Source organism: Medicago sativa, chromosome 8 (assembly GCF_051527215.1).
Source record: "Medicago sativa cultivar Bolivia chromosome 8, Bolivia_mono, whole genome shotgun sequence".
NCBI classification, from domain to species: Eukaryota; Viridiplantae; Streptophyta; class Magnoliopsida; order Fabales; family Fabaceae; genus Medicago; species Medicago sativa.
In genome coordinates this window covers 83,830,565-83,953,151 of record NC_140756.1, presented here as the reverse complement: position 1 = coordinate 83,953,151, position 122,587 = coordinate 83,830,565, and the positions used below count along the sequence as shown (strand labels likewise).

The 122,587-nt window shown below is 34.0% G+C and overlaps 9 protein-coding genes across 10 annotated transcripts in view; 3 read left to right on the top strand and 6 right to left on the bottom strand.

The window, feature by feature from the left end:
- Positions 1-1,425: 1,425 nt before the first annotated feature.
- On the top strand, positions 1,426-6,192 carry LOC146902397 (DNA damage-binding protein CMR1-like). The gene is made up of 7 exons (XM_085733109.1): positions 1,426-1,595; positions 1,671-1,750; positions 2,633-2,710; positions 3,721-4,133; positions 4,329-4,786; positions 5,461-5,553; positions 5,756-6,192. Exons 1-7 carry the CDS (start codon positions 1,480-1,482, stop codon positions 5,967-5,969), a joined length of 1,452 nt encoding a protein of 483 aa, XP_085589235.1. The 5' UTR covers positions 1,426-1,479; the 3' UTR covers positions 5,970-6,192.
- Positions 6,193-18,561: 12,369 nt separating this feature from the next.
- LOC146902396 (uncharacterized) lies at positions 18,562-21,096 on the top strand. The gene is made up of 5 exons (XM_085733984.1): positions 18,562-18,743; positions 18,830-19,376; positions 19,694-20,100; positions 20,332-20,430; positions 20,677-21,096. The coding sequence occupies exons 1-5, from the start codon at positions 18,622-18,624 to the stop codon at positions 20,888-20,890; spliced, it is 1,389 nt and encodes a 462-aa protein (XP_085590110.1). The 5' UTR covers positions 18,562-18,621; the 3' UTR covers positions 20,891-21,096.
- Positions 21,097-35,391: 14,295 nt separating this feature from the next.
- Positions 35,392-41,587, bottom strand: MCM5 (Minichromosome maintenance (MCM2/3/5) family protein). The gene is made up of 18 exons (XM_085732708.1): positions 41,243-41,587; positions 41,013-41,156; positions 40,360-40,539; positions 40,152-40,250; positions 39,933-40,069; positions 39,704-39,815; positions 39,244-39,372; positions 39,071-39,148; positions 38,637-38,741; positions 38,460-38,551; positions 38,246-38,378; positions 38,045-38,140; positions 37,623-37,720; positions 37,448-37,538; positions 37,119-37,228; positions 36,270-36,399; positions 36,085-36,186; positions 35,392-35,694 (listed from the first exon to the last, which is right to left on the bottom strand). Exons 1-18 carry the CDS (start codon positions 41,522-41,524, stop codon positions 35,611-35,613), a joined length of 2,202 nt encoding a protein of 733 aa, XP_085588834.1. The 5' UTR covers positions 41,525-41,587; the 3' UTR covers positions 35,392-35,610.
- A 1,780-nt stretch (positions 41,588-43,367) lies between these two features.
- Positions 43,368-56,891, bottom strand: DCL4 (dicer-like 4). Its single transcript, XM_085732707.1, is given in 26 exon segments — positions 43,368-43,829; positions 44,223-44,316; positions 44,422-44,731; positions 44,849-45,178; positions 45,329-45,601; positions 45,734-46,195; positions 46,345-46,554; positions 46,669-46,874; positions 47,546-47,649; positions 47,881-47,971; positions 47,974-48,307; positions 48,383-48,654; positions 49,200-49,462; positions 49,582-49,788; positions 49,870-50,030; positions 51,003-51,195; positions 51,330-51,426; positions 53,134-53,272; positions 53,992-54,120; positions 54,205-54,333; positions 54,746-54,840; positions 55,306-55,390; positions 55,520-55,660; positions 55,884-55,994; positions 56,271-56,448; positions 56,647-56,891. Coding segments are annotated over 26 exon segments (4,911 nt in total). The 5' UTR covers positions 56,778-56,891; the 3' UTR covers positions 43,368-43,663.
- Positions 56,892-70,449: 13,558 nt separating this feature from the next.
- On the bottom strand, positions 70,450-86,277 carry LOC146902393 (ENHANCED DISEASE RESISTANCE protein (DUF1336)). Its single transcript, XM_085732706.1, has 22 exons — positions 85,991-86,277; positions 85,413-85,487; positions 85,173-85,226; positions 84,009-84,074; positions 83,716-83,774; positions 83,185-83,261; positions 82,767-82,883; positions 81,906-81,940; positions 81,043-81,143; positions 80,588-80,683; positions 80,096-80,160; positions 79,578-79,649; positions 79,218-79,388; positions 78,627-78,831; positions 78,431-78,492; positions 76,289-76,464; positions 75,750-75,851; positions 73,315-73,362; positions 72,560-72,703; positions 72,378-72,473; positions 71,670-71,771; positions 70,450-70,707 (listed from the first exon to the last, which is right to left on the bottom strand). The coding sequence occupies exons 1-22, from the start codon at positions 86,189-86,191 to the stop codon at positions 70,615-70,617; spliced, it is 2,217 nt and encodes a 738-aa protein (XP_085588832.1). The 5' UTR covers positions 86,192-86,277; the 3' UTR covers positions 70,450-70,614.
- A 7,793-nt stretch (positions 86,278-94,070) lies between these two features.
- Positions 94,071-95,401, top strand: LOC146902392 (uncharacterized). Its single transcript, XM_085732705.1, has one exon. The coding sequence runs from the start codon at positions 94,281-94,283 to the stop codon at positions 94,851-94,853; it is 573 nt and encodes a 190-aa protein (XP_085588831.1). The 5' UTR covers positions 94,071-94,280; the 3' UTR covers positions 94,854-95,401.
- A 1,157-nt stretch (positions 95,402-96,558) lies between these two features.
- LOC146902391 (sugar transport protein 7-like) lies at positions 96,559-100,411 on the bottom strand. Of its 2 annotated transcripts, XM_085732704.1 has the most exons (5): positions 100,221-100,411; positions 99,290-99,609; positions 98,338-98,964; positions 97,295-97,622; positions 96,559-96,655 (listed from the first exon to the last, which is right to left on the bottom strand). In XM_085732704.1, the coding sequence occupies exons 1-5, from the start codon at positions 100,363-100,365 to the stop codon at positions 96,594-96,596; spliced, it is 1,482 nt and encodes a 493-aa protein (XP_085588830.1). In that variant the 5' UTR covers positions 100,366-100,411; the 3' UTR covers positions 96,559-96,593. The 2 variants fall into 2 exon arrangements, with proteins under 2 accessions (XP_085588830.1, XP_085588829.1); XM_085732703.1 differs by lacking the exon at positions 96,559-96,655 and having other exon boundaries at positions 96,953-97,622.
- Positions 100,412-101,439: 1,028 nt separating this feature from the next.
- On the bottom strand, positions 101,440-104,874 carry LOC146902390 (sugar transport protein 7-like). The gene is made up of 5 exons (XM_085737135.1): positions 104,762-104,874; positions 104,331-104,500; positions 103,188-103,507; positions 102,340-102,871; positions 101,440-101,492 (listed from the first exon to the last, which is right to left on the bottom strand). Exons 2-5 carry the CDS (start codon positions 104,479-104,481, stop codon positions 101,440-101,442), a joined length of 1,056 nt encoding a protein of 351 aa, XP_085593261.1. The 5' UTR covers positions 104,482-104,500; positions 104,762-104,874.
- A 16,824-nt stretch (positions 104,875-121,698) lies between these two features.
- LOC146902389 (sugar transport protein 7-like) overlaps positions 121,699-122,587 on the bottom strand; it is a 4,767-nt gene continuing 3,878 nt past the window's right edge. The window contains exon 4 of the mRNA XM_085733671.1: positions 121,699-122,348. Coding sequence (XP_085589797.1) covers positions 121,941-122,348 — 408 coding nt within the window. The 3' untranslated portion in view covers positions 121,699-121,940. The remainder of the gene's footprint in view (positions 122,349-122,587) is intronic.

Here is a 122,587-nt window from a genome sequence, read left to right as displayed (position 1 = left end):
AGTTTCAGTTATTCTTTTAATTTTAGCAGTTCTTTTGTCTTTATACTTCTGCTTGTTGTAATCTTATGAAAGCTTGGAAAAAAATTAAACGGTGGGAGGGAGAACTGACCAAAAGCAACATTGTTGTAAATGAAGGCCAAGCTTTTGGTGTTGACAAGAGAAAGAAATGAAAAGAACAATCAAATGAAAAGAAGCTTGACTACCACACATTTCTTCCATGTTTTTTCTCAAACGATTACGTTTAGCATCATTTTGCATCCACTCCACAATCAAATTGAGGGGTTTTTATCATCGGATTCATCGCCCATGATGATTGGGGTTTATATGTTTTTTTATATTTAGTTTTTCAATATGATTAATTAATTTTTAGGTTTAAGTTTATTTTTAGTTTTGAATGGAGACTGAACTCATGAACCTTAATCTAATTTTTGAACTCATCTTTTTCTTTTCTTTTTTGGATTTTTTTATAATTAATTTAATTTCTGAATTTTTTATTTCAGTATTATTTAAACTTATTTTTAAATAATTTAATTAAAAAGTTATAATATTGATATAATTTTATCTAACTCATCTATGACAAACCCCTATCACATCATTAATGAAGAAGCAAGAAGACACATCGTTGAAATTAAAAGGGGACCAAAAAAATACAAAGATTGTAAAATATGGAAACCAAAAACTGGTTTTAAAAATACAGACAAAAAATTGATTTCTAACAAATTAGGGGTAACAAAAATGCATTTAAGCTTTCCTAAAAAAGAATGCATTTACGCATTAATATAATAGCCAAAAATCAAAGTTTGGTCCTTTTAGTTTGATTGAATTCTCAAGTTAGTCTTTTAAGTTTCAAATAGATCTTTTTAGTTGATAAACGATTTCAGCATTACCTACTTGATCAGTTAATAATTAGCGATGTTGATGTAGTTGTTAAGTTGTTGACTTGGATCAAAACTCTGCATTTTAAAAAGCTCCAGGGTGTCAAAACGTTACGTTTAATGGTCACAAATGATCATTCTCGGCACTATAAATGTTGTTAAATAGTGCTAGACATGCATTTGTTGTTGTAAATAGTTGTCTTTCTAGTAGTATAAATGATCATTTGTGATCATTATACTTAACGTTTTGACACCATGGAGCTTTTAAAAGGGAGTGTTTTGATTCAAGTCAACAACTTAACGGCTACATCAACATCGGTTAAACGTAGACCGACAGTTGCGTGAGAGGGTAACGGTGAAATAGTTTATCAACTAAAAGAACCTATTTGAAACTTAAAAACTAATTTGGAAATTTCGTCAAACTAAAAGCACTTAATTGAAACTTTCGAAATTTAAAAGACTAACTTTCGAAATTATGGACCAAAGATTGTATTTGACCTTTTTTTTATGTAAGTTATAATAATAATATGATAATTACCAAACTACCTCACATTTGACATTTCAGACAGACTGTGTAGGCGGGAAATCTCTGCTTCCAATATCAATGGCGACTCCTCAGAAAGTGCCCGAATACGAACTGAAGCGACTTGAAAACATTCGTCGCAACAAAGAAATGTTGTCCGCACTCCAAATCCATTCCAAAGCTTCCCAACTCTCAAAGTAGTGTTTATTTCTCTTTTTTTATTTTCTCTAATTTTAGCATTAATTGGACTTATCGTAATTTTCGTTTTACAGGGCCGTAACCAAACCGGAGAAGAAGAAACTTAAAACCGAAACCCCTATTGCTGCTACCAGGAGCTCCCTTCGAATTAGAGGTATTATCTTTTCGATTACAAATTAACAAAATATTTTTTAAGGTTCTTAAAACTCAAAACGGACAACTAGTACTATTTAAAGAATGATATTTCAACAACCATTTAATACAACCTATTTGACAACCAAATAGATGTAAAATATCATTTCTCTACTATTTAACATTTTTAAAGAGTGCATAAGGGCGTTTGTTAGTATTTTCCTTATCTTTATTATTCAAAATTTACAATGCTTCAAGAGTCCGATATTGAAAAAGTTAAGACCTCAACATTTGTTTATAAGTGTGGTAGTTCTCACTTACAAGCCAATTTTGTAAACCCAATCCAAAAAATTTAAGATGATATCATAATTTATTAAAGATACCAAGGCACGTTTTATGTGTCGAGATAAAGTTTAAGCATATGTTTATAAGTGGGGGCAACCCCCACCTTACGACCCAAATCCAAAGACAAAAAATGTATGATCGTTCTATATAAATATAACCAGCTATCAACTAATGATAACTAACTTAACCACCTTAAACAATATTATCTCCGTGTTTTATTATAGTATGTCACTTTGGAAAAAATATTTGTGTTTTATTTTTTCGAGGGGGGTTGTGTTTTATTATGTGTCACTCTACAATATCAATGCATTATTAATATTTGTTTTCTTATCATGCATTTTACTATTTATTACTCTCTCCCTTTCAATTCTTTTAATATCTCTCTTTTTCATGTAATTGATAAAGGATAATTTTGTAAAATAATTTGTAATTCAACTTTTCAATACAAAATTAACTATGTTTCTTATACATGTGAAAAAGTCAAAACGACTTATAATAAAATAAGAACGAGTATTCAACTAATTCTAACAAATCTCAAACTATCTCGTAACGGTAACAGGTATTCCAGCTCTCATTCTTGAAACTAAACCTCTCCATCAAACTATGGATCCTCTTCCCATGAAGGATGCTTGCAAGGGTACGCACTCGTATCGCTCTTTATGTTTATAATAATATCATAGTTTATGAAAGATACCAAGTCACCGCTATCGTGTCACGTTTTATATGTCCAGATAAAGTTTAAGCATATGTTTATAAGTGGGGGCAATCCCCGCCTTACGGCCCAAATCATAAGACAATGAGTGTATAATCTTTTATATAAATATAACCAGCTATCAACTAATGATAACTAACTTGTAACTACCTTAAATTAAACAACATTCTCTCTGTGTTTTATTATAGTATCTCACTTTGGAAAAAATATTTGTGTTTTATTTTTTTGATGGGGGCGCTCGTGTTTTATTATTGGTCCGTTTGTTATGGATTAAAATAAAAGTGATTTTGACATAAAATAATTTAGAGATTATTTTTTAGAGATTTTATGAAAAATCGTAATCTATTTTGCGTTTGTTTACCGTAATGAAAATCACTTTTTTTAAACAAATAATCTAGTTTGTTTGGATACGGCTTATATAAAAGGGATTTTTTGTTACAAAATTAGTTCAATCTTTAGATCCATATTTTCTCTCTCCTCTAAAAAAATCTATTTTTTGAGAAGCCGCTCTTAACAATGCCTTCTCATTTGAAGTTTGTTTTTAGATTTTTTTAGATTCTCGATTTTTTAAAAATCTGTAACAAACGGATGCAAAACTCTTAAAAGTGATTATTTTTTTAAAAAAAATGATTTTTTTTCTTAAAAAAGCTATAACAAACGGGCTCTAAATGTCATTTTACAATACCAATGCATTATATTTATTCAAAAAATAAAAACTCTTCATACCTTTTACTATTTTTTTCTTATCATATTAATATCTCTCTTTTTCATGTAAATGAAGGATAATTTTGTAAAATAATTTGTAATTCAACTTTTCCATACAAAATTATTTAGGTTTCTTAATACGCGTGAAAACATCAAGACGACTTATAATAAAATAAGAACGAGTATTCAACTAATTCTAACAAATCTCAAACTATCTGTAACGGTAACAGATATTCCAGCTCTCACTCTTGAAACTAAACCTCTCCATCAAACTATGGATCCTCTTCCCATGAAGGATGCTTACGAGGGTATGCACTCAGATCGCTCTTTCGTTGAATCACTAGCTGATAGTAGTATGTCCAACAAGGAACAAGTCAATGGCCCTGCAAAAAATAAGAAGAAAATTGAGTGTTCACTTGAATTGGAATCTTTGTCTTTGGATTGTAAAAATATAGCACGTGTTGTTCCTGACAGGATAACTCACGTGCGGTTTTTACCTTCCAATGATTTCAAGATGGTAGTAGCCGGTAACAGATTCGGGAATATTGGGTTCTGGAATGTTGGAGAAAGTGAGGTTTTTGTGTACCATCCACATCAGACTCCCATTTCTGGGATCGTGGTTCACCCACATTGCTTGTCAAAGGTGTGTGAATTCTCAAACAGTTCGACTTTGTTTGGATAAGGAGCTTAATTAAGTGTTTATATATAAGTTATTTTTATAGCAAAAGATGCATTAAAATCAAACTATTTTCATAGCAGGCCTGTAGTTATTTTCCGTTAACATGTTTACGAAATAACAGAATTTTCTGAAGCAGTGATAATTGATTTTAATACGCAGATATACACAAGTTGTAATGATGGATTTGTTAGGATGATGGATGCTGAGAAGGAAGTTTTTGATATGGTATATCAGAGTAGTAAAGATGAAGATATTTATTCCAAAAGAAAGAAAGACCGCGGTATATATGCTCTCTCACAACCGAAGAATGACGCAAACTGTTTATATTTAGCTGAGGGTTCTGGATGTTTGACTGTTTGGGATAATAGGATAGGAAAATGTTCGTCTTCGTCCTTCTTAGTTTTGCATCGATTGAGGATTAATACAATAGATTTCAACCCTGAAAACCCTCACATTGCAGTTACCAGTTCATCTGATGGAACTGCATGTACCTGGGATTTTAGATGTATTGGTGGTATGGGTAAGGGTAACCTCACAGCTTTAAGGAAATTTACCTATGAAGAGGCGTTGCAATCTGCCTACTTCTCTCCTTCTGGACGTAGCATTGCAATCACAAGGTATGAAGCACTTGTTTCATTCTTAATTTAACTATTTTTCAATACTTTAAAGCTTTGTTTGTGAATTTGGAAGGGAATGGAGGGGATGACTTTGGCAAAAAGGAAGGAGCAAACAAAGCCTTAAAGTGTTGAAGAGGACTTTGAGGGGAAAGGGCTTTGGGGGTTCGTTTTTCTTCATAATACAAAATTTTCTTAATTTGGGGGAACTCAAAAATTGTACCGAAGGAGGATTTTTGGAGGGTTTATATGAATTCTTCAAATTCAATCTATATTATAATATTTTTAAATTAAAAGTATATTAATCATAAGCATTAATTTATCACTCTCTAAAAAACATTCTTTCAAAAAATGTTCTTTAAAAAAAAAAAACATTCTTTCAAAAAATGTAAGTTTTTCACCATTTTCCCCTATATTTCCCTCCCCTTGAAAGTCCTCCCTCCAAACTCGCAAATAAAGCTTAAGTGAGGTGCAATGTGAATGTGCTTACTTGTGTGGTCTAGTATTTATTTTTATTTTTATTTGCCAACTTCAGTTCTGCATAGTAACTTGATTCCAAAAGTATGTTTTTTTATTTTTCAAGCCTCGATTATAATCTCTTGATGATTTCAATCCTTGGTTTTATTTACCCAATCGTGAATTTGATTGGATTGAGTTGATATAATCTCTTGATGTAGCTCGAAGAACACGATTGGCATATACAGCGGAGTTAACTTGGAGGATGCAGCTTTTGTTTATCATGAACGTATCCAAACGTTTTCTACTTTCAGGTGCGATTGCAGAGGAAGCATCAAATCTTTGTTGAGTTTTTAATTTTTATGCATCTCTTTTGCCATCTGTTGTTTGAAATGTTTTTACATCAAAGCTTGGCGACATTTCAATTAAGTTTCCAATCTTGATATGTTAAAAAGGAATTCATTTGATTCAGAACAAAAGCAGTTGACATTTGTTATCTTGATTTTATGGTAGCAGGGCAATATGGGGTTGGGACGATTCTTACATCTTCACGGGGAGTGAGAAAAAAGGAGTTGACGTTGTCTCAGCGGTTCAAAAGGCAACTGTGATGACTCTAGAAAGCCCACTCATATCTGCAATTCCACTTAAATTTGGTGCACACTCTTACGAGGTTGGGATGCTAGCAGGAGGTACTTGCGTAGGCCTGGTCTATGTTTGGACATTGAACTAAGATTTGTATTCTATAATATGCAGCACAAATTTTGGAGTCCCCTGTGTTGTTTTGGATGTGGACGTGGTATTGCAGCACACATTCTCGAGTCCCTATCCTGTTTTGGACGCAACTTGTATGAAGTTTTATAAATACAAAGTTTTGACTGGCAATGCATTTCTTGATTCCAAACATATGCTTATTCTATATGCACTTCTATTGGATGCAAAAACTTATATCATTTTATTTGCCTATCTTCGTGCCTTTTTGTGCAAAGTAACATCTATATGCCAATTATGTCTGCTGGATATGGCAAATGCTAGGATGGGAAAGTATCCCATGTGATATACAGTTGTTTTATCTTGGTTTTTCGGGTGTCAAACATTGATTAAGTTTGAACCTTTTTAACCGTTGATATCTCATTTTTCTTGGGAAGGGAAAAATAAGTAAAACCCTTGAGAATCGAGGTCCGGGAGTTGTTTTCGTTACGGGAAGGTGTTAGGCACCCATAACGACTATAGTATCCTATAGAAACCGTCTTTACTTTCTACGCACACGCTTTATTTTTAAATGCTATTTGAAAGTGTTATTTACACCTAAGGGTTTGCTAGTTTAAGAATTGGAGGGAGGAGAATGTGTTTGAATTTTTGTTTTATTGGACTTGGAGAAGTTTTGACTTCTTGCCTACATACCCTTTTAAGGGATCAAAATCCATGTAGTTCTCTTCCAAAAAATGTTTTTGTTTTTGTTGGTTGATTTTAATTTTGAAAATGGAATTTTGAAGAATAAGAGAGAGAGGCCTCAAGGGCATAAGATTTGGAAAATGTGAGGTGGAATTAGTTATTTTGCAAAGAAAGTCTAAGTATTATTAGAATTCATTAAAGTTTTTGTTTAAGAAAATAAAGGGAATATTCAATGGGATTTTGATCCCAAGGTTTCTTTGGAAAATTATTTGAGTGAAGTTGTTCATGTTTTTTTGGAAAAAGGAATTTCTAAGTATCATGATTCCTAAGCATACATCTAAAGCCTACATTCCTAAGCATTCATCTAAAGTATCCATGTGATGTGTGTGCAAGTGTCGGTGCTTGTGTCGGTGTACATCATTAGAGTCCATTGTCCTTTACATATGCCCTAGTTTACATTCTATGGTCTTGCAAGAAATTAAAAGCATAAGGTAAAGTACAAAAATCCCTAAGTTTTTTTACATGCTAAGTCTTGGCATGAAAATTAAAGTGCAAGAAATAAAACTAAAACTAAAGAATGAAATATGCTTATGGAATGTATGAGACATGAAATGAAAGGGGTTAGTAGCACCAAATATAATGAAGAAACAATAAGGCAAGAAAATACTAAACAAAGGCAAGAACACAAAGATAAAGTGTTAAGGCATACTAGAAATTAATCACAATGCTTCAAAATGCACATGACTCACAATTTCCCCATTATGACAATTTTAAAACGAGTTTCAATGCAGCCAAGATGTGAGAATTAGAGGTTCATGCTCAAGTTACAAAATTGTGATTCATCTCTAGATATATTTAACATTTTATTTTCTCAAACAATCATTAATTTGCCTTGTAAAGCAAGTAACTAATCGCACATATTCACATACGGCAAGAAACACATCCAAAACGGTGACAAATCCATCACCAATTCACACATTACAAATCACAAACATACACCAAAAATTGGCATCAAAATTATGCACATTTTCACAAGTTTTTAACATAAAATTCAAGAAATAAAGCCAAACACAACACATTATTTTTTATCCATTTTTAACATGTCAAAAATATCCTAAGAAACAAGTCTCAAGTGTCAAAAATAGTTGCAAAAGAGTTCACAAGGTCTTTAGAAGTTTTTAACAAGATTTTTAACAAAAATGTAAAAAGAGTTGAATTAACAAAGAACAAATTATTTTCATGTATTTTCATCAATATTAATATGTAAAACACATCAAAATTCATTGAAAATAACAAGAAAATATTGAACAAATTTTTTAGGAATTTTTATCAAAGTTTTTAGGCAAACGATGGTGCAAACAAGTAAGAAACAAGTGTGAGAATAGCACAAACATAGCAAGAAAACGAAATCCGAGTCAAACAGAGGCCCAGTGCCCAAGATCATGTATGGATCCGGACTATCCAAACGCGTCGGGAGCGTTGGATTGATCCAGATCTTCCTAACCCTAGATCTAATCGGTGACGAGGCAACCTAGAGGCTTATATAAGCCTCTCTCCAACGTTTCCTTCATTTTCCCTTCTCCTTTCTCTCTCTAACTTCTCTCCTAGTGAGAGAAGCTCGCAATCTCTCTTCTTCTCCGATCACCTTCACCGCCGATTTACGGAATGAAACGGTGGAGAAGATGAAGATTCATCGGAATCTTCATCGTCACCGCCGTGAATTCCAGATTCCGGCGAGACCTTGACAACTCCGATCTACATGGATCTAAACCCTAACTTGCTCTATTTTTCATGCCGATTACGAATATGAACTTAGATTTACAAAATAAACGGTGAATGCGTAGATCTACATTTTAGGGTTCGGTTTTCAAATCTTTTTCAATCTTTTTCAATCTTTGAAAGAACAAGTCTTAGAACTTGTTAATCAGCTTCGATTCACCGTTTATTTGTGTTAATAGACCTTTGTTGAGCTTTTGCAATGAAAACGAAGAAGTTTTTGTGAAGTTACCCGAGTTAATCGGAGATTCGAACAAAGATTTTGCTAGAGAACTTCGTAATCGCTTCGATTCTTCGATAAGTTTGAACCGAAAATAAATCGGTGTTCTTCTCTTCTTCTTCTTCACTGGTTCAAAACTTGCTTCGATTCTTTCTTCTTCTCACTTCTCTCATGCGATCGTACAAATTCGTTGAATTTGTGCTTGAATTGCATTATTCCATTCGCCGATGAAGATTCACCTTCGAATCTCTCGAGAACCGCAATGAATTTGCTTCAATTCGATTCAATTTTTGGTTCTGGAAATTTAGGGTTTGATGAATATTCTTGGTGATTTTCTGGAATGGTTAGTGGTTTTGATCTAACTGAATGGTCTTTTCTCGTTTACGTGATTTGATGAGTTGGCGTGTAATGAATGGTGTTGTTGGCCTTGTGCATTGATGATGTGTCGTATTTATAGCCGACATGTGTGATATCTGAACCAATAGCTTGCCGACACTGTCTTGGACTCGTTTGGCTCGGCCTTGGACTAATTTTGGACTTGGGACCTTTTTGCAATTTTTGAAAGTTAAGGGACCAATCCGCAATTAACAAAAAATGGACCGGATCGCAATTTTTAAGACTAAAGGACTAAAATGTAAATTGAAAAAGACTTTAAAAGGAAAATAAAATGGAAGAAAGGACTGAAATTAGGGGTGGGAATAGGCCGGCCAAAGCCAGCTTTGATAGGCCTCGAGCCCGGCCTACGAAAATTCTACAGGAGCTGAGCTCGGCCTATGGCCTATCATAGGCCGTTTTTCCGGGCCCGGCTCGGCCTATTTAAAAGCTCCGGACTGGCTCTCGAAAGCCTACTTACAGGCCTACTTTATATTAAGGTCATCAAATAGTTCATTTAGCCTACTAAATAAGCTAAACAAGCCTTAAAGCCTACTTAAAAGCCTATTTAACTACAAGTAAATTTTAACTTGATTAAAGCCTACTTAAAAGCCTATAACAACAAAGCCTATTAAGGGACTAATAGATAGAGAAAAAGATATTTATATTTTTAATGTATGCAATTATTTTAATATAAAAAAAAACATTTTTTAATAAATAGTATTAATAGGCCGGCCTATTAGGCTTAACGAGTGCTTTTCTCGGGAAGCCTAAGCCTGGCCTTATTTAACTAAACGAGCTTTTTAAAAAGCCTAAGCCTAGGCCTATCTACGAAACAGGCCGAGGGCGAGCCAAAGCCAAAACGGCCAGGCCGTAGGCCCTCGTAGGCCGGCCTCGGCCTATTCCCAACCCTAATCGAAATGCAATTTTTTAAAATCTTGAAGAATCGAAATGAAAATAATAATAAAATTGGAATAAAATTGGTTAATTGGAATAAACGTAAAGTGAAACCAATAAAAAACACCAAAAGGACTAAAATGAACCAACTACATAAATGAGGTACTTCAAAGTAACCTCTCTCCGTCAAAATTTCATGTGAAATGACCAAAATGCCCACGGGGACTAAAATGACTCAAAATGACTCAAATGCAATTTTAAAATGGTTTTTAACGGGAATTAAAGTAAGAGTTTATACAAGCAATTTGAAAAGACTCAGCGACAATTTTTAGGGATTAAAAAGAGTTTTAACACGGGAAATGACTAAAATGCCCTTAAGGACTAAATTGGCCCAAAATGGCTCGTATGCAATCTTTGAAATGGACTTTGTAACACCCCGTTTTCCCAACATAAAAATTTCATTTAAAATCGAGTATTTAATTCATAACGGAATGCCACACACTACTTTAACATCCCAAAACAGAGATAAAAATAATTATCCTTCAAAATCAACATCATGAAAAATCTTAAGCTCGTTGCGGCGGAAAATAGTTCAACATTTAAAAGTCTTGGCACGCAGCCTTATTGGAAATTCTCATAAATTAGTTCATAAAAGAAACACGTAAGGAATAGAAGTAAAAGCAAGCCCCCATCCCGTTACGTATCGAGCACCTAAACACCAACCGAGAGTCCACTCATGAACGCCTCTAATCTTTATTACCCGCACATTACCCACGGTCGAGGCAACATATACACGAAGGGGTGAGATTTCATAATCAATACATTAAGAATATAATCCAATAAAATGCATTTAACAATTTAAACATTAATAACATATCAACAATTAGCATATTTTTCATTTCATAACAAATACAATCATCAAATACCATTACTAATTTTCATCACAATTCATAATCAACTTAACACTTAACTTGACGACACAACTCATCTTTGACCATGCAACTCTATCAACTCAACAACAACTTAACAACACAACTCTTCTTTGACCATGCAACTCTATCAACTCAACAACAACTTGACAACTTAAACATCATGAACTTCTTGATATGCAAATGCATGTGGTATCAATCAACAACAAAATGAGCATAATAGGCTCTTCAACGTGTGAGCACAAAGGCTGCCGGGCCTAAAGCCCCCAACTTTAATGAGCACAAAGGTTGCCGGGCCTAAAGCCCCCAACTTTAATGAGCACAAAGGCTGCCGGGCCTAAAGCCCCCAACTTTAATGAGTATGCAATGAACTCAACTTCCAACAACTTAGACAACAACATAAACAACTCATACGACTCATAATCATGGACCACTCCTTGAATTCTACAACATAGACCGACTCATGCAACTTCAAGACACTAACGAGTCAAAAGCAGGGAACAAGCGGCAAGATACAACATTTAATAACATTTGAATGCGTTAACATCATCTAAGGTATGAATTGCATCAACATAAATACCATAAAGCATCATTATAACATTCATGCAACCACACTTCTAATCTCGGTCACACGAACAAACCGTAGGGTCTATAAAAACATCCTAAACAGCTCTCTTACTTAATTCTAAGGTCAACTCAAGACTACACGTGCGAAGGGATCGCATCGGGACAATTTTGGGCAACTAATGGCCTAACTCGCGGTGGCGAGTAACTCGCTCGCAATGGCGAGCAAAGCGTGCATTCTCGGGTTCCTAAGTCCTTACTCGCGGTGGCGAGTTATTCCGCTCGCGGTTGCGAGCTTACGGGTCACTCGCGGTTGCGAGTTGCATTGCTCGCGAGATGCGAGCTCGGGTTCTAGCTCGCCGTTGCGAGTGTTCTTGCTCGCGGATGCGAGCGATGAATGTCGGTACGGCCGAAACCTAAAAATCACAACTTTTCACCTATATTCATGATTCCTTCATCCAAATAGCATCTAATTATCATCTTAAGTCATATCTAAGGTACGTACACTAATTTTGCATCAATCTAACATCTCGTTCTTGATTCATTCATCAAAATTGATCCTAAACCTAATTCTCAATTCTCACCAAAACTTAACCTAATCATGCTAAATTCATCCTATAGAATTATACCCTTAATAATATTGAAAATTAGTCTCACCCTTACCTAATAATAGCGAGAATCGCAGCCCTCCTTTGGTTCTTCTCTCTTTCGACTTTTCTCCCTTTTTCTCCAAAAACGTACGTACTACTTTTCCTAACTTATGTCCGTCTATTTATCTCTCCTTTTTACTCTTCTCACTACTAATTGCTCATCTCACCACGCAGCCCAATCTTTAATATTTTTATTTTATTTCTCATATCTTATTTTATTTAATAATAAAATAAGTCACACCAACATAACAACTTCACAACATCAATATACTTCACGTCATTCTAGAAAATCACATGATTTATCTATAAATCATGCAAACTATTTAAATTCTTAAATCATATAAATATATATATATATAAATAAATATATAAATCCTCATTAAATTAAGTAAATAATTAAGACGGGCGTTACGAGACTTTAACATGGAATTGAAACAAGGATTTATACAAATAAATTGAAAAAACTCAGAGACAATTTTCAAGGACTAGAATGAATTTGAATGCAGGAAATGACTAAAATACCCTTTTTCATGAATTTTGCAAATAATATTGAAATAAAATGCGAGAGAAATATGCAATTGATCGAGACAATCTTCAAATAACTTGGAATGCAAGAAAGCCCCTTTGGATGGTTTAAAATGCAAGAAAACTTAGACAAAGTCACAATTGAAAATTTTTCAAAACAAAGACAAGAAAACATGCGGCTAAAACATAGTAAAGTATCATGGTAAACAATATCAAATTGGCAATCTCTCAAGAGTAATAGACACATATCAAAGATGAAAAAATATTTTAGCAAGTATTTTTAGGTCCAAAATTAGGGTATAACAACAGTCAATTTCTGAAAATTGCGCAAAACTTAGACAATGCGGAATTGGTTGACTTTGGGTATAATTATATAGGTTACTCAAATTTTGTTTGCAAAAGCATAATTGAAGTTCGGCAGCCTTTAGACAAGTTTGTTTGCTGGATCAACAAAAATTATTTACCGAAAATTTTCCAAATGATAAGGATGGATTTCATAATGTACCAATGACAAAGCTTGTTTTGTAATGTACTTTCTTGCCGCTTGTAATTGAAAATAGAAGTTTCAGCCATTCTTTTAATTTTAGCAGTTCTCTTGCTGCTTATAATGTACTTCGTTTGTTGTAATCTTAGCGAACCGAAAATAGCATCATCATAACCATGACCAAAAGTGGCATTACGGTGGTGTTACACCCTAATTTTGGACCTAAAAATACTAGCTCCATTCTTCTTTTTTTGCATTTCAAGTCATTTGAGCTGTCTGCGATCAATTACATCTTTCTCTCGTATTTTATTTCAATATTACTTGCAAAATTCGTATAAAAGGGTATTTTAGTCATTTCCTGTGTCCAAGCTCATATTAGTCCTTTAAAAATTGCTTGAGTCTTTTTAATTGTTTGAATAAGCTTTCATTTCAATTCCATGTCAAAATCCATTTCAAAAATTGCATTTGAAGTCATTTTGAGTCGGTTTAGCCCCTAGGGGCATTTTAGTCCTTTCATGTGTTAAAATTCTGTTTAATTTCTAAAAAGTTGTCTCTGAGTCTTTTAATTTGCTTGTATAAACTCTTGCTTTAATTCCTCGTTAAAAAAATCATTTTTAAATTGCATCTCGAGTCATTTTTAGTCCTTTTAGTCCCCCAAGGGCATTTTGGTCATTTCACACAAAATTTCGACGAGAGAGAGGTTACTTTAAAGTACCTCATTTAAGTAATTGGTTCATTTTAGTCCGTTTTGTCATTTTTAATTGTTTCACTTTACGTTATTTCCCATTTACCAGCTTTTAATTCAATTTTATTTTTATTTTTATTTTTTAATCCTAAAAATCCCTAAAAATTGCACTTTAGTTCTTTTTTATTAAATTTCTCTTAAAGTCCTTTTTTTTTCAATTTAAATTTTAGTCCTTTTAGGTCAAATTTTTATTTTAAGCCCATTTTAAGTCAATTGCAATTAGGTCCTTCATCTTTAAAAAATTTTGCGGTCTAGTCCTTTTTTAAAAATTGCAGTCGGTCCCTTAAAAGTTCCAAAATTGCCAAGAGGCCCTCAAGTCCAAAATCCGGTCCAGTTTCGAATCAAACAGGTCCAAACACAGGGTGTCACAAGATCATTGGCTCACAGATACACATGTCAAGCTATAAAAGCTCCCAATCATCACAATCCCATTCGATTGCGCCAACACATCAAAATCACGAAGCAGTTACAACTTTCTCTCTCTATTCGGTTACAATCAAAAAGCCGAAATAACAAGAACACGAAGAGCATTCATGAAACCCTAGCTTCACGAATCAAAATTAAACCAAAATTGAAGTAAATTCATAGAAGTTCTCGAGATTCATCACCGAATCTTCATCATCGAACTCGAAACATCGCAATTCCGGTGTGAATTTGCCACCAAAGCAACAAATCCACACGATCACGTGGAGAAGAAGAGGGACTGAAGAAGCAGAATCACATCGAAGAAGAAGAAGAGGATTAAGAACTCGATCTATTTTCGGTTTTCTTTGCAAAACTTACCGAAGCATCGGGAACACATCCATGATCCAAGTTTTCCGAAGAATCCGGTTCGAATCTCCAATCAAATTCGAGTAAACACATAAGAACCCTCTCGTTTTCACGTATAATCATCATCGAAGGTTCGTAGGGAGAAATAAACGGTGAATCGAAGTGAAAGCTTTGAAAACATTCGAAAAATTCCAAAACCGAAACCCTAAAATGTGAAATCATGAAGACTCACCGTCTATTTTTCAAATCGAGTTTAAATCCATGATCGGTGAAGAAAATAGTACAGATTAGGGTTTCGTTCCAAAAGATTTCGAAAAGATTTAAAAACATAGAAACCGTAAGGTTCAAGAGCAGAGATCTGTTCAAATCTAAGCATTATTTCGCAAAACGAGTTTCAAAACCATGCAGAGGATTCAAAGACGAACACAACGACATAGAAATGTTTTAGAAAAAGTGTTCTGTACGGCGGCGCCACCGGCAACCACCGTACCTCCGTCGTAGTGTTCGTCGGAGAAGACGACGGAGAAGAGAAGAGAAGTTGCGAGCTTCTCTCTCTAAAACGTTGTAGAGAGAGAAGAGAGAAGGAGGAATGAATTGGACCGGCGAGGTTTGTGTTAATATAAACACACTGAACCGGTCGGTTCGTTTTGGTTCACTCTCTCCTTGATCTACAACCGTTTGATTTGTGGTTTGCCACGTGTATGCCCGTGATCTCTCGTTTCCATGCACCCGAGCCTTGTTACCATACGCTGCGTGTTCTCGGCCCTTGGATCCGGGGTTTTGATAGAGTTGGATCAATCCAACGCCTCTGTGATGTTTGGATAGTCCAAGATCCATCGGTAACCTTGGGCTCCGGGCTTGCCTTTTGCGGATTTTCGTTCCTTGCCGTTTTTTTTGCTATTTGAGTACCGCACTTTAATTCTTACACCCTCGCTTCACTCAAAATTCTCATAAAAATTTCATAAAATTCTCCATGAGTTTTTGAAACTTTTTTTTAACCATTTTGTGATGTTTTTATGTATTAGAACCTGTGGAATGTATGTGTAGCATTTTTTTTTATTTGTTTACAATTTTTGTTCAAATTTGTGATTTTCTTGTACATTTTTTAGTCCAAAAATTCTTTAAAAATTCTAAAAAAAAATTTCATATACATTTTTTGATAGTTTTGTAGTGTTTTTGTGATGATTTTTGCATATTAAAAAAAATTGATAGAAAATAATGTGTTGATTTCATTGCGGTTTTGTGATATGTTTTGTGTTAAAAAAATTTGTGAAGATGTGTTTCGATTCTAGTCCCAATTTCTTGATAAATGTTTGTGACCTATACCATATGATTTTGTGAAGTTTTGGCTACTATTTGTATGTGCTTTTGCTGCATGTGGGTGAATGTTGTCTAATTGCTTGGTCCGCAAGTTAGGTTTATGAATAAATGATGCAAATATGCCTAGATATGCCATGAACCTTGACTTGAATGTGTTCTTATGATTCTCATATCATTAAATGTAATAAAACCTTTAGAAAATTGGCATGATATGAGGATTATAGGTCACATATTTGTCTTGATGTCATGGTAAATTTTAAGTGTATCTTGCCACTTTTAGGTTAAGAATTTCTTTACCTTTTGTCAAGCTTTTAGTATGTCTTTTGCTTATAATTTTCATGCCATTACACCTTATGCCACTAACCACTTTCATTTCATATTTCATGCATCCCATAAGCTCCTCTCATCTCATATTCATCTCTATTTTTCTTGCAATTTAATTTGTACCAAGGCTTAGAATGTAAACACCTAAGGATTTTGTAATATTTTTCTTATGCTTTTAATTTCTTGCAAGACCATAGCATGTAAACTAGGGCATGATGTAATAAGGACAATGGACTCTAATGATGTACACCGACACAGTACCGACACATGCACACACCTCACTTTAGATGTATGGCTAGGATATGCATGTTTAGATGTATGTTTAGGGTTGAATGTTTAGATGAATGCCTAGGGTTTATACTTAGAAAAATCATTTTCCAAATAAACATGAATAATATCACTCAAATCATTTTCTAAATAAACCTTGGGATCAAAATCCCATTGTATTTTCCCTTTTATTTTCTTAATCAAATTTCAATGAAAATTAATCATACTTTGACTTTCTTTTGCAAAATAACTAATTCAACCTCACAATTTCACAATCTTATGCCCTTGAGGCCTCTCTCTCTCTCATTCTTCAAAATTCCAATTTTCAAACTTAAAATCAACCAACAAAAACAAAAATATTTTTGGAAGAGAACTACGGTGGATTTGATCCCTTAAACGGGTACGTAGGCAAGGAATCAAAATTCCTTCAATTCAAATAAAATAAAAATTCAAACACTTTCTTCTCCCTCCAATTCTTCACTTAGAAAACTCTTAGGCTTAATATCACTTTTCAAAATGGCATTTAAAAATAAAGCGCGCGCGTAGAAAGTAAAGACGGTTCCTATAGGATACTATAGTCGTTATGGGTGCCTAACACCTTCCCGTAGCGAAAACAACTCCCAAACCTCGATTCTCAAGGGTTTTGCTTATTTTTTCCCTTCCCAAGAAAAAATGAGATATCAAAGGTTAAAAAGGTTCAAACGTAATCAATGTTTGACACCCGAAAACCAAGATAAAACAAGTGGTTGCCGGGTTGGTTTTGTAATATTACAATCTCACTAGGAAATGAAAGTATTTTTTGAAAAACATCATTGTAACCAACATATAGTATCACACTTTTTTTGGAACTAAAAAAGATACTACAAGTCTATATCTCCGTCGGGGGCATACGCAGACATTAATGCAGTGTGGCAACCGCCACACCATACCTTACGTGGATCCGTCCCCGTCTCGCTCCACTCACGGGATTAAGGCCTTTCATTTCCTTTTGGTCAAAGGTTCATTTTCTCGCATGTAAGCCTTTTATATTTGGTTTGATTGGCTAGAGATTTTATTGTTTCTTTAGAAGTAGAAACACGAGAGGGGTAACCTTGGCGCAACCGGTAAAGTTGTTGTCATGTGAACGTAAGGTCACGGGTTCAAGTCTGGATACGGCCTCTTGTGTAAAAACAGGGTAAGTGTAAAAATAGGGTAAGGCTGCGTACAATACTCCAAATGGTGGGACCACTTAGTAATGATATTTGTACAACCATTTGATGACAACTTTTGTTACAATTTTGTTTCTCTCTCTTCTAATTAGTCAAAAATAATTTAAAGAGAAAAAAGAAAAGAGATAGTAAGAACATGATGTGAGTATAGAAGAGAGTGTTGTTTAAAATTTATCACAAAATAATTGTATAAATATCATTTCTCTATTACTTAACATGTGCAACAAGGTATATAATAAAATTCCCTAAAAAAAGTATATAATAAAGTTACCGAATCAGTTTACATGTTTTTCTTATTTCTTTGGCTACAATACTTTATATATATATAAATGATAAATTATGCATATAAATAAACGATAAATACGAAGAGTTTGATTCCTATTTTGATGTGGTGTTACTTGAAACTTTGGAGTACGTTCCTATTTTGATGTCAATTTTGGTAGGTTAGTTTGATTTCTTAAAAAAAAAATTAACAAACACTTTGTATACATCTTGAGATTGATGATATGAAAGAAATAGAGAGATAAAACAGAAATGAGACTTTGAATAAATATTTCAAAATAAAGAGCGTATAAATATACTATATTTAGGTTAAAAAAGAACTGGTTTCGTAATCTTAGCTCAATGGACATAAACATTATATAATATATACAAATGTCTGGGTTTTGAACCTCAAATATGATTTATTCACCTTAAAAAAGTGAATTTTTAATCAATATCCTGCTTTCTGTCGGAAAAAAAATCAATATCCTGCTTAATAAAAAATAAAAAAATGAGTCTATTTGCCGCCATTGTGGGTCATGAGTTCCCGCGCAAACCACCTTCCTTTGTTGTGAGCAATAAATAAATCTGTAAAAGCAAAAACTCATCTCTCTCTCACTATTCCAATTCAATTCGGAAAAACCAAATCCCTAATTTCCTCTTTTATCTTCTCTTTAATGGCGCCTCAGAAACTCACTGAGTACGAACGCAAACGACTCGAAAACATTCGCCGCAACAATGAAATGATGGCCGCTCTCAAAGTTCACACCAAAGCCACCGAACTCTCCATTCGTCCCAAGTATTCTTTTTTCTTCTTTTTCACTATCAAATCATTCATCATTTTCTATGTATTCAACTTCAATTTTCATTTTTTTGAATTCACAGGGCCGTTACCAAATCGTATACTGTGAAATCGGAGAAAAAACCCAAAACCGAAACCCCAATTGTTATCAGACGCTCACTTCGAACTAGAGGTATTCCGCCAGATTCCAAAGGCTCTGATTCTAACACTCTCACTCACAATTCCCCTAAAAAAATTGATGATGTTGTTCAAAATCTGGGTCCTATTCCCATGAAAGATGCTTATAAAGGCGATGATGATTCGGACCGTTCTTTCATTGAATCACTCGTTGGTATGTCCAACAAGGAATTTTCAGAAGAACTTAATGGGTCTGCAAAAAAGAAGAAGAAAATTGAGTGTTCACTTGAGTTGGAATCTTTGAATTTGGATCCGGAAAATATCGCACGTGTTGTTCCTGGAAGGATAACCCAAATGCGGTTTCGCCCTTCCAATGATGTTAAGATGGTAGCAGCGGGGAACAAATTCGGGGATATTGGGTTCTGGAATGTTGGAGAAAGTGAGATTTTTTTGTATCATCCACATCAGGCTCCTATTTCTGGGATCTTGTTTCAACCGCATTGCTTATCAAAGGTTTGTGAATTCTTAATTCCGATTTCTGAAGCAGTTAGTTATCTTCGTGGATAGTATGTTTGCATGGAGTGTTTTGAAGCACTGAGTCTATATTTTGATATATGTTTGATTTTGTCTATAAATTTGAATGAATAATATGATAGATGATTATATAACATTTCAATCACAGTGATTTCATTTTTATTAACAATTTATAGTTTCTATAATAATTTAGAAAAGGAACATTTTTCTCCAAAAACCTTCATCCAAACACACCCTTACGTATTTTTTGTAAGTAGCAGAATTGTCTGATACTGTGATCATTGATTTGTATGCAGATATACACAAGTTGTTATGATGGACTTATTCGATTGATGGATGCTGAGAAGGAAATATTTGATATGGTATACAACGGTGAAAACAGTATATATGCTCTCTCACATCCAAAGAATGAGGCTAACTGTTTATATTTCGCTGAGGGTTCCGGGGGTCTCTCTGTTTGGGATAACAGGATAGGAAAGTGTTCATCCCAATGGGATTTGCATGAAAGTAGGATTAATACAATAGATTTCAACCCGCAAAGCCCTCATATTGTAGCTACCAGTTCCTCTGATGGAACTGCATGTACCTGGGATTTGAGATCTATTGGGGGGCCTAAGCACACAGCCTTGAGGACATTTACTCACAAAAGGTCTGTGCAATCAGCCTATTTTTCTCCTTCTGGATGCAGCCTTGCCACTACAAGGTATGAGGCCTTTGTTTCATTTTTAATACCACTATCTCTCCATATTTAAAATGAGTTACAATGTGAATATGCTTACTCGTGTGGCCTGGTACTTATTGTTATTTGATAACTGTAGTTAGCGTGTTAACTAGATTCCAAATTTTTTTTTTTGTGATTCATAATTATAATGAGCTTGGTATTTTTAATTGTTGTGAATTTGATGGATTGAATTGATGTTATCTCTTGATGTAGCCTGGACAACACTATTGGTATATACAGTGGAGTTAACTTGGAGGATAAAACTTCCGTTTATCATGACAATCAGACCGGAAGATGGATTTCGACTTTCAGGTGCGGTTTCTGGGGAAGTATTGAATGTTTAAGTTGTTATAGTATTAGTTATGCCTCTCTTTTGCCATTTGCTGACTTGTCCCACTTCGCAAAAAAATATCAATATCAATGTTGAGGGACTTAACTCTAAACTGTCTGATGTTTGGAGATAATTTTTACATTTCAATTAATAGTTCACTCTTCCTAATTAAAAAGGAAATTTATTTGATTCTAGTTGACATTGTTATCTTGGTTTTGTGGTAGCAGAGCAATATGGGGTTGGGACAGTTCATACCTCTTCATTGGAAATATGAAAAGAGGAGTTGACGTTGTCTCTACAGTTCAAAGGGCAACAGTAAAGACTCTACAGAGCCAACACATATCTGCAATTCCATGCAGATTTGATAAACACTCTTATGAGGTTGGGATGCTAGCAGGAGCTACAAGCGGAGGCCAGATTTATATTTGGACATCAAGCTAAGAATTCTATTCTGTATGCACTTCTGTTGGATGCAAAAATGTGTACCATTTTAGTTGCATATTTTCAGTCCATTTTGTGTAAAGTATCATCTTTGTGCCAACTATGATTCTGTATCTGGAATTGCATAATGAACTTATAGTCACATGCATCAATGACTGATCAGACCTGCCTGTCATAATGCCATTTCCCATCCGTTTTGTTGGTAACCTCGTCACATTGCCTATTTCTGCATTTCATATCCTCATAGGATAAGCTATGTTGCAGATATTGCAAACTTTTATTAATTAAACGTTTGCTCAGGCAAATATCCAAGCGCTTCCCTGATTTAAATTATTACATTTGATGAACTGTTTTTACACGTCTAATATCGTGTACGGTATTTATTTGCTTCTCGAGTTGGTAATTGGATTAGATGCAGTCACAACTGCATGCAGTCAGGTGCAGATGTTAAATTCTGAATCGTCCAATCAAGATTAGAGAACCACTAGCTTCCTGCATGTGCGGTCAGTGACATGGGACTGCACTAAAACCTGGTACCTCTAGTTGTTTTGGCATTGAACATGCTTTGAAATTCATGTTGATGGTAAAATAAACATGTTATAATTATATCTTCTCATAACCAACCTAGACTCTTGAGTCTTGAGTTTGGATTACTGAGTAACAATATTTAATAATTAGTTCCCTTACTATTTATTAGTGACTGATTTCACCCCCTAAGTTCTTTCAAATTTAGGGTGCATTTCTTCTAAATTTTTCAGCAAAAGATCTATTTTGGCATTTTGAAGTGTTTAGAATTTTTCAAAAATTATTTTATATAAAAAAATCTTTTCACTCTAAAATGAAATGCTATTTGGATTAGTTTTTCTCTAATTGGGACGACACAAGGGTCAATTTTTCTCTAGTCCCGTCTTCTAAAATCATATTTAATTAACATTAATATATTTATTTTGCCAACATTGACATGTGTTGAGCAATTTCGACTTCTAAGAGTATGTCATATTAGATTTCAAAATGGTGACTACTGACATTAAAAAGAAAGTTCTCGTTACTTTGTGAAAACATTTTCTATTTTTTGTTTTCTAAAATATTTGTTCATTTTAACTAGATAATAAGATGTAAGATTTTTTAAGTGAATGATTACGCTGAAGAGAAGATAAAATATTAACTGAGGGTGGTGTATTTCTAGAAATAATAAAAAACAATCATTTTTACATTTTCATGGTTTCGAACAAAAAGAAAATATTTTTTTTAAAGATAAAATAAAAGAAGTATTGTTAACTGAGGCAGTAGTTAATGAACTAAAAGTAGAAAAAAATAAAAGGACAAGTTTTACATTGAAAAGAACACTCACCACCAAAAAAAAATTAACACTTTTCAACTTTCAAAAAGTAGAATATACTACAATTTTTCAGATAATATTATTTTTTTATAATTCTTTAACAAGTGTTTGGGGGACATTTATAAGTATTTCTAGAAAAAAATGCATATACTTTTTCATTTAAGGAGTCTATTATCTCTTTTTGAAATGAAGAGAAACTTATCATGTTAGCAAGTAAAATTAACATAAATTTATAGAAAATAAAAATAGAAAAACGTTTTTGCAAAATAAACAAAACCAAGTTAACTTTAATTTCAAGCATACTATATCAAACAAGGACAGTTTGTCAGATGATTTATTGATACAAGACAGAAGTGAGGATCAAATCCATCTCAAAGGCTTCTTAGAATCTCACAACTCCAATTCATTGAAAAACCCATTCTTCATCGGTCATCACCATACTCTGCCTCAACACATGAAAACCAGAAAGGCAGAAAGAATGGCACTTCAATTTTATCTCAAAGCGTAACTTTTTACTACGTGCTCATCGAATTTTTGTTGGTGATTTGAAGATTAACAAGATTGATGGTGCTGGTTATGGGATTCATGGGTTTTAATTCCATCCAAAACATAATATATGGGTTATACAGAATTTGCATAAAGAGTCCCACATCGGGGGACATGGATTTTGATAGTGAGGGAGATGTTTATAAATTGAATACGCGAGACTTGCCATCTTAAATATGGGGAATTGGATTTTGATCCGGACAGAGTTGATACGATACATTGTTTTGATTTAGCTTTACGTGTTTGCAAGCTTTATTAAACACCAAAACTGTATTGTCTCATCTCGTCAGGCTCAAAGCTTAATTCAAAACAAAAGCTCAATTAAGAGCCAAAAATAGTACAATAATATGGTAATCATTTTTTTAGGTAATAATATGGTAATCATTTTTTTTAAATAAATAATATGGTAATACTGTAAAGTAAAAACTCCCTCTGGATTAAACTATCGGTTGTTTTTCAGAATTTTTTTGTTTGGAATTGAAGTTAGTTTTAGGCAAAATTATTGATTTTCTTTTTTTACAAAAATAAACGACATTCATTCATTCAAATTGATACAAGATACATCGATACAATGAAAATTCGCTAAAAACAAAAAGGATTAATCTGTGAACAAACTCACAACATCCATGTTAATAGCATAAAACGACAAAGTATTAAAGCCTACACATACACATATTTAAGTCTCCGGAATACTCATGTCTCCGGAGTGCAACGTTGACGACTCCAAAGTCATTAATTTGATCCGCACCGCATCAAAGCCGATCTAACAATCCGAATCAAACAAATACCCGAACGATACAAGAAAGACAAACAACGTCGCACAACGACGACAAACAAAACAACGTCGCACTAAGACGATGAAATCACGAAAGAAAAAACGAAATAGATGTGAAAATCACTTATTTCAATAAAAAGGAAAAAGAAAAACGAGTTAGAGGGGTGATTTTGGGTCAAAAATTGACCCTAAATCACCCCCTCTTTGGTGAATGAAGGAGAAGAAACTAGGGTTTTGGCAACGGCTCACAAGAGAGAAGGAGAAAAGAGAGGCAAAATTATTGATTTGTTATGCCACTTATGATTATTAGTAATAATTTTATTTTTAAATATTAAATAAGTCGAGAAAAAAGCAATATATCATCTTCATATGTTCATCAGCATCATCAAACTCATATGTTCTTCATCTTTTTCATCTTCAAACCCTTTCTCTTTCAACTGAATTTGGGTTCGTGTTTTTTTAAGTTTTGATTTGAGACATTAAGAATTAAGGTTTTGATTTAAATTTTATGAGTTTGATGAAAAATATGATAATGGAGATTTAAGATGATGATGGCGAAGAAGATGAACATATGAAGTAGAAGATGAAAAATTCCTTTTTCTAGGATTTTTTTATTGAAAAAAATATTTATAATAAAATTATTACCGATAATCACATGTGGTAAGTCACTTCATCGTTTTCTAAATAAAAAAAAATGAAAAAATGGACTAATCTGTACATATTTTAAAAGATAAAGGATTCAAATGAGACAAACAAAATAAAGAATTTAAGTGTTACAAATAAATAAGATAAAAGACATTTGAAGTAATTTTGCCTTTGTTTTACAATAAATCAATAAATGCTATTTTTTCTGTTATACCTCCAACTATTTATTACTCGTTCAATTCTTTAATTTAATTTTTCTATATCATTAACGAAGAAACATTCATTTTCTTTTTCACATACAATATTAGTTACACTTCTTAATTTATATGAAATAATCAAAATGTCATATAAAAAATATGAGATGAAGGAAATGTTATCCATAAGAGAAGTTAAATATGTAAAATTTTTACTAATTATTAAATACGCAAAGTTCAATGCTATAAAAATGGATCAAAATGCATTGATCAAATTAATGACCTCCATTGCATTTCATTTAGGGCTGTGTTATCCTTAAAGTCTACAAAAATTCATTGATCAAATTCTAGGCAGAGTGACCTAAATAATTGATTCTAGACATTGACCAATTTATGTTTTCCTTGTACTTTATTTTGTTCGAACTTCTGTTGTTTTGTAACTCTTGCATTTTATTCTGGTACACTTTGTGACGAGAAAATTGTGTTTTGATAGTAATATAATTCTCTTTGGCTTCTTAAAAAAAGTCGTCTAATATTTTATATACGACTTTTTTAAAGGAATATTGTATACATGACTTAGTTTAGTCTCTTAAAAGAAAAGCCCGACATGTATAAATCAGTACTTCGTTTCTAAAATCCTTTTTAACTAACATTAATATATTTTTTCGCTAACGTTGAGTAGTGCTGAGCATTTTTAACTTCAGTATGCCATGTTAGATTTCAAAGTGATGAGGTTGACTCAAAAGATGATTAAGTAAAAATTGAATTGGAAAATGGTGTTTGTTGCACGTGACTTGTTTTCCTCCCATGCATGTGAGGAATAGTGTTGTGGATGAGCTATTATATAAGGGGGAAGGGTGAGATTATTGATATAGGGACTCAGTTGTGATGAAGTGTTCTTACAACGTGCTCATCGAATTGTTGTTGAAGATTAATGGGATTCATGGGTTTCAATTCAATCGGTAACATATAGCATATATATAGTACATAGCATAAAGAGTCCCACATCGGGGAGATTGACTGAAACAGTGGTGAAGATGGTTATAAATTGAAACCATACGAACTTTATGTTGTAAATACTCGAATTGAATTGGAATTTAAGTGTTGCAGATTAACTTGTGGTTGTTGTGGTTATTTGTTATAACTTGCTTCAAACAACAAACCAACCACAGTTATTTGCAATACTCAAAGCCTAATTTGAAAAGCTAAGAGATAGATACAAAAAATATATATATATATATATGTAGTGGGTTGGGTCTTACCATTAAGTGGGTTTAACCACTATTAATTACTTTCAAATTTTCTTGTGTTTTTATGAGATGATTTTAACACAAGGTTTTCACTAAACAAAACCTAAGTTAACTTTAATTTCAAGCATATATATCCGAAATAATCACAACAAAATCTATTATCTATTATTGATATTGGTATTTTAGCGATACTCTATAGTTAGCATAGACGGTTTATCGATGATTCAAAATCTATTATCTATTATTGATATTGGTATTTTAGCGATACTCTATAGTCGGCATAGTAGTTTTGTTGGAATATTTTATTATTTAATAATATTTCAATATCATTATGTGGGCAAATATCGTAATAATAATTATATTAGTTATTTATCAATTTAGAGCCTTAATTGATTAGTGATCAAATTAAGTAATAAGGCTAATTAGATTTCTATTTTGAATAATTAATTATTTAATTAGTTGATATGGACTCAATGAGTGGATGTCCGGATGACCCATTAACGGAATAATGGGAAACCCTAATGACCATCCAATATAAAAGAGGCTATGGTCCCCAATACACCGGACACGGCAAAACTCTCTCTTCTCCCCATCCGAAGAGAACTTGAGGCATAAAGGTACCGGTTGAGGAAGAACCAAATCGGCCGCCGCTAACCCAATTTGGTGTGTTTCGGATCATCACCTCCTCTCTCTCGTTTATCGTTGTTGTTTAGGGAGCCGTTATCAAAGCTTCATCCATGTATTCCTAATATCTAATTCTTAATATCCTTGATAAATCAAACATGTCGTAGATCCGTTCATAATCATGTTCAATGTTTTGTTGTTTGCTTCCGCTATTGATTCTTAATTGTTGAACATGTTTTATGAAATCTGTTTTATCTAGACCTAAATCTCTAACAAGTGGTATCAGTAGCGGTCTTCGTGTTTGATTTATTGGGATTTGTTGAGTTCACCTTATTTGTTCTTGTTCCGTAGTGCGAATCCTAATTTTTTTGTTAATCGGTGATTTTGTTTATCGAATTTCGTTTTGAGTCGATTAAACAAATTGCCTCATTCCTTTTATTGCTTTTCATTAATCTTTATGCCTTTGTTGGATTTTATTGATTGAGAATCGCAACATGTGAATACGTTCCTCTTGGCTTGCCATTATTTTGTTAATCGATTGATGATTCGATTGATTTTTTTTTTATGAGTGACTTATTGGCCTTACCTTTTATTACTTTTAAGAGAAAAGGTTAATTTTTTTAATTCTTGGAGGCATGCATATCCATAGTTTAGTAGAATCGTTGATTTTATGTATGAATCAATTTTGGTGTATCATATGCTATCGGGGTTAACTAAGAGAGTCAATTTTTTTTTTATTATTTTGATGGCTTGTTTGTTGTTGCATGTGTAACAATATTAGCATGATTTGATTCACAGATTGCAGGTCACATGTATACATAAACCTTTTTTTTTGGGGGGATTTGAATGTGGGGGATTTGAATGTAGCATTGGGCTTACAATTTTGTTGCTATATTCTCCTAAGTTTTTGTGACTTATGTGTGTTGAAACTTGAAGCCATAGAGGAGTGACCACCATAGGATTCATTTTGTTTCTTGGTAGTAGAATTTTCTCAGCAATTTTTTCTTAATTTGGAATAATTTGTTAACTGTTGATTCCACTATGGATCTTTTGGGACTTCAATTTATTTTGGATTAATTTTTCTTAATTTGGGATTGATCTATTTACAGATCGTTCATTCGGTTAAATTTTCATAATGTTTGGTGCATTGCTATATATTTAGTCATTGTTATAGCAAATACACGATGCATGTTTTGAAAATAAAGTTTTTTATTTGAGTTTGAATAATATCTGAATTTTATTTTGTTTTATGGTGATTTGATTTTAAATCAAATCTTTTCGGTTAAAATAATTTTCAAATATTGTTATCATATCTTACGGTTTGATTTCTTGTTAAAGTTAAAAAATTTTGATTCACATAATTTGTACATAAAGATTATTTGAGAAATAGACAAACAAAGGGTTAATATATATTTGGTTATTTTATATTATTTATAAAATTTGATGTCGCTTTTGAATAGTGTTTAACAACACATCTCAAAATATTATGAAAGAATTTTGGAGTACATGATTTAAAGATTTGATTCTTATAACTTTGGGAAATATGGAGTCTAGAGCTGTTTGTTTATTTTTTAAGCATATAAAGATTTGTTTTCTTTATGTTGGAAATAATTGGTTCTAGAATTATTTGTTCCTTTATTTAAAGAATCATTAAGTGTATATGTGAATCAATTGTGGCATGAATATTTTGGTGTATATAAGATTCAATTTTCTTTTGGTTTGAAATTGAATATTTTTCTTATAGCATGATTATGATGTTAGAGTTTATTGTTATTAAGTTTTCTACAATAATATTTTGTCTTATCATGCATTTTGAATATATTTCATGCTATGTTTGTTGTTGCTTTTATGCGATATATATATATATAAATGTATTGTCATACACATGTTGGTGTGATTTGTGACTTGCATCTTCTTTCAAATTCGTGAGATTGTCTTCACACTTAAGTATTGTCATACACACATTGGTGTAATTTGTGACTTTCATCTTCTTTGAAATTCATGAATTTGTCTTCACACTTAAGGGTTGTCGAGTGACCTTATGGTTACTTAGCAACATAATGGACTAATTCAGCCTACATTATGTCGGTAGTGCCTTGTAAATTTAAGACCATTCCCATTTAATTTGTTGTCAAATGTCTAGTAATTGCGGTTGTTTTGGTTGAAACAACATGTTGCCAAAGTAACCTCTGTTGCGTAGATTTGATTCAACCGAACTTACAAAAGGCGTAGTATGAAATTATCCATGTGAGTTGTCGTCGGCCCCAAGGAAGGCACAACTTGACCGGATAGTTACATACGTATGGTAGTAAATGTGTGGTGATTATAAAGTAATTTTCCATGTGAATAATAGTATACCCGAAGGTGACTATTATTTGACAGATTTATCACCCCGTTTAATATATATTAAAATTGTCTAGTAAAATTAGTTGAGTCGATTGAAACAATAATGTTGCCCAAGTAACCTCTGTTGTGTAAATTGATTTCAATTAAGCTTACAAAAGATGTAGTGTGTAATTATTTATGCGAGTTGTCGTCGGCCCCAAGGAAGGCACAACTTGGCCGGATAGTTACATGCCCGTGATGGTAAATATGTGGTGATTATAACGTAATTATCCATGTGGATAATAGGACGCCCAAAGGTGACTATTATTTGACGGGACTTATCACCAATGTTTGATCATTACATTGAGAGTACCGCTTGCGTTTAATTCTTAGCAATCCAAAGATTGTGTTTTAATGGTGCGCTTGGTATCTTGTTAAGGTCTTTTATTTACAAATAAAGAAGCACATTTCTTTAATATTTTACCGACATGTGTGATGATGTTGTGTTAGTGTAAACTTATTTTAAAATTTAAGAGTTTACATTCACATATATTATGATAAACATATGACAATTATAAGAATTTATTCTTTGTTAAAGTAAATTGTCATTGTTTGATCAATGCCGTAAAATACCGCTAGCAATTGATATTATCGTTTAAAGACTTGATATTGATGATGCACTAGGTATTTTGGTGAGTACATTTTGCTACTCTTGTTCTCTTTAAACTAATATAGTTTATGTATCCGATAATTTAAGTTAAATTCGATGTAGGATTTAAAGAAGAACATTAACATTGTTCTAGGATCTAGACCTTAAATAAGGTTGGTGAAACTCACATTCTCTCACAAATTCAGCAACTAATGTGAGAATTAAGTTTGACAAGTGCGTATACACCAAATCTCATAGGTCACGTGAGATCATAAAGTTAAAATATCATATGTATTAGAGGTGTTATTTAGGATGACAAATTTGTTGTCATATTTTCTTTGCTTAAAGTGCTTTTAAAGCAATATAGAGAAAGACAAGCTCTCATTGGAGAGTGGGTATTTCACTAAGGTTATTAGGCAAATAAAATGTTAGGAGCACATTATGTAACCATTTAATCTTGCTAAGACACTATAATTTCGACTATCATATGACTTGTTCGAAAATTCGGTAATTTCGACTATCATATGACTTGTTCGAAAATTCGGTATTTAGTATTCTCTTTGCACAATTAAGTTTATAATCAAGTTCCTAGCTTAGAAATGATCATTTAAATGATCAATTCATAAAGTGTGCAAATAAGGAAAAGTTGAAGCAAGAGAAAATAAAATAGTGCTCATTCGGAAAATACCTCAAAAGACAAGGGCAAATAAAGGAAAGTAGTCTTGACTAACTTATGTCCAATTGGATTGTCATTAATGGATTATTTTTTGTCTTTAAAAGACAATTTAGTGAATCATTACTTGGATTAATTTTTGTCTTAATTTCTCTTTGAATGAATCAATATATTTTTATTTTTTTATTTTATGATGATTCAATGTGCCTTTTAAGTTCAATTATTAGAGTCAATTCAGCTTATGACTTGTGACATTCTATATTGTTTAAGGTTTTAAATACTTTAAGTTTTCGTCCCACAAATTAAGAAAATTTTGAGACATAAATTGTTAAGTTTTCTTGAGGATATTGAGTTTGGGGGAGAGATATGGTAATAGAACAAAATTAAATGAGGAAGAATTAGTTCTAAATTAATTCATATAGTTACTATTATTATTATAGTATATTTGGATCCTCATGAGGACATTATTGTTCTTCCTCTCAATCAAGTTAAGAAACTATTTCATATAGATCAAACTCAACACCCTCAAGAACTAGGGATTCTAGTGTTATTAAGAATTGACTCGAAAAGAGAAATTATATTTAGTTTAATTGAATGACTCTATTAGGACGGTCATGATACTAGTTTGCTTACTATAATTTTGGAGCTGCACAAGATGGATTTCAATATAGTGTTTCTTAATGGTGACATTAATGATGCAACTGAATCAAACTTTTGTGTCAATTGATACAAAATAGATGGTTTGCAAGGTCATGAAATCCACTTATAAGTTAAGAAATTTGTCTCTTTAGTGTTACCACAAATTCTCATAAAGTAATTGTCTCATTTGGTTTTGAGATAACATTATGGAGAATTGTGGTTTTATTAAGCTCGTGGGGAGTAAATTTATAGTTCAAGTTTAATGTGTCAATTATATTTTGTTTAGTCAACATTGATATATTAATTATGTGAAACCAAGAATATCTCTAATGAAAGTTTAGCGATGAAAGATCTTGGGGACACTTCTTTTGTATTAAGTTTTAGATACTTAGAGATTACTCTCAAAGTATCCTTCAGATGTCACAAAAGGTTTATATCAATAAAGTTGAAAATAAATTGACATAATAAATTATAGGTGACAATCACTGAGAGAGACTTTTAGTCTCAAATATTGCCTATTAGAAAATTTATAAATTCAGAAAATTAAGTATTTTCCTACGCTTTGTCCATAGGATTTTTATGTATGATCTTATTTATATGCATTTGGAAATAGCATATATAATCAGATTGTTTGGCGAATACTTGAGCAATTCAAAGTTCGAATTGTTGAAAAGCAACCTTAAGGATTATTAAAGAGAACAAGAGAGCTTATGCTCACATCGGAGATACGACAATTTGGAGATCATTTTTGCGTCGGACTCGACGTTTGGATGTCGGTATATGACATACATCCTAACTCAAGAAATGATCAGTAAGTATTTATGTCACTTGGTTGCATATCGTTAAAGGCATCGAAAGACCACTCAAGTTATATAGTGACATAATTCAATCGTATAGTTATTTGATAACAAAGTTTATAAGGTTCATTACCTTATAGATTATTGTTGTTGAATGATAGAACAAGTAGAGACAAACTTTATGCTAGCTGATCCGCTATTCAATGACATGACACATAAGGTCTTTCATATGGTTGTTGTCATTAAGGATGTCTTGGATTAGTGGGAGTCTCTTTTACTTTATGTTCTATACTTTTGTTTTGGTATTGATACGAGACTTTATGTTATGATTTTCTGCATAAATAAAGTTCATGAGGTTATATTTATTATAACCATTTCTCGTATCATTTTGTGCAAATATTGAATTTGCAAACTTCAGTTTTGATCTCACTAAAGTTTTCGAGTTGGATCAGTTGGAAATAGGCGTGATTTGGAGATCACATTACATGAAATTTCCATGCCACTCATCCTAATCAATCTATGTCATCAAGTGCATTGATATGGTGGTCGTCGGGGTTCCGTCACGTTATATGTCGGTGACGATAGCCGCGGTGGTCCCATTATTAATGTATGAGGTGGACCAGTTGTACGGTTGAAATCTAAAGATAAATAACATTCGGACGCACGCCTAAAGAATTTCGGTATAATTATTAAGATATGTAGCCCAAGTGGAAGATTGTTGGAATATTTTATTATTTAATAATATTTCAATATCATTATGTGGGCAAATATCGTAATAATAATTATATTAGTTATTTATCAATTTAGAGCCTTAATTGATTAGTGATCAAATTAAGTAATAAGGCTAATTAGATTTCTATTTTGGATAATTAATTATTTAATTAGTTGATATGGACTCAATGAGTGGATGTCCGGATGGCCCATTAACGGAATAATGGGAAACCCTAATGGCCATCCAATATAAAAGAGGCTATGGTCCCCAATACACCGGACACGGCAAAACTCTCTCTTCTCCCCATCCGAAGAGAACTTGAGGCATAAAGGTACCGGTTGTGGAAGAACCAAATCGGCCGCCGCTAACCCAATTTGGTGTGTTTCGGATCATCACCTCCTCTCTCTCGTTTATTGTTGTTGTTTAGGGAGTTGTTATCAAAGCTTCATCCGGGTATTCCTAATATCTAATTCTTAATATCCTTGATAAATCAAACATGTCGTAGATCCGTTCATAATCATGTTCAATGTTTTGTTGTTTGCTTCCGCTTATTGATTCTTAATTGTTGAACATGTTTTATGAAATCTGTTTTATCTAGACCTAAATCTCTAACAAGTTTATCATATGATTTATTGATAAATATATATTGAACGATCCATTCTTCATCACCATATTTTGCTTCAACATGAAAGAAAATGAAAACAAAAAAGAATGACACTTCAACTTTATCTCAAAGCGTAATCTTCTGATTTCATTCTTCCCCATTATTCTCATGCTCTTGTGTGTTGTGGAAAAATTTGAATGGCTTGGTTTTGTACATTTCAATGCTGCATGAAGGTGTGGGAATTGGAAAATGGTGTTTCTTGAACGTGACTTGTTTTCCTCCCATACATGTGATGTGAGGAATTGTGTTGTGGATATTGATATGGGGACTCAATCGCTGCAAATAATTTCACTTCCATTGTGTCCTACTCCAATTCCATCCATAACATTTTATGGGCAATACAGAATTTGCGTGTAGTGTGGATATATATACTAATAGCATAAAGAGTCCCACATCGGGAAGATTGACTGAAACAGTTGGGGAGATGGTTATAAATTGAAAGTATACCAACTTCATGATTGTAAATAACCTTGAATTGAATTCGATTTTAAGTCTTGTGTGCCTTTTTGTGTTTTGTTTTAGCTCATAAGCTTTAAATAAAAAGCACACATCTTTACAAGACTCAAAACTTAATTCAAAAATTAAGTAAATTTTTTAATGGTTTGTTTGCATTTGCGGTGAAATTGCTTTTCTCGCGTCCTAAAGCATACTTGACCGTGATTAGCTGAAGTTAAACATTATAGTTTCTCATCAAATGTGCATAAACAAACAAATAGGTACTAAGTGGAGGAGAATATGAAGAAAAAAAAGATTTTCTTTTTCTACTAATTATTTTTTTTTGACAAATTTTCTACTAATTATTTAACATGCAGAGTTCATTGCTATAAAACTGGAATAAAATACATTGATCGAACTTGATCCAAAAAAATACATTGATCGAATTCAAGGCAAGTGACCTCTATTAGACTTAGAAGTGGTGTTTTTCTAAAATTCTAAAAAATACAGGTGTTATCCTAAAAGTCTACAAAAATGCATTGATCAAATTTTTGACAAGTGACCTCCATTGAGGGGTGCTACCCAGAGACTCACATCATAATAATTGATTTGATTAAAATAGAATATTCAATACTATATTTAAGTCTAATATTTTTATACACAACTTATTTTCTTAATAAATTGTCATTTAGTCTAACAACCTCTAAAAAAACCAACATATATAAATCACTACTTCGCTTCTAAAACCTCATTTAGTTTTTTTTTTAAGGGAAAACCTCGTTTAGTTAACATTAATATACTTTTTTTAGTAAAAAAAATACATTAATATACTTTTTTTTGTACGGAATAGTATATTTATCTCGCTAACATTTGCCCTATGCTGACCATATTTTACTTTTAACAGGTAGGTCATGTTAGATTCAATGTGATGAGATTAAAATGTAAGTTAACTTTTATTCCAAGACTCAACTCGTAAATTCCCCTATGCCGACCATATTTTACTTTTAACGAGGTAAGTCATGTTAGATTCAATGTGATGAGATTAAAATGTAAGTTAACTTTTATTCCAAGACTCAACTCGTAAATTCGAGTGAAGTAAGTAATTTTTTTTATGAAGAATACTTATTAAAATCATCATTTTTGTTTATTTTTTAATGTATGTTGAATGGTCAAATATAACGGTTGTGGGATGGAGAGTGTAACACATTTAAGTCTCGTTTGATCTGTGACAATATTTTGTTTTTGCTATCGAAAATATATGTTCATTTTGATTTGTTAGTAGGGTATGAAACTTTTGATACAAAATATTGTTTGTGAAAAAGAAAATATGAGTTTTTTAGGGTTAAATATTTTTTAATCTCTATAAATATACCGACTTTCGGTTTAGTCGCTCTAAAATTCTCTCTCTAAATTGTATGGTTTCAATTTTGGTCCTTGTTTCTTTTATAAAAGTTCATGTTTCGTGTTACGAATGACTTTTTTCTTATGACATAATTGATAATACTTTAAAATATCATTAGTTTATTAAAATAACCATAACTTCAAATTAAAGATTAAATTGTTGAAACTCGAGTTTACGAGTCGATTCCACCTAGGCAAAATGAGTTGAGGTAAAAACTCAATTTTGACAACCTTGTTTAGCGATCGTGGTCTCAATGTCTAGTTTGTGTTAGGCAACTAGACACACATTATTTAACTTTTTTCAGACTTTTAGTTTCTCGTCTCATTTTTGGATAATGTGGTATATTCATATATGTCATAAACAAATATACCACATTATAAAAAAATGAGATGAGGAACTAAAAGTCAGAAAAAAGTTAAATAAGAGTACAAAAAACTAAAAATGAGATGAATATCTTCCAAGAATATCGAGAGCATCTGAACACAACTTCTGAAGAATGCATGTATAAGGGCATTTTCCAACAAAGTTATTCAATCCATGTATGCGAGTACATTTTTTTATTGAAATATATTCGAGTGTTGATTGAAACATATCCAAATGATATTTATTATACCATGTGTAACATTTAAGGCCAACTTAATTTTGTGAATTCTCGTTTAGAGAATTACTGAGAAATGTTAACATTTATTGAAAAACGATCAGAAAATCAATAGGAATGAAAAACAATGTCCTGATAAAATAAGAATGTTAAAGTAGGTGTAGTTTAAGTAAAAATTAAATTAAATTGTTTTATAAAAAGTAAATAAAAATTTGAAGCTGATATAACTTCAGATTTTACCCCACAATAAGATTGACATTAGATTCTTTTCCATGGTTTTGGAGTACATGGTTGATATACACAATTCTTGCATATTATAGAAGCATAAAGCTAACATCGAGTCTTACAAAGGAAAAACTAAACCTTAAATAACTCGAAGAACGCAATCGGATGCCCTTAAATGAAGCTTGGCATTCTTCTACATGATACCTAATGGGTGGGAAAACTGACAAGTTAGGCTTTCCGAAATACAACACGCCTTTCTCGCTTGTACTCTACTTCGTCTCTCTGGTGCATGATTAGAAGGGCTCTTCTTACCTGAAATGTTGTTATATATGAATGAATACGACAATAAAAATATATACATGTAAGCTTTTGGGTAGAAGATTGTTAACAACATGCTTGAGTATAATTCAAGAGAAGAAAAAAAGGAACACATAATGACTTTAAGTTGCAACAGTTTTGAACAGTGTTACGGTTCATTCAATCCCCTTTGTCGCTGCAACAATGTGATTTATTGTTCTGTAGTCTAAATATTTTTGGTGTTTGTGTGCTTATGATGGGCAAAACATCAGCTAGTTTCTGAAAGTCCCAACATAACCCCGTTTAAAATGTGTATCTTTTAAAAGTTTGAACCAAATGGCGTCACCAAATTCTGGTTTATAAGCTATGACTTTCTTCTCAGCTAAGTGGCTAAGTAGTACTTACAATAGATTCATTCATCCCCATTCTGCCGAGATCATCAATCAGTCTTCTTTCTGATATGTGGTTCCCAATCCCGATTCTTCTCTTTATCTGAACTTCTGCTTGCTGCTCAGTGCAAATAAATAACTAATCAGCATATGAAACCTATATGGAAGGAAAAAGAGAAATGAACTCATCACACGACAAACCTGTATCTCACGGGCCATTTCAGGTGAGAGATTTATCTGTTGGTTTATTCCAGACTTAGCTGCATCCATTGTAGACACGGTGAAAAGCCTTATGGCTTCTTGCACATTGTCCTCGGTAGCATGATTAGATCTGGTAAGAGTTAATTAAAGAGGTGCATTATGACAAAAAAATCATGGACCAACAAAAGAGCGGAAAAAGGCACTCAAAAAGAAAATCAAAACTATGATTAATGTATTAGAATTTATTGATTTTCTTTAAGCAATGCATATTAAGGATTTTACATGCAATGGTAGAATTATGTAACCCAAAAACATAAGCTTTTAAGGCTTATTTATGTCCATAACTATTGAATTATTGAACCAATTGATATAGATATACAAAAAGACATCTTTTTAGATTGTCTGTTGAACCATGAATATAAGACATTTTTTCAGATTTGTTTGTCCCTTTTTACAAGTCTTTTTTTAAATTGTCTATACATTAATATTTTTCTTTACAAAAATATCCTCTTACGCATGAAAAGGACAAAACTTCTTTTTTCTTGTGAAAATTGGTTGACTGAGTACAAAAAGAAAGACATTGAAATTAGGGTGACAATAATTACAAGGGCAATCTTGGAAAACTAATACAAATTGTTGACAAACAAATTAGCCACCTTTCCAAACAAATTTGGATGACCCAATACATTATGAGCCTTATCAGATAATGAAACTGCTAAAACACCATATTAATCAGACTATGTGACATCCTCCTATAATCTATATCAGTCTGTGTTTTGAAATTTTTATGAAAATGCACAAGGAGGTATGGACAAAAGGTGCCTAGAAAAGAATAACAGCGATACTTACAGTTTCATCTTTGCAAGTGACTCACTCAACCTTACAATAGCTTCCAGCTGCCTTACAGTAATTGGTATTGCAGCCGCTTCTCCAGTTTCATTTGCTTGCCGCCTCATATCCTAAAATTTTTTCACAAGAAAAGGCGAATTCTATTTTTAGAAGCATGTTCATTTTATTAGTTCAGCATTCAAAGGAGAAATATAATTGTAAATGACATCCAACAATAAAAAAGGCAAAAACCGATCGGTCTCCAACATCATCATCAACTACTAATAACCATATCGAGACTAGGCTAACATTGCATTTCTACATTAATTTGATAGCATATTCATGAATACCTGTCTGATATTCACATAATTATTTTGCAGCCTTGTTGCTGCAGCTTCCGATAGACGAGGGTGGCATTCAGTTCGACAATATTGCAAGTACCTATTTATATAACAGCTCAAAGCTCATTCTCTCAAATAAATGAAATTAATGAAAAGTTTGATCAAGTTCTTAGATATGACATACCTCTTCAGCCAATTTTCTTCCTTGGAAACGGGAGTCCTGTTCTCGCCCCTCGTTGCACTAGCTGATGAATGAACCTTTATGATATGACTAGCTATTATCTGTAAACCAAAATACGTCAACCACTGACTTGAAAACTATCGAAAACAATTGGACATGTAAAATATATTTATGCATGGTCTGCAAAACTAGTTCTTCAATGCCACACACACAAATCAAGAGGCAAGCTGCATTTTGCTAAATATTAACTAGATAATTTTTTCAAAAAAGTTACTTTAGATAATGTGCATTATCAAATGTTAGCATCACAACACAACAAAATTGACACAGCATTTTCTCACAGGACAAGCTGCATTCAAAGGAAGCAAAAAAAACAGTATCACATGCTGAAAGCTGAGAACGGTGAAAAAAACAGTTGAAGTTACCTTATCTTGTTCGTACATTCTGATGTCTTTCACTATGAAGATTAAATCAAACCTAGAAAGAATAGTTGTCTGTAAATCAATATTGTCCTGTGCAGTCTGTAAATCAAACATTTATGTATCTTGTTAGTCTCTTATAATGATGATATCCTTTTTAAGAAACGAGGAAAAAAAAAAAAAGAGGAGGGATATATAGCAGTTGACCTTAAGGTCATCATAACGCCCTGATGGGGGATTGGCAGCAGCAAGAACAGAAGTCCTTGAATTAAGAACGGTTGTTATTCCTGCTTTGGCTATGGATATAGTTTGCTGTTCCATGGCTTCATGAATGGCAACCCTACATAAAAGATACAGTGAAAAAGTTTAACAAACCAACAATGATAAATTACCAAAGAGTAACAAGAAATGGTTTACACACCTATCTTCTGGTCTCATCTTATCAAACTCATCAATGCAGACAACACCTCCATCTGCCAAGACCATGGCTCCTCCTTCAAGATAAAACTCGCGCTGAAAATGCAAAGAATAACAATCAGAGATTCTCAATCAAGATACGCGAGGCCAATGCAAACAATGCATTAAGTAAAGGACTTACAGTGCTGCTATCTTGGATTACAGAGGCTGTGAGGCCAGCAGCTGATGATCCTTTTCCAGAAGTATAAACAGCAATAGGTGCAGTCTTTTCAACAAACTTGAGAAACTGTAAAATGTAACTGTCAGGCAATGTTGGGAAATGCAAACTACGATGCGAATGAAATAATGGTTAGATTATTCAAAACCGCTAAGCTAAATTGTAAAAATAGAAGAAAAAAATGATAGAGCATTTCATGTTAAAATCTAAGCATTATTATATGTGGTGAAAAAATAATTACATTTTTGGATACCACAAGTGGCACTTGTTTTTAATAACTCAACTGTCACACAGTAACTAAAGAACCATTCTAAAGGAAAAATGCAACAAAAAAAAAATCTGTGACTTTGCTGTAGTAACTAAAGAACCAGTCTAAAGGAAAATTGCAAACAAATAACCTGTGACTTTGCAGTAGATGGATCCCCGAGAAGTAACACATTGATATCACCTCTTAATCTCACCCCATCTGGCAAATGCTGCTTGCAAGGAAATTGACCATATGATCAGCAGCCATGTTGAAAGTTTGGATATTTCCAACAAAATACATGAGTATTCAAAGACAATAGTGTACCTTTCTCGACCCTCCAAATAAAAGACAGGCCATGGCCTTTTTGACATCATCATGGCCAAATATAGACGGAGCAATCTTGGAGCATATATTTTTGTATACATCATGATCAGCTGCAAATTTTTTTGAACTCTTCAATCTGTAAAAGATACCATTATTAGCACCAGGAACATCTACAGATGAGGAATATGTAACAGTAGGAATGAAAATTCAGCCTAGGTTTAAAAATAATTAAATATAGAAGATCATATACAACTCATAGAACTGAGAAATCATAGACGGTATCTAGTATTGAAAGGAAATGACAAAATTCTTAAGACACTGATAACCTAATAAAGTTGGTTTAAAAATTTAGTTTCACGGGATCCACAAACACTGTTAACATTCACTCAGCTAAAACGTGATATTAAAGGAGGCAGCCAACAAGGTATAAAGCAAAGCAGTCAATTGATAGTTGGTGAACACTAACTTCTTCATTTGTAAACGCAGTGGGACCTCGAGACTTGGCTTCATTTCCATCTTCTATTCCTACAACCCTGATATAAGGCTGTCTAACTGCAACTGCTCCTTTGTTGCTGCATAAAACACAGAATTTGAATATATTGACATCAACTGTAGATTGGTCTCATAAAAAAACTGTAGATTGGTCAAAGAAGAAATCTAAAGATGCTGAAAAAAGATGATTAACTCACGATGTAGAAGAGTTGGAGGCCTGAAAAATACTATAGATTCCAACGATTGTTAATCTTGAGCCAGGCACTACAGTTTGAACAAGATGTCGATCAACGGATAGAAGCAAGTTTCTAGGAAGCTCTCCAGTTGGAACGTCCTTCAAAAGCCAGCATAAAGATGTCATGATTATCATTCAAATTGTCTTTAAACCTTTTGTCATATCAAATGTATATTACTACCTCCGGATTTTCTTGCAACTTCAAGGTTTGTTGATCAACATACTTGCTCTTGTCGGGAACAATAAGCCACGGATCAATGGGACAAGGTTCTTCTCCAGGCTACAAAAAAAAAAAACCTTTTATCATGTAAGAGACATCCTCAAAAACGCAAAATAAAGAACAGTGAAGTATCCACTGCAAAATAAGCAAAAGACAACACGAACTAAACCTGAGGAACATGATCACATGAACGTGGAACAACTGCTCCCCCAAGTCCTGGCCGACACGGAACTTGCTTCCCCTTCTTACAATTCTTACATATCAAGGTCACATATGTTGCTTTTGCCTTAGTCCTCGATGCAGCAATTGTTATCCCAGCAATTTTAACAAGCTTCGAAATGTATTGAGCCTACGAAAATGATAAAAAGATAATCAACTTGATGTAACCTCAAATATACCAATCTCTTGAAAGAAAGACAAAAACTCAAATATACCAAATGCTCAAAATTAAATAAGAATCAGCTTGTCCTGTTGCAACTAGCTCAATTCCTAAGCATTCGAGAGTCAGCATAATCAACTTGTTTCATGGAAACTAGCAAATGTCTCAATCGAAACCCCAAGCACTTGAGTTTCAATAATAATCAACTTGCTTTATAGAAACTATCAAATACTATGAAGCCCACACATGGACACAAGACAAAGACAAACACTAACACCAATAATAATTTGTGAAAATAACACAATTGAATGTAATCACATGTGTCGTGTCGACCGGTCACACTTCAATTAAAAGTGTCGGTGGTACAGATATCAAATATCTCAATTGGAACCCTAGCTCCCTAAACAACTTCATAAACACAAAATTAGTTAAAATCAACTCACCCCAAGCGATCTCATCGAAACAGAATCCTCCTTAGAAGTAAGAAGAATCTGAACATCACCAGGAGCAGCATCTTCCATATCACCAGTATCTCCAGCAACCTTCGTCTTCAAACTCACCAAAACCTGCGCCGCCGCAGTTTCAAACTACAAAAAAAAAAAAAAAAATCAACACAAAAATCAAAATCAACAAATTCATCAACTGGAGAAAATCAGAGTTTAGAAGAAATTACCAGAGGAAGAATATCGGCAGGAGCAGATCGGAGTTTAGAAGGAAGATCAGGGTCAAAAGAGTCGAGATCTTCCATATCAACGAGAAGATATTTGGGATTGTGAAGAAGGCTTTCTCTGTAAGGGAAGACATTGTTACCGGTTTCAAAGTTACGGATGAATTCTTTGAATTTTTGGAGGATGGTGTGGTTGGAGATGGTGGCATCGGTTTCGCCGCCACGGCCGTCGTCCCATGAGTGTGCTTGGTCGCTGTAGTATACGCCTCCTTCGTCCCAACCTGACATTTTTTTTAGATCTCTGATTTGGGGTTAGGGTTTCGGTTTTTTTTTTTTTTTTTCTGTGGTTTTGGGGAAGAAATGGGAAGAAGAAGAATAAGAGGGAGGGTTTTGGCGGGAATGTTGTGGCGGGAAAAGTGTAGTGGGTGCGTGGGAGCGTAGGATATCGTGGCGCGTGAAGTACGAATAAAATGAATTTGTATAAATTGAATTGATAAAAATGGGGTTGATTCCCCTAACGTAAATAATTACTAAAAAAATAAAATCAAATACTGATATTTTTTTTGAGAGGTCAAAGATGTATTTTAAAACATTATTATTAATTTATTATGTATGTGTATATGATATCAATAATTTATTTGTAAATTATTTACTTTACATTGTAAAATAATTTGTTCACTTTAAAATGAACTATATAATAAAAATAAGTTAAAGGCTAAAAAGAGTAGAAATTTAAAAGTATATAAAAATATTTAAATGTTTTGATTTAGTCTAAAACTTAACTTTCTTCTTGAGTCACGAGATTAATTGAGGCTTAACCTTTATTTTTAGGAATGAAATTCTCGTCGCACGTTTTAATGTTATAATTTAGGATCAATTTTAAAATTCATTTTTGGTTAAGAGTCTCATCAATAGTATCTTTATGTTCATCTTTTTTAACTAAATTTTTTAATTTCTTTTGAATAAAGAGTGGATATTGATTCGTTACGGTTTAATAACCACTATTACACAAACATGCACCGTAATCTCACACTTTTTTTAGAAGGGAACGGTGGAAGTAGTTTTTTTTTTGAAGGGACGGTGGAAGTAGAGTTATAACCAAGTTTGATCCTTTTAAAAAATAAAACTGAATACATTTTGAATATTAATCTCCACAATAAAGTTTGATGTATAAGAAATTAGTTTTTGGAACCATATTTCTAAGTTTCGGCAATCAAAATCTTCAAAATTAGCTATCTAAATCCACAAAAATATGTTTTTATAATAGGGAAATAAACTTTTTACATCCACAAAACATTACCCTTAATTTCAGGAAGGATCATTTGAAGAAAAAAAAATCGAATTCAAATCTTATATAAAACAATTTTTGACTAATTTTTACTTACCTATGAGCTAAACCCATGATTATCAAAGTCTTCTCTCCTTAAAAACAGAGGGTTGAGATTATCTTCATTTTCCTTTCCATTTATATAGATACAAATGTCTTTATTCACAAATCAAAGTTTAGTGCAAGTGGTTGGTGCATAATGTGTATGTTGAAACTACCGGTAAGTTTTCTAAGGTCACGTCTATGGTGGCCACCATAATAAGGTGGTCCACAAGAGACCACTAAGTGCAATGTTTAACAACCATTTGATCAGTCTCATCCTCACTTACCCATCACGATCTACAATAACAATAAAGCTCATTTTCCCACGTTATTGATTTCTCGCGCGCTCTATTTTATTCAGATTATATAATTCGAACGGTATAAACACCCCATAAAAACTTCTAAAACACTTCAAAACATTTCAACACACAAGAAACTCATATGGTGGGGAAAAGCAATGGCCTAACAATAACTCTTTCTAGATTTTCATACCCATTTTCAGCAATCTGATTTGACCATCTGGAATGAATCGACGCTCACCGAGCGCCGATGTGAGGGGTGTGTTCAAAGCCGCTGCAGTTTCCACCACGCCACCTAATTTCGTTGCTATCATTATTACGTTCTTACGTCAGCAGTGAATATCATATTTTTTTGTTCGTGAAATAAAATTAAACAAGTTTTATTGGTTGCAGGATAATTGTTGAACAGCTCTTTCTTCTTATGAACGACCTATTATGGTGGCTCACCACATAAATATTTACATTTCAGGAGTAAATAAATATTTACCTTTCACATGTAATACATTATAAAATGTTCTGCAATAATTTGAGGTACACTATAGATAAAGTGATATAAGACACTACAAAAACATAATAATACAACATAGGCATATATTAAACTATACCAACAACATCGTTTATCTATAACAATATAAAACAACTTAGATTTCATGGCCTTCTCTATAATAAACTATACCAACCGCTTTGTCAAAAAATGATTTTCCTACGCCGAATTGTCTCTGGATTTATGTTACATGATATATACTTGTTAGGAGCTTGTCAGTTACCCTTAGCATTATGCAGGTAACCTTTCTCTTTCAGGTACCAAAATGCAGCCTCAGCTGCACTATCCGCTGAATCTTTCTTCTTTGGCAGAGGTTCCCCAATAAACTCGATAATCATATTTGAGGCCTCTTCTATCTCCATTGTCACCATGCAAGTGAATCTAAAATGAAGCAAAGGTAGTCAACACATGATCCTTGATATCGTGTTGCACAACATACCACCGAAAGTTAATATACCAAGCGATAAACACCGAAAGTTTTTTATGTTGCACAACATCACTGTCCATGCATCAACAATAGGAGCTATAAAGTTGTCATGGTGGTTGAAGTAAAAGAGTTAAGGAGACGATCATATTTAATCTTTCCTTTTCTAGTAAATATAGGAGTTGAATAGTTTCCTTATTTTGATTGTATTCCCTAGGCTATTTACAACCTCATGTATTTTTGTATCGCATGAATGATTAATACAGAGAATTTCACAAAAAATGGGTACAGATACATGTTTATATCAAAAAGATTAATAATTAAAACAAAAAAGATATTGAGGGACTCACAACTTAAGGTGGTCTGGTCCCTCTTCCTTGCAGCAGTCAAATGAAGGAGGTTTCCAGTAATTAGCAGCACATAATTCATACAATCGCGATCTTGCTGTTATTTTGTACCAAATAATGTGAAAAAATAGTTAGAATCAATGGAACAGAGGTGCCGGCTCCAGTATTTGGCACAACAAAACTACTACAGTTTTTATATTACCTGTCCTTGCCAAGTCGCTGCCACAATCCCGATTTTGAACGGTTTCACTAAGCTTTCCCTTAGAAGAAGATTGAAGAAGATGAGCGACACGTATAACACACGAGGAGGATGCATCTGATACATCCCGAATAGGGCAGATTTCTGCATTAGACTTGTTGCATAGGTCTCCATTAACCATTACTTGTTCGATGGTAGTAGTATCTTTTACATCAATGGGAGTTTCATCAAAGCCAATGAGTTTTGGTTCCGTCTTATATGTTGATTTCAGAACGTCTTCCAAAGTTTTTGTCCTCAGTTTCAAGCCTTGAGCCTGCACATTCACACCCATGGTGACTCAAATCATACAGTAAAATACAGGCAATCTGAAGTAGCTGAAAAAGTTAAAATGAGGATGGAAATATAAGAAAACTAAGCATATTTATTTCACCTTCAACTTTGAAAATAGTAGTTGTGAAGCAACTTTAGCAGCTTCTTTTTTATTATGGCTGGCCGCAGAAACTTTTTCATCTACACCGTCCCCAGTCACTTTAGCCTCAACTGAAAAAGTTTTAGCTAGTTTTGATGTCAAAAGCTCCAATTCCAAATTATGAGATTGGCAAAGTTCTTGCAAATCCCTAACAGGACTAAGCTGTAAACTTGATGAAAATTTCATGATTGGGTCCAAGAATGATGTCATAATCTTCCAAACTTTGTTCAAATCAAATCCTGAATCAAGAAGAACGGCACCAATACAAGATTCCACCAAATCACCTAGGGCCTGAAACAATCCATAATGTCCATTTAAACCCCATATATATTTAATGCAAAGTTACACAGCAATACGAACCCATCAAAACTTTGAAACGGATACAAACATTATACTTAAGGAACATCGTATTTGATATGATAAAAAGGTCACAATATCTACCTTGGGACTATTTGGCTCTCCATTTTTGTCACAGTCTGATACAGGTCTTTTAATATAGTCCGCATACTTTTTTATTGCCCTGGTCAGAGCACTTGAATCACATAGAAGAAATTCATGAAAACAGCGATCTACTGCCACACAGGCAAATGCCTTATTATTGACAGACAACGATCTCAGATCTGTCAGTTGGCCAGGCTTTAGTTTGGGATAAGCTGAGTATAGATATGACGTAATCAAATAATCCAAGACAGCATCTCCAAGAAACTCCAGTCTCTGCAAAGATTTATCAGGTTTTTAAAACTGAAGATCAAAATGTACCAATAGAATTCCGACCAAGAGCTATAAAGTAGAGATAATAAATCTTATCTAAAGTAAAAAATTGGGAGCCAAAAGAAAAATGATTACCTGATAACAGCCTCCTCCATGCTTATTATACGAAGGATGTACAAATGCCTGAAGAAGTAGGCCCTTATGAACAAAGTGATGCCCTAACTTTCCTTCAAGGGAGGGAATGTCTACTTCACTAGAAAGAGGAAAATAGCCAACACTTCCAGTGCAAATATTAACAACTTGCGAGGCTTCAAAATTTACTTGTATGCCAATCCATGTAAGAAAGGCAATTGCAGCTTTAAATCCACTGTCGACTATGAATGCTCCCACAAGAGCTTCAACCACATCAGAAATTGTTTTCCTATGCAACCAATGGTGATTTTTATTACAACGAATTTGAGTTGCACTCCTTTTCTCCTCACCAGAATCTAAACATAAGTGGATGCTGTCTTCAGTTTCCTTCGTACAAACTCTTGGGCAAGGACGGCCTAATGCATAGAACTGGATGGGATCAAGTGCCTGGTCACGTACATAGACCTGGAAGAGAGAACAAGGATATAAACATTAAACAACTTAAGTCATTAAATAAAAATAGGCATTTTAAAGCTTGAAAGTTGACCTCAAGATAGAAAGAATGATAATACTTTCTTATTTAGGTAATGAAAAAGCATGAAATATGACTTTACCTGCAAATTGCGCTTAATAGCCAACTTAAGCAAATTGGAATTATTTACAATATTGGAACGCTTGCTGGTAAGGTCTCCTTCATGAAAGCTGTCGTGCAACAGAAAAAAATGGCGTGCGACAGCAAATTTAAGGAAAGCGTCACCGAGCACTTCAAGTCTTTCAAGGGAAAAGCGCTCTTGACACTGCTCGGTGGTGAGAGCCTCTAGAACCTGGTAGTTATTCATAATTGTTAGTAGCTCTAAACTACAAATATAACGTGTACAATATAAGCACTGCAACAGTTTGTTGAAAAGGAATAACACATGCATTTACTAAGGCCTTACCCTATGGGCACTAATTTCAGCTGCCTCTGGGAAGGAGGAAGATAACTGGTTCCTCAGTTCAATGGCAACCAGCAAGTTTCCAAGACGATGCATAATTGAAGGTAGCAAAGATATGGAACTGCCAATATCCTTTGAAAAGCCTATTATTTTCAGTTCGCATAGCTCAGGAGGAAAATAAACAAAGTGTTCCTCCAGCTCATGTGGTTCTGTGACAGAAAAATTAAAATCTACAATCATTTAGAGAAGAATCTGAAGAATTATCAAAATACAATATAAATCCAAAATCCAGATGTCTGTCAATGCAAAAACATAAAGAAATACACATGCATTGGTAGATTATCATTGATATTTATGGTAGCATATAATGTATATATGTTAGAAGCAATCTAATTTGGGATTAAATGCTTTTACATCGTTGGAATTAATATTAACACCAATTTTGACTGTGTGGGCTGATTGTGTGTGAACTGTTTCCTACACCCAAGTCTATCCCTATTGTTGTTCAATTTCTTAAGTTGTCAGTGGCATCAGATAGGTTTCGACCTATCCCTACCAAAAACCCATCAATGTGCTGCACCTACTGCGCTACTAATCGACAAATCCCTGCCACAAATGTTTCTGGCAACCATTCAAGTCCACCCCCCCCCCCCCCCCCAAGTTAATGTACAAAGCCAAATATTTATCTTAAACTAGTTGCCATGGCTTCATAATTTTATTCGTTACTATATGTACACCTACACAAACTACTGGACCTGAAATGTGGAAAAAATGACAAAGCAAAGACACTCTGCTGGCTTGTAAAAAATCATGTCAAAAAATTTAATTACCAAGACAAACAAAATTGAAGACACAAAGAATAGGTTATTCAACACAGTACCAGCATCATCCGCATTCTTTCGATCGTGTAGTAGGTTGTGCAAATTGAAGAGTTGTTTTGCATGCAGAAGTGGTTGTTCAGGGCGTTTGAGATTAATGGAAAACCTGACATCCAAGCATGCAAGGTTTGTTTCGTCAAATATCAGTACAAATATATGATATTCCAAATTACATATACAAAACTTCTGATGTCTGATTCTATCAGTTAATCAGGAAGTTTTAAATATCTCTCATAAATCTAAACATTTTCATTAATAAAAAAAATATGGAGATGGAAAACCAAAAGTGAAATAACAATGAATCAGTAATAATAATAATTAATAGACAGATACCTACTTTTCATTTAAGTGGTCCACGAAGCTTGAAGTTTCTGAATTTTTATGAAGACTGAATCCATTCTTTTCATAGATAACATTTGTGACAAAAAGAACTTGGTATGTGGAACATACACTAAACTATTCTCAACATCTGTAATACTTCTGTAACCATTGGCAAGTAGCAGATGATTATCCATAGAGGTAACGATTTTATCTGAAGTAACTTCTGGATGCCTGAAAATTGGTGAACTAAGGCATCTCTTCACTGTCTTCCAGTCTACTTTCATCACATCATCATATTCTTTCAATATGACTGGAAGCAAAAGGTAGAAGGTTGATGTGCTTGTGTGAGATTTAGCACCCAATTCTACAAACTTGGAAACAAATTCTAATCTATCGAGAATAATTTTGAGGAACATTTCTTGAAAATTCTCCGCCATCTTAATCTGCAAGATGGAAAAGCCCAATCGTTAACTTCAATTTTTTTTTCTTTTTAATTTTTTGTTAAAAGAGTTACTCACATCATCTTTGTTGAATTCTACAACTCCAAATGGAATAAATTTTGTCATCACGGATCTACCGTGAGCAAGATGAAGATCAAGTTCCAGTTTCTCTGCCTCCATTGGAAGACGAGTCATGATGAATAAACCGAAATTTTTATAGACCCTATCCTTTGGAGTGGGGGAAAATTTAATGTAGTAAGAGTTGAGACGGACAGTTTTCTCATTTTTCCATGACTGTCCAAACACAGAAGGAACTCGCATCTCATATAATTCTCCTCTTGAAATGTCATCTGCAGATAAAGGAAAATTAATATAGCACTCACTGCATAGCCATATTGTTACATCCCTAGAGCCATAAGTTAATAGTAATCAACATAGTAATAGTACTACAACTGAAAATGGATAAAAAAAATTCCTCAACAAGCTTAGAAGCATGCAAAGACGCATAGAAGAGTTTAGTTTTAATCCACTGCGTGTGTAAGCTTTTACCCTATCTTCTTATCATGTGTTACCACATCATCTAAAGCTTTTACTATGATAATAACTGCCTAAGAGAAAAAAATCTTTCAGTGATCTGGCAACACATGAATGGATTATGGTGCAAGTTTTCACACCGACAATGAATCAACACTAAACAATCCAGAGAAAAGGGCGACACAGAGTTTAAAAAGTCTAAATATGATCAGCATGGAGGATTAGTCACTCTCCTTACACTCATAGACAAGTTATCATGCTCAACACTTAATTTCAAAATATAATGTATACAGTACATTTCTGACAGCCTAGTGAAAGATAATGAAAGCAATGACTAATCAAAGTGCAGCTGAAGTTTTACCTGCATACTCATCTGAATTAGAAGAACCCAAAACCTTTTCCGGCTCTGCATCATTTTGCCTTGGCAAAAGACAATCATTCAAAGCACCTAATTTATGCAGTTCTTCAATTGCTTTCAGGCAAGCATCTCTTTTCGCATCTTCCATAGACAATTGTGACGTACCGACAATTTGGTGTATAGGAGCATTGGAAGGCAAAGTTATTTGGCAGACAGTCCCTCCTAAATCATCAAAGTAAAAGAAATTTGGCCGGGGATCAAAGAACCTGAAAAGATAGATTAGCAACATTTTAAGACACATAAAATTTGCACTTCATTTCCCCGAAACTCCTTAGTGGAATATATTTTGGGTCAAACAAAGGTCAAAGCTTAAATAAGCCCATACTCATCATGCGGAAGCTTTGAACAATACTGGTAGAGCAATGAGATACTATATGCCGAACTGACAGAGGCACCAGATGAATCAACTCTGAATGTTTTTTCTACAGGGATGTCGTATGTCTCACTGGATGTTCTGTCAGTAATTTCTGTATTCATTCGGGACTCATCTTTCTCAAAACCATCAATAATGGCTAATTCCTTCTCATTTCCACTGCAAAAATAAGATTCCATAAATAACCAGAAGGACGGATTTGCATAGATTCCTTTTAAAATCTCTAAATTGTAAAGATACCTGTCAACCAAAAATGCATATTCTGAATGAGGCATGCGTGCACGGCCTCTTGACTGTATAAAGCTGGCAACAGTTTCTGGAAGATCGAACCGTATGACAAGGCAACATGTCTGAATATCAAGCCCTTCTTCACCGACACTGGTGGCAACCAATAAATTCAGCTGTGAACAGTGTAATCCAAATAAGCATGTTACCACCACTCAACTCTTTGACAAGATATGATATATATTACATAAATAAGCCAGCAACAAAATTACTTTTATCTGTATTTAAGTTTCATTTCCTAACACCAACTATGCTTGGAATACATGCAGAGAAGCAAAAGACAATTTATATTATCTCCGATAGTGTTCGAAGGTTCTAAAAACGGAAATGAAGTGAAAGACTAGATAAAATGCCATTTTGCCTTCCCTAAAACAGACACCCTTCTCTCTTAACCCTCTCTGCTCATCTCTTCGCATCTTTCACCCTATCTATCGACCCTCTGTTTGCATCAAGTCACCTGCATCCTTTCCCATCACGCTTGACTTTCTCTGTTGTGGTTGGTTGGAAGCTATTGCACTCCTTGCTACAAGCCTATGTTTTACAATCTTGCAAACCCCCTCCCGATCCTAGATGGGGTCTTGACCTTAACAACATTGCTAGCCAGAGGATAATCTTTTGTTGTAAATTATTGATTTTCTTCCATTCCCGCAATCAATGTTATTCTATTATTTTATATTGATAATGAATGCATATATGTAGTTTATTGGTGCCCTATAAAGAAGAAACTTTTGAAGATACTTATGTATTAATAGCTGTAATTAATACTATGGTGAATATGAACTTGTGCTGAGACAGTGACACAGTTACAGCACACCCTTAACTGTGTTTGCCTTCCAAAGTGAACCATAAAAAATGATAGCCATGAGCTATAGAGTGACCATTTCAAGACCAAGAAGCTAATGTGGGGACAAGAAGTACACCCCTATCATTAGTCATTATAAATAAGCATACATGTGCAGTAGTATGGCTTAACTCTTTACTCATCAAACTGAATAAAAAATTAGCATACAAAATCTTACAAACTATTCAATTCTCACAATAACATATTTCAAAGTTAACGAGTGAAATACAAAAATAATTACTCTTACCTCTCCAGAGCGAAACTTCTCAACAATTGCATTCATGGTCTTCCGTGACATAATCTTAGCTCCAGAATGGACTCCTACAAGAAAACCGCTCTTCCATTGCCTTAGAAGCTCGAGCTTCTGTAGTATGAATGACAGAGATCTTGCAGTCACAATTCTGTTGACAAAAATTATACACTTCATGTTCTGCTGCAACCTGAAATTGGAACATTTGATCAGAATGTATAAATCGATTTCATAATCAAGCCATAGTTAGTCAAATTTGGTTATATACATTAGACGTATGCTATATAAAAACATGTCTGAAAAAAATTGTTAAAAGAAACCAACCTGAAACTGGTCAGTATCCCAATGAGGCGTAGTAGCTTTGCAGAGAAAAAGGGCTCTTTTAATATTTCCAAAGAAGATGGATCAGATACGCTGTCACCTACAGAATCGAAAAATAAAACAAAAAACATCTAAGTATAATATATACATCCTAAAAGAACTCTGATCTAACAAACAATGCATCAATGAAATAAAGCAGCCCAGTTCCCATCCTAGCTCAAGAAACGTCTCTGCCGACATATCACAGCGAAAACCTCTAAACCGCCGCAACCTCCTTATGTGAAATCTCTTTAATTGATTCATCTACTTAACTTAGCACAAAATTGAAATAAAAAAATAAATTCAGAACTGACCTTTATTAATCAAGGAAATCACACTCGATTTTGAAATAGAAAAAATGTCACCGACGAACGACCAAACAAAGGCCATTGTAGTTAACATGAAATTGAAATCATCACCAACGAATAAAATCAGACCGCAACGATGCAGCATTGATTGGATTTGGGTTGATATTTGACGGTGGGAGGAAATAGCCGCGAAAAGTGAAAGGGTTGTAGTTTGTCCGAAACCCTAATGTGAAAGTGATGATGTGCAGCAATGAATTGTACTTGTATGCTTGGTTTGGATGAGAAAAGAGGATTTCACTTGTGTGACATAATGTCACATGACATTGGCCAATTGAAGTGTGACATGTGGCAATACAATTTTTTTAAACATAAAAATATGTGAAAGAGAGAGAGAGTAGTCGAATTGGCTTATGTGTCACAGCTGGATTGGCCAATGTCATGTGGCTCAATGGTACACAGGTGGAGTCCGAGAAAAGAAGGTAGAAAGAAAGAAAGTAAGAGGAAAGAATGTTGAAGGAATGAAAGTGAGTAGAAAGTGAGATAATTTTTTGGTTGTTTGGTAGGAGTGAAAGTGAATAAATTGTGAGAGGAAAGAAAGATGTATATTTAGTAAATGACATAACTACCCTTATATAAGAAAATGAGATATTAATGTTACTATTTTTTTTATATGTATACTAGCATATTCTGTGAAGCTCCGATACTTCAAAATGGATGACGTATCGTATCCCCGCATATCCCGCACCGATACCTGCCCGATACTTCCCGATACGTATCGAAGAGTATCCGAAGATTAAATTTTATTTTTTAACAAAATAATTATACGATACTTCCCGATACGTATCGGAGAGCATCCGATAATTATCTGCACCAATATCCGCCTCAATACTTCCCCATTAATGTTAACTAAAATAATTTAACTCTTGAGTATAGTGTTTCTTTTTTGGATTGATATAGTATAACACTAACAATGTTCCTTTTGGATATAGTATAGCACTTATGGTGCTCTTTGGGATATATTATGTATGTAATTGACTAATCATCACTCTCTTAATTGTCAATATTATTTATATTTATGTTGATGTACTACGAGCCTATGATTGGTTTCTTTTGTTTGTTAATATATTTGCATATTAAAAAAAATGGTTATAATTATATTGTACATTTAATTATATAATTTTTTTATTAACGTATCTCAGCCGTATCGTATCTTGATTTTTGAAATTTTCCCGTATCGACGTATCGGTGCATATCGTATCCGTATCGTATCTCGTATCCAGGCTTCACAGATGTATAGTAAAATGTATATAGTAAATGACATAACTACCCTTATATAACATCATTTTAAATGGAAGCACAATTAACAGTCCATGGATATAGAAAAAATTATCAAAAACAACAACTCGGAAATTCAGCAACAGTAATGACACAATTCAAAGACCATCAAGCAATATTATAACCTGTCATGGATTTGGAAGTAAATAGTTCAGCAGCCTTTGCAAGATATTTATCACGTACAGACTCATCGCTTGAAATTCCTTCTGCCCCAACTAATGCATGCCTCTCAGAATGATCACCGCTCAAAAGAATACGGGTAGCCTTGGAAGGTGAACATGAAAATTAAAGAAGGAAAAAGAACAAAATTAAAACAGCAAGTTCTGAATTAAAACAAATAGAGATAAACAACTGACAAGCTAAAATATTATGTAGGAAATCAAACTTGATCTGAAAACTCACCATAAGTATCATTATATTAGATAACATATACAGTAAGATATAATAGTATAATAATTACATAATACATAGTCAATATTTAAGCAATAAATATTTTCAATATCTTTGTTACCTTTGCTTTTTTTATGGTTTTGAATAAGAAAAATTATGTAGTTGTAAGTACAATTATAGATATTATTCCTCATTGCTCCCTAAATTTTCCATACTCGCCCCCAACAATAAATCAGAAATAGATGAAAGCTATGGATATAAGCATATTCTCTTAGATATGAGAAGAATAAAAATGGCATTAACTATTACAACCTAAACAACAAATGTAGCAGGGACGCCACAAACAAAACAAGAGCCCCAGAACAACTAGTGAAGAAGAGAAGACAAAACAGCATCCAAGGTAGGTTTCTGCTTCATATTTCAAGAGGCAATTTAAACAAGCCATGCCCAATAACAAAAAAAAAATGCACTCTGTATAATACTAGTACAATAAAAAAACTGTACTTGCAGACACCAATAGACACCATGAATGATAATAATAATCTTTTTTTCAATAGCACATATATGCCTTGTAATCAATCCATGAGTTTTACCTGCAATGCTCCCCAAATGCCAAGACTTCTAAGAGAAAAGACCACATTCTCATGCACCCGGTTGAGAAGTTTCTTTGAGCTCATCCGCTTCTGGTGATCTTCTATGCTCCTACCAAGGGTTTTTATGAACTGCTAACATGAAATAAAGCAGTCATTGGGTAAACCTTGTTCACCTAATCGTCTTACGATCCACAACAGACAACAAAATTGTACCTGGCATTTAATCTCCTCAATTTCACAGTACAAGCTAGTTTCCATACTTGCAGTCGAACTATAACGATATATACGAACTGCAGGACTGGTCACAAAAGATTGCAATGCCTCGTCGTCAACTGAGTATACCTACAAACAATATCCAAATCATTAGGATAAGCAACAAAGACCAACATCTAAACAGTACGACTAGGTAATTATTCACAAGAGCTCTTCATCAATATATCGGCTTCACCCATGTTATCAATGGAAAGAACATTTGCTTTCTTGCACACAGGACAATAAGGCAAAAGTTTTACACCAGATTTACAAGACAAGCTACGAATGATGCTCTCGAAGTTAAGCTGTTTGACATATGAATATTGCTAGCAAGACACTAACACACACTTTTCAATTATTAGCTAAAATTTATTTGGGATCCACGTGATTTGGTGGAACCCATATGAATTTAGACCAATAAAAGAGAGAGTGTTGAGAAATGTGTGAAAGAGAGTGGATTGCTGGCACTCCTCTTTGGCATATAATGCTATGCAAACCTTACCTTAGCATCAAGCATTTGTTCAAGACTATTAATGCTTTTTGGTAGATTTGCTTCAGTAGAAGCACCTGAAAATGAAAACATGTTAAGTTCAGAAACTGGACAAGAAATTCACTTATTTATAGTAAACTTCAGTACTTCTAGCATTCAGCACAGGCACTTTATCTCCAAGAGTACACATAAAACAATAAGCATCAAAATAAAGAATACACTATCGGGTAAAGGAGTGAAAAAAATAGATGATGTGGCTAATTAGTATTGGAGTGTATTAAACGAGTGTGTCGAGGGGCCCTAGCATTTATCATAACTAATTTATTTCAACTGTTGTGACTTTCGCGATTTTCCCGCGATGCTATAATGCTATCTTAGGGATTTGATCTTTTCTTTAATAAAATAGGGTTAATGCTTTGTCTTTGGTAACAAATCACGTCATAACACACTATATCACATTATATTCAGAGTCTGGAAACTTTTCCCTCCTTCCCTACCAAAATCCTAAAACATCAAGAATATCAAAAATAATTAAGTCAGGAAAAAGTAGTAGCAAGTTTTTAAAGATAAACATTATTACTTTACCTTTTCCTACAACGGGGAAGCAGTCATGCCAAATATACGGGGAACCTTTGTGGAATTATTTTTGTAGAAGACCTAAAAAATTGCAAAATCAAAACATTGTAATCGTGAAATTAAAAAGAAACTGTAAATGGAAAGGTTTTTTATTCATAAAAATGTGTAACATTCTCCATTATGAATGTATTTGACAAAAGAGAAACATACTTTCATGATTTCAGCATAAGAATGACTGCTTTTGACTTGAGCATGATGGCATTCATCGAAAATCAAAAGTGCGATCATCTCCATCTTGATGAAACAATGAGATAATTTGTGAACTAATATTTCTGGGGTCATGACAAGAACCTGAGACGGGGGAAAACAAGAACACGGTTCAATTTTAGCAAACACTGTTGGATGAAAAAATTTAACTCAACAGATATATAGATCCTGATATATTGATTTGATTGCCTCGATGGAATTAAATAGTTTTTCACCAACTTTCTTTCAACAGATTTTATTTCAAGTTGTCGTAACAGCAACACATAGAAAAATAATACAATCAACATGATTTAACTAGCAATGTCACCTCATTCTGTTCGATCTCCTCCTCCCAATGTTGACGAGATTTTGTGCCCTTGGAACTTCCACAGTAAGTTCCAACTTCAAAATCAGTAGAGTCAGATATCACCTTTGCTTGCTATAGATAAATAAAAATGGAATGACCAACAAGCTCAAATTAGTTAAAACAAAAAATTCAAAGAGAGATTGTTAAATACAAGAACAAATCAATTCACCAGATTCATGCATTAAATGACAACACCATAACAATTATGTCACATAAAATTCATAATTCTATCGTTAATGTAATTTTTCACTCGACAGGATCAAGGGGAATTTAACTCCGTCCAAACCAAATCACAGGGATTTCAATCATATTGCAAAACCCCCACCTCCCAAATATGCAACAGCTCACCTGATGAACTAGAGCAACGGTAGGTGCAAGAAAGACGCATACATCCTTGTTCGGCTTCTTGATCAAATGCCTCATCTCGTGCATGAGCAACACAGCAATGTGTGTCTTCCCACATCCTGTTCCCAAATAAACAATAATATTTTCCTCCATAGCTTTTTTGCATAAATCCAATTGATACCTTCCAAAAGATCAAAACATTCATAAGATTCTCTATAATTTCACAATACAAGCAAAGAATCAAAATCATGAGCAAACCCAACATCATCACATCAAATTTCATAATAAAAACAACCAAGAAAACAAAATCAACATGCCCAACTGAAAATAAACGTAGTAGAGTGAAGAAAAACAAAAAGGGTATGAAAAAGTGACTTACTTTCTAGCAATTTTGGTGGGATCTTTTTTGACTAGAGAAGACTCAACGTCAAGGGAAGGAGTTTTTTCATGATCGGAGGTCTCCGGCGGAAACTGAACGGAAGCAGCGGTGGAGGATTCACCGTACGGCATTGTGAATGATTTATTCTAGTGACTGAGATTAGAGAGAGATGATGATGAAAACAAGTACGAGGGTTTTGTCCTCTTTTTGTTTTTGGAACAGAACAAGAATATGAAAAGAGTGATGTTTGGTTTAGTTCACTGACTTGACTTTATAGACAAACCTATGTCAGCAAGAACAAACAACAATTGAACTGAGTGACCCACCCAACACTGATTCCCTCGCGCTTTTTATATACGCATGTTTTTCGCTTAGTTTAGTTTTTTTATTTTATTTTATTGCAATATACGGGGGTGGCCCGAGAAAGAAAAAAGGCGGTGATCGTTGTCGCATTCGCGCCATCTTTGATCATAACGATAAACTAATTTGAGCCGGACAATGTTCAACCTTCCTTTCGTTTTATGTTCGTCAAAGTATTTGTACATCTATCTACTTCACGTTAAAAGTAACAAACTTTTGTATTTCATTATACCTCGGGTGGACGCTTAATCTTCTCGAATAAGCTTTTGTCTATGATACTCCCCCTCGCTCTCCATTAGGTAAGCAAATAGTTGCTACTTGAGAATTAATATGAACCTCGACGGCTTTGTATCTATGCGTCCAAGCTAACCGTAATCTTTCGATGTTCCCGTCTCACTCGCTTTCTATTTATTTATATTAATATTATTTTATGAAGAATAAATTAAATTACCGAATCAAACTAGACTATATGATGCCCCTAAATCTTCGAACAAAATAGTAGTTAAGAAAAACAAACAACATTTGAGGGAACTCATTTGTAGGACGGGGAATGATCCTTACCGTAACGCCCCATTTTTATTCTAATATTTTAGTAGATGTGTGAATATTTTATATATGACTTTAATTGCTATATAAATGATTTTATGTGAAATATATGTTTTATATGATTTTTATATGAAATATGTTATGATGCAATTTTATTATATGAATATTGGGGTTGTGTATTATTTAAATGAATGTTGTTATTATTTGATAGAAATAATATGAGAAATAGAAATATTATAGAAATAGTATTTATTTTTGGTTAATGGGAATTAAGTGGAAATTAATAGAAATTAAGGGAGTTGGGTGAGAAAAGAAAAGAGAGATATTTTTGAAGTAAAAAGAAAGAAAAAGGGAGAGAAACATTTTCACGTGAAAACATTAGAAGAAAACACTCGCTTTTGGAGAGAAAACCTAGAAGAGGCAAAGAGAGAGCTAGGAAGGAATCGATTACGGTAGCTTGTCGTTTGGTGTTGCCGAATTAAGGTAAGGGTGGGATTCCTTTCAATAATCTTGATATATAATTTGAAAATTGATGAAATTGTTGTTCTTGAGTTTAGGGTTTGAGAGGTTATGTTAGATGATAATTTATGATAAAACATGTTGTTTAATTGTATGAATATAGGTTGTTTTACCCCTATGATGTATACTAAACCTGTAAACATTGTTCTAATTCATTTTGGGTGATTGGGGATCAAAAATTGGGTTTTTGGAGTGAAATCGGTCTTTCCCGTAAGCCGTGAATGTCCAAAATCGGGCCCCGAACTGCCAAAATCGGGCCCCGGGTTCCGAGCTGATTTTTCAGCTTTGGTTCGACAAAAATCGGGCCCCGAACCGCCGAAATCGGGCCCCGATTTCCCGTCACCAAAACTGGAAAACACTCACTTTTTCGCCCATTCCGTTTTGAATTAGCTTTCGGTGTAAACATAAAAGTTGTAGATAATTGAGTTAGCTTTCTAATGGCATTGGAGTGACTAGAAAATTATTTGTAGATTTTGAGTTATGATGAAAATAGTCCAAGTAGGTCTTCGTAAAACTTTAAGAAAACTTAGCATAACTAATCTCAAGTTAGTCCAAAAACTTATGGTTGGTTTCCCAACTTCAAACTTAAGTGTTAGGGATTTAGTTGAGGTGCTTTATGGATATTTGACTTATGTTCTATTGATCAAAACTTAATTGCTTCGGGGGATGTTTTAGACTTTGAGATGAATGTAATTGATTTATAAATATATGTTATGTTGTTGATTCCGTTGTTGACGTTGTTGTATCATTTAATGTCAAAGTTGGGGAGTGTGTCATAATTGTTTTAGGCACATATGTTGTTGTTGTAGTCGCCGTTGAAGTTGTATGTTGATATACACAAGTTGAGTCCATTTGCATACTCACATCCGTTTGGGGGCTTATGCCCCGGAATGTTCATCATTCAACCCGTTGGGGGCTTATGCCCCGGAATGTTTATCATTCACCTCGTTGGGGGCTTATGCCACAGGATGCTTTAACCATCCAAATTGTTGGGGGCTTATGCCCCGGAATGCTTAGCATTCAACGCGCGTAGATTGGTACCACCTCGCATGATGCATAGTTGTTGTTGTCGTAGCATTGTTGAGTAGTTGTTGTTGTCGTAGCATTGTTGAGTCGTTGTTGTTGTCGTAGCATTGTTGAGTCGTTGTTGTCGTTGTAGCATTGTCGAGTTGTCGGTGTCGTTGTGGATAATGTTGTTATTGTTGTTGTTGTACCTTGTTGCTGAAATTAATTATGTTGTTGCTTATGTATTTATTTATATACTTTATTAATGATGCATGTTGTGATATGTTGTTGTTTTCATTAATTCGATGAATTATATATTATTATTATTGGATAAGTTTCTCACCCCTTCGCGTATATGTTGCCTCGACCGTGGGTAATGTGCAGTAATGATGGCTTGTAGGTTGATTGGCTCGAAGTGTCTAGGGCTCGATACATATTAGGATGGGGATCGTCGCGAGTGTCTTCTCATTTCTTTTATGTATCACATATTTTGGAAAGGACTTGCTATTAGAATAAAGTTGAATTATGTTGTGGCCTTTGTGCCAAGATTTTTATTGATGTTGAATTTGGTTAAATTTATATTTTAAAGAATTATTCCATAGCTTTGTAAGATAATTTAAATGTTGGTATTTAAATAAATAGATATTTCCTATTTATGAAATTTTGATTAGCAGTGTGACACTCCATTGTGTGGTTACCTCGATTATAATAATTAATATTACGTTGTTGGGAGAACGGGGTGTTACACTTACCGGTTAAAATATATTAGGACATTAGTTAGTTTCGCGATAAACATAAGATGAATGTAGTCCGTGTGAGAAGCTATAATTGAGATTTAACTTTGTGGAGAAGAGGGGTGAGATAAGCATTATTTGTAAAACAAGATACTAGAACCATGTTTGTAATGATTTTTTAGTCAATCTTAAATTCCAATGTGTTGAACGTGAAGAAAAAGAGATGGTTCCATGTCAATACAAATAGTCCAAAGTTCGGTTGAGAATACGTCGCCGAGTTAAGTTAAGTTCGGTGTAGAATTTGTGCATCGGGTTAACATGTCAATCCGATGATTCCACTATACGACTCGTACTCATCGGGGTTAGCAATAAAATATATTTCCTTTTATGTGTTTGCTTTTTTTGGTGAAATATTAGATGTTTGCTAATTGCTAGTGCGAGAGATCGGTAAAAAAAATAAAATGCTTCGTTTTTAACAAGACAAATATATTCTTTCAAAAAAAAAAAAACAAGACAATTATGAATTGGTTGCTTTTTAGACTAATGTCGACAAGTATTTTGTCGTATGTGGATAAACTAATTTGAGCGGAACAATGATCATGTTTCATCAAATTGAAACCCTCCTCGCATTTTATATTCATCGAAGCATTTCTACACCTGTTTACTTCACGGTACGAGTAACAAGCTTTTGTATTTTATTATAACTCTAGCAAACGCTTAATCCTCTGTATAAGTTTTTACACGTGATACTCCCCATCACCCTCCATTAGGAAAGCAGAGAGCCGCTACTTGAGAATTAACATGAACCTCGACGGCTTTATATCTATGTGTCCAAGCTAACTGTAATCTTGTAATACTCCTGTACTCACTGCTTTTTTTTTATTGATGTATTTTCTACGAAAAATAAATTAAATTACTGAATCAAATGAGACTAGATGATGCTCCTAAATCTTGGAACAAAATAGTAGTTAGGAAAAACAAGCAACGTCTGAGGGTACTATTTATACGACAGGGAATGAACCTTACTAACTAAAATATATCAAGTCATTAGTTGGCTTCGCGTTAAACACGAGACCGGGGTAGTCCATGCAAGAAGTTAGAGTTGAGATTTAATTTCATGGAGAAAAGGGGTGAGATAAGCATTATTTGTAAAACGAGATAGAATCATGTATGTAATGATTTTTTAGTCGATCTTAAATTCCAATGTGTTGAAGGTGAAGAGAAAGGGCTAGTTATGTGCCTATATGAACAGTCCAAAGTTTGGTTGAGAAAACAACGCTAGAATCAAGTTTTGCGTAGACGTTGTACATAGAGTTACCATGTCAGTCGAATAATTCCACTATGCGGTGTACTCATCAGGTTAAAATATATTTTCTTCTACTCCCTCCGGTCACTATTATAAGCAAAAATCAACTTTTTAGGTTCATTCATTAAATGATGTATTTGGTCTATATTATTGACCAAATACATCATTTAATGAATGAACCTAAAAAGTTAACTTTTGCTTATAATAGTGAACGGAGGGAGTACGTGTTTGTCTTTTTTCGTGAAAGATTAGATGTCGGTTAATTGTAAGTGCGAGAGATTGCTCAATCGCTGATCATTTACGAAATTAAAATTTGTTGTTGAATTGAGTGAAATTATTATGAAACCTAAACACCTAAATAAAATAATAATATAATTTAATTGATACACTCCCTCCAATCTTATTTACAAAAAAACAATTGACATTTTAAATTTATTGTATAATTGATGTATCTATATACATTTTAGACGGAATACATAAATTATTCAATGAACCTCAAAAATCAATTGTTTCTTATAAATGAGATCGGAAAGAAGTACATTTTTTTCGGTGGTGTCTAAGGTTTGAACCCCGAACATTGCATATATTATATTATGCATTGTCCTTACCAATCGAACTAAGCTCACGGAGACCGAAAGAAGTACATTGTAGCATACAAAAGTTTACAAATGCATTTAATTATATCTTATCTTGTAAATAATTGTGGATAGGGTAAAGTATGTTTTTCGTCCCCGCAATTATATGTCATTTGATTTTTCATCTCTCGAGCTTACTAATCCTCCCATTTCGTCCCTATAAAAATTAATCATTTGAAATTTAGTCCTAATCACGTTTTTTGATGAGGTGGAGAGTCATTAGTCCTTGATGAATTCATACCCACGTGAAAGGACAATAATACCCCTTTCTTCTTCCTCTCCCTCCAAACAATCACCGTACCCCGGGTTTTCGATTCTCTCTTCCATCTTCTTTCCTCTTCTTTTCACGACATCTTCTCATCCTCTTCTTCTTCCTTCCTTCTTCCTCCATTATACCATTTCCTTCTTCTTCCTTCCACTACCACCAACACCATTGATGTATTCCATCACCACCAACACCATCAATCTCAATTATGAATCCAAAGAACAACAACAACAACAACAAGATGAAATAAAATTCAGCAATTAAGATGATGAACAAAACACCTTCGAAGATGAATCCCTCACCGATTCCAAAACCATTACCAACGAGCCATACGCTACAAAGCTTCAATCTTTATCGATTTTGTTCAACAATGATATGTTACGGGAGGACGATGAAGTTCCTTCGTTAATCATGAAAGAGAAAGAAACCCATTTGATTAATGATGATTTTGTTATTGATGGATCTTTGAATGAGTCTCGTACGTAACACAACCACCAAGGAAAGCAATCTCCCCATCACCGACGTCTTCTATTACCACCGGGAGTTCTCCTCCCGAACCATCGGCTACTTCACCCATTTGTCTCTCCTTCCATCTCTCGGTCCACCATCCGAAGCACCGGGACCTTCTTCATGTATGAATTTGTGTTGATGGATTTGGATACAAATTTGGAATTTTGTTTGTTGAAAAAGAAGAAATTTGGGGGTGGAAAGTGTTTTGTGTTGTGTTGTGGATGAAGATGAAACATAAATGAATGAATTCATGGAAGAAGAAGAAGGAAGAAGAGAGAAATTCGTGGAAGAAGATAGGGAAGAAGGAAGATGGAGGCAGGGCAAAATGGTCATTCGCACGAGGCCAGGTTCATTAAGGGCAAAAATGTCATTGCCCCGACCCTCCGATGACGTGTCCCGACAAAAACCATTAAACAGATGCCACGTCACTAATTACCCTCCACCTCGGCAAATTTTTGTAATTAGGATGAAATCTCAAATGATTACTCCATCCGTCCGGAATAACCGACCCATTTTCTAAAAAAGTGTCCCAAAATAACCGACCCATTTCAATTTTCAATACAACTTTCATCATTCCCAATACAATATAACACTAAATAATACTACTTTTATCATTCCCAAATACAATATATTCCACTTTCCCCTTTATTTATACATTTTTCTTAATATGTGTGAAAAACAAAATTGTGTCAATTAAATTGGGACGGAGGTCGTAATATTTACGGGGACAAAATGGGAGGATTAGTAAGCTTAGGGACGAAAATTCAAATGACCTATAATTAAAGGGACGAAAATCATATTTTACTCTTGTGGATACGAATATGTTAGAATGAATACAAATGCCTCAAACTACTAAGCTTTTGGACCAAGGTCTTTTTGACCAAGCATTTATTCCTGGCAGCATAAGCTAACTATAAAATTATAAATACAATCCCTCAAAAGAAAAAAATTAAAAATACAATTAAGAGCTTTGAAAATAAAGCTAAAAATTGTTTGGCAGTTGTTGAAAAAATTTAATTTTTTTTCTCGGAGGAACAAAATACCAAAAAAATAATTTGAGATAAAAATTGAATATCAAATAAAATTATGGAATAGGAAAATATTTTTCACTCGTAAAAGGAAAATGTTGGAGCTATAAACTAAAATAACAAAATACCAAATAAAATTAAGAACGAGATAAAGATATATGGGATAAAAAAAATGTGGTATAATGAAAATATTTCAAGTGTCGACAAGTTTAGAGCTAACTAAAGAAGAGAATGCATAAACATGTTTCACTCAATTACGAGCCTCACACACTAATTAAAGGCTTCGTATATTTATGTAAAACATCTCTTATCTTCTCTTTCAAAAGTTATCTTCTATCTAATTTTTAGGGAAGCCCCTAATATAGACCTTAATTTACAAGGATCATGGATGGACCTCTGCAAATTACTTGTTATTGCCGGGAGTGAATAGCCAAATACCCCCCGAAATTGCAAGGCGCGTCAATTACCCCCCGTAGTTAACGAAATATCAATTACCCCCGAAATTGATAAACGTTAGTCAATTACCCCCTCCGTCAATTTCCTCCATCCAACATGCCGATGTGGCAGCTTAACCGCCCACGTGGCACCGCAACATGGTCGAAAAGGCATGCCACGTCGAGAGGGGTAATTGACTATATTTTCTATTTTTTTTTTTTTGAAATTTTTTTTTTTTGAAATTTTTTTTTGAACAAAAATATGATTTTTTTTTTCCTTTGAACAAAAATATGATTTTTCCTTGCAAATTTATGATAATTGATCACTACTATGAATCTTATTCTTTCTATATGCTAATTTATATGACTAATATATGTCACCGTCATTATTATCACTACTATATAATGTGCTTATACAGAGATAATTCGTCATATAGTTTTGTCATATAGATGTTCTATGCTTATATCTTGTTCTATGCTTATCTTGTCATTATAGGTAGCATACTTAAATGATGATTTCACAGAGATAATTTTGTCATATAGCAAGCATACCTTAGTCATAGATTATGAACTTAGACACTCATGCACCTAGACACCGCAGCACCCGTACACCGCAGCCCATAGCAGAAACACGCCACCGGCCACAAACAGAACTAGCATAACAGGTTCTGTCAAAACATAAGCCCAAATAATTCAAATACGGGGGTTTTTGACCATTATTGATAAACTACGGGGGTTTTTGACACGAACTTGTTGGAACAATAACAACACAAACAACTTAGAACAATAGCAAGACAAACAAATTTAGCATAATTGCCTCTTACATTTGTTTCCAATACACATAAGAAAATACTTAGAACAACAATACATATTTCATATAACTACGTGAACCAAGAATTTTAATCAAAACTACCAACATACACAACAATACTATCATGTACTTCAATAAAAATCAACATGCAAAGCTTCCATTATCATTTTCATCATTATTAAGCCCTAAAGCAAGCTTCAATTCCCCCTCTTGTCCAAATCGAAACACACCATCAATTTCACCATTTCTGAAATTGTGTTCAAATTAAGCTCGAAGTGAATGCATGTTTAGTGTGATGTTGATGATGACTTAAATTGGTGTTTAGAAGCAATTGTGGGAGAAAGGAGAAGGAGTTGAAGCTTTAAGAGATTTCGGAATAATCTTTGTGAGTTCCTAGTAGTTTAGATCCTTCCTTAGGGTGGGTTATGTTAGATTGTTACACGAAATCTTTGATTTGTTGAACAAAATCAAATCATTGTTTTCAATTTCAAAACTCGCCACACAATCAAATACCCCCCGTAGCCAAAAACCCCCCGAAAATGCGGTTTCAATTTAAAAAAAAAATCAGATTTTTTTCAAAAAAAAAAATCAAATATAGTCAATTACCCCCCTATGACGTGGCATGACTTTTCGACCATGTGGCGGTGCCACATGGCGCTTAACGGCCACATCGGCATGTTGGATGGAGGAAATTAACGGAGGGGGTAATTGACGGACGCTAGACAATTTCGGGGGGTAATTGATGTTTCGTTAACTACGGGGGTATTTGATTCACCTTGCAATTTCGGGGGGTCTTTGGCTAATTACTCTATTGCCGGTCACTAATATTTTTGTTCGAGAGTTAAAAGTTGTTTTGTAATTATTATTATAAAAGTTTAACTTTTTTTTCTGTGGTCCTTGTAGTTTGCGAGCACCCACACACACATCACACACACACATTTGGGCAATGTGTGGCCCAGATCTAATGGTATGGTGCCATTAATGGCACCAAAGTATTTCCCGAGTTTGCACCCATGAAAAGATGGGTCTTTGACCATTTTTCTTCACCTTTAGATTAGATTACCCACCAAGATTTATTATGGTCCATCCACACCAAATCTATCCTACGTCAACCAAAACACACTCCATTTTCCTTTTAATGTGCTAAAACCATTTTTCTTCACCTTTAGATTAGATTACCCACCAAAATTTATTATGGTCCATCCACACCAAATCTATCTTACGTCAACCAAAACACACTCCATTGTCCTTTTTAATGTGCTAAAATATTGAATAATAGACGCAATAAGAATCACGAAAAAATAAATTGACATTGTCTACACAACAACTTCACAACCTCAAGTTTTGGCGCCTTCGGTGCTTCACCCGAGTTTACCGATAGCCATGATGCTAGTGAAAAATACAACCCAAAATCACGATAAAGTTTACAACAATTGCTAAATATGACAACACAAAATACACAACCACATTGCTAAATTAACGGGTGTTTGAAAGCATTTTAATTCTCCTCTATTTAATCTTCAAGAATTAATTCATCTTGACAAAGGCTTCAATTGTATATCATAATCAAATCTAACTCAAACCCTTTCTAAGAGAGAGAATTGGAGAGAGAGGTAGAGTTTGGGTCAAATTTGGTGTGGATGGACATAATAAGATTTGATCGGAAAAAAAGTGGTCCAAGTTGGACCCATCTTTTTATAGGTGCAAACTATACTTACGTTTTTTTCTATGGAAAACATATCAAAAAGATGATAGGATTTGAGATAAAGATTGAATATCAAATAAATGATAAAATAGAAAAAAAATATTTCTTTTTACCTAGGATAGGAGAATATTGGAGCTATAAACATAGATAACAAAATACCAAATAAACTATAGAATGAGATAATGATATAAGGTATAAAAAATTTGGTAATAGAATAACTTCGTATGCGTCCCCATGAGATTAGCTCATTTGGTAAGCGATAATGCACCGGGGTTCAAACCCGGACATCCCACTTATTTATTTTAAAGTGAATTTCTCTAGCCACTAGATTACTTGACCAAAAAAAAAAGAAAAAGAATAACTTCGGATGCGGTATAGAATGAGATAATGATATAAGGTATAAAATTTTTTGGTAATAGAATAACTTCGGATGCCTGGAAAGGTAGGAGCTAAATAAAGAATGAAATGCATAAATATGTAAATAATTATAATTTAAAAAAAAAATTGGTACGTAAAAAAAAATCATTTTTCACTAGATTCAAAGCCTCGTACACTAACAAAAAAAAATCTATATTTTAGTAAAGTAACTCATATACCCTTTACAAAAAGTTCATTCTAACTAATTTTTATGTGTAAACGATAAACTAATTTTTTAATACGATCTTTTCAAAATTTGTATTTTGGCCCACCTTCGTTTAAGCGAGAAGAAAAGGCAAAAAAAAAAAAAAGTCCGATAAATCATAGTCATTTGGTTTTTTATTTTTTGTGGTGGCCGGGATTTGAACTCCAGACCTTGCATATAATCGCTTCGTTTATTTGGCCTAACTTTTTTATGGTCTTATATGCTACTTTAAACTTAAATATTCAAATAGGAGCTTCGAAAATAAAGCTAAGAGTTATTTGGTAAATTACAAAAATAAAATAACATTTTTTTATGGGAAAAAAATACCCAAAAAATTATAAAAATTGAGATAAAGACTGAATATCAAATAAATGACGGAAAAGAAAAATATTTTTTCACACATAATAGGAAAATGTTGGAGCTAAAAATACCAAAAGAATTATAGAATTTGAGATAGAGTTTGAATATTAAATAAACGATAAAAGGACAACCGGTGCACTTAAGCTACCGCATACGCAGTCCGAGAAGAGGTCCCACCATTTGGTGTATTGTACTGTGACCTTACCCTGTTTTTTACACAAGAGGCCGTTTCCAAGACTTGAACCCCGTATTAAATAAACGATAGAATAGAAAAATATTTTTTTCACACGAAATAGGAAAATGTTGGAACTATCAATCAATAATCAATAAATCTTACAAAAGATAATAGCCATTTTTGGCCAATTCATCATGTTCATCTCCATTTGAAGTCTTTGCAATTGTATTGTAAGAAACATGTCTTAATGTAGACATTGCAAAAAAAAAAAAAAATAAAGCCTAAAAACGTGGATGTGCACATGTGCATTAGTTGCTTCTCAACAAAGAAAAACACTTTCCAGCTGGACTGGACATATTCTTGCTCTCCAAGTCTCTCTCTCTCTCTCTCTCTCTCTCTCTCTCTCTCTCTCTCTCTCTCTCTCTCTCTCTCTCTCTCTCTCTCTCTCTCTCTCTCTCTCTCTCTCTCTCTCTCTCTCTCTCTCTCTCTCTCTCTCTCTCTCTCCCCCAAGGCCCTTTCTCTTTAAGTAGTATTTAAAGAGTTTTGCCTTGCCTTGCCATCACATTCACTCATCTCTGTCATGCTATAAAACATTGCAAAAAATAAAAAAAAATAAAGCCTAAAAATGTGGATGTGCACATGTGCATTAGTTGCTTCTCAACAAAGAAAAACACTTTCCAGCTGGACCGGACATATTCTTGCTCTCCAAGGCTCTCTCTCTCTCACGCTCCAAGGCCCTTTCTTGCTCTCCAAGGCCCTTTCTCTTCATGTAGTATTTAAAGAGCTTTGCCTTGCCTTGCCACCACATTCACTCATCTCTGTCATGCTAAAATCTATAAATACTAGAAGAAGCTTTGTCACATGCATTGGTGTTCAGCTACAATGTGGTGAGTTTCTCAAAAATGCTTCATTCATATGAAATTCATAAATGTCAAGTCACAAAATGAATCATGATATCTTTTACTACTTCTTTGCTTCAAAGAGAACAAAAATTACTCGGCATGAGTTATATACGAATTTATATATGCACATGTATAAGTTATTGTAAGAAAAATCAAAAACATGTGGATTTTTTAGCCAAATGACTACAACGGCGATAAGTTTTACTACGAAGTATTTCGGAGAATATATTTCATATGTAATTTAGTTGTGTTGTGTGTCTTGTGAGTTTTCTTTCATCTACTTAAATGCGTTTTAAGAAAATATTTCATGTGTCATCCCAAATAAATTGGTGCAAGAATTTATCTAGGAAATTTATAACTTTCATAGTTTTAGTTTGTGATCATGTGTCGCGTAGTGCGTATAACTTACATAGTTTTAGTTTGATGTGATCTTAGTTAAAAATCTGTATTGTTTTATGAATTTGTTGTTGGTCGTAACATTTAATTTAGTAATCATGATCGAATTACTCTTGAAAAAAAATTGTGTATTTGTTGTTTATTTTTGTATGTGAAAATTAATCATCATGTTGTGTATAATCGGTCAAATGTATTGGATGCATAGTTGAATTTTGTGATAATACAATGTCAAACCTACCCATGTTTTTTTAAAAAAATGAGTACCCTTAAAGCAATCTAAATAATTCGTTACTCCTATGATTTGGAAAATACTCAATGAGATAAAAGTTGGGTTTAACTTTTTTAATGGTTTTTACCTCCTTTTACAACAGTTATGAACAGTCAAATTTTTCAAAAGCTTGGTTGATGGATCATACTTAAAGTGATTTACCGACTTACTAACGATTATGAACAATAACAATAACGGTAATAATAACGGTAACGATAACGATAACAGACACTTTACAAAATCTATTCTATAAATACTCCACCTTTCTTCGTGATATTCACATCATTATCAAAATATTTATCAATGACTTTAAAAATTGCTCAATGTTTTATTTTATGCATCACCCTCTCTGTCATTGATTTGCTCCTTATTAGTATTATCAAGGTTGAAGAACAGGGAGTGTGTTTCGTACGAATAATTATCTTTATCGTTTTTCCATTATTGGGCTTGGCTTGGGGTACCGTCGTCTCTTCTGATAGAGAGGGATTAAAATATGTCATGGTCTTTGTGATTGTTGGTGTTGAATAGGATGGTATTGTTGTGTTTGGTTTATTCGGTTCGTGGTGTGGTGAAAGACTCGGGATAGTGAATGAAATTTCATTAGCTATCATCAAAGTTGTTACGACGTTATGTCTAATACACTTTTTGATTAGTCTTTAAAGTTGTGTCCAGGTTAGTTATCATTTACCGTAAGGTATGTAGTCCTTAATCCATTGCAATTTATGTTCCTAATTCATAATATTTATATAAAGTGATCTAATTATATGTTGATTTTGTTGTCGCTATGGTATAATACTCATTGCCATTGTTTCACATTTGTCGTCATCTGGCTGTATTGCTGAAGAAAGATTGAATGTTTTGCCAATTTAATCGTTACTTTTGTTTATGAGGACTAAAAACGAAATTGACTATATTTTTTAGGGACCAAACATTTATTTAACCTAGAAAAATGAACATGTTCTAGGAGAAAAATTATTGTTGCATAACACGTTTGAAATAAGAGAATTAATGCAAGAATATTACGTAAAAAAAATACATAAGTTTTAGTGTTCTACGCTTTGTGTCCGTGTGGTGTGCACATCGTTTAGTATGTAGTCTGTCGTCAGCTGTAACGCACGTAATATTAATTTGTGATCATGTGTCATGTAGAATGTGGACGACGTGCGGTTCAATGTCGATCGTTTTCCACCCGTGCGACGCACGGGCAGAACACTAGTAAATATAGATAACAAAATACTGAATAAAATCAAGTACGGGATCAAAGTAGACACCAAAGTATCTGTACAAAAATTCACTCAGATTGTTATTTCTTAATTGAGTCCCCATTGTAAGTTTGAGTCATAATAATGAAATGGAATGGGTGATTTAATATTTCTGGCAGAACACCTTAAACCTCCAATGGTATGGCAGATTCAAGTTTCAAACGGTTTAATCGGACAGTTCCAAGAATGTATTCTGGTAGCTCAGCCTCTTCTTTTGCCTGCAAATATAACATCAGTCAATATCTGAAATATATGAAACACAGTTGATGCATGAAATGACATGCACCGCGAAGCCGAGGATATAAAAGCTGCAATCCTTTTGCATGTTATTGCTATAATGAAAGGATGTACAACAAATTCAAAAGTTCTGTTGTCTGCTTATTTTTGTTTAGGCTAGATACAGGACTGTAAGAACTAGAATTTCTGTGTATTTTGTCAGAGAGGGATATTGACCCAATCAGTTCCATCCATTCCCTCCTAGAAATATTTAGGATTTGATGTAATTAGTTTTTCCTTTTTTGTATTTATAACATAGTTATGGTATTTGGTCAGAAAAAAAAAACGTAGTTATGGTATGTGCCCTTTGTATAAAAGCTAAGCCATCTTCTTGCCGAATAAAAGATGGAAAATGTTAACAAGTGCCCTAAGGGCATTGTTTAAGCATATAAAAGTAGCAACTTTTGCATTGGAAATTGTACGGTTATGACTTTAACAAGTGTTTGACTTGTATTTTCAAAACATAATTTCTTTTTGTAGGTTCCTTAACAATACCCTTAGGGCACTTGTTAACAAGACCCATAAAAGATAACCTGTGGATATACGGTACTATACATATTATGATGACGGATATAATTTGTAAAGAAAAGGAAAGAAAAAACTTTTGTGAAGATACAATTAATATCTCTTCACATATTAGTACACGGGAATTCCCTTTATATATGATTATGAGCTTGGTGCCAAATAGAAACCATCGATACAATTATATCCCGTAGTGAAATTAAGGGTAAACAGACACCCTTGAAGAGCATCCTTTCTGACCAATAGACTTAAGAGTTGCATAAAAACACAGTTCCATAAAATCACAGCTTCAATATTCTCACCAAATATCAAGTCTATATCAAAAGGAACAAGGGGATAGTTTGTCCAGAAAAATGATAACCAGAGGCAGAAAGACACAAACCTCTATCAAAATGGCAAGGTCAACGACTAGGCTTGTAACATATCCTAGCACAAGGCCAATGACACCTCTAGCTACAGAGGATGATCCAATATCCACGTCAATCTGCATAATACAAAATATTACCTTGAAGATGTAATTTTTTTTGACATATGAAAGTGTAATTTATTGCACAATAAATTTCTTGTAAACTAAAGCTCGGTTCAATGAACAACTGGCATGTTATTGCACACAATTTCAACGAAGTTGAATTGGGAATTTACAACGAGTAGCAAAATTCAAATTGAGAAAACAAAATGAATGTCAAAATTTTTATAAGCAACAGCATGGAGCATGCAATTCACACGGGATACCTAAAATTAAGCTGATATTTATCCATTTTATTCCAGCAATCCCAATCTATTCTATATTACACGGTCCCTATCTGGTCATAAACAAAACCCCAGACTTGGTCTGTAAGATGTTATGCATTGTTGCAACTTGCGTTCACTCTTTGTAAAGGTGATCCTTCATTGTTCAAAGTTCAAAGTATTGCTCATTGTGTACTAGTCTAACTCCTAGTAAGTGTAACAATTTATAAATCCAAGTCTTCAGAATAACCAATTTCAGATTCTCTCAAGTTCTCTCTTCAGTTTTATTTCTCTTTCTATCATTTTCTCACATCTACTCTAGCCAAAGTACAACAGAGAAGAAAGGCCTAGGTAATATTACCTCCAAAAAGTTATCTTGTCTGAAATATTTACAAGTTACAGCTTTCCCTAACAGGCAAGCTTTGGTTCCAACTGCTCTCTTAACCATCCAATATCCCTATACCCAATGAAAAATATTAGCTACTCAAAGCCGTAAGACATCAAACAGGACATATATATAACTTTTCATCGAGAATCGCATACCTCAACTATACTTGGAATAAGTTTGAATCTCGAGTCCCGGAACACATCACTTCCATCAACAAACTTAGCCAACAGAGATTTTTTATTTATTGGTCTGTCAGCTGCATAGTATAGAACCAAACTGTAGTTTGGTTTAGCAGGAACCTGATAATTGAATATATGAAGAGAAAAAACATTAGAAAATTTCCACGAGAAACTGGTTTATACACATAAACTGTAATTTTCAGAGAGGAAATCATACTTGCTCTTATTCCTATGGAGTCATACAATGCTAGAATATAAAGGCCGAGTTGGTTATGAAATACCAACCAATCTACTTCATTTTGGGAAATTACAGAGGGAGAAAATAAAGGATAAAAACTGGGACTTATTCCAATACTAACTAATCTTCCGAACAAACTTTTACACCCTCCCAAAAAAAATGAAAATCAATCTCTGTGTTTTGTCAGTATATGAAAAGTTGGATTGGATGCAATGAGTAAGATTGCCTAATTATCACAATGAGATTCTTTGATAATCAAGGACCTAAGAAAGAAAATCAATCTCGATGTATTTTGTCCGTACATGAAAAGTCGGATTGGATGCAATATGTAAGATTGGTTAACTATGCTTTGATACCATTTCAAAAAACTATTTGATAATCAAGGACCTAAGAATAGTTTTTTCAACTCAAAAGTCTTACATATTTAACAACCTTTTGCAATGATGTGTATTGTAAGTGTGTGTGTCAACAACAACAATAATAACATCCATACCTGCAGATTAACGACAAGGATAAATGGAAGCTTTTTGCCGACTTCTGACTGAAATTCAGATGGAAAGGATTAGACAGTGCAATAATATAAAAATTAACAATCTCAAAATCTCCAGTTTATGGTTTCGGAAATCAAGATAAGTTTTAGCATGCACTGTATTAAAAGGCTTAAAGAGAAATAAAACAGCATTATTTAGGCATTTGCAGAAAAGATACAACTCAGAACGAGTGTTTGCTCGCCGGAGAAGACGAGCCAACATGCAGAAGCGGCGTAGGAAGCTCCATTTGACCAGAGGCCTCCAAAACAAAGGGAGATTCTACTGATACCAAGTTAAAATTCCAAGAATCTCAAAGATTCTGCGAGAGAGTTGAGAGAGATTCAGAGTGAGTCTGTGTGTTGTTTTTGTATTTCTCAAAACTGAATTGATTACTTACAACAGTTAGCGTCTATTTATAGATCATCACATCACTTGCTGACCTAACTAACTTTCAATTAGTTTGTCCCTATGTTCTAGGGGATAGTTCCTAGGTTGTAGGGATTAGTTACAAGGGAAAACATAGTGTAGAGTTTGGTGTACAGTAGGTACAGTGGGATTTAAGCTTAATATGGGGCATTTCAACTAACTGAAGGTTAGTTGAAGCTGTCCTCTAATACAGCTTTGCGAAAAATGCAAAAAAAAAAAAAAAGGACGTAGAAGGTGAAAAGTAGAAGATTTTCCATGATTGAAGAAACCTAAGGGTTAAGAGAATTGAGAGAGATCAAAAGAGATATCTTTGAAGATCCGATTTCTGAAATTTGATATTCTGATTCTTTGAATGAGAAAGCTTAACATCAAAGCCTAGATTTTGATAAAATGCGCAAGCCACTGACAGAACAATCCAGAGATCTGTACCAACTAACTGAATAACTGCTATTGTAAGTTATTCAGCTAATACTTAACGAACTTAACACTCTTGGGAAATACATGCAAGCTATGAGCTACAAGGAATACAAAAATATAACAGTATATTGGGAAATCAATTCAAATTTCCAAATAAATTCAAGTGAGTAGAAATTTAAGAGGCACATTCCAAGAGATGGCTGAATGTTTCTCCGACTCTTGAAAAACTCTACCATCTTAAAAAGATGTTACTTGGAGAAATGAGACGATTAATATCTACAAAGTTACATTCATGAAAGGGAGTCACTTTCATCTCCAATAAATAAGAGGACTTTCAAGAGTTGAAACATCCCCAAACATGTCCAAGAGAGGAGGATTATGTGAGCGATCACTCGTGGTGTGAGATATATGTGTTTATCGTTCCCTGTAGCTCAGGAGTGGGGTACTCGAGATTTAGGTGAGTTACAATCCTTATAACCTTATTTGAGATAATAAATACATTTTGTTGGAACGTTTCCATGGATGTAGGTAAGAAGTTCCGAACCACATGATTTTTTGTGTTCTCCATTAGTATCTTTGCAGTGTGCTTATGTATGCTCACTTGTAAGATCCTTCTGTGGGTAAATTTAATGGTGTGCACTGATTTTCCTAACACAGCACAATATACCATGACAGTTGCTCATACAGAACAAAGTACTCTATCTTCGCTCTACAAACTCGGGGTGTTTTCTACTGAGAACTAGGAAGAACCCTGAGTTTGACTTGAATATTACAAAAATATGAGTTTGAAGAGGGGCTAGGTCTGCATATCTGGAAGCTTTCCTTTAGCTGGAATGTGAGTCACAAACAGTAAATATTGAGACTATTGCAGGAACTGAGAATTGTGTTATTTCAGTAAAAGAGTACCCCTTTTACAGGAGAAGGTACACCGTCAACTCCTCAAATTACGGAGCGATGTACTCAAATAAAATAATCTATATTAAAATAAAATAAAACTGATACCAATGGTAAATTGAAGGATGTTCTAATATTCTTCGACGGTAAAAAATCTAACTGACACGGAAATCGGGGCCTAACTCATCCTTACAAAACCGGCTTGTACGGTGAGGAGTGCCTCCTCTTTATACACTCTTCTCAAGAATCCTATCTATCCGATGTGGGACTAAATCCCACCCGAGTGTTGGCCGCTAACACTAACACCTTAGGCACAACGAGAATATCCAGCTCCATGTATTTTGTTTGTGTCAAACCATGGATATCAAAGAAGCACAACCACACAGGAAATATATGATATGCCATGTAATAGCTAAAAACAGTGAAACTATTTCTTGGAATAAGGACTTAATGAATGCTAGAACAAACACGCCAATTTTTACATTAAATTATTGTTTATGCAGCAGTAGGAACATGAGAACTTCAATCCTTGGGTTAATTGATGGCTTAGCAAAATCATTTAATAATATTTATGAAGCAAACCGAGCAGCTTTCCCCAACTATACTTTACAATGATATGCTTAAATATTAAAGATGTAAAATCTTGAAAATTTAATGTTACCTGAACCAAACACCTAGGATGCAGGGCAATTCTATCTACAGATTTGTTGACTGTAAACCAATCTACTGCTATGAGCTTAAGAAGAGGATCTCCGCCAACTACCTGCATGACAATTTTTGTTAATGACAATGGAAAGTAAATTACAAGAATGTAACGAACATTCAACCGAGTCCAGGTATGCTCCATTAACCATCAGCTCCGGTAAATGGAGCTGATGGTAAATGGAGCATACCCGGACTCCATTCAACCAGTACAGAAGAAAGCAACATATGGACAAAAAATATTCAAAAGTAGATAAAGATCTTAGTTTAAAAAATGTAGTTCTAAAATTGAGATTGATATAAGAATTTGCAAGAAAAAGGGAAGAGTTTAAATGACCGATGAACCTAATACCCCTCCATTACAAAGAATATAGATAACGGTAAATTTGAAGGAGATTGAAGCACATGCAGACTATTACAGCATTGCTTATCATCCCTTTTTAAAAAAGTTTTGTTGTCCTTTTCCCTATAGCTGAATAACTTAAAGGGTTAACTTACCTTAGAATTATCTTTAAGATAGTTCTTTCCTCTAATCATAAATCCTTTTCCACTAGGAGAAGTCCAACAATTTGTGTCATTGTCATCCATTCCTTTGCGCAAAGAACCATGTATGTCGTTTGGATGGATTGTGGTAGGAGTGACCCGAGGATCCAATTCTTCGCTTAGATCAGGAGCTGCTTGCAACGACCAGGCATATAAGACTTAAATACCGAATGAAATCATGAAATTAAGTAGCAGCATGAAACTCTAACCAGTTACTTACAAATGATAGAATGCTTTATTTATTTTCACTATTTAGGTGGATTGATCAAAGGTATTATCATGAACCAACTATCCCAAAAGCTTAAGTAGTAAGGTGAAACACGTGGATAATTTAATATTTAACAACACTTCTGACAGAATAGCCCCTTGGCCAAGAGTCATGGATAATGTACAAGTCTAACCTACCCTGTGCTGAAATTTAAGGTCCGCTTACTTTCTAACAACATTTTCAATTTTCCCTTTATAGGTGGGTGGCTGGAATGATGGATATGGACTTTCCTCTTTAATTGTGATAGAGAGAAGATGGAAGCTAACTAGAGAGAATGCATTTCTGAAAGCAATGAAAATATTTAGGATTTTTAAAATTATTAAATTTATTTTTAAAATGCATTTCAAAAAATTTCACAATGCCTTCTCTAATATTTATTTTTAAGTTGTAAATGGAAACTTAACTTCAGTTAAGAATAATGGGGGTAACAAGGACCAGACTCTAGACCGCATGGTCTAAAAAGTATAACTTCATAATATTTGTATAAAAGGCGAGAGTGCAGTCATTCGGGATACTTGACAGAGCTCTAAATTGAAGATTAAGAATCCTTAGATAACAAGATCGGAAAGAAAAAAGGAACATAAGTGCAAAAGAAAGTACATCAAATCAAAGTAGCATTCATATAAGAGTATTGTTTACTGAAAAAGTTACTATATGCAATTGCTGATTGTTCTAGAATTTTCTAGAGCTGTAACTAACTGAGATTTGTTCAGTTAGTTACAGTAGTTATGTTACATACAGTTATTATAGAAGGTACAGCTAGAACAGTTCTATATGAACAGCTTAGGTGGAATCCTTTGTAACAGATTAACATTAACATATCTCAGTCTCACTCATATAACAAATAATATATTACCATATTACTGTGCACCCAAAGTGTATTCGTAAAATGTGTTTTTATCTTTATGTTGTTCTAGTATTTGAAAAAATATAGGTATGAACAAGCTTAATCATGAGCATGAATATGAGTAATTAGTAAAAATATTGTGTTTTGTCCACCTTAACTATCCTTTGTTTTCATGGTATCTCTCCCTAAATAACTACTATCTCAAAACATGGTATTACATACGGTAGAAACTCTTTAAATTAATACTCGGTAAATTAATAAACTCTCTAAAATAATAAATTTGTCCGGTCCCGACTTGGGCCAATGTAAAAAATTGAAAAACTCGATAAAATAATAAGATAATAATTTTTTAGGAGATCCCTTTATAATTTTCGGTCCCAAGAAAATCATAAATTAATAATTCATAGAAACCGAAAAAAATATATTACACTCTATTGAAATATGATTCAATAGTTGTACGTTTTCCTTTAAAGTTCAAAAGTCATTATTGATTTCCAATGCATATGAACACAGTAGTTACTAATTTATGTTGAGTCCCAAGGTTCGCTGCAACATAATTCTAAGAGGCATAGACTAATTTGCCTTTTTGTTTGGTATGTATAGTATAATTACTTAAAAACTCTTTAAATTAATAATTATTAATTTATCGATAAATTAATAACTCTCTAAATTAATAAATTTCTCTGGTCCCGACATTATTAATTTAGAGTTTCTACTGTAGATATCAATATTTGGTCTGCTTTTATTTTTCCTAAACCAGAAACAGATATGTTCATAATCGGTTAGGATTTTGGCAGCCGATCGGTTTTCCTTGACCTTCTAAAGGTATTTTTAAGTGTGTTTGACACATCATCAAAGTTTATTCGGAAAAAGCAAATATGTTCATTGGATAGTCTTACATAGAACCAACTATTACAGAAAGTTACAGTAGCTTTGGTCCTTTAACCCTAGCAAATACCAAGCAAACAAAGGAAAAGCTGACCTGCAGTTCGCTTCAAAGCTAAGGTTGCAATTGCCCATGAAACATTCTTTAGTTTGACTCGACTCCTGATAAATTGGATAGGATATTAAACTATAGAACTTAACTAAACAGATACCTTTTCTTCATTTCAGATCAGTCACACACAGACAACAGTATTTTCTATTGTGAACTTCTATAGTTGATAAGCAGAATTGACCAAACCTTTTGATCATGCTTCTCATCATCGCCACTTTCTTCATCCGATGACGATGATTCAGCAGCCATTGCATCATAAAACTCATCTTGTACTTCATCTTCATATTCAGAACTGGAAATGGAAGCATCAGATATTTTGGAGTGAACTATTGTGGTGGCATTTTCTTGGTGGAGAGCTGGATTGGCTGCAATGTATTCCTTTAGACCTGAACCATTATTTTACATCATCTATTTAATGCCTCTTTAATAGTAGTCACATACAAATTGTTCACCATTAATCAGGGATTTCAAATCCTTGTATTTATTATTGTATATGTAATATTCAACGTTGTTTAATTTGAAACACACAAATTCACTCAAATGGTAGCTCGTTTTTACTCTCAGGACAACTGTAAACATCAAAACATAAATTACTTCACTTCAAACTCAATTTTACAAAATCAAGTTCATTCATTATTACTTTTTGAAAACGCTCGCCCAAACACATACTACAAGCTATTAGTTTGGGCCACATACTTTTGATAACCTGAACTGCAAGCACAAGACACTTCAGAGATATGTAAGCTGAAAAGTGAAAGCTCAAATACTTAACCTGCCACTAGGCACAGTAATGTGTAAGGAATGCTGCTCTCAAATTTTGAGCACCGTTTGTTCTTCCATCGATTCCAGGATTCAGAATGTATCTCCAAAGTGTGGGTCACTAGACATTTTGGGCTATTTGATCCCATAGGTGCGTTCAAATTTCTGATCTCCCATGTAGATGCTACAGCCAGAATACAAAACATGCAAAGATAAAATTAGTCAATGATCAATGCCCAAAATACAGACGTCAGTGGTTCAATTTTCTTTCTTCTAATCAGTTTCTAGATAGTTCTTAGACTAAAAAAGGTCAAGAGACATTTCCTACCATAAGCAAACAACCAAACTATTCAACCAAAAAGAGTCATCTTACGATTAATTTTTGCACGTCGATAACCAGATCTTTGAGGCTTTTTCTTATGTATAGCTGGAAATTGCAAGATTGCTGCATAAATAAAATACAGATTACTTCAGCAAAAATTGAATACATACCCAATAATCACTAGTAAATTGGTAATGACTCATACTAAATGTTTCAACAGCCGCCATAGCAATACCAGACTTTTGTACTTAAAAACCGATAACACGTTTGCAGCATGGGCACCATACATATGCACGCATAATACATGAAATTCACTTTTTTAGTATTATTGCAGTTTGATGGGTATTTTTATAAACAATAGAAATAGGTGGATGTACAATATCATATAAATATAGTAAATAAGGTAACATTAGACGTCCTATTTATTATGTAATACACACAGACACATTCACTTGCTTTCTCATTTTATACTTTCTCAACAAGTATTATGTAAGAGTCTCGGTTTCTTGAAAATTCAACAGGAAAATGAAGGACATACGAGCAAAGAAAGTAAATGAGCATATTCTTACTGTATGCTCCATCTTGTCCACGAAACCATTGACGAGAGAAGACAAAATCCTGCTTTGGATGCCACCTGGGTTAAGTTTAAAAGGTAATTCATGAATAATATTCAAAAAGTAAAAGATGCAAAAACAAATTAATAACACAATAGGAGGGAATACAAAGAAGTGAGGAAATAGTAGCTATTTTGTAACCAAAATTTCATCACAACTATAGCAAAGACCGAACCTAAAACTCAAATACACAGCCAATACGTAAGCGGAAGGCCAATATGAAGAATTCTACAGAACAGATTACAGACGTCAAAGTTAATAGGAAAAATCAAATTAGCCTTAGCTACTCTGTGCAAATTTCCATCAATGAAAGATCAATGTTTTGTATATACAAATGAGAAATGATAGAAATTTAAATGTTACAGAACAGAACATCCTATCAAAGAAATCCAGTTGCAATTATGTTATGATTTGTGAAATTTGAGAAGGTTAACATCAATTGATTACCGGGATAGATACTTAGGATCATATGTCCCGTAAACAACATCATAGTGTCCATCATAAGAATCTACAAGCTCTAAGTCACAAACTAACATATCCCACCTGCAAAAAATACAAATTTTAAGAGATTAAAAGCTCATCTAGTTATCTGTTTGTATTGTATGTATTCATTGAAAATTGTAAAAACAAATTTTGTTTTAAGTTTTTTCCTGTTTTCAAATATTGTATAGAAAATGGTAAAAACAAATTTTGTTTTCAGTTTTTTCCTATTTTCAAATATTGTATAGGAAATGGTGAAAAAAATCTATGAAAATTGGAAAAAGTAAAACAAAATGACATTTTTGGTATTTAATAGTGAAAATGAGAAATGGAAACAGTAAACATTTTTTCCAAACTAAGCAGACCATAATTTTCCTAATAAGTTACCGAAAATTCTCAAGAAATTTTTAGAGGTTACGTACTCATATCTTTTCAGTCGTTCAGTGCTGAGAAGTACTTCAAAAACAGTATCTGCAGTTGCATCAATAACACCGACAGATTTTGCAAGGACACCCTTACCATTCTGCAAAGAACAAAAAAGTAACACGGCAAAAATTAGTTATATCATAATGAATCAAACCACTAATCTTTATTGCTTTAAATGTGACAGAAACATATCAAGGCATTTACAAAATACTTTCCTATTAACATTGTGGAAAAATAAAAGCCACTTCATTCTCCACTAAAAGGACAACAGTATACACAGAGGTGTACTTCTACAGTATAACTATGAACAAATACCGCTATTTGAAAATTTTCACTGGTAAACACAATTCCACAAGTTCATAGGAGGATGAAAAGAAAACAATTTTAGAGTTAACCTTTCAGGAGACGCAAAAATGGATTGAGGGAATTTCAGAATAGCCAAAAATAAAAATCTCCCAGTTTAATCAGAAAGGACTTCATTACCAACAAGGAAGGAATGCAGAAGTTTCTAAAAAAAAAAAAACTACAGTAGAAATGACTATCTGAGGGGGAATAGCTGACCACACAATTAGTCATCTATGTTATAACTATGAATGATTGTTGTGGTTAAATACACTGATGCACCAGAATAAATCTTTGTTAAGCAATTTATGCTGTTCAGGTTTCAAAAACAAAATATCGACAGAGTAAAACAAGTTGTGGGTAATAAAAGAATCAGCAACAAGACAAACATTAACTCTCACATCTCCTGTTAGAATGACAGACATGAGTGGAAAGCTTATTAATTTTCAAGATATGTTTAATGATATGTATCACCCAGGAGCCTCCCCCACCCAAATAAGTAAATTTTTATACATACCTTGTGATCAGAAACATCCTTGAAAATTCTTATTCCTGAAACCACAAACAAAATGTATCTAGAAGGGTAAGGATATATTCAACTATTTTTTTTCTTCTATCAAAACTAATATGAACAAGAGCTACAAGTAGGAAAAATCATAAGCAAAACGATTATTGTGTGTGTTAAAAGAGTCTAACAACCAAATCGTGCAGCAAAAAGACAGATCATACACAACTACTCATGCTTCCATGTCCCAAATAAATACTCCCTCCGGTCACATTTATAAGCAAAAAGTAACTTTTTAGGTTCATTCAATAAATAATGTATCTGGTCTATATATAGGTTAGATACATTAGTTATTGAATGAACCTAAAAAGTTACTTTTTGCTTATAAATGTGACCAGAGGGAGTAATGATTTTCTTCCTTTGTAGAGTTTTTTTTACCTTTTTTTCTTTCTCTTTCCAGATAAATGAATTTTTTTTAATGGGAGAATAAAGTAAGAGAGCAAAAGAGGTGGGAAAGGACCCTCCAAAACATTCCCCTTGAATTGATTGATTACCCCTAGAGTACTATTATTAGTTTAGAGTACTGGCCTTCACATCATCCTCTATTCAGACCCAGCAGTTGAAGTAATCGTGAAAAATTAAAGGTATTTAATTACATATTTGCTTTCTAACAAAAACAAGGGCCTTTGTAATTACATAACTAAATTCTAACAAAAACAAGAGCCTTTATAACAGTTTATATAGACCCTTAAATTAAAATATTTTATCAACATTAAGAGATCACTAGAAAGAAAAAAGGGGTATTAGAGCAAGAAACCACCACTGTCTAGTAATAGGCTACAAAATAGTGTATGTTTATGACAAGAAAAATACCAGCCACAGTATGGACACATTTCCATTGATGTGCTTCAACTGTGTCTCCACTATCCCCTTCAAACCTGTCTGGCCTACCAGCCAACTTTGATGATTGCCGTAACAATGTCTCCGGGCCTTTCAAAAAGATAGAATAAGAGTAAGTTAAGAGAAGCACAAACAAGAGTAAAAAATTAATGCAGCAACCCCAGAATATAGCACAATCAGAAAAGAAACTTGTGATTCCTTCCATAAATATAAATAACACAGAATCAGAACCACACACTTTCACAACTATCACTACATAATTTCAGAACCACATTGGCTAAGATGTGCAGCGGATTATGTTATCCAATGTAAAAATTCTAAAAACAAGTCAGCATGTTAATTCAAAAAAAGCAGTCCATGATGAATATCATTGATCAAACCATATTTTTACCTTGGCCAATTTTTATTAGCTTCCTTAGTCCGTGGGCATACCGCCTCACTCTAGGCCGATGTCCTTCAAGATTGATCCTTCCAAAACATAAAGAGCGATGATATGTCAACTTATGATAAATCATCTATTAAAAGGACAACCTAAAAGGCAGAACACCTAATAATGAGTTCAACAGCAACTATCCAGGTCTTTTGTTAAGCATAACTCAAAAGTCATAAATATATTAACCTGAACAAAAATATTTAATTGTAAGCAATATTCCTTAAAATTATCATTGATCTTGTACTTCGCAAGTATAAAAAGGAGGTGAGAAAGAAGAAATGGAAAGACGATAGAAGGTGCCAAAAGCATTGCAATTCCCTACTAACATGTATGATATAAAAACCATTATTTATTTTTTTGAAAATATAAAAACCATTATTAATCATTTACCAATCCACATTGTTAATAAGCATTGCAATATTCCTTAACTAATGCTATTATATCAGATATGAGCATGACTGCATTTAAGATTGGGGAAATAAAGCATACTCGGCCTCCATGTTTAGTCTGTCTCTGGCACTACCACCACTTGACAATTCATACTCGGCCTGCAAAGAACATATATCCAGTAAATTAAAATTGTACGTAGATTAGAGTAAATACCTTATAGTTTCATTCATGACAAAACAATTCTTTCAACCTATGGAAAAGCCATAGAAAATTTTGTAATGGGAACTCCAAATCAAACCCCCTTCCCCCAGAAATAGACTTCCAATCTCAATCAGGCTAAGGGTGTAACAAATGCAGCATAAGCCTGCCTTCCTCTAGTTATTTTCGCATACCTGTTGCTTGGCATGATCAAATGCTTCCATCCATCCCCGGGCTTCCCCAGCTGTAGCACAAGCAATCTTGATGAAAATGGACAAGAAAAATAATTAATTCTATGCTGAAAAAGATTGAAAGAACAATAACACCCATGGTATTGGGGGTTCATTAAATTCTAAAAAAATAGATGCCAATACAGACACAAAGATGCAGACACATTTGCGTGCTAGTACGATTGTTGAGTGGAGAAACTGTATCAAACCTTTAAACGGGAAAATTCAAGGGTAAGTTTTATATTATAAATTTCAAATCCAGGAACCTAGTTAATCATCTTGATGGCACTCCTCGCAACAAGTGTGGTAATATTTATGGATTACCACACTTGTTATCGGTTTTAATCCCTGTGATAGCATCAAAGGATTGTTCAAAGTACGGAACACTAGTTGTAAGTTTTTTTTTTTACTAGGAAGAAAAATAACAATTTGGAGTGGTTGTTCAGAGAAGTTGTATGTTGGACTTAAATTGGCTTAAGGAAACACTCTTGGGCGGCTATTGTTTCTTCATAAGAACTAATTTTATCGACATTTCTTGCTTTGGAATTGCCCATTAATTTGATATTGTGCTGTAGAATTTGACACATCTTTTTTAGCAAGACCCTGAGGTAAGAAGTCCTCACACAAGCATTGACTTGGCCTTGCCACAAGGTGTTTTCAATGAGTTCCAAATCCTGCAACTTTGGGTAAAGTTCGCATAGATGGATCTCAATTCTCAGTCTACAAGATGAGACACTCATTGTGGTTTTTGCACTTAGTGTATGCTGGGATGTTAACGAATTACAACACTGGCATTTAACCTGAAAAATGCAATGGGATTAAAGTAATGTAAAACACTCTTAGTTAAAAAACTTATTGTGCACATAGTGCTTTGGAAGGGTGCGGTGTTTTTTATTAACAAAAGTTGATTGTGCTTTTTTAAAATGATTATCAACACGTAGCAGCAAATTTTACAATAGAACCTTATGCTTCTGTTTTATATTTAGTAGAGTGTAATAAGTGACAAATTGATCAATCTTGGAATTCTTCATAAGCTGCATTAGTCGTTAAAAAACATGCTGCAGGGCAATGAACTTTCAATGACTATAAAAAATTTATTAGAATAAGGACTTCAAAACTATAACTTACTTCTCCCTTTCTGGCCTCATCTAATCGATTGTAAAACCGTAAAACATAAAGATCCTGGGGAAGAAGACAAAAAAAATACTTAGCTTCCATCAAATTTAGAAATGAAATGAAATGAAAATGTTCACCCAAATCAAAAGATATTGTTCCGAGTTTCAAACAGAACATTCCATTTCCATCAAAATGAACATACAATCAGTTTAGTTTGGTAAATGCAAAGAGAATAGTATGCAAGAATTTTACCCCATCGTTGACTTTTCGGCGACCTAGCTCCTCCACCATTAGTGTGGGGCCAACAACTCCCTTCCTAATCGGTTTCTGCACATAGGAAAATTTTAACAATAAGCATTTCACTGTTATAAAAAAATAATAATAATTTTACTTTTTGACTAGAAAAAGTAAGAGATAGTTAAAAAAAACAAAAACCAGTCAACTAAAGAGAGATTTGGAATTACAACAAATTTACAAGCAAAACATTTGAAAATAAATAAAAAACTGAACTATACAATTATGAAAAGATAACATGATTGAAGCAAGCAGAAGTAACTGAAATGTTCCGTAAGTTCAAATCCGCAACGCAATCCCCTACTTCTCAGTAAGTATTTGTATGTGTAGAATGAAAAAAATAACTAAAACCGACAAGCGTTTTGATGATAAAATAGTGCTATTAAGAAGTAAAGCAGAAATTAAAGCATTAATCAGTGGGGTAATTAGAGGTTAGTGGTGATCTAATTAATCTGAAACAAACACTTTTTTGGAATTTAGAGTGAATGAATGTAATTAAGAGTAGAGTAGGCAATGAATGAATTAGTAGAACATACAATGGCAGGGTTTTCATGAGGATCGCGCTTGTACATGGAAACATACTTTCCTCTAATCAAAAGAAAACGAAGATGACAATACTGACGACCAATGGAATTGACTCCTAAGTGATATACCCAACCGAAGCTACTTCTCTCCGATCCTTTGCTACCCGATTTGCTCAACTCCGACGACGATGAACCTGCTGCAATTGCGTCCATCGCACGCACGAACACCCACACTTAATCACTTATTCTTCTTCTTATTCCCTCTGCTTCTGCTTCTGCTTAATGCATAATTCAAATGTGAATATCATCAATTATTTGGCTTTATTTATTTTTCTTGTGGGACCCACTTTTGGTGAAGATAGTGAGGTCACTCACTCCCACTGGTTGAGGTTGAGGTTGAGCTGACCGTCAAAGAGGTAGTTTAATTGTCATTAGTTAGTACACGATGCATGCCACCACGTTAGATCCCTCTTACGTCGTCCACTTGGAGATTGCCACCTGTACAAGCTTTTTTCTTCTTTTATTTTGTCTGCATCTATTTTTTTTTGGTTTTGTAATGTCATCTTCAATCAACTTCAAAAATGTTTAATGCAGTCAAAACTTATTTAATGCACCACAAAAGTTAAAATTATTATTACTATTACTTGTTCTTAGTAGTAATAGTAATATTTAACTTATGGACCAAGTATTGTAGTGATGTAGTAACTCTCAATCAATTACTAATACCACCTTAAGGACGAAGAAAACAACATAATGACATAAGATAAAGACTATATAGTTCATGACTCGTTACCAACAATAGTTCGTGAAATGAGATTTGAGATACAATAGTTCAAGACTCGTTTAAAATTAAAAAAAAAAACTTTGATCTTATTGTAAATTATTTCTCCATTCTTTAAAGTTTTTGAGTTAGTTTGCTCGATCATAATCTAAAATTTAGTATATCAATAAATTATCTTTAGGATTGGCCTAGTCTTTGTCAAGATAATGGGTTACATAAAAAGTAATCACTATGCCAATTAGTTGATGACTTTTTTTTTTTTTTTATAAATCATTACTACATGACTTGTATATGCGGTGATGTAATTTAAAAAAAAAAAAAAGACTTTGGCGTCATGATTGCTCGTAATGACTCAATGATAACTTTTATATTTTGACATATGCAACACTAACATGTACTATTTGATGAATAATACATCCTCCGGTCACTATTAAATGATGTATGTGGTCTATAATAAAGACCATATGCATCATTAATTGAATGAATCTAAAATGAAAAATTTTGCTTATAATTGTGACCGGAGGGTGTAGTTACTAATATAAATTACGACCACTAGTTTTTTCGTGAGAGAAACTCCAACTTCTCTAAATTCTCTTTCTTTTTCACTCATCAAAATGGGGTGGTTTTATGTCGTTTTTTCCCTTTCGTTTGATATAAATAAGCGATTACCACACATCAAGTTTTTTCGTTGTGTTTTTTTCATGATTTCGTTGTACGAGTGCGGTGTTGTGTTGTTCGTTGTCTTGTGCGGCTTGTTTGATTTCGTGACTTGCCGCGAGTGTTCGTTTGGTTCATGCGAAAGATTAGCTTCGAAATAATCACATATTCAACCAATAATTTGGACATCAACGTTGCGGGTCCAAAGCATGAGTATTCTAGTAATTTAGATTTTATCACGTTATTTGTAGGTATTTTGTCGTTGCAAGCTACTAACCTAGGTGCCATGAGTTTGTTCAAAGATTCACCCTTTACGTTTTTAGCGATGTTGATCATGTTTATTATATATGATGTATTCCAACGATTTGAATGAATAAATATCCTTTTGTTTTTGTCAAAAACAAATACTCCCTCCGTCCCGCAATACTTCGACCTACTTGGCCATTTCACACAAATTAAGAAAAGTGTAAAGATGAAAGAAAGAGAATGATATTTTTGAATTGCCCTTGTTATTATTTTTAAGCCTTCACTTTTTTAAGTAATGATTACTTTCTTTGTTTCACTACAAACTTTTACGTGGAGACCACAAAAAGTATCTATAAGGGATAAACTTGTCAAATTAAGTTTAAAAAATTGAGAAGGTCAAGTATTGTGGGACAATTTTTTTCCAAATAGGTCAAGTATTGCGGGACGGAGGGAGTAGTTAATATGAATCGTGAGATTCGTAACCATTTTTTAAGCCGATTTTCTAAAATCAAATATAAAAATATAAAAAATACAATGTACCGAGTTATATGTAATGTTTTTTATATAAACAATTGAACATTAAATGTAACACCCCGTTTTCCCAACGTAAAAATTTCATAATTAAAAATCGAGTAATTCAACTTTAAACGGAATGCTACACTTCTTAAAAATTCATAACGGAATGCTACACTTCTTAAAAATTCATAAACCGAATAAATAACAATTTATTCTTCAAAATCATTTAACATAAGTAATTCAAAACTTCGCAGCGGAATTAGTTCATTCAACATAAAAAGTCTTTGGCACGCGAGGCCTCATCGAGAAAATCTCATAAGTCTTAGTTCAATATTTATTCATAAAAGTTCATAGACAATACGTAAGGAATAGAAGTAAAGTCAAGTCTCATCCCGTTACGTATCGAGCACCTAGACACACATGTGAGGAGTCCACTCACGACACCTCTATTCTTGATTACCCGCAAGTTACCCATACGAAAAGCAACATTTCCAAGCGAGAGGGTGAGATTTCTCAAACAATAATATTAAGCATATAAATCATATAAAGTACATTCAACAACTTAAACATCTTATAATTAATTAATCATATATAACAACTTAAACTTCCTTAACTAGTGTCATTAATCTTCTTATATTGGTCATAAAACTATCTTAATACTAATCATAAACATCTTCATATATTATCAATTACTAATCTTAACATCATCATATAACATCAAATAATAGTCTCCAACAATCATCACATAACATCAATATTAATCACAAACGTCACCACATTTCATCAAACATTATTTATAAGCATCAACACCTAATATCAAATATAATCATAAGCATCATCATGTAATTTCACAAAAGTATTATTATCAAAACATAGCATTACCGAGAACAACTTCATAATCAAATTCGTAATCAACTTCATATATCAACATAATTATAACTCACGTAACATCTTATCATAAATCATTCGTCTTCATTCATCATAACACTTCATTAATAACTTATCAACTTGACATCTTAACAACTTGACAACTTCTCAACATCTTAACAACTTCGACTCGACTATGCAACTTCTACTTCTCAAATCATCTTAAATCATCTTAGACATAACTTTCGTACAACTTAGACAACTTCATGAACATCTATGACATCCTAACATCTTAACATCTTGACAACATAACATCTTAACAACTTGATGACTTCATAACGACTCAACGACTTAACAACTCTTATCATCTTAACGTCTTAACATCTTAACATCTTAGCATCTTGACAACACATGGATCACATAAATAATTCATGTCATATCATAATATAACAATATCAAATGATAATAAACAACATCTTAAAACATCATATTCATCAATCATAAACAACTTCATATAACATCGTATTTAAACATCAACAATAATTCACTATGCTTTGTAAAAACATAATAAATTATCCACAACATATTTTCACGTCAAACCAAAGCTACTGGAAAGATATCAAAAATATCAACAACTTTCATGTTTACAACAAAGATCAATTCAAAACGAAACATATGAACAAAACGCAAAAACATGAAACGAGAGAATGTTGTCACCGTACAATTTCGCTAAGACCTCCCTGTAGTATTTTCATCATAACTCAAAGACCAAACATCATTTTCACGTCAAACCAAAGCCACTAGAAAGTTAACAAAATTATCTAAAACTTTCATGTTTACGCCTAAGACCAATTCTGTACCGATCAATACCAGTTTTCATTTTAAATTCGGAAAAGTTGTGCTGAAAGTCCATAAAAATTCACCGTGACCTACGTGCAGTAATTCGACCATAACTCAAGTTCTATAAATCGTTTTGACGTGAGACCAACGGCATTAGAAAGCTAACATCCATACCTACAACTTTCGTGTTTACACCTAAGACTAATTCCGCACCGATCAATACCAGTTTTAATATCAAAATTCGGGCAGAATGCAGATTTTCTTCAAGTTTCACACGATCTCATGGAGCTAACCTCAAAACTACTTCCAATAATCATCCTATGGATTATCTAAGGTCCGTACACAATTTCTACATCAATTCAACAAGCTTTCATCATCTAATCATCAAATCTCTCTCAAAACCCTAATTCTCAAATTCTCACAAACTCTCCCCAACTTGTTAGATGTAATCTAATGATTTAACAACTTAATATTAATGCAAGATAGTCTCACCCTCACCTTAGATTAATTCTGAATCGGCCGCAACATTTTTCTTTCCTAAGGTCTTCTCCTCTTCTCGACTTTTCTCTTCTCCTCTCTTCTTTCTTGTTCTCCTATTTTCCAAAAAGCGGTTTAGGGTAAACTCGTTCCAACCTAAGTTTCTCTATTTATAATACTAAAATATTCTTCCCAAATCTATTTAGGCCCAACAACTTATTCTTCTTTATATTCTAACCCCCAAATCCACTCACACTAATAATCCTCATATTCTAATAAATAATATTTCTCTACTAAATATATAATAATACACCAAATAACAATTATATATCTATAACAATTAACAAATATATCATGCTAGTAAATACGAACATATAACATAACAAAATACCATTCAACAAAATATATTAACTAAATTATAAAAAGACATCTAATCTCAACAAATCATGTATCCCTCATATACATCATATAAATATATTCTAAAACTAATTAAAATAATTAAATAAAAAAGAGGGCGTTACATTAAACATATGTTTTAGCTAAAATTTATTAAGTTACTAGACTTTTGACCCGTGCGTCGCACGAGTTTTCTCGACTATAATAGAGGCCAATAAATAATCTTTAACCCGTAAGATCATTGATATGGTAGAAAATATTTTCTTCAAAAAAAAAAGGCAAGAGGATAGGAATGAAATTGGTGTGCAACGCATTTTTTTAGATGAGATTTGTTAGGTTAAATAATTGCAAACCTAATAAAGCAAATGAGCGGGAAAAAATTAGGTTAAGTTGCTTTGCAGAACGTAACAAAATTAATAAATAAGGATAGCCCAATTAATGATTTTATTTAAATGTTTATTTTGTATAGATCCAATTTAAACATTGTTTACTTTGGAGGAGGATACTGATAAATATTTAAAATTTATTCTCACTATATTAAGTGAGAGAGAGAGAGAGAGAGAGAGAGAGAGAGAGAGAGACAACGAAGAGTATAATATATATAAGTAGGAGATGTTGTGCGGTATGAGGTTTATGTTGGATGATTGAGTGTCTCCATGAGGGTTTTTTTTTGTCATAAAAGTATAAAACGAGATGGGGTTAGTCGGTTGGTCCGACATACGTGATTCAATTTGCTTTCGACATGAAGATAGCACGACATTAGGAGGAGGTCTAACTTTACGGTAAAGTTTGAAAATGTTGGGTCGTTTGTAGGTGGTTAGGTTCGGAGTTGGTTAGGCGGAGAATAAAGACATGGACAATGTCCATGTTACTTGACATGGAGCAGAATGTAATCTTCGCTCCCGTCCAATTATGTTGACATCTCAACGAGGAAGTACAGAATAATACAAGCATCTCATTTAGAAGAGAGAGAGTGTGTGTGTATCTAAAATTGGGGTAGAATATGAATAAATGATAGTCCTCATATTAAAAGGAACGATTGAGATTAAAACATGACTTAAATGAGACATGTGCAAATCATGTGTCAATTCAGATAATGATAGGAATGTGTTGCAATTTGAAATGCTGCTGAAAGGAAAAAATAATTCAGAAGTCAAAATAAGTATTTTCAAGAAGGGGCAAAACTGAGAAATTACATGGAACTTTTGAAGAAATCAGGAAAAAAAATATTTGATCTTAAAATTGTACGAAAGGAAGAAAATATTTGACAAAAAAAATGATTTTATGAGAAAATAAAAAGAAAGTTTATAAAAAATATATGAATCAAATTATCTTTCTTCATGGGTAAGTAAGGGTGAAAGACTTTAAGCATTCTAGAACATTTGATGTGTGAAAAGAGAAAATAGAGAGAATTAAATTGTTATTTCATCATACACATATCATACCTCACGATAAAATTACAACGTCCACATTACACTTGACACCATGTCCATAATTTTTTTTAATAAAACATTTGATTTAATTTTAATTTAAATTAAAATAGTAGATTAGATCAAAAACTTTATCCAAATTATTATTAGGATTGAATTCGATTGGGTTAGGTAAAAAAAAAGCAATATTTTTTTTAAAAAAAAAGCAATCATATTATACATGCAATGTCTGTCGACCACTAATTTTTTAATGAATGAATGATGATATTTAGAGGAGGTGGCCATAACGACAAAAATTAAACCGCCCTATGGCCTAGGCCTATACTCCAAAAGAAGAATTTTTTTCTGCCCCCATCACAAAAAAAAAATGATATATCTGTCCCTAGTTGAAAATTATTCTTGTAAATACCCTTGTTCTTCATTTGAAATCAAGGAACATTTACATTTTTTCAACCATTCTCTGCAAGCTTGCGAGGCTTTCTCTGGCTTTTCCCCGTACAATCTGTGTGTTCTTAATTTAAGTTGGCGAGCGAGCGGGAATATTTTAAGTTTTCTTCTTGTTCTTCATTTGAAATAATTTTTTTCCCCATGCTCCACATCAAAAATGGCGAGCATGCATTATTGTTTTTTTTGAATATTTTTTCTGCATGTCTTTTGAAATGGCATGCATAGGCACATGGCAAGTGCTCGCCGTTTGATTTGTAGGGAATGCTCGCCATTTGAATTGTAAGGAATGGAATGCTCGCCATTTGAGATGTAGGCACATGGCAGATTAAACAAATTTGAATACCCAAGCATTGCTCTTTTGCCTACATGCAGCGAAAATGCGAGAAAATTATTTTGGCAGGGAATCTCTTTTGGTTGCATGCATGGTGTCCTTTTTAAATATTCCCTACAAATCAAAATGGCCTTTGCTCGCCATTTCAAAGGACAAGCGGAAAAAATATTCAAAAAAAACAATAATGCATGCTCGCCATTTTTGATGTGGAGCATGGGAAAAAAAATTACGTGCTCGCCATTTCAAATGAAGAACAAGAAGAAAACTTAAAATTCTGCTCGCCAACTTAAATTAAGAACACACAGATTGTACGGGGAAAAGCCAGAGAAAGCTCGCAAGCTTGCAGAGAATGGTTGAAAAAAATGTCATGCTCGCCATTTCAAATGAAGAACAAGGGCAGATATATCATTTTTTTTGGTGATAGGGGCGAAAAAAAAAATTTCCCAAAAGAAGGGCTCTTTAGTTATTACTCCATCCGGTCCCATATTACTTCGACACGGTTAGTGACACGAGATATCAATGCATATTTTTTATCTTTAATATTTTCAATTCTCTATTAGAAAAAATTATGAAAATTTAATATTTTAAAAATACTAATCGAGACGAATCCAACATCTTACATGATATTCCTCTCGTCCCATATTACTTGACCTAGTTGACTCCGTCACGTATGCCAAATGCACAATTTTAAACTTAAGTTTCTTAAATAATCTAGTAGAAAAAATTACGAAAATTTGATATATTGAAAATATTAATCGAGACGAATCTAACATCTTATATGCTATATTTTGTTTTTATATATTAGTAGAAAAATAGAGTCAAAACATGTTATATGAATAGTGCAAATATTCTAAATAGGTCAAGTAATATGGGATGGAGGGAGTATTGTTTATCTTTGTATATTAGTAAAAAATACGATCAAAGTATGTTAAATCAATATTATACATTGTCATTGGAATTAAATCTAAGAAAAAGGAAAAAAGTTTCAACAAGAAGGAGACGATTAATACACGCAAGAAGTAACCAATAAAAATATTCCAACGTGTAAAGGTGAGTACAAAACAACCCAAATAAGTCGGTTCAAACGCGATTATTTTTACAAGTAATTCGAAACTCAAATCTTTTCAAAAAATTATTCGAAAATTAAATAACAACCCAAACACTTCTCTATAAATAATAACCTCTCACGCTCTCTTTCTTCATCCCAATTATTCAAGCGTGTATATGCTTTTCTCTCTCTTCTTTCTAACAACAACAACACACGCTTTTCCTTTCTCTCTCTAGAAACTAACTTTCTCTCTCTAGAAAAAAATTATGGGAACTGCAATTCTTCGTTCCCACGATTGTCTTCAACGTCGATTTCTCCCAAACGATGCCTTATCAATCCCTTCCTCACAAATCAGGTCCAGAAAAAACTCTAACCCTAACCCTAATTGCAAATCCTATGTCAACAACAACAACAACCACCACAATCGTCGCCGGAAAAGAAGTCCGGTCACCACCGGTCAATCAAATCAACATGATCGGAAGCAATCCGTTGATCGTACGGCGGCGCCGACGAAGCTTGTTATGGGTCAAGTTAAGATTCTCAAAAGAGGCGAGAAATTGAGTCCGGATATTGTTGTTCCTGTGGAGGAGGATCAGAAGGTGAAGGCGGTGAAGGCTATGGATTTGGTATTGGGCTCAACGGATCGGTTTGGTCCTGATCCAATTACCATGCAGAAACAGATTAGGGTTTCAGATTCGGTTTCGAAGGACGTGATTTACGCTGGATCAGGGTTTGTTTCATCTCCACCACCGAGTTCCGTTCCGGTTCCCGGATTTCTGGGGAAGAACGGTGTTGCAACCAGTGATTTGAGGCGGTTACTTCGACTTGATTTGGAATAATTAGTTCAACTTTATTTCTTTCTTTGGTGTTTGTTTACTTTCTGCTGAAGTAGATGATGATGATGGATCGTTGTTTTTTTTTTGTTCGTGCTGTCCCTAGCGTGCTTCCTTTATTTTTTCAAGAGGATTGTACGTAGGGTGCGAACGTATGAAGAAATTTGAAGAAGCGTTGAAATTGAAGCAAAGATAGTAGTGAAGATGAAGGTTTAATTTTCAGTTCAGTGTTTAGTTCCTAATAGAGGACTAGTTACAGTTAGGTTTTGTGGTTATAGTTAGTTCATATGTTGATGACAAAAGGGATTAAAGAAATTGTAATTTCCTTAGTCTGATATACGTGAATATAGACTATAGGGTGTTTGAATTTAGAATTTTTGTTTGTCAAGTCCAGTCCAGTCCAGGTGTTTGATTTTCATATATGGAAGATTGATTTTCATGTATGTAAGAATAAAGTTTGTTTTTTCAGGTCATTGGTTGTAATTCTGTCTTTGTTTTCGTATTGATGTAGCTGATGGGTGAAATTCAATGGTAATAGAAAGTTTTTAGTGTTACATATTATCCTTCTTTTGTTGATTTGAATATTCAGTGCTGTTTCTGAATTGGTCTTGAAGGATCTGTGTGTTGTGAATTCAAATATTTGATTGAAAAACTTGCTTATTCTCAGCTTGATTGATATGATTACTGGTCCAAAGTAAGCCAAAAAGTTGCCTTGTGGAGCAAATTGAACAACACCTTGTCACCACCACGAAAGTGGGCGGGAACAACACTTTGTCACTGCGAAAGTGGCGATAGTGGGTGTGATACTTGCATAGGCATTGTGACGTTCAAGTCCGTATGAGAATTAGTGGGAGTATGGAGGGTTTGGAATACTTCCACTGAACCTCAGTCAACATATTTATAATGGAGGAATGAGTTCGGGGAGAATGGTGATGTGCCGATGTTGGGATGATCTTAGCGTCGCGCTGAATCTACCGCCTACAGCTTTTTGATCCCTGTCAGGTTGGGTCTTAAGTCCAATTCAGAACAATACACTAATGTGGTTCAGTCGTGTAAATCTTATCAGAAACAATACACTGTAATGTGGTTCAGTGGTGTAAATTTAATTTAATTGATGTTGTGGGTATGTTTGAGGCTTAAGTGATTTCATGCCCTGAATTGGATGACATTCACTCACCATCTATGTGATACTTTGTTTTATGAATCCTTTATCCTAAGTGGTGTGTACCAAATGATCGATAAATGTCACAAATTCTCATACGAGGTTGTAATGCTTGCCAAGCTGCTTGTTTGTTTCTAGGGCCGTCGAAGCACCAATTTCTGGACACACTACACAATATATTATTGTTTTTATAGGGTGATATGAGTGAGTTTGGCTGTTCGCTATTTTTGGAATAATAACCTCGACATCATTTAAATGTTGTATTGAGTTTTTATTTCGCAAAGCTGGCATTTTAAAATTGCAACTAACAGAGGAGCAAGAGCACTATATTGGATTTAATTCTTGTTTGATCATCTTGTTCTGTTTGATTTCCTTCACATGATCTCTGCTTGGGAATTGGATTTTGTGACAGTTAATAATTTCAACACAATTGGAAATCTTTGTTTGGTCTTGTATTGCATTTTCAATGGAGTCACCGTGAGTACACCGACATAGCGAGAGCTTTGTAGTACGCTAACTAAACAATTCTTTACAGGACAACCATTTTGCAGTACGAAGGCTAGGAGCATGGGAAACCAAATTGGTCATTGAAGTCCACAAGCTGTGACCTTTGACCATGCAACCCCGCCAATTCGGTGTGCATAAGAAGGTAATACATTCTTTTGACTCCGTTATTCAAGTTTTTTATGAAATTTATTCAATGGTCATGCTAACTTGTGCTGCGAGGGCACAAGTTAAGAACCTAAAAGCAAGTTAAGAACCTAAAAAGGGATTTAAAAGATAATTTTTGTATTGAAAAGATAAAATTTTAAACTTTCAATAAATTGAATACACAATTTCCAAGAAAAATTTCTATGTTTAGCTTCTTAACTTGTGCCACAAGGCCCAAGTTAGCATTTCCCTTTCAATGATAGGATTGTTAAATAGTTACCAACATCTCTCATTGTAACAATCAATCAGTATTTTTGTTATGTTTGTGATTACTGGATGAACAATCAATCAAATATAACTATCATTTTCCACAAATACAACAAAAGCTAGACTGTTCTTTTCGACTAGCTTTATAGTCGTGTAATTTCTTAATTACAGGAAAGGAAAGGTAAACTCTATTGATTGGGATAAACTTATCAGTTCTATATTCCATGTTCATGTGCATCTAAGTTAATTAATTCAGTTCCAGAATCCTGGGATAGTTTATCTGCATCATCCGGCAGTATCCTTTTCCAAAACCAGTGTTTTCTCCAAATAAATGACATCTCCTCAATGGGTATTCCCTTGGTTTCAGGCAGGAACAAAACAACAAAGATGGTCATGACGGCTATCCAGCCAGCGAAAAACAGAAAGATCCCATACTTGAATGAACATAGAAGGGACAGGAAAACCTGTGCGATTATGAAAGTGAACAGAAGATTTACTGCAACTGTGATACTCTGCCCTGCTGATCGGATTTCTAATGGAAATATCTCACTTGGGACTGTCCATCCAAGTGGCCCCCATGACCATCCAAAAGCTAGAACAAATAGGGAAAGTACAACTACAACCGATATTGAATAGTTTTTTGACAATTCTTGGTTTGGTCCAAGCTTGACACCCAAAATTATGGCAACTATAACCTGTTCATGTGAAAAATGCAAGAGTATGATCAACGCTTTGCAAATGCAAATGGTTTCTCTGCTATGCGAGAGTCATGTCATTTGCAAATTTTATCTGATACTCTAAATGATTGAGTGAATAGGCAAATTGGTACTTGAAATTGTAAGCATCAGTTAAATAGTCTCTCAATTTTGCGAATTGGAAAATAGATCCCCAAAATTGTAAATTGTTAATCAAAACAGCTTCTCTGATAATATCTAACATTACAAGCTATGATATGACATGTTAACCAAACATGTCACATTGCACTTGATCCTACACCAATGTAACTTACTAGGGACAAATATGCCTATGAAATTTAAATCATCTCAGGGATAAATTTGTTAATATTTACAAGTGTGAATGAACTTACTAACAAATTAGTCTCTGAGAGAGCTAATTTCTACAGGCAAATTACTCCATGATATGGTGGCATTGACGTAGGATCAACGTGGAGAAGGTGAATATTCATTTAACATGTCACATCATAGTCTCTATCGGTAAAAATATACAGAGGATGTATTTGTCAATTTGCAAAAGTATGGTATATTGATCGATGCTTACAATCTTGAGGACCAATTTGCGTATTCACTCCTAAATGAATGGTGCAATTATTCAGCTTCTATCATTATGTCAAAAAGTCATGGTTCTTGTAAGCATAACTGGAATTTGCACTAAATCGTGACTTTTCCATACCTGGCATATAATCATTTGTATTCCACCACTGATGAGTAAGGGCCGTCGCCCCAATCTATCTACTGTTGCCATAGAAATAAATGTTGATAAGGCAAGAACTACTCCAGTCAAGGCTGAGGAGTAAAGCGATGCTTGTCTGCCAAATCCCATGCTTTGAAATAGCATTGGAGCATAAAAGAGAATTGAGTTTATGCCGGTCAGAATCTGGAATGCAGGCATGCAGATAGCCATGACCAACTCTGGTCTGTATCTTCTTTCAAGGATGTTATAATAAGGGTGCTTTATTGAGTTTGCCAATTCACCCGCATCAAGCATATCTTGGAACTCTGCGTCGACCTCATCTGTTCCTCTGATTTTTTCAAGGAGCTTCCTCCCTTGTTCCTTTGATCCTCTTTCTACTAAGCTATTTGGAGTCTCTGGAATAAATATTCCTCCGACAGTCATCAAAAGAGTTGGTATTGCAGCAAGTCCAAGGGCCAATCTCCACCCCCATGGTTGAATCTGTTGTGTTCCGTAATTGATCATATTTGCTGTAAAAATCCCAAAAGTGGTTGCAACTTGAAACATCATGTTCAGGGCTCCTCGAAAGTGGGTTGGCGCCATCTCTGACAAATAGAGCGGAATAGCCTTCAAAAAGGTATAGTATAATTGAATTATCTTCTAACTTAAACATACTTTATTGTACCCCTGATTGTTTCCATCACATTACTACCCTTTTTTTCCTGTAAAATTTGACACTCTACATTAACATTCATATAATTAACGTTCGCTGTCACTTTTTAAAGCTACATTAGGTACTATGGTTATCTTGACTTAGACTTTGGTTTTGAACATGATATTGATATGGTTTCTCGATTGTTCTTCTAATATAAATAAACCAATGTTTTATATAAAAAATATCTTGCATTTGGTTAGGTATGGATAAAAGATTAATATAGGAAAATGCTACTACCTGATTTCCAAATCCAATGCCAACACCTTGCAAAACCCTTCCTATGATAAGCATTTCCAGATCAATAGCTGCAGCATTCAGAGCTGATCCAACAAGAAAGTTGACACCACCAATTATGATACTTGTCCTTCGTCCATACCTCCTCGTAATTGGAGCTGCGACTATGGATGCAATGAAACCAGAAATGTATAAAGTGGAGGTAAATGCAGAAATCCCCTGATTGTTATACTTGCAATAGTTGTTTTCATGTGCTCGCAATTTATGTTTGTACACTGCAGGGAAGAAATTCTGAAGAAAGTCATCCATGGAAGCAACTCCTCCTGTTAACCATGACACATGCGTCAATTATCTTATAATAAATGACCATAAAGATTGTGCTTATTTCATATTCTGATAATGTGAAAATGATAAATACGAGCCATCATAAAAAAGCTTCATTTTGGGTCCCATTGGTGTAAAGAGAAAGAATGCATTAAATTACATCATAATATATTATACCATGTCTTGTCCCCCCAAAAGATGATTCAAATAATTTGATATATCCATGTTGGAGCACAAGGAATTGGATCTAAGTCAAAATAACTTATATAATGCAATTTAATGGTGGATTTGTCAATTATATAATTGGGAATTTGCATCTTAAAAGAATAAAGGAACAGGGCTTTTAAGCACTTGAGATTGTACAGATTTCAGACAAGGACAGAATGAAAATCTGGGAAACAGACATGAAAGAACATTTTTTTTCTTTCCTTATTCTCATAAACTCAAAGTGTGTTATGTCTGTCAGTGAAATTCAACCCATATTTATTTCCCTTTTCAGCTTTCAAACACATATAGTAACATAATAACAAGAGAAAGAGAATCTATTCCAGAAAATGAAATCAATGGGATTTGGAATGAAGTTTTGAGAGTGAAGGGATTAAGACAGAACCTGAAATACCAACGTCATAGCCAAAAAGGGACCCACCAGTAGCAGCAACAATGCAAGCTATGATAACATGAATAGTGACCCTTCCCTTATATTGCTCTGCTCTTCCGTTCTTATCCACAGTAACACCACCTCTACCATCTTCCATTTGCTTATAACAGGCGGCGGCATATAATATGGAAGATGAACATCACACTCTACTCTCACCTTCAATATTATATATAACAAAGGTTAAAGTAAATAAAAAACTTGTGATTATTTTATTAGATATTTTTTTTCTTCACATAAAGTGGAATCCAATAACGTTGAGAAATTGCCTATTGAAAACAGTACTTAAACTTAATATTGACCTCATCTGATATGTAATTTCTGCTTATTCATTATTGCTTCCCGCACTCAACGTAGAAATGAAGTCAAGTTTCTAGAATCCAAACTGTTCAACACGCTAGATTGATTCATTAATATTTATGGGTCCCGCAGTCGAGTGTTCTAAGGACATGTATATTTTGGTCAATCAAAAGTAAATTTGTCTTTAAATACAACTTGAACAGTGCCAAAAAAACCTATTAATTGATGTTATCAATTTATCATATTTTGCCACATGATATCAGACATGAGAGATAAGTTTGTAAAATTATATATAGCATTGATGGATCCAAAAACTTTTTGTGGCGGTGTATGAAAATAGTCCACATGTTTATAGAATGAAAATAGTCCATATGTTTATAGAAGCAAAAAATTAAGTTTTTACGAAACTTTTTTTGAAGGATACTAAACTTATTTTCTTAATTAATTGATGCCTAAAGAATACTATATAGAATAATTTTCGATTTGAAAAATAATAATGACACTAGTTAGGAAAACACAAAAAATTGTGTTGAAAAAATTATTTTCTAAAAAATCAACTACAACTTCGAAAACATTACTATTTGTTTTATTTTGTTTATCTATTTATTATAGTCTTATACATTTATTTTTGAAAAGAAAAGCTTAATATTGAAGCAAGTGTTTTTTATGATTGTAACTTGAGAGAGATTTTAGACGGAAATATTTTTGATTGTGGGGGCATGAACCCGTATAGCCATGTACTACATGGATCTGTGACTAGCCAAAATGGCTATGGAGGATACGCGATTAAGAAAGAAAACGTGTAGTTGTCAGTATTTTTATACCACTCAGTGGATTTAACCCTCACCCAACTAACCCAAAAAAATGTCTCTATCTACTGTCCAGAATGCCACGTGTCGGATTTTGCACCATGAGTTTCCTTGTTATCTGTCAAAGACAAACAATGTTTCGTTATTAGCGCTTGTCCTTTTTCGCAGCTCATGCTTTTTCACGGTTCTTTTTTATGCCAAGTCAGATGCTCCGGACACAAGTTGTCTCCCGTACATAGATAAGTATCATGATAAACACGTTAACAAATCTTGATGCATGTTCAGTTTGGAGATCAGATTTGCAAAATCAAGGTGAGGTGAACTGTAGTCATTTTAACAAAAGATAGTACATTTTACAGTAGTTTCATTAAACAAAACAAATCGAGATACTCCTTCGGTCTCTAAATTATAGCCGTTTAACATTTTATGCATTTGCGGTGCTATTAAGAAAATGATTAGTTAAATTGATTTTGTTAGTAAAATTAGTGTCATTTACTAAAACATTTTTATTAATTGTAGTTAGTGAAGTACTAGTTAAGTTGGATGAAATTCAATAAATAATGGTATATTAATGGAAAAAAAATAATAAATGCTTGCATTGGTATTCTAAAGTGACAATTATTTTGAAAAAAAGAAAAAATGGTAAAGTGACAATTATTGTGAGACGGAGGAAGTAGTGTATACTAGTAATATCTATAAGGCTTAAATATGGTATTGGTCAATGCAAAATAAGTGAGTTTTGGTTTTAGTCCTGCAATTTTTTTTTTATAGTTTTTGGTCCCTGCAAAAATTTTTATTTTTGGAAATAGTCCACGACCCCATTTATGTGATGATTTGTCACTTTTATAAATTAAAAAAAATTATTGTATACATTTTTATTATTATTTTTTAATTAAAAAATAATTATTGTTATATAAATTATAAAAAATAATATTTTTTATTAAGTAAAGACATATGCCATATACGCAAAAGTAGACAAATCATCACATAATTGAGGTCGGGGGTATTTTCAAATCCCATGCTTTGAAATAGCATTGGAGCATAAAAGAGGATTGAGTTTATGCCAGTCAGAATCTGGAATGCAGGCATGCAGATAGCCATGACCAACTCTGGTCTGTATCTTCTTTTAAGGATGTTATAATAAGGGTGCTTTATTGAGTTTGCCAATTCACCCGCATCAAGCATATCTTGGAACTCTGCGTCGACCTCATTCGTTCCTCTGATTTTTTCAAGGAGCTTCCTCCCTTGTTCCTTTAATCCTCTTTCTATTAAGCTATTTGGAGTCTCTGGAATAAATATTCCTCCGATAGTCATCAAAAGAGTTGGAATTGCAGCAAGGCCAAGGGCCAGCCTCCACCCCCAGGGTTGAATCTGTTGTGTTCCGTAATTGATCATATTTGCTGTAAAAATCCCAAAAGTGGTTGCAACTTGAAACATCATGTTCAATCCTCCTCGAAAGTGGGTTGGCGCCATCTCCGACAAGTACAGCGGAATAGCCTTCAAAAAGGTATAACTGGATTATCTTCTAACTTAAACATACTTTATAGGACCATTGATAGTTTCCATTGCATTAATACCTTTTTTTCCTGTAAAATTTGATGAGCCTATGTTAACATTCACATAATTAATGTTGGCAGTTAGTCACTTTTCAAAGCTACATTTGATACTTGGCTTATCTAGACTTTAGAGTTTGGTTTTAAACATAAAACAGTTGCTTGATTGTTCTTTTTATAAATAAACCCATGTTTTACATCAAGAATAGTTTGGATTTGCTTAAAGAATGCGTGAAAGATTGTAGGAAAAATGCTACTACCTGATTTCCAAATCCAATGCCAACACCTTGCAAAACCCTTCCAATGATAAGCATTTCAAGATCAACAGCTGCAGCATTCAGAGCTGATCCAATGAGAAAGTTGATACCACCAATTATGATACTTGTCCTTCGTCCATACCTCCTCGTAATTGGAGCTGCGATTATGGATGCAACTAAACCAGAAATGTATAAAGTAGATGTAAATGCAGAAATGCCCTGGTTGTTATACTTGCAATAGTTGTTTTCATGGGCTTCCAATTTATGTTTGTACACAGCGGGGAAGAAACTCTGAAGAAAGTCATCCATGGAAGCAACTCCTCCTGTTAACCATGACACATATGTCAACTTATAATAAATGACTATAAGAAAATTGGATCAAAATCAAAATAACTTATATCATGCAAATTTAATGTGGGATTTGTCAATTATACTCTTTTTTTCTTCTATAGATTCTTTCCCCTGGAGCTAATCTTATTCAAGGCGTGTCGGAGTCTAGCAGATTCCACTAGACCCAACCCTATTTTGTGGATTTGTCAATGAATAAACCATCAATTTTGGTCCTTAAACTATCACTTTCTCGCCTATTTAGTCCCTAAACAATAGAAATATACTATTTTTAATCCATCAAGACAGTCCCTGCATTATCACTTTTTTCTTTCATTTTTAAAGGAAATGAGGGACTAATTTAATAGATTAATAACAATTTAGGCACTAAATGCATGAGAGTTATAGTTTGGGTTGGGATCAACATTTATAGTTGATTCATTTGTCAATTAATAAAGTGAGAAGAAAGCTGGGATGTTGCATCTTAGAATAGAATAAAGGAAAAGGTCTTTAAGCACTTGAGAGAAGTGCAGATTCCAGACAAGGACAAATTGAAAATATGACAGACATGAAAGAACACTCATCAAGAAAATGAGATTCTTTTCTCTTTCCTTATTCTAATCAACTCGTGTCCTATGTCAGTGAAATTCAACCCATGTGTATTTCCCTTTTCAGCTTTCAAACACAAACAAGTAGTTGAAGTTTTTTAACAAGAGAAAGAGAATTTATTCCAGAATAATAACCTGAGAGTGAAGGTGAATATAAAATCAAAACTAAATTTGGAATGAAGTTTTGAGAGTGAAGGGATTAAGACAGAACCTGAAATACCAACGTCATAGCCAAAAAGGGACCCACCAGTAGCAGCAACAATGCAAGCAATGATAACATGAACAGTGACCCTTCCTTTGTATTGCTCAGCTCTTCCCTTATCTACAGTACCACCACCCATAGGGGAAGAACCATCTTCCATTTCCTTATATTACAGGAGGCTGCATGCAAGGGAGAATAATACTTTACGAAGGATGAACATTACTATACTCACACCTTCAATTTTATACAAAGTTTAAACTACTTTTTTGTGAGCTAAGAAAACAACTAAAAAGTAAGTAAAACCGTTTGAACCGTGATTCTTTTATCAAATTTTCACATAAAGTTTAAAGAAATTAACATATATAGAAGTTTTTGAGAGAAAGTGAAAAATCAAGTACATATATAGAAAAAAAATTCACATAAAGTGAAAAATCAAGTACATATGTAGAAAAATTGCCCGCTGAAAACAGAAACTTCAACGTATATTATTGCGTCCGCACTCAACGTAGAAAAGAAGCCAAGTTTCTAGAATTCTAACTGTTCAACCAAAGACCCGTAAGTTAGACAGATTCTGTCATATTTAAGGGTCCCGCTATCATATCAACTGTTCAAAGATTTTTTTTTCCTAATCTGTAATCTCTCAAAAAAAAAAGAATATTATTATTAGTTTTTGTCAAAAAAAAAAAGAATAGGGATTAGTTTTTTTTTAATTTTTTTTAACTTAAACAAAGTGAAAATAACCATTTTTAAAATTCGCATTTTGCGTTTCGAATTCGTGGAGAGGATGTAACCAAAAAAATAAAAAATTGTGGAGAGGTGTCAAGTCTAACTAGGCCTCAGACAATCTCTTCCTTTTTAATTATAGACTATTTGCACATATTAATGCTAAGAAAGGTAATAAGCTTCCTTTAAAAAAAAAAATTGTAAACTTTGTTATTTTTTATGGATATATTAATCTGCCACTCTTTTATATATATATATATATATATATATATATATATATATATATATATATATATATAAACTATACAAACAAAAGAGGGGGACCAAACTACTCTTGAGAAAAAAGAGGGGGACCAAACTAAAACACTTTCAATTGTCTATTATTTCAATTTGCATATTTATCTTTATGGGTTAATGGTTGGGATTATTTTAACAAAAATAGAAATTAATATTATTTTAAACTTTGAAAGATAAATATAAAAAAACAATATTTTTTAGAAACCAAAAGGTATTATAGATCAAAAAATAACCAATACATTACAAAGTAAAATAACCAAGACAAGCCAATAAGTTGGACCACCACGAGTAAAAGTCGTTTAAAGAATGAGAGTGATGCGACTTTAATCACCATTGAAAATAAAGTATGATGTGATCCAATAACTATTCCAACAATATCTATGAAAAATCCTTATGTTGCGTTCATTTCAAACAACACAAAAATGTTATAAAAAAAAACAAATAGAACTAAAACAACAAAAAAGGAAAATGTTAAAGAGTGCGCAAGGACATCGTTAAGGCACTTTAATAACTTTTTTGAAAAATTATGTAATCGATGAATTGGAAATTGAAACGTTTGACTTTTTTATGGAATAATTTCACGCTTTTGGAATCTTAAAGAGCGGGGAGACTCGTTAACAAAACCCATAAAAAAAGTTTATACTCAACACCAAAACAAAAATAATGGATACAAGTTAAATATTTGTCAATTGTGATGTAAATCTTAGTATCATATTTTCAACGAACTTACATATATTGAATCCTTAAACAACATTCTAGATCCACTAGTTAGCTTAGCACAGTTCTCCTCGTCTATACACCACTCAATCTCAATGAATTGTACCATCACCCAACTCAAAAATTGTCTCGATCTTCCATTCCAAAATGTATTGTCTCCCATTTTGCACCACCAGTTTCTTTATTATTTATCGATTAAAAAATAAAAAAAAAAACAGTTTCTCTTGCGCTGCACCTTTTTCTCACTCGTGCCTTTTCACGTTTGTCAATAGGTAATAGAGTTGAATTATTTGAACATTCATTTGTTTAAACCAATTAACGATGGACAACTACATTTTTACAAAGAAGAAATATGTATTGACACAAAAATTAAAAACGATTGAGAGAGAAAGTAGAAATATAATGTAAGTATGAGAGAGAAAGTTGTCACAAAAGTTGTTATAAATAGTTGTACAAATATCATTTCTCTAGACAATATACTCGGATTAGGATTCTCTATTGTAGAGATTTCACGCGGTTATACGTTGTATTGGATATTAATTGTAGATTTAAGATTAGACATCTAGATTTTAAGCATGGTTTAACATAGTAAAACGATCTAAGTTATCGATTTAAAATTGAATGGCCCAGATCAATTACAACGTCCTGCTGTAAATGTGAGAAATCCAATCCTAAATATACCTGAGTAGGAATCTCTCCAAAAGAAATGAAGATTTTTTAAGGGTCATATTACTTAGGGGCAAGGAAGCATTAGTTAAGCATCTGTAAAGGAAGCTAACTTTTGAAACTTTATTATAAATTAATTACACAATTTCAATGCATTAATTACTATATAATTTCCTTTTTCATATCCTTAATTGTTCCGGGGAAACCGGTTAGCATTTCCCTTGTTTTAATTATTTAGTTAAGTGTGTATTTGAAGCTTCTTAGAGTGTACTTTACTCTAAATATAGTGATTAGTATAATTAAATTATTAATTGCTTTGATTTTTAAAATAAAAATATTCTTTTCGGTTTTGATTGTAATACAAAAGTAATTAATTTAGTTAAATCGTGTGTTTACACATCTATAATCAATTTTGTCTCATCCAAAAGTACAATCAAATATACACTTAAAATAATTTGAGAAAAAAGCATATATTAATCTATAAATATTTCTATTTAAGATCACCTGATATATGTATTTGTTTCGTTTATAAACGGGCAGAGTAATGTGCTATGACTAAAATACTGGACTTAAACAAAACAAAGCAACATACATATCAATTTTAGTTTCTTAACAAATGCTCCCGTTGACGACACTCTTTAACAATTTCTTAGTTTTTTTAAAAGAGGAATGTGACGTTTCTTTCTTTTCTTTTTGGCTTTAGGGAGAACGAAACACTGCTTGATTCTCATAGGTCCATTCTTTTTGACAAGTTGGTACTGTTGTATGATTCAGCATTACGTTTCATAGGTTTATCCTAGGAGAGTGAATGCGAATAAATTTTTGCATTGATGTTTCCACATTAGTGCCTCAATCCACAATAATTTATTTAGAGCGATGCTACATCGTGTAACAAAAAACACAGCGAAACGAGTAAAAACTGACCAATCACATGTTGTTATTTGGCGGAATACATGGAGGAAAAAACGAAAGTTAAGAAATATACTCCAATTAAAATTGGCCAACTACTGTCGCTATGCATTTGCTATACACTCCCTAGCGAGAAATAGCATTTCACCGCAATCAACAAAAGCGCCACGCATGAAGTAACGCATTGAGAACAATCTTGACGGTCTGATTGATCGGACGGTTTCCAATGTCTCGATTGTTTGAATGTGGGTTCCTTAGCATGGAACCCGATCCTAAAAGTACCACTAGAAAAGAAGAAGAGATAAAAGTAGTACTGGCTCAGTTTTTTAATACTTGTTGCATTTGAAGAAAATTAATGTTCCTATTTACATTTTTTTTGACTAAATGTTCCTATTTACTTGTTGTTTTCAAAGTTAAATGCGTGTAAATATTATTTTTTTGTCAATGATACTTGTAGCTATTTATTGTAAAGAGAAAAATTAATGAAATGAGATAATCAATAATTAAAGATATTATATTATTATTGAAAAAATGACAAAATTGATTGATTGTCTTGATTTGAGATGTCTAGAAAGTCAAAAAGCAACATGTAAAAAGCAACATGTAAAAAGGATTTTTTTGTACACTTTTTTCCCCAATAGGCAAATAGTCGAGTGAGACATCAAGGTGAGTACGAAAGACGGATACACACATCATATGCCGCCTACTCATAATGTATTATTAAAAAAGAGTTAAATATGTTTTTGGTCCCTATAAATATGTCAACTTTTTGTTTTAGTCCCTCTTAAAATTTTCTTCAACTTTTAGTCCCTCAAAAATTTTCCATCTTCACTTTTGGTCCATCTTTTAAAGTAAACTCATATGTAGAATTCATATTTTTGAATAAAATTTTGCATAAAAATTCATAATATTATAAGAATCTCTCCCCAAAAAAATAGAATTTTAACAAAACGAATTTAATTCTTTCAAAAAAAAAACGAATTTAATATGAATTATTATTTTTTTTACGGTTAAAAATTCATATTTAATTTATGTTTTGTTAAAAAATTATAATTTTTTTGGGAATTGTTTTTACAATATTCTACACATTTACGCACAATTTCATTAAAAAATAAAAAAATTAAATTAAAAATAAAGACCAAAAGTAGTGATTGAAAATTTTATAGGGACTAAAAGTTGAAGGAAAATTTTAGAGGACTAAAACGAAAAGGTAATATATTTATAGAGATCAAAAACATATTTAATCCTTTAAAAAAGTGACAATATATATATACAAGAGGGGGGCCAAACCAAAACCCTCAAAAAGCAAGGAAAAAGAAAAAAGAATAAGAAAACCAAAGAAAAATGGCCCGAGTAGAGAAGGTGTTGCTCAACCGCACTTGGGTTCACCCTTGGATCGAGTGTTATAGGAATTGAGTTTGCTTAGTTCTTTCTTCTACTTCTTCGTCAGGACAAGTTTGTAAAGAGGACGTCAACATCTTTACCTTTAGTAAGATATTTGCTAACAACGTCAAATTTCTTATGAAGTTGCGGATCAATATGCGCAACTACCTCTATATATTTCAAAGGCGCAGTACTTACGTAAGAATGGTTGTATCATGAGACTTAACCATCTCCATTTTCGCTACTTGGTTGTACACCACTTTTTTATTTTATTTTATTTTATCACATATTAATATTATTTAAACAACTATTGGTTGACAACTTATGGGACAACCATAATTTACAAAGAAAAAAGGCATTTGCACGAAAACCAAAAAATAGAGAGATAAAGTAAAAAAATAATGTGAGTACGTATGAGAGAGAAAGTTGTCACAAAAGTTGGTCACAAAATAAATGTTCAAATATCATTTATCTAGTTATAAGCATATAAGCACCATTTTTTATCCCTCCTATATATTTTTTTTAGTAAGAGATCTCCCTATTATATAAGTTCTCTTTTAAATTATTAGATGTGTTTATTTGGTTTCAAACATGATATTAATAGTATCACTATTTTGTTTTAGAATATAAATAGACAATATTATTCAGTTATATACATTAAATAGATTATCTATCTTTCTTAATATATATGAAATACACTGTGCTTATAACAAGTGATGGAAGGAGTATTGATGTATATAGCATAATTATAATTACAAAGAAAAGATATTGAATTGAAAACTGTTATATCTAATATTAGGAGGGAGTGTATATTGTAGAATGGAGGGAGGATGTTCTGTTTTCACACATGCCTTATTATTGTTCGGTCGATGGCTGTTCGGGGGGTATCGACATAAGTGGAGCCTAATCATGATAAGAACGCATCATGCATGAGACAACAATATTTTGTTTTTGTTGAAAGAATGCATGAGACAATCATTTTGAATGCCCACAATTGAAAGAAGATATATAAATGAGAGAAAAGGAGAAAACGAGAGTTCAGGGGCAGAAGTAGAAGTATTTTTCACAAAATAAAAATCATTTGATAAAAAATTATATAAAAAACGTTATTGTAGAATTTCGATAAAAAATTGGACTAAAGTGATTAATAACTCCATAAAAAAATAATAATTTAAAAGGCTATATTTATCTTACGACCAAAGTTTATTAGTTTTTTTTTCCATAAAAATTGGAGGATTAACATAAAAAATGATTATTTGCCACCAAATGCTTTTTGGTTGGATAGTAGACATAATTTTTTCTTTGTGCAAAGACATCAACTGTATAAGAATGTACTTCCAGTGTCCCTTAAAATATGAGTAGTTTATAAAAATTTAAGGGTATTAAAAAAAGTTGTTGAAGTAATAATATTGTACGAAAAATGTTATTATTACTAAATTGTCCTTTATATATAAATGCATTCAATGTTCGTTTTTCATATTCAAAGACAATTGATTTTTTTTTGACAAAATTCAAAGACAATTGATAGTATTAATAAAGAGTATAATTGAAAAGGGAGTAATGAATACCTCTAGAAATTTGTAAATAATTTTTTATTTAGGGATAAATATTTCTTTTGTAAATGATCTTTTTTTTGAAGAAACCAAAATGGAATATAATAAATCACCAAGAGTGATTCATCTCGCAATGTGTGCAAAAGAGAATCACTCAACAAAATACAAAGTTAAGTATCTGTTGCCATAAAAACACAACGAAAATAATAAGAAGAAAGCTAGTCCATAACACCCATACATACTAAAGGGTGCCACACCGGTCATTATAACTAAAAGCGGAAGTGAACTTATTAACTTTTAACCATAAAAAAGACATAAACTTTACGTTGTCTAATAAATGGACCAAATCCCGAACTTTGCCCTTAAAAATTCTATTGTTTCTTGCCATCCAAACGACCCAAACACAAGCATGCCGGATCACTTTAAGGAAAGAATGAGTAAATCGCGGTAACCCCGCCATATGACCAGCGGTGAAGATGATCGTGAACCGAGCTCGGAGATATGAAAGAAATACCGACCCATTGATATATACGGTGCCACGAAGCTACCAAAGACGTCACATCGGAAAAGAAGATGAACCTAGTCTCCGCGCACCGCACCCTCCCACGCAAGAGGTGTCGTCATGATGAAGGACTCTCATACGGAGAAGATTGCATTTGGTTGGAAGTACATTTGCGAAGGAGTCGCCAAACAAACACGAAACCTTGATGGAACTTGCTTCAACCACGCCGCATCAAAAAGGTCGTGCTCCACGGGTGTGACGGACATCGTAAGATGCTTGGAAAGTCTCCTTATGAGTAACCGTTAATAGGATCGAGAACCCACCGCCACTGTCAAGAATATTATACCGCAAAACAATATTACACGGCAAGGACGAGTACTCCGTAACGGTCTCCTCTTCCCAAGCCAAAAGGCGCCTCCTCCACACCCGGGCACCACTTGTAACAGCCCGATTTTATGTGTGTTTATATGTGCTCGTATGTGATTATTTGCCTCTGTGTGTATCCTTGGTTGGGAATAGTAGAATTCGGTGTTAGAGGGTATTTTAGTCATTTTGGACTAAGAGGTATTTTGGTCATTTTGCGAGTGGGGGGGGGTAATTTAGTAATTTTGTTGAGGATTATTTTTAGTGCTTAGTGAGAGTTGTTATTTTACTAAGTTACTAGAGAGAGTGTAGTAATTATTTTATTACGGTAGTTGACCATTGTTATTACATTTTACCGTTAAGTGAGTAGTAACATTTTGGGGTTAGAATAGAAATGGGTTAGGCCCATTAAGGATTGTGAGTTGAGCCCAATTAAGTAAAGCATATTTAAACACTAGTGTTAGTAGAGGAATATGGTTTTTACCAACATTTTCACAATTGGGAAGAGATAGAGACAAGAGAAGAGAAAGGGTTTGAAGGAGGATAGCTAGAGAGAGCTAGAGGTCCAAGCTTTGGGAGCTAAAGTGAAGCCTTAGCTTGAGTTTGTGGAGAATTAAGGTAAGGGGGTTAGTCTTTACTCATAATCACTTAGTTGTAGCTTCTACCCTAATTTCCTACATAAGTGCTTATTTGAATAATTGATTATTTGTGAAATTAATTGTGAAATTCGTGCTTATGTTGTGATGCAATGTTTGGGTATGTAAATTGAATGTTAATTGAGTGGTTGATGATGAAATTGCAAGCTTAAATCATGTACATATGTATGCTTTGTGTTCTACCCAAAAATTGTTGATATGAGATGTTGTTGTTGATGAATTGTGATGAATTCATGATTTGTTGTTGTTGTTGATGTTGTGAGGTGATGTTGTTGATGTTAGAAACCTTGGGTAATAATAATCATTGAGTTTGCTATGAATTGGTGTTGTTATTTTTGAAGTTTATGAAAATGGGTCAAATGATGATTTTTGTAAGGATGTTTTGATGCAAGTTTTACATGATTTTGAGTGTCTTTTTATGTTTGGAAATGTTTAGACAAGCCTTGGGATCAAATTTGGGCATTGGGAAGTCAAAATTTGGGTTTTGGGGTGAAAATGGAGTTTTTCCCGAGAGCTTACTGTCACAACTCGCCACCGCGCTCGCGAGGCGAGTTGGACGCGAGCAGCTTGAGGGCTCCCTGGAGCTTGCTCGCCTCGCGAGTAAAGCTACTCGCAACAGCGAGTTACACGGGGCAGCACCCCTGTTTTGCGTTCTTGCTTCTTTTTCCCTCGTTTATGTTTTGATTTGATTTTTGGTGTAAACATGGAAGTTTCAGATAATCTTGTTATCTTTCCAAAGGCTTTGGTTTGGCGTGGAAATGATTTTTGGTTTTCAAGTTATGAGGAAAATACTCTTAGTAAATTTTACGAAACTTCCACATAACTATTCCTAAGTCGACACAAACCTTGTGGATTGTTTCCTAACTTCAAATTATTGTTTTATGAGTTCATTTAAGGTGTTTAAATGGTTCCTAAACTGTGATTGTAGTGGACCTAACTTGTTTTGATTTGAAAATGGAAAATTCCTTTAAGGTGAGACGAACTTTGTGATTTTTATGATTTCGTCACATTTGGCCGGTGAAACGCAATTGTAAACTCTACTGCACCTATATGTGGTCTAGAGGTATACTTAGTTGAGGCATTGAATCTTGTTTGTTGGTTTTTGAATTATTTGTCTCAATTATTTTTATGTTGAACATGAGAGACGAACTTGTCGAAAATGGTTCTTTAAATCCAATTACCTTATAATTCTTCCATGAATGATTTTATGTGAATAATGGATGATATGTGGATGATTGAATACGATGTTTATCATGATATGATGTGTTGTTCCATTTTACTTGGTTTATGGAAAGTATGTGGAAACGTTATGATATTTGGTAAGGAGATATTGATGTGTGTGATGATGACTCATATGTGAATTGTGATTGTTGAATGTGTGGACGTGTATACTTGATAATGCAATGTTGTTGAGAAAATCAATGTAATTGGAGGTGTACTTTTACATTGTCGTTGTTGTGATGAACTTGTGCATTATCGGGTCGCTATTGTATGTTCATGCATCATAATCATATCGAGTCATATGTGAAATGTAAAAGAGGAGGTGTTCTTTTACATAGGTGATTTGTAAGAGAGGAGGTGTTCTCTTACATATGATGTTTTTGTTGCATCATGGGTGATGACCTTGAGGAGTTTTGGTACCACATGCATATATGTGTCAAGTCTAGGCGCATTGCATATTATAATGATGTTGTCGTGGCATGTGAATGATGTGGTTGATGATGAATGTGTTTGATAAGTGCTAGTTGTGATACTTGAATTATTGTATGAATGTAATCATTGGAGTTAATTGTTCATGCTATCTATTTGGGAATTGAATTGAATTAATCATGTTAATTATTGTTTATTGATTATGATTAATGTAATGCTTACCCCAGAGTGGTTAGACGTTGTGCGGGATTAGTTGCTTGGTGAGTTTGCTTGGTGGATGTTTGGATGGCGGGAGCTTTCTTATTTGTCGTGTCTTAGAGTCTAGGACGGAGCTCGATTAGGCTTTAGTGTCTTGTGTCTGCTGTTGATTTGAATTTATTGTCCCTGTGTTTAGGACTTGGAGGCTTTATATGTTGGTGTATTTTGACCATGGCATGTATTTGAGGAGTTATATGTTTTGTTCCGCGGAGGCTGCCGAGATATTTTATACATATGCATGATTGAGTTTTTGGATTGTGTTAGATGTATCGTCTATTTCTTGAATATTTGTTATATTCGTGTGTTTTATCGCTTTAATAGAAATAGGGCGTTACAACCACCATCACCTACCCACCCTTTCCTCTCCATCTCCCTCACCGTCACCCCTTTGTTTTCGGCCGGATCAAATAGGCGGGGAAATTGCACTTGTAACGGTGCTCCCCCCACCCAATTATCCAACCAAAAGTAAGTACTACTCCCTCCACCGACCACCCTATGGACATTATCCTCAAACCATCTCTCCACCCCCAACCCGACACCACTACGAATGTCGAGACAACATCCTCCACCAAACCGAGCTATCCCCCTCCTTCCTTCAACCGCCCTCCCTCCTCCCCATATCTCGCCTTTTAGGACTCGATACCATAACCCATCATTATCAACCAACATACGCTAGCACCACTTTCCTAACAATGCTACATTAAATCCCTCAACCTCCCCGACACCTAACCCACCCTCTGCTTCGGTAAGAAACGAGACAAAATCCCGGTCAACCCAAGCAAATTTTCTAACATCCTCACCACCCCCAAAAAAAAATTAAATAAAGATTCGATGGAAGAAATTATACATGTGGGGGCCTTGAAGAAGGAAAGAAAGTAAACCGGAAGAGATGACATGACGGATTTCGGGAGAATCGGACGACGCCAAACGAAAGAAATTTGCTTTTCCAATTCGACAATCTAGAAACATTCTTGTTCAAAATCGGCCTCCAAAAGTCCGGCTTCCGCAAATCGCCTCCGATAGGCAGCCCCAAGTACACAATTGGAAAGGCCCCGACTCGACAATTCAAAACCATAGCAGCCTCATACAACCAAGAATGCGAAACATTAACTCTCGTAAGCAAGCTCTTGTGGAAATTAACCTCTAGACCATACGGTTGTTCGAAAATCAACAAAACAGCCCGCATAGAGCACACATTCAACCAACTCTTTTCACCAATTATCAATGTGTCATCAACGAATTGAAGGTGTGACGGACATAAAGCATTGTCACACCCCACTCTATACCCATGAAACAATCCCGCCGCCAATAACAACAACATAAGGACATTAAAACCTTCGGCGACCAACAAAAAAGGAACCGAGAAAGTGGATCACCCTAGCGTAACCCACGTTCCATAGGAAATTCGTCCGTAGGGCACCCATTGACCAACACCGAAGCCGTAGCCGTTCCGACACATTCGGACATCCACTTCCTCCAAAGAGTCGGAAAGTTCATTTTACGCATAACCATATCCAAATATTTTAAATCCACTTAACTCATAAGCCTTTTTGAAATCCACCTTAAAAAGCAACATTTCCTTCGAAGGCGACACACCTCATCTTATAATTAGGGACGAAGAGAGTATAAGCGGAGTGCAACTTTTTATGATTATAATTAAGAAAAATGAGAAATTTCTTTTTCAATCATACTCTCTTCTCACGAGCTCCACTAGCTCCACTTGAATTCTTAAAATACCTCCATTCATGTCATATAATACGAACTCATTTTTGGAAACTTTCGTATTATATAATCCAAAATATACTTATATATAAGCCTCAATGAGAACCCCTTCAATTTCAAATTTGTTGCAAATTTTGCTTTTGTATACAACAAAAAAAAGTAAAAATGATAAAATTTGTCAAATAAAATGAAAAAATATAAAAATACTACAAAAATTCTAAAAATCAAATACGGGTAATGCAATTTTTTTTTTTGAATTTTTCGAGAATAATGAAATTTTTTTTTTTAAAAAAAGAGTCTAAACAATGAAATTTTGGATTGGATTGAATTTTAGAATCCAAACTAGTGAAAATGCATTTTTAGAGTTGGTGATATTAATTTTTTTGAATCAGCAAATTTTATTTAAAAACCAAATCTCTCGCTCAAGACGAACATCGATCGGTAATTCGGCGAATACAAACGAAAGGCGCCGTATATAGGCGGAACACCCGAAAAATAAACACCATAAAAGACATCCCTACACACATCACCTAGTCAAACCCCACCCGACAACACCCACCAAAATAAACATCACCACCTAAAAACTCCTTCAATAAACATTTTTAGAGTTGGTGATATTAATTGAATTTTTATAAACATTTTTAGAATTGGTGATATGAATTGAAATTTTATACAACAAAACTATGGTAAGAAATTGACACCTCTAAGATTCCTAATTTTTTTTAGAGTTGCTGATGTTAATTGAATTTTTATATCACAATGGTAAGAATTTTCCAAACAATACGAGACTTCTGCCTCATACGAGCGTGTTCATGCAATTGCATAATCATCATCACTCAATATTTTAGATCATGCTTGGAACTCTTCTGAAACTTCATGGGAATTACAATACCTTCGAACACCATCATGAAGCTTCATTCCTTTTGTGTTTGAAAATTGAGATCATGTAAATCACTACATGAACAATCTATAAATATTTTGTGTTGTGAAAGTGACTCAAAATTGGAGTTTGGAGGCCAAAATCATGTTTGTTGGAACTGGGAAAATCGGTGGCCGATTTTGGAAATCGGGAGCCCGATTTTGGACGCATGTTGGAAGTCGTTCTGCTTGTAAAAATCGGCGGCCGATTTTGGAAAATCGGGGCCCGATTTTGCATGTCGTTATTTTTCGAAACGTATTTTTTGGGCCGGATTTGGTACAATTTTATGGGAGTTATTTTTACTATAAATATAGACATTTTATCGGTGTAAACCTTGAGATAGAGGGGCTGAAACAAGGGTTTAGAAAGACAACAACAAAACTAGGGTTTGTATAGAGTTTGTCTCTTTGGAACAAACACTAGGTTTTGAGGGTTGATTCACCTTGGGAAACACTATTGAGATTGAGTCTCTTGGTTACGGGAAGAGGGTTTGGGATTTGGGTAGAATTAGGCGGGAGACTTATTCTTGTAACCCATTGATATCTCTTTTGTAACGTTACTCATCATATAGTGGAACGGAGGGCTGCTCTCTCCCCGGACTAGGTCAATTTGGACCGAATCGGGTCAACAAATTCTTTGTGTTCTCTCTTCCTTTTCTCTCTTCCTTTTGCTTAATTGTCCCATAAATATAGGCATTGTATCGGTGTAAACCTTGAGATAGAGGGGGCTGAAACAAGGGTTTAGAAAGACAACAACAAATCTAGGGTTTGTATAGAGTTTTTCATCGAATCCGCAACAATTGGCGCCCACCGTGGGGCAAGGGTCAAAGGATAATCTAGTACCATGGGTTTGAAGTGAAATATTTAGAAGTTTACCGAGAGATAACGATTTTGGGTTATGGAAGGTAAAGATGGAAGCAGTGTTAATACGGCAAAAGTGTGAGAAAGCTTTGAAGGGTGAAGGTGCGTTACCGGTCACCATGTCACGAGCGGAGAAGACCGAGATGGTGGACAAGGCCGGGAGTGCCATCGTCTTGTGCCTCGGAGATAAAGTCTTGAGAGAAGTAGCAAAGGAAGCAACCGCGGCATCGATGTGGTCAAAGTTCGAATATTTGTATATGACAAAGTCTTTGGCTCGTCGGCAATTCCTAAAGCAACAACTTTACTTATTCGGGATGGTAAAGTTAAAGGCCGTCATGGAGCTACTTGTGGAGTTCAACAAAATCATTGGTGATTTGGAGAACATTGAGGTGCGTCTTGGGGATGCGGGTGCTCGATGGTGTGGTGTTGTTTGGAGGATGAAGGTGATGTTGGTCACCTTGGGATTGATGCCTAGTGGAGCGGTGTTCGTCTGGAGAGACGTTAAACACTCAACATCAGCTGGAGAGGCGGAAGTAAGAATACTCATGATCGATGCGGAGAGGCGGTGGCAACAATACTCATGATCTACTGTTGAGGTGGAGTTTCAAGGTTGAAGACATAGTGGGATGTACGCATTTGCTAGTTGAGGTAGAGTACGCTCGGCTTGAGGTGGAGTTGAACACACGGTAATGGTACGACTATGGAGGACCTTGGGTGCTATGCTCTATGGTGAGCAAGGGATTTCTTCATAAGGTTGAAGAATGTATAGCACGACTTGTGGGATTACTCTAAAAAAAAGGCCAAGGGTGATTGGATGCAAGGAAACCTTCAAGGAAGCGGGAGATGTCTGTGTTGAAGATGTCATGGTGAATGCTTGTGGAACTACCTAAAACTCCTAGCGTAGTTGGACTGCAAGGACCTTCGAGAAGGCGGAAGACATTCCGAGGGCTGAAGGGGTTGAGGTGTATACTTGTGGATTACTCGAAAGCCAAGGGTGATTGGGAACAACTAGATCTTCAAGGAAGCGGGAGATGTCTCGTATTGAAGAAATATGGTAAAGGCTTGTGGAACTACCTAAAATTCCTAGTGTAGTTGAATTTCTGCCAAGTACCTTCGAGAAGGCGGAAGACATTCCGATGGCTGAAGGGATTAGGGTGTAAACTTGTGGAGCTACTTGGTGTAGTGGGAACAAGGGAAAGAGCAGCAAGGTGTTGGTGTTAAATGGGCATCATCACTAATTTGGAGTTAAGGTGGAGATTGTTGTGAAAGTGACTCAAAATTGGAGTTTGGAGGCCAAAATCATGTTTGTTGGGTAGGAAAATCGGTGGCCGATTTTGGAAATCGGGGCCCGATTTTGGACGCATGTTGGAAGTCGTTCCGCTCGTAAAAATCGGCGGCCAATTTTGGAAAATCGGGGCTCGATCTTGCGTGTCGTTATTTTTCGTAAACGTATTTTTGGGCCGATTTGGTACAATTTTATGGGAGTTACTTTTACTATAAATATAGACATTGTATCGTTGTAAACCTTGAGATAGAGGGGCTGAAACAAGGGTTTAGAAAGGCAACAACAAAACTAGGGTTTGTATAGAGTTTGTCACTTTGGAACAAACACTAGGTTTTGAGGGTTGATTCACCTTGGGAAACACTATTAGGATTGAGTGTCTTGGTTACGGGAAGAGGCTGGGATTTGGGTAGAATTAGGCGGGAGACTTATTTTTGTAACCCATTGATATCTCTTTTGTAACGTTACTCATCATATAGTGGAACGGAGGTCGCTCTCTCCCGAGACTAGGTCAATTTGGACCGAACTCGGGTCAACAAATTCTTTGTGTTCTCTCTTCCTTTTCTCTATTCCTTTTGCTTAATTGTCCCATAAATATAGACATTGTATAAGTGTAAACCTTGAGATAGAGGGGCTGAAACAAGGGTTTAGAAAGGCAACAACAAATCTAGGGTTTGTATAGAGTTTTTCATCGAATCCGCAACAATTGGCGCCCACCGTGGGGCAAGTGGTCAAAGGATAATCTAGTACCATGGGTTCGAAGTGGAATATTTAGAAGTTTACCAGAGATAACGATTTTGGGTTATGGAAGGTAAAGATGGAAGCAAAAGTGTTAATACAACAAAAGTGTGAGAAAGCTTTGAAGGGTGAAGGTGCGTTACGGCCACCATGTCACGAGCGGAGAAGACCGAGATGGTGGACAAGGCCGGGAGTGCCATTGTCTTGTGCCTCGGAGATAAAGTCTTGAGAGAAGTAGCAAAGGAAGCAACCGCGACATCGATGTGGTCAAAGTTCGAATATTTGTATATGACAAAGTCTTTGGCTCGTCGGCAATTCCTAAAGCAACAACTTTACTTATTCGGGATGGTAAAGTTAAAGGCCGTCATGGAGCTACTTGTGGAGTTCAACAAAATCATTGGTGATTTGGAGAACATTGAGGTGCGTCTTGGGGATGCGGGTGCTCGATGGTGTGGTGTTGTTTGGAGGATGAAGGTGATGTTGGTCACCTTGGGATTGATGCCTAGTGGAGCGGTGTTCGTACGGAGAGACGTTAAACACTCAACATCGGCTGGAGAGGCGGAAGTAAGAATACTCATGATCAATCCGGAGAGGCGGTGGCAACAATACTCATGTTCTACCCGTTGAGGTGGAGTTTCAAGGTTGAAGACATAGTGGGATATACGCATTTGCTAGTTGAGGTAGAGTACGCTCGGCTTGAGGTGGAGTTGAACACACCGGTAATGGTACGACTATGGAGGACCGTGGGTGGTATGCTCTATGGTGAGCAAGGGATTTCTTCATAAGGTTGAAGAATGTATAGCACGACTTGTGGGATTACTCTAAAAAAAAGGCCAAGGGTGATTGAATGCAAGGAGACCTTCAAGGAAGCGGGAGATGTCCCTGTGTTGAAGATGTCATGGTGAATGCTTGTGGAACTACCTAAAACTCCTAGCGTAGTTGGACCGGCAAGGACCTTCGAGAAGGCGGAAGACATTCCGAGGGCTGAAGGGGTTGAGGTGTATACTTGTGGATTACTCTAAAAGCCAAGGGTGATTGGGAACAACTAGATCTTCAAGGAAGCGGGAGATGTCTCGTATTGAAGAAGTATGGTAAAGGCTTGTGGAACTACCTAAAATTCCTAGCGTAGTTGGACCTGCAAGTACCTTCGAGAAGGCGGAAGACATTCCGATGGCTGAAGGGATTAGGGTGTAAACTTGTGGAGCTACTTGGTGTAGTGGGAACAAGGGAAAGAGCGGCAAGGTGTTGGTGTTAAATGGGCATCATCACTAATTTGGAGTCAAGGTGGAGATTGTTGTGAAAGTGACTCAAAATTGGAGTTTGGAGGCCAAAATCATGTTTGTCGGAACCGGGAAAATCGGTGGCCGATTTTGGAAATCGGGGCCCGATTTTGGAAATCGGGGCCCGATTTTGGACGCATGTTGGAAAATTTATTCTTCTTGTAAAAATCGGCGGCCGATTTTGGAAAATCGGGGCCCGATTTTGCGTGTCGTTATTTTTCGAAACATATTTTTGGGCCAGATTTGGTACAATTTTATGGGAGTTATTTTTACTATAAATATAGACATTGTATCGTGTAAACCTTGAGATAGAGGGGGTGAAACAAGGGTTTAGAAAGGCAACAACAAAACTAGGGTTTGTATAGAGTTTGTCTCTTTGGAACAAACACTAGGTTTTGAGGGTTGATTCACCTTGGGAAACACTATTAGGATTGAGTCTCTTGGTTACGGGAAGAGGCTGGGATTTGGGTAGAATTAGGCGGGAGACTTATTCTTGTAACCCATTGATATCTCTTTTGTAACGTTACTCATCATATAGTGGAACGGAGACGCTCTCTCCCCAGACTAGGTCAATTTGACCGAATCGGGTCAACAAATTCTTTGTGTTCTCTCTTCCTTTTCTCTCGCCGTTGTTTTCTACTTTTGGCTTGTGATTATAATTGTTCTATACACTTTGATTTTGGTTGCTTAATTATCCCTTGCTCCACACATCAAGTTGTTATTGGTGTGAGTTTTCTCACCGAATTCGCAACATTTTGCTTTATTCCTTTTATGATCTAATTCAACATTATCATTTTCCACTCTTGTGTCTAGTTATATGGGGCAAAGAATGATTTTGAATGAATTGATTCCAGCCAAAAGTTAGTTGAATGTGTGAATTACGTTTGAATACATTCATGTAACGTTGAACAATAAATCTGGCACTAAAAATCTAATGTATACACAAAAACTACATATTATAACTTCAAATCAGAATCAATTCTAGAGTAAATGAAGGGCAAATGATCGACATTGTATGAAATTTTCAATTATATAAGACATCATTAGTAGCTTATAACATATGTAGTTAATTATAGTCAAACTGCATCATCTGGCTCCCTGAAACTCTTTACCCTATAATGTATCTTCAGCTGTCTACAGTCTATGGTAGTATCCTTTTCCAGAACCAGTGTTTCTTCCACATAATTGCCATCTCTTCAATGGGAATTCCCTTAGTTTCAGGTAGGAATAAAACAACAAATATGGTCATGATGGTTATCCAGCCAGCAAAAAACAGGAAGATCCCAAACTTGAATGTACATAGAAGGGAAAGGAACGTTTGTGCGATTATGAAAGTAAAGAGAAGGTTTACAGCAACTGTTATACTCTGCCCGGCGGATCGGATTTCTAATGGAAATATCTCACTTGGGACTGTCCATCCTAGTGGCCCCCATGACCATCCAAATGCTAGAACAAATAGACAAATTGCAACTACAACCGACAATGAATAGCCTTTTGACAATTCTTGGTTGTCTCCAAACTTGATCCCCAAGATTATAGCAACTATGACCTGCTCATGTGAAAAATTAAAGTATAATCGATTAGTTTGCAAATGCAAATTGTTCCACTCATTTGCAAGAGTTTTGACCTTTGCAAATCATCAGGGAAACTACACTGCTATACCAAAAAAGTGAGCCTCTCTTTCTACCATAAAACATGAATGGTCAATGGTGTACATATTCAACATATAGTATTTTATTATCCAAGTTATTGTGCGCATAATTGGAATTTGTATTAAAGAAAGAGTTC

Coding starts and splice junctions, on each gene's coding strand:
- LOC146902396 (XM_085733984.1), top strand. CDS start 18,622: ATGGCGCCTCAGAAACTCACTGAGTACGAACGCAAACGACTCGAAAAC. Junction 18,744..18,829: donor GAACTCTCCATTCGTCCCAA/GTATTCTTTTTT, acceptor TTGAATTCACAG/GGCCGTTACCAAATCGTATA. Junction 20,431..20,676: donor AGATGGATTTCGACTTTCAG/GTGCGGTTTCTG, acceptor TTGTGGTAGCAG/AGCAATATGGGGTTGGGACA.
- LOC146902391 (XM_085732703.1), bottom strand. CDS start 100,365: ATGGAAGATGGTAGAGGTGGTGTTACTGTGGATAAGAACGGAAGAGCA. Junction 99,610..100,220: donor CTATGACGTTGGTATTTCAG/GTTCTGTCTTAA, acceptor CATGGTTAACAG/GAGGAGTTGCTTCCATGGAT. Junction 97,623..98,337: donor TACAAATGATTATATGCCAG/GTATGGAAAAGT, acceptor TCACATGAACAG/GTTATAGTTGCCATAATTTT.
- MCM5 (XM_085732708.1), bottom strand. CDS start 41,524: ATGTCAGGTTGGGACGAAGGAGGCGTATACTACAGCGACCAAGCACAC. Junction 39,149..39,243: donor TATTTGGAGGGTCGAGAAAG/GTACACTATTGT, acceptor CCTTGCAAGCAG/CATTTGCCAGATGGGGTGAG. Junction 38,141..38,245: donor GGCGTTATGATGACCTTAAG/GTCAACTGCTAT, acceptor TTTGATTTACAG/ACTGCACAGGACAATATTGA.
- LOC146902393 (XM_085732706.1), bottom strand. CDS start 86,191: ATGGACGCAATTGCAGCAGGTTCATCGTCGTCGGAGTTGAGCAAATCG. Junction 79,650..80,095: donor TGGACAAGATGGAGCATACA/GTAAGAATATGC, acceptor TTATTTATGCAG/CAATCTTGCAATTTCCAGCT. Junction 78,493..78,626: donor AAGCATGATCAAAAGGTTTG/GTCAATTCTGCT, acceptor ATTTATCAGGAG/TCGAGTCAAACTAAAGAATG.
- LOC146902390 (XM_085737135.1), bottom strand. CDS start 104,481: ATGGAAGATGGTTCTTCCCCTATGGGTGGTGGTACTGTAGATAAGGGA. Junction 102,872..103,187: donor GCATTGGATTTGGAAATCAG/GTAGTAGCATTT, acceptor ACCTTTTTGAAG/GCTATTCCGCTGTACTTGTC. Junction 101,493..102,339: donor GATGATTTGTCTACTTTTGC/GTATATGGCATA, acceptor TGTCTTTGACAG/ATAACAAGGAAACTCATGGT.
- LOC146902392 (XM_085732705.1), top strand. CDS start 94,281: ATGGGAACTGCAATTCTTCGTTCCCACGATTGTCTTCAACGTCGATTT.
- LOC146902397 (XM_085733109.1), top strand. CDS start 1,480: ATGGCGACTCCTCAGAAAGTGCCCGAATACGAACTGAAGCGACTTGAA. Junction 1,596..1,670: donor AAAGCTTCCCAACTCTCAAA/GTAGTGTTTATT, acceptor TTCGTTTTACAG/GGCCGTAACCAAACCGGAGA. Junction 2,711..3,720: donor CATGAAGGATGCTTGCAAGG/GTACGCACTCGT, acceptor TAACGGTAACAG/ATATTCCAGCTCTCACTCTT.